At 37.4% G+C, this 115,905-nt stretch overlaps 1 protein-coding gene across 1 annotated transcript; it reads right to left on the bottom strand.

Annotated features, from left to right (window-relative positions):
* Positions 1-19,816: 19,816 nt before the first annotated feature.
* Positions 19,817-100,081, bottom strand: LOC150083621 (uncharacterized). The gene is made up of 8 exons (XM_090378543.1): positions 100,014-100,081; positions 91,855-91,931; positions 74,161-74,280; positions 69,046-69,332; positions 45,811-45,942; positions 41,955-42,190; positions 32,969-33,113; positions 19,817-20,035 (listed from the first exon to the last, which is right to left on the bottom strand). Exons 1-8 carry the CDS (start codon positions 100,064-100,066, stop codon positions 19,817-19,819), a joined length of 1,269 nt encoding a protein of 422 aa, XP_090234669.1. The 5' UTR covers positions 100,067-100,081.
* Positions 100,082-115,905: the final 15,824 nt, after the last annotated feature.

Raw genomic sequence — 115,905 nt, forward strand, 5'->3', positions numbered from 1 at the left:
TCGCACTGCAGCTGTTGATATGCTTTTGGAAAGTGAGAACATTTTTCGTATGGATTGGCCTGCCCGTTTCTCGCGTTCTAAATCCCATCGAACACATATGGGACGCTCTGGGGAGACGCCTATCGGCATGTCCACACCCACCAGAAAATGTTCACCAGCTGAAGATGATGCTGACAGAGGAATGGACGATATTACCGCAAGAACTTATTAAGAACATTGTTCTAAGTATGGACAGGTGGGGCAAAGCCTGCATCGACATTAGGGGTGACCATATCTCCTATTGAGGGCCACCTCTTCCCTTTGTTCCATCTTTGGCAGTGATGCGTCTGTATCATGGCAGCCAGTGCTATGTTGCCACTTGAATAAAATCCCTCTGTACCGTTTTGTTTCCGTTGTTGTTCCCTTCAACATTTCTGTACCTCACAAGGTTCATTTGGTATTATTTTCCCATATCCAGGCCACTGCTATTATAAGCTACAGGTGAAAACCTGACTGGTCCTTAAGTTTTGCACACCAGTGTAGTAACGCTAATGCTTTTTTTTTTTTTTTTTTTTTTAGGAGCATTAGCAACTAAGGCCATATTGCTCCGGGAATATGCGGTGGTCATTCCCTGACCTTTCCGTGTCCTCCGTATTTGGTGGTGACGGGCTCGAACCCCGGTCTAATCAAGAAGCATGTGCTACGCACTGCTGCTCCTTCCCACCTGGCTACGGAGGAGCCCAACGCTAATGCAGCACTACGTGAATATCGGAAACTTAAAGGTTCAGATAAAGGACCTGACGTCAGTAGGGATTCGAAAAGTAATACATAAATTTGAAGCGACTGACCGGGGAGTTAGGTGTAATTCCAGGCAGGGGACCAGACGACCACGTACCGGAACTGGAGTAGTGGCAGTTGCAATGGTTACAATGCGAAACACTACCAGTCAATAGTGCCTGCCAGAGGTGTGTCAAGAGACTTGAATCTTCCTTGGTCTACTGTACATTAAGTGCTTAGAATAATTTTATCCTGGTTCACATACAAGGTTCACGTGCAAAAACTAAAGTCTTATGATCAGCAACAACGAATAGACTTTGCTCTACGATTTCTGGCTTGTATGGAACTTGACAATACCTGGACTCGAATGATCTTGTGGCCTCATGAGGCACATTTCCCTCTTCATGGGGCTGTAAATGCACAAAACTGCCGAATATTATTATTATTTATTATTGTATTATTATTAGCTATATGGTGCAAGGAAGCCTGAGGCTTATGCTGCACCAGCCAAAAAAAAAAAAAAAAAATTTCCTGAGTTACCCTGAGAGAGAGACAAAAGGGAATTGCCAAGAAAGAAAAGAATGATGATATCCAGCTCAGGATGTCATCATTCTCTGGGTGTGCCAAACCCATACTCACCAGATGTGAGCCTCTGGGGTTTATGGGGAACTTCTTGTCCATCTGCTTTGCATGAAAGACCACTACAAAGTTCATATGTTACAGTATGGTGTGGATTCACAGCAGATTTTATAATCGGACCATTTTTCTTTGAAGAGTTTACACCTCATGGCCCCGTAAGGTGTACGGTAGCTAGTGCACGGTACTGTGCTCTTCTAAGAGATAACATTATTCCCTCTCTCTCTGCAAGAAAGGCAATGCTCGGAGACTGTAGTGTTCATGCAAGGTGGTGCCCCTCCCCACATTAGTCGACAAGTGAAGGAACTGCTCTGTTCAACATTCGGAAATGATCGCGTCGTTTCTAGACTTTCCGTAGTTCTGTCTAGCCTGATCAGCAGATCTCAATCCCTGTGATTTCTGGCTATGGTAAATACCTGAAAGCCACAGTTTACTGTGGTGGCATACAGATGCTTGTTGATTTGAAAGCAAGCATTAAACAGCACATAGCCACCATCCCCACTGAGATGCTACGCGAAATTGTCACACACAGTCCTCCGTTTTCAGAATGTCATCTCAAGCGAAGGAAAGCACATAGAATATCTGTAGATTTCTAAGTTTTGATATTAAAATCTAATCCTAAGTATTCCATCTCATGTTTATAGTGCAATTTCTCCCCTGGCAGCAGATTTTTATTTTATTTTTAGGAGCATTAGCAACTAAGGCCATATTGCTCCAGGGATATGCAGTGGTCATTCTCTGACCTTTCCGCATACTCCATATTTGGTGGTCATATGCTCAAACTCCGGTCTAATCAAGAAGAATGTGCTATGCACTGCTGCTCCTGCCCACCTGGCTACGGAGTCACCACTGGTGGCAGAAATTTGAACTAATTACCACCCTGTACGTGCATGTTAAGATACGATATGAATTATGCGCTGTTCCTCTGCTTTATCCCATCGAACAAATTCATTTGCAGATAAATCCGTTGCTGCCATTAAAGTACACACCTAGTCAAAATGTTTCAAGATAACCTGTGGCATCCAAACTAATTTTGGTCCACTGCTGTCAACGGGATCCAATGTGCACCACGAAAACACTTCACACATTACACCATCATGCACTGTTAAAAGCTGGCAGGGTGGGCACATGGCACGGACTCATGTTTTTCTTGTACTTCTTCATAACATGACTGAGTTAGTAGTAGTTAGTCGGTCTTGGGTTTTTCTCTCAGATACTAGGGTTTCTCATCCAGTAAACAGCAAATCAACAGAATACATGCTATTGCAAACACAATGCACCTACTCCTCAGTGCCTTAGTTGCATTGGTGCCTAACACATAAACCTAACTTAACATAACTATGCTACTTGAGCCACATTTTATCCTGATCAGCACAAAACAGCAATAATCAGGATTGGTCAGAACAGGCAATATTTTTTCCAATTTTCTAGTCCAGTGCTGGTGTTTCTGAGCCTACTGTAACTGCACCCGTTTCTCTTGTTGATTGCACGAATCAGTCGTCAGCTGCAATACTCCATCCGTACAAGGTATGACAAGTTGAGTATTTTGAAATGCCTCTTTGGTTATCACTATTCTAGTATTATTTGACAATTTCAGCTTTTGTTACTGACACAAAACTGCTTTGCTGAGTTTTTCTCAGCGTTTGTCTTTGATGTTTTCACACAAACACCTCACACTGTCTTCGCAACATGCCTCTGTGAATGTCTGTCCTTTCTGAAAGTAATTTACTAGCAAAAATCCATCAGCATCCCAAAAAACTGATGCAATCACCTTTCTAGCAGAAGGAATCGACTTTGCTTTCTTTGGAACTTGTTTCCACTGCTCCTTTGTCCCAGACAAAAAGTGATAAACCCAGATCTCATTCATGGTCACTGACCTAGAAAGGAAATTTGCTGGATCTACTTGAAAAATATTCACTTGGCTTAACAACTTCTGTGGTTTTTGATTTGCTGTCAATGACTTTGGAATCCATCATGCTGACACCTTTTTTTCATAGTGAGAGAACCTGTTATGTGGTACACACATTGATGAGATGCCCAATACACTGGTAACGTACCAAACTGTCACTCTTCACCAAATCATGCACATTGTCAACTTTTGGAGTGATGGATGTTGCAAGTCTTCTGTAGTGTGGGTCATCTTCCAGGATCTCCCTCCATCCTTCAAATTCTGCTGCCCACTTCATGACCATGGAATAGGAAAGGGCATGTTCCCCAATGTTGTAACTATATCCTCATGAACTGCCTTTAGGGTTAGTTCCTTTTTCTCAAATATTGGATGACTACACAGTGACTGATTTTGTCCATATTTCCTCATTCACACTTTGATGTCAAAAAAAGATGTTGAAACTTTGTTACTATTTCAGTTATTCATACAAAAATTTTGAACACAGTACCACTACCCTTTCATACTCAGGCTAGGCCAAGAACTCCTCAAACACCCTTCATATACATACCCATAGGTTTTTTTTAATCTTGAGTTTGGTGCCTACCGAAATGGAACAGTACTTTAAAAGTACTATTCCAGTAAGAAAACCATGTACTTTGATTTGCTACACAAGTTTTCTGAAGTTTCAGGGACCAATTATGACAAATTGTGCACTAGGAAGTTAACATTTCACATTTCCTACAGTGATATTTACTTTGTATAATGCAGCTCTTCTATAAAATCTGATGCTGTGCAACTTCCCATATCTCCTCCTTGAAATAGAAAATTTTACAAAAACAGGAAAGGGTTTGTTAATAAAATCTCTTAAGCTTATTTAAAATATTAATAATCTATGCATCGCTCTTCTGAATACACTTCTGTCAATTTCTACAATCTGAGTATTGATTGGCTGTGCCCTTCTCTGTACTTGTTCCAACAGCTCTACATCCTTCTTAAGAATTTGCCTAACAAAAAAAATTTTTGCTTAATTTCCTCATTAGCACTATGTAACTGCCAAATGGAATGTTATAGTGTTAATGAGGAAATTAAGCAAAAATTTTTTTGTTAGGCAAATTCTTAAGGATGTAGAGTGAAGCACAAAGGGCCAAAATATCACTCACCATAGTATCACAACAAGAAACTAATCCTAGATCTGTGTTGAAGATGTGAAATGAGCACGATCATAAATGATAAGTATCATTTAATTTTGACTGGGAATTTATTAATAGGGGATAATATTAAGTTACACATTAAAAATAAGGGATTGACAAAAATAAAAAGATTGAAGTGTGTGTTTTTACATCATGTACCAAAGAGAAATTAATGCTATAGTCATCAGTGCATTTTGCATTCTGTGGTCAAATTTTCTACTAACTGAATGAAAAACTTTAGCTTTCTGGAAGAAAAAAACATGCTACCCTCATCACCTGAGACCAATGAACAGAACATGGTTGAGGGGAAAAAAAATTTAAATTCCTTGCATCACTCAAGAACTGGGCAGTGGTGTACTGGAGCTGGCTCACGCAAGCCAATTGTTAAATTTTCAAGAATTTTGCAAGCCAGTTGTTAAACTGACAATTGCTATATAAACTGTAGAGCAGCACATACTTCTATGGCTAGCAGCATTTGGGCAATAAGCTTGTACAGTATATGGTGACACGGAAAATCCAGCTGGGACACACTAATTTCAGCACCCTTTTTGCTTCCTTTCCTCTGCTCTATGCCGCATAGAGCAGAGGAAAGGAAGCAAACAGAGATAATCTGCTATCAGGGATTATCTCTGCTAGCAGTTTTATAGGAATAGCACTTCCAACAAACGAGGTGAGAAATAATTTAAAAATAGATTACATATAATGATAAATTTATTGGGAAAAGAGTTAGCTGATTGGGATGCAACTACATTTGTCAAATCATGGTTGAATTGCAACCATAAATTGGCTACTTACATGTACACGTTTTCTCTTTTTTTTTTCAGTGAGCTGATTGTTAAAAATTTACTAGACACTGCTGGGACTGATTATATCCAATGTGCCAGTGGTGGACTGGGTCTAAAAATATTGGTTGCCAAGAGACAAAGGGGGCCTACCCACAACTATAAGGCTATCATTTAATTTTTATAAGAAATAAAATTTTCAAAAAATATATAACTGGAAAAATGTTATTAAAATTTTTGCAAAATAAATGTATTTTTTTTAGTAATTACAGTGTACATATATTGTATATATTACTGGAAGTATACAGTAGATACTAAATGTAAATACAGATTGTTATAATTGAATTTTTAAATTATTATTTTTTTTTAAATTTTAAATAAATGGTGGATATTTTTAAATAGTTTGCTTGTACTGAACATTTTACACATTAACAGGTAGTTCAAAAGAATATTTCATGCAGTCCACTATATTAAGAGCAATCGTTTGAATTCAATAGATGATTGTGCAAATCTGTCAATAATTGCTTCTGCATCCAATTCATCTAACAATTCCTTTTCGATGAATAGCAACATCTATGATTCCAAGTTCTCCTCAGACAGTGAATTTCTTAGCCTTGTCTTTATGATCTTTAGCTTTGAAAATGTCCTCTCACATCAGACTTGAGTAACTGATAGTGTGCAGATGACTTTATAAAGTTCATAAAGGTTATCATATATCTTGTCATGAAATCTGTTGGATGCTAGAATTTTTAATACAGACAATGGGCAAGTGCTACAAATTTTACACTTGTTGCAGTATATTCTCAAATATAAAGTATCCTAGAAAAATTATTTTATTAATATAGTAATACAATGTAAACTTTAGTTGCATACAGTAATAATATTGGAACTTCTATTATATTTTCAAGCTACTAAAAGGTCATTAACATTTTACATTTTTAACATATTGTCTAATGTTATTGCAACGGGGTTCACTTGCCATCAGGCAAGCTGACACCCTGACCAGTCCGCCACTGCACTGTGCTACCTGCAAGGGCATGCAGAACACGAAGAAAGTGTTTATAAAGCCAAGTGGCTCATCTAGTAACTAAATCAGTCCATTAGGAATGAGAATAAACAAGATCACACATTCAAGAGAGAGAGATTGCTGATGCTCTTTTGCCAGTACTACAACAGAGTGCAGAGGCTGCTGCACTTGAGTGGCCTAGAATGAATGCAAAAAAAGTCCTTGATTTTATGTACTCCATTACTTTCCAAAGCTTGGCTGCAGTAGTGTGTATTACCTAAAAAAAAGTCACTAATTAAATTATTTTAAATCAAGGACACAAAAAAACTTGTTCTGCAAATTGCAATGCATGTAAACTATGCATTTACAAGACCTGATTGAAACTATGTAAACTCTAAAAGGAAGGGGATTAATCAAACTGTGCCACTTGATATTGATGGTTTGACTTTTGATCCTGTTCAGGTAGCTGACAAACTAAATGAATATTTTGCATCTATGTTCACACAAGGAATTCTGCAGGGAAATGGAGGTAAGAAATTTATCAAACTCTAACAGGGTGCTAAATGATTTTGTAATAACTGAGAATAAAGTGGATGTTTGTTTGTTTGTTATTTGGTTTTTAGGAGCATTAGTAACTAAGGCCATGCTGCTCCGGGGATAGAGTGTGCTATGCACTGCTGCTCCTACCCACCTGGCTGGCTACTGAGGCGCCAAAGAAAGTGGAGAAGAAATTGTTGAAGTTAAACATAATAAAAGCACCCAAGGTGGATGGGATCTATCCAGTTATATTAAGGGAGGCAACAAATGAAGTAAGCAAACCCTTAGCCATAATTACGAGAACATCCTTGGATTTAGGATAGGGACCCATAGGCTGGAGATGTGCAAATGTAACCCTAATTGGAGTCTGGGTGCGAGGTTAGCCTGTGCGGTCATTGCTCCTTAAAGCTCTTCAAACAGAGAAGTTTTTCCTGATTTATTTTCTGCTTTATTAGTTTAAATTGTCATATTAACTTATTTTCTAGAGTAGCTTTATATTCCTAGTTACGATACTTAGTTTAAAGTTTAACTTAGACAGAGATTTTGTAGATATTACTTAGTATCGGTAACGGTATCAAATCCACGTGTCACAAACCAAATTTTTTTTTAACCAAATTTAGTCGATTTATTAACCAACTGTTATATCAAATTATCTTCTATAAGTAGATTATAGACCTAGTCAGGATCCTTAGTTTATTCTAAATTGAGATAGCGAGATTTGGAAGCTAATCAATACTTACGAGTCCGTAGAAATACCGTTCGTGAATTCCCGCCATTTTTACACGACAGCATAAGCTTAGTGTCGTATAGTGCATAATATAATATTGTCAATTAATCAGTAAATCTATTAATCTTGATAAACTTTATTGTCAATTAAATTGTACTTTTAACTCTATATATATATATATATATATATAACGACAATCTAACAAATAATTAATACATAACTATAGTGGTACACGTGATACGGAAGTTGTATAAAGGGAACTCGTAGAAAACACTAGATACCGAAAAAAATATATATATATAACATAACTGTTTTGGGATATAACTTAAGGAATTAATTTTTGTTTTGAATTTTATTGAATTAAATCGGAATCATGACTCTGACCAGAGCAGCAAAGCAAAAGGCTCAAGCTAATGGGAGTGCTGTGGTTCAGGGGAGAACTGAGGGGGGCAGTTGCCCTCTGAATCACAGTCTATTAAAATGCACTGTTTGCTTGATGTTTGCGGAGCAGTCGGGTACGGGCCATGATACTGCCAAGGGGGATGTCTTTGTGTGTGCACGATGTAAGGAGTGCAAGGAAATCAGGCGACAACTCAGCGTTGTTATGGGCCTTTATGAGAGCTTGAAGGACAGGGTGGATGCCCTCGAAGGAAATAAATTGAGGGGCCCATCAAGCTCTCAGCTGCCCACATCAACGCCAGAGCTTGCACTTGGTCATCAGGCAACACAGAAGCAGCCCCCTAGGCAGAATGCGCTGGTCCCACAGGAACTAGTAGTTGTTGGTGACTCTATTGTCAGGGAAACGGGGAACATCCTTTGTAAAAAGGATAGGTGGAATAGGACCAGGGTATGTCTGCCAGGGGCAAAGGTTGATGACGTTGTAGAGCGGATATCATCTTTTAAGGGCACAAAAGGTGATATAGTTGTACACGTTGGCACTAATGATATTAAGAGTAGGAGACCGGCGGAATTACTTAGCAAGTACAGGTCACTGTTGAAAAAAAGCCGTGAATTAGGGTTGAACTTGAAAGTGTCTGCAATTCTGCCCAGACACGATAGGAGGGAGTATATGATGAGAGCCTTGTCGATCAATTCGGCCCTGGAGGGATTGTGCAAGGCTCAAGGGGTAGAATTTTTTTCAGCCTGGACTGTACTTGTTAACAGGAGAGATTGCTTCTACAGGGATGGGATACACTTAAATAGAAAGGGTGCAAGAATTTTTGCTGATGCTGTCGAGGCAGTGTTAGGTGGGTCGGAAAACTGCTAGTTGGGGGGGGATACAAGGACTAATAGATTAACAGTAGCCAGTGGCAGAGGTGGAAGTGATTCTTGCACTGCTTCTATTGAAATGAGCAGAAGTCTGAAAAACAAGATGCGGGATATTTCAGAGACTGCTGGTAGTCATTGCGGTACAAGTAAACACATGGGTTGTGTTAGGGTAGCTAAGAATAGAAACAGGTGCATGTATACCTGCGTGTACACCAATGCTAGGAGTTTGGTAAATAAATTTGATGAATTTGAGGTATTGCTCAAAACATCAAAGGCAGATATTGTTGGGATATCAGAGACGTGGTGTCACACAGATATAAGTAATGCGGAACTGGAATTTGGGGAATACAATGTGTATAGAAAGGATAGACAGGACAGGAGGGGAGGAGGGGTTATGCTATTAATTAAGAAACACATAAAGTCCAAGGAAGTGAAGCCAGTCGACATTGATGGACAGGGCAGCGTCGAGTCAGTTTGGTGTGACATAAGCATAGGGAAATCAAAATTGAGAGTAGGAGTGTGCTATAGGCCTAATGACTCTGATGAGTATAATAAGATATTGTACAGGGAAATAGAGTGGGCCAGTAAATCAGAGAGTCTTATAATGGGGGACTTTAATTTCCCAGATATTGACTGGAATTTGTGGGTTGGTCACTCGCACACTAGCAAGGCTTTTGTGGATTTATTGGATGATTGTTTTCTACATCAGCATGTTCGTGAGGCAACAAGAGGGAGCAATTCTCTTGATCTGATTATCAGTAGTGATTCTTCATGCATTAAGAACCTGCAGATAAATGAACCACTAGGTGGCAGCGATCACAGTGTGTTGAAGTGGGATTTACTCAAGGAGGTAACTACCATCAGAGGTAAAGGGAAGGGTTTTTGTTTTCGTAAAGGCGACTATGATGGTCTGAGACAGTATTTAAATTCTATACAGTGGGACCAACTGATGATGTTACCAACAGCAAACTCAAAATGGGAAGCATTCAAGGAACTAATCTTGGAGGCTACCAGGCTTTACATACCAACTAAGAAATATTGTTCAAGGTTTAGGCCTAAATGGTTGTCAGATGAACTAATGAGACATGTGGCAGAGAAGAAAAATGCATGGGATACATACAAATTAATGGGTGACATGGAAGCCTATGATAGATATAAGTTGGTCTGTAACCAAGTCACAAAGGAGATTAGGCAGGCAAAGGCAGACTATGAAAAATCCTTGGCAAAGGATGCAAAGAAAAACAGAAAAGAGTTCTTTACATACTTGAACTCGAAAAGGAAAGGGATGAATCAGATTGGTCCACTGGATATTGATGGTTCAACAGTTGAGGATCCTGCTCAGGTGGCTAACAATCTAAACGAGTATTTTGCATCTACATTCACGCATGAGGAGTTATTCAGGAAGGAGAATGATGTAGGTAAAGTAAACATTGGCAGTGAGCTGGATGATTTTGTAATAACTGAGAGGAAAGTGGAGGAGAGATTGTTGAGGACAAACAAAAAAGGCACCTGGGGTGGATGGGATCTATCCAGTTATATTAAAGGAGGCAGCAAAGAAAGTAAGCAAACCCTTAGCCATAATTATGAGAGCTTCCTTGGACTCAGGGGAGGTACCTATGGACTGGAGATGTGCAAATGTGACCCCAATTCACAAAGGAGGTTCAAAGGCTGACACAAGTAATTATAGACCTGTTAGTTTAACTTCTGTTCCAGGTAAATTAATGGAGGCACTGGTTAAAGAAGCACTGCAGGATCATCTAGACAAGAATTCAGTTATAGCTCAGACGCAGCATGGTTTTGTTAAGGGCAGGTCTTGCCTGACCAATTTGATTGGATACTATGATGTAGTCACAAAAGAACTGGATGCAGGGAATAACTTTGATATTATATATTTGGATCTTAGAAAAGCTTTTGATACTGTTGCACATGGAAGACTGCTGCACAAATTGGAGCAGTGTGGCAAATTGCTGCTATGGATAAGGGGATGGTTGAGTGGCAGAAGACAGAGAGTGGTAATCAATGGACACTGCTCAACGTGGACTAATGTTATTAGTGGAGTTCCTCAAGGTTCAGTGTTGGGTCCGTTGTTGTTTTCGGTGTTTATGAATGATATTGATGATGGGATATCAAGTTTAATGTCCAAGTTTGCAGATGATACAAAGGTTGGCAGGGTCGTTAAGGACAATACTGACGCTATGCTGCTGCAACAGGATCTGGAAAGGTTGAACAGATGGGCTGAGAGGTGGCAAATGAGGTTTAACATCAACAAATGTAAAGTGCTGCATATGGGAAACAGTAACCCCAGAGCAACGTATCAACTCTGCGGTACTACACTGACAGTGGTGGAGAATGAAAAGGACCTGGGGGTAATTGTGCAGGCAGATATGAAGTTCTCTGAGCAGTGCAGACGAGCTGCAAGAGTAGCTCATGGTGTCTTGTCAATGATATACAGAAATTTTTCTAGCAGGGATAAGGAGGTGATTATTCCCTTGTATAAGGCAATGGTAAGGCCACATCTTGAGTACTGTATACAGGTCTGGAGGCCTCATTTCAAGAAGGATGTGGAGCTGCTGGAATGGGTACAGAGAAGGGCAACAAGATTAGTAAATGAACAAAGGGTTGCTCTTAAGAAGAAAGGCTTAAGTTTTGCAAATTACAGAGTCTAGAGACTAGGCACCGGCGAGGTGATCTGATAGAGGTGTATAAGGCTTTTTTTTTTTTTTTTGGCTGATGCTGAATAAGCTTGCTTTCTTGCATCATATGCCTCTGCTAATGCTAATGCTAATTCACAAAGGAGGATCAAAGGATGACACGAGTAATTAGATGTGTTAGTTTAACTTCTGTTCTGGGGAAAATAATGGAGTCATTGGTTAAAGAAGCAATGCTGGATCATCTAGACAAGACTGCAGTCATAGTTCACACACAGCATGGGTTTAAGGGGAAATCTTGCCTGACCAATTTGGATTCAACAATGCAGTCACAAAGGAACTGGATGCAAAAAATAATTTCGATATCATATACTTGGATTTCAGGAAAGCTTTTGATACTGTTCTACATAAAAGACTGCTGTAAAAATTGGAGCAGTATGGCATTAAGGGCAAGTTGCTGCTATGGATAAAGCTGGTTGAGTGGGAGAAGCCTGCATGGTAATCAAAGGACACTGCTCTTCATGGACTGTTAACAGTAGAGTCCACAGGGTTCAGTGTTGGGACATTTGTTTTCTATATTTATTGATGAAGGTATATCAGGGTTGTTAATGACAATATGCTGTTGCAACAGGATCTATAAAAGTTGGGCAGGTAGGCTGAGAGGTGGCAACTGAAGTTTAACGTTTACAAAGTACTGAATATGGGTAGCAGTCAACTCAGAGTAAGAGAACAACTGTGCGGTACTACACTCAGGGTAGTGGAGAATGAAAAACATCTGGGGTAATTGTGCTGATGGAATTCTTGCTCAGATTAAGCACTTGAGGGGAAGGGGGATCAAATTAAAATTGAGGCAAGCCAGTTGCAGAATAGATGTGCAGAAATTTTCCTTTAGCCAGCAAGTGGTTGATTGCTGGAACAAACTTCCATCTATCGTGAAAGTTGATACCTTAAACAGATTCAAGGAAGAACTGGAAAAACTTTTGGAGCTAATGGATAGGTGAAATGGGAAGTTTATTTTTATTAGCTGTATAAAGCTTGCTTTATTGCATCATATACTACTAATGCTAACTGTTCAAATTTTTAAATTGACTGAATAAACTAGATGCTGATAGCATCTTTACTTTCTTATATATTTACATAATTCAACACATGAAGGCGTATCAAAAAGTTTTTCCCTGACCAGATTTCAACCTCCTGGGACATCAGGAGGTTGAAATCTGGAACTTATATTACTCCTCACTGCAGTCCCCACCCAAAGCAACACATTTCTCCAATCTTTTGCAGCACTTCCTTATGCTGTTTTTGTAGGTATCATTTTTTTCTTGAAACTATGCTTGTTGCAGAAATTACCTCTGCATTGCCAAAAAGTGCTTTCAGCTTCAGAAAGAGGAAGAAGTCAGAAGGTGCAAAGTCAGGAGTGACAAGATATGAAGTCCTAACTTTTGGGAAATCAGAGGTTGTAAAAGCAGCGTGAGCTGGTGCATAATTGTGAAGCGACAGCACACCTTTGCCGAGCATTCTGTGTCACTTTTCCTTAACTGCCACATGTAATTGCTTCAGTAAGTTGCTGTAGTAATGTACATTTATGGTGGTACCCTTCTCCAAGTAATCTGTAAGAATAATGTCCATATCATCCCAGAAAACTGAGTAATACCTTCCCTGCAGATGATCACACTCTGGCCTTTTCGGGGGTTGGTTGGTTGGTGATGGACGTTCCTTATTTTGAAACCTGTTTATTTGTGGGTCAAAGTGATATATCCACAATTCATTCATAGTAACCAGTTGGGAAAAAACAGGCCAGGTTCACTGTCGCACATGGAGATCAATTCAGCAGAGCAGGCCTGCCCTTTTAAGTTTTTTGAAGTTATGTGAGCAAGTAAGGAATCCATAACACTGAGGCCTTATTCATATTCAAATCACTGTGAATTATGCTTACTGCCAATCCATAACTTATCCCAGTCTCAGCAACTATTTGTTTAATTGTTTTCTGGCAGTCATTGAGGATCAGTGCTGTTCAGTTTTCTCCATGAATGTGAGATGTGGATGACTGCTTACTTCTTTCATCATCATGGATGCTCTCCTTGCCACACTTGAACTATCTTCACCAATATTTTACAATGTCATACGATGGACAGATAGCCCCAAGACCACAAATATCTTTTCATGGATTCTTGATTGTTTGCCTTACAAAAACATGAATTCGATAATGGATCGATATTCAACTTTATCAATGATGACACTATCACACATTCTCTGTAACAACAGAAACAAAAGTTAAAGCAATGAAACTTCAGGCACATATTACAAGAAAATCAATACAGCCAATAAAACATAACGTTTATAGAATACACCAGTCAGGGGTAAAACTTTGTGTACCCATCCCCCTTGTAAACTGAGAAAGGATAGCTGGAGAGATGTGCAAAAATTTGCTTTTAGCCAGAGTGACTGTTGGAACAAACCACCATCCGATATTGTGGAAGTGGGTAGTTTGAATAAACTTAAGGAAGAATTAGACAAATTATTAGAGAGGATGGACACAGTAATGCAAATAAGCTTTTTTTTTTTTTTTTTTTTTTTTCTGTTGAGACCATATAAGCTTCCTTTCTTGCATCTTCTGCCACTACTAATACTAAAATAATGCATTTCATGATTTTCCTGATACTGAAGTTTCTTCTGCTGCATACAAATACAGAATAAAAAAATCTCATCAGTAATCAATATACAATGTACAAAATATTTCAAAAGTATGTGCAAAAAGTTTTGGATATGCTAGAGTCCAAAATAAGAAAAAGGCATATGAACATGTCTGTTCCCAAACATTTATGCAGCTGTGGCTGTTTGAATTTTAAAAAAATGGCCATGGAAGTCTGAACAGTAAAAGGTAATAAAAAATAAGCTGACATTATCTAGTATGAATAAACATTTTACTAGGCAAATTATCTGCTTACTCTTATTTTTTGCCATTAAAAACTAGCCTTTTTTTTTTTTTTTTTTTTTTTTTTTAATTCAAACAGCCATAGTTCCATATTCATTCTGAATCAAAACACATTTACGAGTTTTTTTCTTATTTTGGAAATTAGAATACATTCCAAAAAGTTTGGTACATATTTTAAAACACCCTGTGTAGTACAAAATGAATAGGAGGAACTGGGAGTTTCATGTAGTGTATGGGTGGAAGGGACATTTTCTTGTTTGTATCCAAGCACTTAAAATTCTGACATGGCCTTGAATGGGGCATATATAACCCAGAAATTGAAATGAGCTTCCTGAACCAATTTAGATCTTTCAGAGTATTAATAATGACATTACTAAATATTTTTAAATCTATTTCATTAACAAAATTAAAACTGTGCCATAATTATTATTTTGGGAATTTAATTATTGTTTTGAATATTTAAGAGCTCTACCACAAAATACTTTTCCTGCAAAAGCTGTTAGTTGGACAATCTGAATCATTGATGGTTTAAAATGAGTAGCTTGTTTCAACATAATCAACACTTCATAGGCAATAAATTAAGATTTGAAGAGAGTACAGACACATGATATACTCTTTTGCAGATTTTTATATGGGGTAAGAAGGCAGTTAATAAACAACAGATACAACTAATGGCATTACCAGCTGTTTTTAGGTACTGTACATGCTGACACTGACCTTCACTGTGACATGACACAATAATGGTAATAGAGGTAAGACAGTGAATCTCATTCAGAGATTCCATTCTTTCATTTATTTCAGAAAGTATTGTTATTGCTTTGTTTTATTGCATTACATTTGTTCTTATAAATTTTCTTGAGAACAAAAATTAAACCGAACAGTTACATTTCAGTGTAAACTTAAGCCATCTCTTTACAGAAAAATCAGTCAACTCAAGTTATATACAGAGTGTTTCAAAATTATGTATACACACTTTAAAATTTTATATTAAATGAACAATATATACAAATGAAAAAATTTTTTTGATACTTTGAAGACAAAAATCAAACTTTTTTTTACAACGATAAAACTATTTTAATTGTTCAAAATGCCCTCCATCAGCATTAATGCATGAGCAGCACTATCTTCTACAGCTCTAAATACTGAAATACACAAATCAAGTGAAATATTTTCTGCTTCTTGTTGAATTTTCATCCACAATTCCTCTAATGTTTATGGTTTGTGACTGCAAAAAAAATCTAAAGGGATGAGATCTGGAAACCTCAGAGGATATTCAAAAACACTCCTTCGACGACCTGTCCACTGATCATGAAATTCATTGTCAACATAATTGCACACAGCTGTATGATAATGTGGAGGGGCACCATCTTGTTGAACATATACCAATGTATATGCAAACATGTCTCTGATTTTTGATACAGCACAATCCCAAAACATAACCAGATAATTTTTTCCATTAGCATTAGTAAAGGCACACAATGCAAGAAAGCAAGCTTATATAGCATCAGACAGAAAAAAAAGAAAAAAAAAAAAAAAAAACACACACCCTTCTCGTTTCACCCATCCACTTGCTCCAAATGTTTGTCTAGTTCTGCCTTGAATCTATTTAAGCTATCAATTTCTATGACAGATGAAAGTTTATTCGAACAATCAACCACCCACCAGCTAAAGGCAAACTTCCGCACATCTATCCCACAACTGTCTTTCCTCAATTTGAATTTATGCCTTCTCAGGCATCCCATCAGCTGAGCATCCCCAAACCATTCAAGGCTTTATACACCTCAATCAGATCACCTCATAGGTGCCTAGTCTCCAGACACTGTAATTTGCAAAACTTAAGCCTTTCTTTGTAAGATCAACCCTTTGTTCCATTCACTAATCTTCTTGTCCTTCTCTGTACTCATTCCAACAGCTCTACATTCTTCTTAAAATGGGGCCTCAAACCATTCAAGGCTTTATACACCTCAATCAGATCACCTCAGATCGCCTAGTCTCCAGACACTGTAATTTGCAAAACTTAAGCCTTTCTTTGTAAGAGCAACCCTTTGTTCCATTCACTAATCTTGTTGCTCTTCTCTGTACTCATTCCAACAGCTCTACATTCTTCTTAAAATGAGGCCTCCAGACCGTGGTGTACAGTACTCAAGGTGTGGTCTGACCATTGCCTTATACAAGGGGATAATCACCTCCTTATCATTGTAAAAAAAAAAAAATTCCTGTATATCATTGAAAAGATACCATGAGCTACTCAGAAAACTTCACATCTGCCTGCACAATTATCCCCAGGTCCTTTTCACTCTGTACCACTGTCAGTGTAGTACCACACAGTTGATATGTTACTCTGAGGTTACTGCTTTCCACATGTAGTACTTTGCATTTGTCAACGTTAAACTTCAGTTGCCACCTCTCAGCAGTGTACTGTCATTAGTGTCGTTAACCACTCTGCCGACCTTTGTATAGTCTGCAAACTTGGACATAAGCCTTATACACAATCATCAATATCATTAATAAATACAGAAAACAATAATGGACCCAACACTGAACCCTGGGGTACTCCACTAATAGCATTAGCCCACGAAGGGCAGTGTCCATTGATTACCACTATCTGTCTTCTCCCACTGAACTATCCCTTTATCCATAGCAGCAATTTGCCTCCAATGCCACACTGCTCCAATTAGTGCAGCAGTCTTATTGGTCAGACAAGACTTCCCCTTAACAATGTGTCCGAACTATAACTGAAGTCTTGTCTAGATGATCCTGCAGTGCTTCTTTAATTAGTGCCTCTATTAATTTCCCTGGAACAGAAGTTAAACAACTGTGGCTGGGTGGTTAAACAAGTAAGGTCTATAATTACTTGTGACGCCCCCTTTGATTCTCCTTTGTGAATTTGGGACACATTTGCATATCTCCAGTCCATGGGTACCTCCTCTGAGTCCAAGGAAGTTCTCATAATTATGGCTAAGGGTTTGCTTACTTCCTTTGCTGCCTCCTTTAATATAACTGGATAGATTCCATTCACCCCAGGTGTCTTTCTAATGTTTATCTTCAACAATTTCTTCTCCACTTTGCTCTCAGTTATTACAAAATAATCTAGCTCACTGTCACAGTTTAATTCATCTCTGGCATTCCCCTCCCTGAATATCTCCTCATGTGTGAATGTAGATGCAAAATATTCATTTAGTTTGTTAGCTACTTGATCATCACAACAGTTGAACCATTGATATCAAGTGGACCAATATGATTCATACCCTTCCTTCTAGAGTTTACACAAGTAAAGAAGTCTGTGCTGTTTTTCTTTGCATCCTTTGCCAAAGATTTCTCGTAATCTGCCTTTGCCTGCCTAACCTCCTTTGTGACTTGATTACAGACCAGCTTATATCTATCATAAGTTTCCGTGTCACCTGTTATTTAATAGTGCCAGTGAATCGATAGGGACCAATTACTCTACATGAAGAGAGCCCTATCCACACAGTAATGCCTGTGTGGCTGGGTGGTTAAACAAGTAATTGTTAAACAAGTAATTGTTAAACGTGTGGATGCTTTTGTTCCATATCATGATTTCCAAGAACACTGAATTTCATTGAGATTTTACAATTCCATTTTATAATTGCCTTTCTTTCTTTCTTCAAACTCAATTGGGTACTCTCCAATTTAGAGTTTTAGAGGTATCTATAAAATAAAATTAAATTATAAAAAAAATGAGGTTAAGAAATTTTAATTGGTGCATATTGTTCATTAAATATAAAATATTAAAGTGTGTGTGTATTCATTATTTGATACTGAGTACAGAATAAAGTTGAAATAATTTGTAAATTGCTACTTTTGGCAAAAAAAAACAAACAAACAAACAAAACAAAAAAAAAAAAAAACCCTTCCCACATCACCTGTCCATCCTGTCTTAATGGTATAAAGTACTAATTTACTGCCTTCAACCAAAATTTCTTGAAATTCCTTATTTTGTATATATTTTTGACTTGTGGTGGGGGTATGAGGTTACCAAGTTTTGATATTAACCCCATATGCTACCACAAAAGATGCACAGTGATCACCAACTCTTGCTCTAGTACAGCAGTTATGAAGTTGGGTTCGAACTCCTGTGGTCTTTTGGGGCTATAGTGGGTATACAGAGAAATTTTTATTTTTTCTAATTCTAAAAGTGATTTCTATTAAAGAATGCCTGTACAGATCACTTAATTTTTTTTCTCATTCAACTGTCAAAAGTATCCTTCAATAATTTCTTATATGCTAAGCATAATACTAAAATTTGATTCATTTATATCAATAAATTAGTAATTTAAAGTAATAAATTTTTTATTGTTTTATTGGCTAGCCATTAAAAACCTTTCAAAAGTGTTAAAATTATAAATGTGAACTTTCTTAAACTTTATAGTATAAGTAATATTATATAAATTAATAATAGCTACAAGAAAATCTTACTGTGGGGTGATTATCCAATATGCATAGTTTTCCTCCACACACATCTGAACTACTTATAGCCACCTACTAGTCCAGTTTCTATCACTAAATAAAGGCCATTCCTAAAGGGGAAACTAGTTTGAATGCATTTTTTTAAAATTTAATTCAGTAAGTAATATTTTATGGGATGAATAGTGGTAACAAAACACTTTTCACTTCATACCTAGAGCATCGACATCACTATCACATATAATATGATATTAAAGAATTTTAATTATTTTTGTATCCATTTTTCTGATTAATGCAATTTTTACCTAACTAAAATATTCATTGTCATATTCAAATAGTTCAAGCCTTTCTTTTATTGAAGTGACTATTTGGTCTAGTACAAAATAAAGAAATACATGGCAGTTTTCTTTAGCATGTTAAAATAAAAATTTGGTTTTCTTTCAGAGTACAAATTCTGTCATATCTATAAAACTGGAGCATAATTCTTGTAAATAGTTTATGGAAGTTGAAGGTTTTTCAAACGTTCATGTTTTGTGGGGGAGAGAGATCATAAATCTTGTATGGGTAACCAAGAATTTGTACTTACACCACTGGTTTAATTATCACCACATGTGAATACTAGATTGCAACAATCCTCTCTCTCTCTCTCTCTCTCTCTCTCTCTCTCTCTCTCTCTCTCTCTCTCTCTCTCTCTCTCTCTCTCTCACACACACACACACACACACACAGTAGTTATTATGATATACTGCATTTCCTGTATGTACTTCGAGCACTTAACTGAAAAAAAAAAAAGTTGACATTTGTTTGCCTTTAATAACAAAATAATTATATATATTAAATTTTGACTTGAAGATCATTCCTAAAGAATACCTAAAAATATACCCTAATCTCACATCAAGTATAAATATATGGAGTCCATTTCACTGTTTGATTACAATAATAACCATTTCAAGGAATTAAATAAGTTTTATAAAGGTGGAAAATCCCAACACAAAAAAAATCTTCCTTTAAGCACTATTACTGCCATTGTATATCTCCTTGTTTTAAGTAAAGTTTGCATTTACGTAATTCACGTAGAAGTTTCCTATTTCTTGATTCTTCCCCACTGCTTTTAAGGGATGGATTTTGCATGCAAGTTTGTTTCCCAAGTGAATGGTAGTTTTCAAGTCTTCCAAATGCTGAATTCATCCTTTGGTGACATTTCAAGGTTGGCTGTTCATATTGCTTGGAAAATACCTGTTTAATAACAATAACATTCAATTGGTTATGTTTACACCAGCAATAAATAAGAAAAAATTAATTTCTGAACAAATACATAAGGAAAAATTAATTTCTAAAAAAATAACGCACATTTGCTTAGAAGCTGATAGATAACAGCTTCAATTTTTTTTTTAGCATTAGCAAAGGCACATGTGCAAGAAAGCAAGCTTATACAGCAACAGCCAACAAAAAAAAAAAAACCACCCTTATTTCACCCATCCACTAGCTCCAAATGTTTGTCAAGTTCTGCCTTGAATCTATTTCAGCTATCAACTTCTACAACGACAGATGGAAGTTTGTTCCAGCAATCAACCACCTACTGGCTAAAGGCAAACTTCCGCACATCTATCCTACAACCGTCTTTCCTCAATTTGAATTTATGCCCTCTCAGGTGATTATTCTGAGCAAGAGGAAGAATCCCATCAGCATTGAGCATGCTCAAACCATTCAAGGCTTTATACACCTCAATCAGATCACCTCGCAGATGCCTAGTCTTCAGACACTGTAATTTGCAAAACTTAAGCCTTTCTTTGTAACAGCAACCCTTTGTTCCATTCACTAATCTTGTTGCCCTTCTCTGTACTCGTTCCAACAGCTCTACATCCTTCTTAAAATGAGGCCTCCAGACCTGTATGCAAACAAGGTATACAATACTCTGACTATTGTCAAAGTTATTCCCTGGATGCAGGGAATAACTTTAATATTATATACTTGGATCTTAGAAAGGCTTTTGATACTGTTGCACATGAAAGACTGCTGCACAAATTGGAGCAGTGTGGCATTGGAGGCAAATTGCTGCTATGGATAAAGTGGTGGTTGAGGGGGAGAAGACAGAGAGTGGTAATCAATGGACACTGCTCATCGTGGACTAATGTTATTAGTGGAGTCCCTCAGGGTTCAGTATTGGGTCCATTATTGTTTTCTGTATTTATAAATGATATTGATAATGGTATATCAAGCTTAATGTCCAAGTCTGCAGCCGATACGAAGGTTGGCAGGGTTGTCAAGGACACTACTGACACTACGCTACTGCAACAGGATCTGGAAAGGTTGAGCAGATGGGATTAGAGGTGGCAAATGAAGTTTAACATTGACAAATGTAAAGTACTACATATGGGAAACAGCAACCCCAGAGCAATGTATCAACTCTGTGGTACTACACTGACAGTGGTAGAGAATGAAAGGGACCTGGGGGTGGTTGTGCAGGCAGATATGAAGTTTTCTGAGCAGTGCAGACGGGTTGCAAGAGTAGCTTATGGTGTATTGTCGATGATATATAGGAATTTTTCTAGCAGGGATAAGGAGGTGATTATTCCCTTGTATAAGGCAATGGTCAGACCGCAACTGGAGTACTGTATACAGGTCTGGAGGTCTCATTTCAAGAAGGATGTAGAGATGCTGGAACGAGTACAGAAAAGGGCAACAAGATTAGTGAATGGAACAAAGGGGTGCTCTTACGAAGAAAGGCTTACGTTTTGCAAATTACAGTGTCTGGAGACTAGGCACTGGCGAGGTGATCTGATAGAGGTGTATAAAGCCTTGAATGGTTTGAGCATGCTCAATGCTGATGGGATTCTTCCTCTTGCTCAGAATAATCACCTGAGAGGGCATAAATTCAAATTGAGGAAAGACAGATGTAGGATAGACGTGAGGAAATTTGCCTTTAGCCAGCGGGTGGTTGGTTGCTGGAATAGACTTCCATCCCTTGTCGTGGAAGTTGATAGCCTAAATAAGTTTAAGGCTCAGCTGGACAGGTATTTCGAACAAACAGCGGGGGTGAAGTGGAAGTGGTTATTTTTTATTTATTTATTTGTTTTTTTGGCTGATGCTGCATAAGCTTGCTTTCTTGCATCAAATACTAATGCTAATGCTATTGCCTTATACAAGGGGATAATCACCTCCTTATCCCTGCTAGAAAAATTCCTGTATATCATTGACAAGACACCAAGAGCTACTCTTGCAGACTGTCTGCACTGTTCAGAAAACTTCATATCTGCCTGCACAATTACCCCCAGGTCCTATTCATTCTCTACCACTGTCAGTGTAGTACCACAGAGTTGATATTAGTCTGGGGTTACTGCTTCCCATATGTAGTACTTTACATTTGTCAATGTTAAAATTCATTGCCAACCTCTCAGCCCATCTGCTCAACTTTCCTAGATCCTGTTCCAGCAGCGTACTGTCATTAGTGTCATTAACAAACTTGCTAACCTTCTTATCTTCTGGAAACTTGGATATTAGGCTTGATATACCATCATTTATAAATACAGAAAACAACAATGGACCCAACACTGAACCCTGAGGGACTCCACTAATAACATTAGTCCATGATGAGCAGTGTCCATTGATTACCACTCTCTGTCTCATCCCACTCAGCCCTTTATCCATTGCAGCAATTTGCCTCCAATGCCAGACTGTTCCAATTTGTGCAGCAGTCTTCTATCAAAGGCCTTTCTAAGATCCAAATATATGATATCAAAGTTATTCTTTGCATCCAATTCGTTTGTGACCACATCATAGTATCCAATCAAATTGGTCAGACAAGACTTCCTCTTAACAAACCCATGCTGTGTCTGAGCTATAACTGAAGTCTTGTCTAGATGATCCTGCAAGGCTTCTTTAACCAGTGCCACCATTAATTTCCCCAGAACAGAAGTTAAACTAACAGGTTCGTAATTAAATGTCTCCCCCTTTGATCCTCCTTTGTGGATTGGGGGTCACATCTGCATATCTCCAGTCCATGGGTACTTCGTGAGTCCAGGGAAGCTCTCATAATTATTTCTAAGGGTTTGCTTACTTCCTTTGCTGCCTCCTTTAATATATCTGGATAGAATCCATCCACCTCAGGTTCCTTTATGTTTAACTTCAACAATTTCTCCTCAATTTACTCTCAGTTATTACAAGATTATCTAGCTTACTGCCAGAGTTTAATACACCTCTGGCATTACCCTCCCTGAATAACTCCTCATGTGTGCCTGTAGATGCAAAATATTCAGGTTTGGCTACCTGACCAGGATCATCAACAGTTGAACCATATGAACCATCAATATCAAGTGGAACAATCTGATTCATCCCCTTCCGTCTAGAATTTATATAAGTAAAGTCTTTGCTGTTTTCCTTTGCATCCTTTGCCAAAGAGTTCTCGTAATCTGCCTTCGCCTGCCTAACCTCCTTTGTGACTTGGTTGCAGACTGGCTTATATCTATCATAGGCTTCTGTGTCACCTGTTATTTTATATATAAATATATATATATATATATCCTATGCATTTTTCTTCTGTCACAGGTCTAATTAGTTCATCTGACATCCATTTAAGCCTAAATCTTGAACAATATTTTTTAGTTGGTATGAAAAGCCTAGTAGCGTCCAAGATTAATACTTTGAATGCTTTCCATTTTGAATTTGCTGTTAGTAACATCATCAGTTGGTCCCACCGTACAGAATTTAAATACTGTCTCAGACCACTGCAGTCACCTTTATGAAAGCAAAAACCCTTCCTTTACCCTTGATGGTAGTTACCTCTCAGTAAATCTCACTTCAGCACAATGTGATATCTGCCACCTAGTGGTTTCTTTATCTGCAGATTCTTAATGCATGAAGAATCACTACTGATAATCAGATCAAGAGTATTACTCCCTCTAGTTGCCTCCCTAACATGCTGATGTAGAAAATAATCATCCAATAAATCCACAAAAGCCTTGCTAGTGCGTGAGTGACCAACCCACAAATTTCAGTCAATCTTTGGGAAATTAAAATACCCCATTATAAGACACTGATTTACTATCCCACTATTTCTCTGCACAATTGCTCATTATACTCATCAGATTCATTAGGCCTATAACACACATCTACTCTCATTTTTCCTTTCCCAGTGCTTATTTCACATCAAACAGACTCAACACTGCATTGTCCACCAACATCAATTGGATGCACTTCCTTAGATTTTGTATGTTTCTTAACTAACAGCATAACCCCTCCTCCCTTCCTGTCTATCTTTGCTGTACAAATTGTACTCCCCAAATTCCAATTCTGCACTGCTTATGTCTGTGTGACACCATGTCTCTGATATCCCAACAATATCTGCCTTCGATGTCTTGACTAGCACTTCAAGCTCATCAAATTTATTAACTATACTCTTAGCATTGGTGTACATGCAAGTATACATGCATCTGTTTCTACTCTTAATTACTCTAACACAGCCTATGTATTTACCTGTTCCACTATGACTCCCAGTAGTCCTGGAAATCCCCATTGCTTTGCTTCCCTGGCTGCTGCTCAATTGAATTTCAATAGAAGCAGTGCAAGAATCACTTTTACCTCTGCCAGTAGCTACTGTTAATCTATTAGTCCATGTATCCCCCCAAGCTAGCAGTTTTCTGACCCAACTCTGCCTCAATAGCATCAGAAAATATTCTTGCACCCTTTCTATTTAAGTGTATCCCATCGCTGTAGAAGCAGTTTCTCCTGTTAAAAAGCAGAGACCATGCTGAGAAAAATTCTACCCCTTGAACCGGCTGCCTCCGTAGCCAGGTGGGTAGAAGCAGCAGTGCGCAACACATGCTTCTTGATTAGACCGGGGTTCGAGCCTGTGACCAAATACAGGGGATGCGGAAAGGTCAGGGAATGACCAATGCATATCCCCGGAGCAATATGGCCTTAGTTGCTAATGCTCCTAAAAACCAAATAACAAACAAACCCCTTGAGTCCTGCACAATGTCTCCAGGGCCTAATTGATTGACAAGGCTCTCACATTATACTCCCTTCTATTGTGTCTGTTCAGAATTGCAGACACTTTAAAATTCAATCCTAACTCACGGCTTTTTTTTCAGCACTGACATGTACTTGTTAAGTAATTCTGCCGGTCTCCTACTCTTAATATCATTAGTGCCAACATGTACAACAATATCACCTTTTGTGCCCTTACAAGATGATATTTGCTCTACAACATCATCAAACTTTACCCCTGGCAGACATACCCTGGTCCTGTTCCATCTATCCTTTTTGCACAATATGTTCCCCGTTTCCCTGACAACAGAATCACCAACAACTAGTTCCTTTGGGACCAGCGCATTCTGCCTTGGGGGTTGCCACTGTGTTGCGCGATGTTCAAGTTTTCTTGTTGTTATCGTGCCATGTACAAATTTTAATAAGATATCCCATTTAATAATAAACCCATTTATCTTTGATTATCTGTTGTTTCGTTGCAATGAATTATATACCAACAAAATGCAAATACAGAAAACTTTGATTCATATAATGCTTGAATGACAAATTGTGAGGTGAATGAAATGCAAAAGACACTAGTTTGTGAATAATTCTTACAAAATGCAACTGTTCATTCTACCCAATAAAATTTATTTAGACCTCTCCTATAATAATGGTTGTAAACAATAACATTCCAAGGGTCATTTCATAAGGGAAAGAATATCTGAAACTGGTAAATAGCAAAATAGGCCACAGAATTTCAGAGTGGAATAAAAAGTAGGTATAACATAATAGGAATGGAACATTATGCAGCGAAGATGCCATCCACCAAAATTACAAAAATATTAATGGATATGTACAAAAAAAATCATATAAAGGATAACAGATAGCAACCAATTTGTATTAATGGCAAATGATACATATCAATCTTGTAACAGTCCTTTTCCAATCGAAATTTATAACCACTTGTGTTATTCAAAGAATAGTAGGAATTCTATCTCATTTAGTTTACTTAATCTAGCCTTAATTGCTTCAACCTTCTAGTAGGTTCCTAGTTTCCAGATGCTAAATTTATGGAACTTGAGTCCTCCTTAGTAACAGTAGCTTTTGTGCCTCTGAAAAACCTTGTTGTTCTTCTCTGCATATTTTCCAAGAGATCTGCATCCTTCCTAAAATGAAGCTTTCATATCAGCACTCAAGATGCACCCCAACTATTCTCTTGTTCATTGCCTTACCATTAATATTCAGACACCCCGCTGCTGACAGTTAATCATGTCCTACCCAAACACCATGTCAGACAACTATAAATATGCTCATATATTTTTGAGGAGACGGTAGTACAATTGTGAATGCAAGAAGCTCCAATCAGTGGAGTTAAGACTTCCAATGTAGAATGATAATAGGAATTGGTCTGTACAAGCAATTGGTCTGTACATGACATTAACAGCACTGAAGATCCCTAGGTCAATGACTGGTGATCTGATGTTGCAAATGAACGTGGACTGGTGCAAACTGTCATAAAATGACCTGACAGAGCTCTTCTGTTCATGACACGTGTGTCAGGAAAACCCTGTCACATTCTGTCAGCTACAGATTCATTTGCTCAGAATGCAGGTTGATGATGTGGCAGCACACCGTGATACTGGATACCTCAGTGAGATGATTGGGACACACATATCAGCAAGTGCAGTGCACCAGATGCTGCATGATGTGGGTTACCACTGTTGCGCAGACATCCAGAAGCCACTATCAGCTTAACTAATTCCAGATGCCATCTAGCTTGGTGCAAAGGCTGTTGTTCTTGGATGGTAGACCAATGGAAAGCTGTGCTTTGGAGTGATGAGTTATAATATGCGGTCTACCACTCTGACGATCTTGACTGGGTGTGGCGGATGCCCAATGAAAGTTACTTACTGGATTGTATCATCCCAACAATGAAATTTGATGGTGGTAGCATGACTGTCTGGGGCTGTTATTCATGGTTTGGCTTGGTTGTTTTGTACAATAATAAGTTGCTTACATTGTGGCAGCACACGGGATAAGGTCCACACCTGTATCATTGAGACAACACTCCATGTTACACTACTTGCATTTTATGACAAACTGGTTTGAGGATATGAGCATCAAAAAGTTGGACTGGCCTGCCCAGAACCCTGATCTCAATTCTATAGAGAATTTCTGGGATGAATTAGATCATTAGGTGTGTGTGAGGAGAGACCACTCAAAAAATAGAGCTGAATTGGTCACCACTGTGAATAAAGGCTAAAGCTTTCATAAGTAAAGGTTATTTTTTTATATATGCAGGTGTCTGGATATTAATGGTAGGATGGTGTACAACAGGATAATCACCTCTTTATCTCCATGTAACTATTAGGGATGACTTTTAATATCATAAGGGATTACTATAAAAGCCAACACAGTTACAAAAATAGATTACTTGACTACCACAGAGTGGCTAAAACAAAAGTCAGTGGTGACAATTATCAATGTTATTCTTCCTGGCAAGTAATGAAGTAATTACTAGAAACAGCCTAGAGTACAACCAGTGATTCCACAGAAAGCACATAAAGGAATGGAATCCCTGAAACAATTCCTTAACAAATTTTTTTTAAGACATTGCACAACAAAGTACGTCCACTGTTGGCTTTTCCAATAACCATTTTGACCCAGGACTGAAAAACCATAGAATCAAGTTAATATGGATTGGAAGGAGCAGAGACATTTTTGAACTTTCTTCTCACAATGACTAAATTAATTAGCCTCTAGTGAAGGTTGCTTAACAAAACTAACTGGTTTTCCTTCTGTCAAATTGTAAAATAAATTTCTAAAAGTAGGGTGGTTTCCCCTCCAACTGGATTAAAAATCTGATGTTGCATATTTGCGTGAGGAAGCAGTGAATGTGTTAAGTACTTTGTTGTGCAATGGATTCTGCTTCTACTAGCAAATCAGTATAAATTACATTTCTGTGGTGCTAAGCCAAATTAATATTATCTGTGCAAACTTGCACTTTGGGATCTGTTTGGCAGAAAGTTTATTATCACACTATTTACTCTACAACCAATCACAGTGTTAATATATTAACACCATGAATTAATGAACTCTAAAGTGGATATTTCTTGTTAATTAAGGTATTTCACCTGGGAAACAGTAACCCCAAAATAACTTATACACTTGGTGAGGTTGAACTAAAGCTGGTAGTGGAGGAAAGGGACTTGGGTGTTACGATAAGGTCAGTGAAGTTCTCTGAGCATTGTGTCCTATCGATGATTTATCGAACAATTTATCGAAGGACATCATAATTCCATTATATAAGACTATTGTTAGATCCACTTGGAATACTGTGTTCAAGTATGGAGACTGTACCTAAAGAAAGACATTGTGCTTGTTGAAAGGGTCCAAAGACACGTAACTCGCCTGGTGAGATAGGCAAAAGGGCGTCTATACGAGGAAAGACTTCGAATATGTGGGTTGCAGAGCTTGGAAACTAGGCACCTTAGAGGAGACTTGATTGAGGAATTCAAGGCTCTGAGAGGCACAAGTAAAATGAATGAAGACAAAATTTTCACAGTTATAAATGATTCTAGAACTAGGGGCCATAATTTCAAGTTATGGGGAGGGGGATGTTTAGATTGGATTGCAGGAACTTTTATTTTAGCCAGCAAGTTATAAATTACTGGAATAAATTACCTGCATGGGTGGTATAAGCTGACAGTTTGGGGAAATTCAAAGGTCAGCTGGATAATTACCGTGTTTCTCAACCTTTTTTTTGTTTGCGTACCCCCAAAGAACCATGTTCTGATTTTTGTATCCCCATATATGATTGTCTACTGTATTTTACTACAATACAAAACACGCTTAAGTAAAAAATAGGATAAATCATCAATTCTGACGAATCATCACTTAGCTTAATAATGGCAATAGTGTAATTACTACAGAATATGGTTAAGTAAAAAATACGTTTCAATTGTTCCAAAATATTTTTGTTGCTTGTTAATCTCTCGCGTACCCCCCCCCCCGGAAGTTCCAGCGTACCCCCTGGGTACGTGTACAGTAATACCCCGACTTACGCTACCCCGACTTACGCGGTTCTTGATTTTTTCGTTTGGCAACGCTGCCGCCCACTATCTTCAAGGTCGTTTTTCATATGTTATCGATATACGGTGCGACGGCGGAGAATGAGAGCGAAAGATGAACAAAATTCAACTTTGCTGCTTTTATGTTTTTTATATCAGTGAAGGGGAAACACATTTCACCATAATAACGTAAAAACCAACACAATTCCAACTATCGGTATAATCGCAAATGCAATTAGATCGAGTTTACTACCAGTTTATAACAGATTTCACTAGCAGAAACGCAACTGGATTTTTATTGTTTTATGGTAGTAACCCCTAGAAATGTGAGGTGTTAATAGTGTATCTCTGCCTTTATGGTGTTGTTTATTCAGTTGCTACATGCGCGCAGCTTTGTTTATGCGTATCAAGCGTGCCTCCTCGTTTTTTAATTGTGCTTTATTCCCTAAAAATGAGTAAAATACTTAAAAGGTGTGAAAAGGAAGCGTCTTGGTGAAGACACTGCAGATTCAGAGAGAAAAAGAAAAGCAATTATCGATAAACAGAGGCGGACTGGATCAAAAATTCTTACCCGGGAAAATTTATAGTGGCCTCATACTATGGTTTATGGCCAAAATCACACTGGCCCACCGGGGTTTCCCCGGTAAGGCTTATGGCCAGTCCGCCTCTGTCGAGAGAAAAAATATGAAATTGTGAAACGCTTTGAGCAAAATGAAAGACCATGTGATATTGCACGTGCTACAGGCCTAAATGAAGCAACGGCGAAAAGCACATGACAATTGCAAACTTGACAGGTTTAAAATTGAAAAGGGCTCAATTGTAAAGGGCTTAAAAATTTTAGAAAACATAGACTCCAACGTAGAACGCGTTATAGCTACAAAGCAAGGAATAAAAAAAATTATTAGCTTGCTACGAAGAAATTCTGCGTGAAAAAAAGAACGCGCTGTGTCGTCAGACGAATTTGTTAGATTTTATGAAGCCATAGACATCGAAATAACTTTTTAACGTAAGTAATTTGTTTTTTAATACATATTTTGTATTAATATGTATAAAGAACTGCAATTTTATTAATATTTTTCTTCTAAACTAGTGTTTATGTTAGTCCTTGGTCCCAATTAAGCAAAATTTATATGTATTTATATGCAAAGTTGTACCCCGACTTACGCGAATTCGACTTACGCGATTTTCGTCGGACCCACCTATCGCGTAACTTTGGGGTATTACTGTATTCCCAGTTGAATAATGCTGCTTTAGAATATCACCTTGAGAAGCACGTGGCTACATTATAAGTTTCTAACATCTAGGTAAAATTTACACCCTGGATAACTACTTATAATAAAAACAATGAGTGACCATAGGATATTCTAAAAATTCAAAATTGGGCTTTTGCTGAATAATTCAAACATTTGGGTAATACTTTAACTGGTCTGTAAATGATACATTACATCAATATAAATACATCTCACACACACTAGAATCCTGGTTATCCAAAACAGCTGGAACCAAGGGTAGTTCTGACAACTGATGTTCAAATAATCAATAAACAGGAAAAAAACAAAAACTTAATGAAAGAAAATTAGAGTTGTATTTATTATTTACAAAATATATACTGTACATATTTATACAACTTTAAAATAATTGCAAATGATTTTCTACATGAAAGATGATAATCTTTTTTGACATTGCAAAATTCATTCAGTATTTTTTTCAAATGCATCAAGTGGTTCGCATTCAATTCTTGTGATCTGGCCTACCTAATAGCAATCTGAAGGCTATTAGTTTCCATGATTATTCACGCTGTGGAAACAATGAATCTAAGTTACAGCTTGAGAGTATATAGAAGCCAGGTGGCGATAAATATATAGAATGCTGACATATATTTCATAGCTGACCAGACAAAGGCAGAGATAGGAAAAAATAAATGAAAGAAATAAAATAAAGAAACTCTACAACACCTAAAAAAAAAGTGCATTCCAATATTATTCTTTCCCAGTGCATCAGAATAGCCACCACATGTAGTAGCAACAGTTTGATTATTCACAATATCAAAATTCTCTATATAAAGCCTACCTTTATTATCATTTCAATAAAGCTCACAATACATTAAAATATAAAAAATTGCTTAACCACCTCTTTGATATTAATAGTATAATAGCAAGCTGACATCCTCTGCTTTCAGGCTGTGTACATAATGTACAGTTTATACCCCCGCCCAGCCCCTGTGGTGTCTTACAGTTTAGAAAACTTGTGTCCACCAATTGGCTACCAAGGGGGGGTATAAGTATTAAGTTTATTAATATTATTAATTATTTTAATTTTAAAGGGCAATAATTTTTTAAATGGTAATTTTAAAGTGGCAATCTTTTACCATTATTAACATAACTGATTGTTATTAACATAACCTATTGAGATTATGTTAATATATGTCAATATATTAACATAATCTCAATAGGATTGAGAAACACATAATTGACTTAAACACATGAAGCATGCTCCCAGAACTATGTTTCGGGTCCTACTATAGGAATGGGATTCACGACCCCAGATTGCCCTAGCACACCTATATTTCCTCTTCCTCATATTATTTTCCACTGTCCTAATACCCTATATCTTATTTCTTGTGTGGCATTGGTTTATTGAATTCAATATCAAGATGCTATTTTTCATTCGCTTTTTGCTATAGTTTGCTTTTTTTGCCTTAAAGTTCAGTGTCTACATTACATTACTTTGACAGTTTACCTTTTCTCCACTATCCTGGGACATACTACTTCATTCGTTTAATACCGATCTTCCCATCACACCTAGCAATCTTAATCTTGTCCGACTTACTGCCTTCCAATGCTTGAGGTTGCTATAACATACTATATATTTACTCTGATAATAGCCGGTATTTCCTTTCTTCATCTCCAATACAGCATGATGGCCTATGCTGCATTGGAGTGTAGCATCTACGATGCTCTGACTCCAGCATGGTATGACAGTAAGTTGCATCTTTGACCCTCCGCTTCGGCTTTTTAATTTATTTCTTTCATTTATTTTTTCCTTCCTTTTCCTATCTCTGCCTCTATTGGGCCAGCCATGAAATAAACATCAGCATTCTATATATTTACCACCACCCTTAACCTGGCTTCTATATACTCTCAAGTTGTAACTTGGATTCGTTGTTTCCACCATGTGCCATGTATATTTCATGTTACAAACAGAGGCCTTACTTCTTGCTGTATTTCCCTTGGTTTTGATGGCTGACTCTTGAAAATGATGTTAAAATCATCAGATTTGCAGCATTAAGTACCTTTAATATATTATTTTTTTATTTTACAGGTGCCTTTGCATTTTTTCCATAGTTTCGACTTCTGGTTTCATTAGACTATCTCCTTATCTAGATATACATATAAAAAAAAAACAAAGTCCAATGAATCAGTAAAAAAAGCCAAGTAGGCTGGGTAGATTATCCAAATCAATTCTTTATGACACTAACCACCCTAATGTGAAGCATAAACATTTTTTTGTAATTTTATTAAAATGACATTAATGTGGTTAATATTATACAACTATATTAATACTGAAATTTCCTTCCTATAAGTGGAATCATGATTTTATTAGTTTTATTGCTTACAATTAAATATTAAATGTGTCAAATTCTCTGAGTGAAATTTAGGGCAATAATAAAAGCACAAAAAAAACTTCAAAAATTTTTCATATAACTGAAATTTTGGATAATTGATATTCAGATAACTTGACTTCTACAGTATATTACCCCAGGGACTCACATCTGGTGAGTATGGGCTTGGCAAACCCAGGGTCCTGAGCTGGATATCACCATTCTTCTCTTTCTTTCTTGGTGATTCCCTTCTATTTCTCTCTCAGGGTAATGCAGGAATTTTTTTTGGCTGGTGCAGCATAAGCCTCAGGCTTCCTTGCACCATATGGCTGCTAATAATAATAATATGTATACTTTTCGTTTTTGAAAAGGAAAAATAAAATTATGCATTTTAATGCATAAGAGTTAGTTTTATATACATCACAACCTTTTCTTCTGCTAGGAAACCAACCACAATGCATATAGAGCAAAACTTATATGAAATATACACTGTACAGTGAACTCTGAAAACAGTTATATTTGAGTACTTACTTTATTCAGTAGTGAATGAAGGATGTCTTTGCTTTCTTTCTTAATTTTGATGTGCATACTTATATAGTCTAGTTTATGCAATAGTTCCTCCTTTTCTAGTATATTTCTTGTATCAACTAGTTGCTTGGTCAAAGCAGCTTTATCACTGGAAAGAAAATATATGCACTCTAAATATAATTTGGGAACACTAAAAACATGACACTTTTACTTAGAGAGAAAATGGATAAAAAGCCAAATATTTAATCTGAGTTATGCATAGCTGCGCAAGTTAAAATAATCCATATTTACAAGCACAGTGCAACTTCAATATACCATGCAAGTGTGATCACGTTCATATTAATCAACAATCCCTTTCTCATAAAGTCACTTTTACTTGCTGTAATACACACATTTAGTTTTTGGTGCACTGTCTTTTCAAAAGCCTTTCTATCAGTGTTGTTCTGAATTGATATTTCAACATGAAAATTCCAATGACTAACAACAACAATATGGAGATGGTACAATCACAACTCCATCCTATTATGGAATAGGATATCCACATCTGGTAATGATGTATCCAGAGCAATCATGTTAATCAGTGATCCCTTTCTCAGTCACTTTACTTCCTGTTACAGACACCAAGTGTTACATTATTATTTAATGCTTTGGGGAAAATTCTAACATGGTATAAAAATTTACAAGCAAAAAGCTGCCCTATTTAAAATTCTGAAATGCTTGTGAAAATGTTATGAGACAGAAGAGACATTTAATAATAAATCTTAGTGGTAAAATCAAAATCCTAGAAAAAGTCCCCTGTGATAATATAGTTCTTTCACTACTTTCCCCTAATTTGGAGGTCTGGATTTGGATTAAATAAAAAACTGGAGGAATTCTTAAAGGACACTTTCTGGGGCACTAGAATAACCCCCATCCATAAGTTATTCTAGGAAAAATTATTCAGTTCACAGAATATGCAAACTGAGTTGTGCAGATACAATATGGCCTGAGATGCTAATATGCAGTAAAGCCACTGACAATAGCCCAAAAAAGATGTGGAGTGTGCCATAAAGAGATCTCAACAGACAAAAAAAAAAAAAAAAGAGTTGTCTTCTGAATTCGCTCTATACCACACTTCACATCTTTTCTGGGATTGTTGTTTTTCAAATATAGCCAGATTTCTGTCAAAATCTCTGTTTTAAGATGAAGCATACAAAAATAAACATTCAAAATAAATTGTCTTATTTTGTGTTATTTTTGGTAAACCGTATTAAGACTGAACATAATGCATTTGGGCAATTAATGAAATGAGTTAAACTAAAGGTATTTTTAATGCAGCATAAATACAGGATTGTTAATATAATTAATTTTATTTAATTCAATTAATCTAATATTAAAATAGCAAGAGCTTTTTAATATTAGATTAGTGAAACACAATAACTAGAAGTCATTAGGCTATAATTAATGTCAGTAATTCAATTACTAGTACTAGAGGGGGAAAATTATAGTGATGGTTTGGGATTGTAACTGCTATATTTGATAAAATATTAAGTTATTTACACACCCTTTAATCAGAATTAACATTCCAAACTTCGTTAAATATGCAGTACATTGATTTGTAAACTAATTAGATGAATTATACTTATTGTGAAAAAAGGGTTCTAATATTAAAATTAGTGATTATGCGCATGACAGCTTGATGGCAGAGAAGAAAATAGATGGAATGATTATAAACTGTCAGAGGACACAGTCCTATGGTAGGTCTGTGATCAAGTTACTCAGAGGGAGGGGGGGGAGTAAAGCAGATTATTAGAAATATTTGGCTAAGAATGCAAAGAAACATTGCAAGGAATTCTTTGCATATATAAACACTAGAAGAAAGGGGGTAGAATCACATTAGTCCACTGGATCTAAATGATAACTACTGATGATCTTGTACAAATTGCTGATAAACTGAATATTTTGCATCTTCCTTCATTCCATATGCACATGAAGATATTTAAAAGTCTATTTAATATGGATTTGGAGTTAATAGATTTTATAACAGAAAGGAAGGTCAAAGAGAAATGGCTGTAGCTAAAAGTGAACAAATCACCTGGGCAGATGAAATCTATCAAATTCTATTAAAAGAAGCTGCAAAAGAGGTAGTTAAGCCTTTGGCCATAATAACGAGAGTACAGGTCAACCATCACTAATCCGGTTCCACTGCCATAATTTATGCAAACATAATTTCAAATTTCCCGGGTCAGTGCACTGACCTGCCGCTACTGTTTTGGTGGTGTTGGTTGCAGCATTAGCTGTTGGCACGAACTCGTAAACATCGGCAAGCCATTCCCACTTGTTTTTCTGCATTTATTATTATAACCTGCTCACATTTAGCTCCAGCCATGGTTCCAATGCATAAAGGAAGTGCCTCTTGTGATGTAAAGTGCAAACACCGTTCATTGTCCATAACAGATAAAGTTGAACTTCTGAAAAAACTCGACAGCAGTGTGTCTGTGAGAAGTTTAACTCTGCTTAATTGTAAATTCCAGCAATTTCTCTCAGTTCCTCTTATTTTAGTAATTTTCTTTTAGCCATTCCTTTTTAGATTTTTTTTTTTTTTACAACACTTGTACAAACTTGTGGAAAAACACAACACAATATGATGGATAATACAGCACATTAATGAACTTGTTTTCAAAAAATCTCTAACAATACTGACAAACTTACTGTGACGTTTGAGAGTTTATTTTATCGCAATTAGTTTTATTGCAGTGCTCGCTGTGCGTGCAATAAACTAATCACAAATGACCTTCATATGTATGCAGTAATAACATCACACGTATGTGGCCGACATGGCTTCTCAAGAAATAAAGTAACCTATTGGGCCATGTCGGCTACATATATGAGACATAAAAAAACTTTTTGATATTTTAAGCGAAAAAACGACAACACTGACATTACAATATTTATTTTAGAATTACTAATCAAATTATTTTCTAAATATTTTATAGCCCCTGGGGAATTTTTTTCTTAAACTAGCTTGGCAGGCAATGTGGGTAGTTAGCTCTTGGGTAAACTCTATGTGCTAAAATAACCGCCGGTGATCTGGCTAACTCACTAATCCAGCACCCCACAGGTCCCAACACTGCCGGATCGGATTTGTGACAGTTGGCCTGTATCTATAAATTCAGGACAAGTCTCTATACACTGGAGATTATGTGTAAATGTATTTCCTGTTCATAAGGGCAATTCAAAGGGTGATGTGGGTAACTACAGACCTATCAGTTTGACTTCTGTGATAGGGTAAATAATGGAATCAATAGTTAAAGAACATCTTGATAGGAGTGGAGCCATAAGGCAATCACAGCATGGATTTGTTAAAGGGTAGATCATGCCTGACCAGTCCGATTAGCTACAATGATAACTTGTGACAAAGGAAATGGATACAAAGAATAATTTTGACATCACATGCATCAGTTAATATATCTCAGTTAACATATTGCAATGGAATCAATAGTTAAGTAATGGAAGAACATTCCAATAGGATTGGAGGTATAATGCAATCACGGCATGGATTTGTTAAAGAATAGATCATGCCTGACCAGCCTGATTAGCTGCAATGAAGTTGTCACAAAGGAAATGAATACAAAGAATACTTTTGATATCATATGCATCAGTTAATATATGCAATGTGTTTTTTTTAAAACTGTAGGTTAATTGAACATTAATTTCCCATATGAACATGTAACTTGCTGTTTCTAAAGATCTGTGAATGATCTGATATTTTATGCATAAATTTTTCATCAATCCATATTTTCAAAAGTTTTTCACTTTCTTCCATTATGCTACTATGCACGTGAGTGGAAGTAATTCACTAATTGCCCAAACCAATTTTCACGTTTCATAATTTGTTCTTTATCCTTCAACTATCATACTTATTGTTGAGTGAGCTAATCCAACTCCCAGCTGATGACACCATTCCTTCACTGCATTCAACTCGTCGTCTTATATTATTTTCTCTTCAAAAATAATTAGATGTCTTTTCTTTTTCACTCCACCCTAGGAGTACCCTAACTTTTTCTCTTTTCATTCATCCTAATCACATAACAAAAAACACTTTTATAAGTTCCTGTTAGATTAAAACCATGGAAACTGAGAAAGCCTGACCACAGCAGTAATACCTTTGTTTTAGTTTTGCTTTTGGATTTATAAGGCATATTAGCTTCTAATCTCATAAATAAATAAATTCTCTGTTTATACTCTGGGAGACAATTGCAGGAAGTGTAAAATTACAGTAGTTTGAAGAATAACACTGCAGAGTGACGAACTTGTGAAACTGTATAATACAGCATGTGGAAATGCATGTGTCTCAGACCTAGGGTGTCAATATACAATGTACATATCACTGGATGTATGATAGCTGAACATTAAATATACTTAGATTTCAGCATATGCTTTGATGCTGAACCAAATGTACGATTGTTGAACAAATTGTAGCGATGTGAAATTAGGGGCAAGTTATTACTACAGATAAAGGAATGGTTAAGTGGTAGCAGATAAAGAGTGGTTATAAATGGCCACTGTTCTTCATAGATTAATATACTGAGTGGGGGTATCACAAGGATTAGTGTTGGGCCTCTTACTGTTTTTAATATTTATTAATATTGATGTAGATATTCCAAGTTTGATGTCTAAGTTTGCTGATGATACAAAGGTGGGAATAGTGGTAATGAGAGTAATCAGAGTATGCTACTTCAAGAAGATCTAGATAAACTAAGTGGAAGGGCTAAAATGTAATAACTGGAGTATAACATTAATAAATGCAGAGCACTGAATTTGGATAGCAGTTGTTTGTGGGCTTTACGATGAAAGGGCAACAAGACCATAATGTGCCTTTGGGTAGCAGTAATCCCAGAATAACATACCATTTCAGTAGCACCAAACTTAAGATAAAGGAAAAAGACCTAGAGATAACTATACAGTATCTGTGACAAGAAATTCTCTGAACAGTGCAAACAGGTTGCTAAAACAGCCTATGGGATTCTGTCAATGATATACAGGAACTTTGCGAGCGGCATCTGGAATCTGCACACAGGTTTGGAACTTCATTTAGGAAGGACACAGATCTGTTGGAAAAGGTGTAGAGAAAAGCAATATTAGTTGGCAGCACAAAAGAATATTCTTACCAAGACTGGGGTTCCGTAAATTGCAATTGCTGGAAAATAGGCATCTGCACGATGATCTAAATGAAGTGTACAAGACTTTAAGGGGATTAAATAAACTAAATGCTGATGGCAATTTCACTTTTTCTCAGATGATACATACAAGGAGATATAAATTTAAATTGAAAAAGAATGGTTGCTGAACAGATGTATGGATATTTCATTCAGCTAAAGAGTAACTGATTGTTAGAATAAACTTCAATCTATTGTGAAAGTGGGTAGTTTGAATAAATTTAAATAAAGTTTGGACAAATTATTGGCAGGAATGTACAAATGAAGTGAAGGAGGATCAAAGGCTGACACAAGTAATTATAGACCTGTTAGTTTAACTTCTGTTCCAGGTAAATTAATGGAGGCACTGGTTAAAGAAGCACTGCAGGATCATCTAGACAAGAATTCAGTTATAGCTCAGACGCAGCATGGTTTTGTTAAGGGCAGGTCTTGCCTGACCAATTTGATTGGATACTATGATGTAGTCACAAAAGAACTGGATGCAGGGAATAACTTTGATATTATATATTTGGATCTTAGAAAGGCTTTTGATACTGTTGCACATAGAAGACTGCTGCACAAATTGGAGCAGTGTGGCATTGGAGGCAAATTGCTGCTATGGATAAGGGGATGGTTGAGTGGCAGAAGACAGAGAGTGGTAATCAATGGACACTGCTCAACGTGGACTAATGTTATTAGTGGAGTTCCTCAAGGTTCAGTGTTGGGTCCGTTGTTGTTTTCGGTGTTTATGAATGATATTGATGATGGGATATCAAGTTTAATGTCCAAGTTTGCAGATGATACAAAGGTTGGCAGGGTCGTTAAGGACAATACTGACGCTATGCTGCTGCAACAGGATCTGGAAAGGTTGAACAGATGGGCTGAGAGGTGGCAAATGAGGTTTAACATCGACAAATGTAAAGTGCTGCATATGGGAAACAGTAACCCCAGAGCAACGTATCAACTCTGCGGTACTACACTGACAGTGGTGGAGAATGAAAAGGACCTGGGGGTAATTGTGCAGGCAGATATGAAGTTCTCTGAGCAGTGCAGATGAGCTGCAAGAGTAGCTCATGGTGTCTTGTCAATGATATACAGGAATTTTTCTAGCAGGGATAAGGAGGTGATTATTCCCTTGTATAAGGCAATGGTAAGGCCACATCTTGAGTACTGTATACAGGTCTGGAGGCCTCATTTCAAGAAGGATGTAGAGCTGCTGGAACGGGTACAGAGAAGGGCAACAAGATTAGTAAATGGAACAAAGGGTTGCTCTTACGAAGAAAGGCTTAAGTTTTGCAAATTACAGAGTTTGGAGACTAGGCACCGGCGAGGTGATCTGATAGAGGTGTATAAGGCTTTGAATAGTTTGAGCATGCTCAATGCCAATGGGATTCTTCATCTTTCTCAGAATAATCACCTCAGAGGGCATAAATTCAAATTGAGGAAGGACGGATGTCGGATAGATGTGCGGAAATTTGCCTTTGGCCAGCGGGTGGTTGGTTGGTGGAACCGACTTCCATCACTTGTTGTTGAAGTTGATAGCCTAAACAAATTTAAAGCTCAACTGGACAGGTATTTCGAACGAACGGAGGGGTGAAATGGGAGTGTGTTTTTTTTTTTTTTTTTTTTTTGGCTGATGCTGAATAAGCTTGCTTTCTTGGATCATATGCCTCTGCTAATGCTAATAATGCTAAGATAATGCTAATGCTAAAGTTTGGACAAATTATTGGCAGGAATGTACAAATGAAGTTGCTTTTTTTTTTTTTTTTTTTTGGCTGGTACTGTATAAGCTTTGTTTACTTTACATTACCAATACTAATACTTAGCCTTCATTAGAAGTAGCACAGAAGTGAACACGTTGAAGTAAGAACTGAGTGAGTGTCCTTGTAATAATTACATCACACCATATCACCTGATAATGCATGAGTATTGTGAATGCCTCATTTTGACTGGTTAGAAGTGGTATAGTAAACAGAGGAAAGGGAAAATAAATACTGGAAACGAGAGATCAGATGTACTCAATCTATATGGGGAATTTTATTACTAAATTCCAAGGAATAATTACAGTAACTAAATTACAGTAACTAATTGTTATACTGGTTTTTGCTCTGGATATTCAATGAACAACAGTTGTGGATGAGAAGCTTAAGTTCATTCACATGATTAACGATTATTATTCATCACTGGAAGGTTTCACTGAATATTATTTTCAGCAGCAGCACTCAAGATTTCAGGTGTGATTTTTTTTTTTTTTTTTTTTTTTTACGACAATCCAGGTAAGTATCATTCAGGGAAACACAGCATAATTCTCTCTAGTATAACTCCGGAACAACAGCTCATCCTCCTAAAATGTATGAAACACGTTCCCAAAAAAAAAAAAAAAAAAAACCAGCACAGTGGAAATGCATGCTGAATATTATTTTCAAACAGCAGTCATAATTGGCGTTCTATAAAAGCAATAAATTATCAATGCATACCCCATTTTCAAACTTATTTTTATTAATACATATTATGATATGACATATTAGAATTCAAAGGTTATTAAATATTTAATATATAAATATTTATTAAAATAAAACATACATGAGCAATAATGTTTCACTTTAGATGACTAATTTTTCAATAGAAGAATGAGAGGAAATCTTGCACTGGGCAGTTTTTTAAAGAGTGAATGTAAGATTAGTTATCTAGCTCACTTTTTTTTTTCTCTTCTAAAATAAATCTGTAACTACTCATCAGATCCACATTGTAAACTATATTCACGAAAACTTTAATTTTTATTGTAATATTTAATGATTTATTTTTTTTGAAATACTATTGTCTTTTTTTGCACTGATTGTCTACAGTATACATAGTAAGAATATGTATATATACATAAATTTTTACACACAAAATATATATAAAATCAAAATATGCAACACACTCGTGGACAACAATAAACTGAAATGACACTAGTGAGAAAGAGTGCAACATGGCAGCATGTGGGTTTTGTGCACAATGACAGTTAACGTGTCAAATAAATATGTGCATAATTTGAAATGCATGTTGTAATAAGAGGTTAATAGCAAAATGTGTAGTATTTGCATTTTTGCTAAAAAAAAAAAACCACCTTAAAATATGGTTGGACAGTGTCTGATTTGGAGAAAAGGAGAGCATATGAACTCTTACTTAGGAAATATATCAAGGTTTATATTTTTGTTAATTATATTAAGAGGTAACATTCATGCAAGATGAGATTTTATTCTCTATCTATTTAGACAATGTCTAAGTAAGGGGGCCTTCTAATTGAGTTTTAGTTAACACTGGTAAGGAGAGTTTTTATTTGATGCAAGTTGTTTTTGGTATTTATATTCAATGTTACACATACTTTTATACACACAAGAACCTGTAAATAAAATCAAATGTCATTTTCTTTTTTTTATATGAATATAGAGTCATTATTTTTTCAGTTAAGGCAATTTACATGTCACAGCATATTATTGGAGAGGATATCCTAAACTGATTTTAGTGTTAATTATATGCACTTTCTTAATTTTGGAGGGACAAAAATCAAGTGGTGCAGTCAATTTATTCTAGATAAGCTATTAATAGAAAGGATAGATCATCACAACAAACTGTATGCATACATAAAAGGTTAACAGAATTGGGATTCTATAAAAGCCAGCAGCCACACTGAAGTATAAGAAAATATATTTCAGAAGGATAAGATAAAGCTAAGCTACAACAATTAGCACACAAACTAAAACTTAAATGCAAAGTATAAAAAATAACAATTGACACAAACCAAAAACTTAATATAACAGTACACATACACATTCAAAGTTTCTAACTCATTTTCTAGTGCATGTAATAAGCTGATCATCTCTTCTTTTGCATATTCCAATGTTGGCTCAACTGCATGGCCATTTTGATCCATTATGGGGGATATAAGAGGTTTTTTCTCATTGCAATGCTGATTTGTTCCCTTGCAAAGGCCACGATTGTGCGTCTTCATCATTGCAATTATATTTTGAATGTTGGCAATCACAGAATGGCTGGCAGTTGTTGACTGTTAAAAAAAAAAAAAAAACCCTCTTCTGATATTTGCAATTTAAACAAAATTATATTTTCTAATATAATCAGGTGTCAAAGAAATAATTAAAAAGAAATTCTTCCTAGTCAATAATTAACAGATTTCATCCATTTCATAATAATCATAAAAATTTGTTAATACTACAAGAAACTCATGGGAAGTTAATATTAGTTTATTAGTTAAAAAATTTTAACAGCTGTCATGCAAGCATGTGAAAGATAACAAAGACAAGAGTAGCATACAACATATATTTTTGTCAGTATCCTCAATGATACTGGCAAAAACCTTTGTACCACCTTTGTTTAAATGTATCCCATCTCTACAAACGAGATTCCTTCTACCTACAAAGTGCAGTCAAAGCTGATAAAAATTTCCCCCCAAAAGCCTCGAGTTAATCCACAAGTGAAGCCATGGACACAAATTTCAGCTGCTGTTGCTTTTTTAATTCCGATCATAAGTCTCTCCTTAGAGCTAAAATCAACAGTGCACCAATCCAAAAATAAGTAAAAATTCTACAAATATAAAATGTAATTTAATTTTCTCATATTATAAATATGAAGTGCTGTTACTTTTTATTTCAAATATTCTCATGGGATAATTTAGATATAAAACCTATTTAGGAGGCAGCGTTTTGATAAATAAAAATAACTAGCATGCATTTTGACTCTGGCCACAATCAAACAAACCTGAATCTCCACTTTCTCAGAACTGAGATAAAGTAGGCTGGAACGGTGTATCAAAAGAAGCAATCATAAGTATAAAAACTGCAGAAAGTATCAATAACTCAAACACAATTTTTTTTTTTTTTTTATGAAAACCCCAAATGAGAGATATTAGAACCTATAGTACATAGTACTGTGCGCATGGGCTGAAGGTTGAGTATAGACCTAATGACTCTGATGAGTATAATAAACAACTGTACAGAGAAATAGAGTGGGCCAGTAAATCAGAGTGTCTTATAATGGGGATTTTAATTTCCCAGATATTGACTGGAATTTGTGGGTTGGTAGCTCACACACTAGCAAGGGCTTTGTGGATTTATTGGATGATTGTTTTCTACAGCAGCATGTTTGGAAGTATAGGGAGTAATACTCTTTATCTGATTATCAGTAGTGATTCTTCATGCATTAAGAATCTGTAGATAAAGGAACCACTAGGTGGCAATGATTATAGTGTGCTGAAGTGGGATTTACTCATAGAGGCAACTGCCATCAGGGATAAAGGGAAAGGTTTTTGTTTTCGTAAAGATGACTAAGGTAATATGAGACAGTATTTAAATTCTATATGGTTGGACTAACTGATGATGTTACCAACAGCAAATTGAAAATGGGAAGCATTCAAAGAATTAATCTTGGAAGCTACTAGGCTTTTCATACCAACTAAAAAATATTGTTCAAGATTTACGCCTAAATGGATGTTAGATGAACTAATCAGACATGTGGCAGAGAAGAAAAATGCATGGGATACATATAAATTAATAGGTGACACGGAAGCCTAGGATAGATATAAGCTGGTCTGTAACAAAGTCACAAAGGAGGTTAGGCAGGCAAAGGCAGATTACGAAAAATCTTTGGCTACGGATGCAAAGAAAAACAGCAAAGAGTTCTTTACTTATGTAAACTCTAGAAGGAAGAGGATGAAACAGATTGGTCCACTTGATATCGATGGTTCAACTGTTGATGGTCCTGATCAGGTAGCTAACAAACTAAATGAATATTTTACATCTACAGTCACACATGAGGAGTTATTCGGGAAGGGGAATGCCAGAGGTGTATTAAACTCTGGTAGTAAGCTAGATAATCTTGTAATAACTGAGAGTAAAGTGGAGGAGAAATTGTTCAAGATAAACATAAGAAAGGCACCTGGGGGGGGGGGGGTTGGAATCTATCCAGTTATATTAAAGGAAGTAAGCAAATCCTTAGACATAATTATTAGAGTTTCCTTCGACTCAGTGGAGGTACCCATGGACTGGAGATGTGCAAATGTGACCCCAATCCACAAAAGAGGATAAAGGGGGAGACAGGTAATTACAGAACTGTTAGTTTAATTTCTGTTCCAGGGAAATTAATGCACTGGTTAAAGTGGCATTGCAGCATCATCTAGACAAGACTTCAGTTACAGCTTGGACACAGCATGGGTTTGTTAAGGGGAAGTCTTCCCTGACCAATTTGAATGGATACTATGATGTGGTCACAAAGAAACTGGATGCAAAGAATAATTTTGATATCCTATATTTGGATCTTAGAAAGGGCTTTTGATACTGTTGCACATGGTAGACTGCTGCACAAATTGGAGCAGTATGGCATTGGAGGCAAATTTCTGCAATGGATAAAGGGATGGTTGAGTGGGAGATGACAGAGAGTGGTAATCAATGGATACTGCTCTTCATGGACTAATGTTATTAGTGAAGTCCCTCAGGGTTCAGTGTTGGGTCCATTGTTGTTTTCTGTATTTATTAATGATATTGATGATGGTATATCAAGCTTAATGTCCATGTTTGCAGACATTAACGAAGGTCGGAAGGGTTGTTAATGACACTAATGACAGTATGCTGCTGCTGCAACAGGATCCAGAAAAGTTCAGCAAGTGGGCTGAGAGGTGGCAACTGAAGTTTAACATTGACAAATGTAAAGTATTGCATATGGGAAGCAGTAATCCCAGAGTAATGTATCAACTATGTGGTACTACACTGACAGTGGTAGAGAGTAAAAAAGACCTGGAGGTTATTGTACAGGCAGATATGATGTTTTCTGAGCAGTGCAGATGGTCTGCAAGAGTAGCTCATGATGTCTTTTGATTGATATACAAGAATATTTCTAGCAGGGATAAGGAGGTGATTATCCCCTTGTATAAGGCAATGGTCAGCCACACCTTGAGTACTGTATACAGGTCTGCAGGCTTCATTTTAAGAAGGATGTAGAGCTGTTGGAACGAGTACAGAGAAGGGCAACAAAATTAGTGAATGGAACAAAGGGTTGCTCTTACGAAGAAAGGCCTAAGTTTTGCAAATTACAGTGTCTGGAGACTAGGCACCTGTGAGGTGATCTGATTGAGGTGTATAAAGCCTTGATTGGTTTGAACATGCTCAATGCTGATGGGATTTTTCCTCTTGCTCAGAATAATCGCCTGAGAGGGCATAAATTCAAATTGGAGAAAGACAGTTGTAGGATAGATGTGCAGAAGTTTGCCTTTAGCCAGCGGGTGGGATGATCTGCGGGTGCCACATTTCAGGACATGGGGGTTATACCCAGGGTTACAATAAATTATACAAATTTGTACCTAGTATTCAACAGGTTATTGTTATTTGGTTTTTAGTAGCATTAGCAACTAAGGCCATATTGCTCTGGGAATATGCGGTGGTCATTCCCTTGACCTTTCTGCATCCTCCGTATTTGGTGGTGACGGGCTCGAACCCCGGTCTAATCAAGAAGCGTGTACTACGCACTGCTGCTCCTTCCCACCTGGCTACAGAGGCGCCCGTATTCAACAGGTGAAAAAGGACACATTTACTACTGACATAAAAAATATTAGTGCATATGGCTGCAGAATGCTGTCAACATTATTTAGCAATTAATTTAACAAAGTATTATACTTACAGTTCCTATAATGAATGGAATATCGCTAAGCTGCAGGTGATAATGTTTCCGATGAGACCTTGTATTTGTGAAAGTTCTGGTAACTGGAGGTAAATGAATTTTCGTTGTTGCCTTTGATTTCACCAGTGACTCCTAAAAATTTCATACACATACAAAGATGTATCAAAAATTTAATTATTGAAATTAAGCTTGCAGAAGCCAATAAAGCTTTGTTATTTAAAACTAATAAAATTCATGTGTTTTAATATATTTGATTTATATCCTTCCCTGCAATATTATTTCATCATCCTCATATATATCCTCCTATAGTATTATTTGAAACTAGTTAATATACTTTGTTTCAACATTAATAATGCACATTTACAAAGCAGCATCAACATTTGGAAACTAAGTAATTAAAGTATTTACTTTAAAGTGAGTCGTGGACATTGATATATCAGGAAAAAGATATACATCCAGAGAATTTAAAGGAGTCATGATCTATATTATGTTTAAACATATTATATTAGCTTGGAATGTGGCAAACACAAACATATTGATATAATAGCAAAAACATATACTATCCAAGGAAGTTAAAGGAGTCGTGAAGATCCATAAAGTTTAACACTAAGTCATGGTATATATTACATTTAAACATATTATATTAACCTCTCACATGGCAAAAATTAACATCTTTATTAACAGAGCATACAATCTTCAGAGCTGTGATAAAAAGAGGACACCATCTAGAAATTTTATAGAATATAACAAAGTAATAGAATTCCTGAAAATATATGTCTAGTATTATGATTCATAAAAGACATATCTCTATTTTAATTTTTAAATAGGTATCTTTGTCCAGTACTTACTAGTATTAATGCTCAAATTAGAAACAGTTGTTATTTGGTTTTTAGGAGCATTAGCAACTAAGGCCATATGTTGCTCCGGGATATGCGGTGGTCATACCCTGACCTTTCCGCATCTTCCGTATTTGGTGGTGACGGGTTCGAACCCCGGTCTAATCAAGAAGCGTGTGCTACGCACTGCTGCTTCTTCCCACCTGGCTATGGAGGCGCATTTTAGAAACAGTAACAAAATTCTAAACTTCAGGTAAATATATACAAGTGTGTTTCAATTAAAAGGCAATGGGGGGGGGGTCTATCTCACTTACTTTTAGGTTTAGGCTATTTATTGTCAAGACCTTTTGTCATATTTGGACAAATTTGGAATTTGATGTTAAAATTGGACTAAGTATAGGGTTAGCTTTTATGATTACTAAATTTAAATTTTGTCTAATCAACTGCTTTTTTCTCAATGGATTGTTGGGGAAAGTTGTTCCCAAACCTTTGATTTAGTCTAAAAACATTGTGTAATCCTGAAATGAACACACACACACACACACACACACACACACACACACACACACACACACACACACACACACACACACACACACACACACACACACACACAGTCCCAATAAGCATTTGCTTATCATTGTAAGTGTATTAAGTCTGTAGAGGTGTGTATTCATCAGTCCTGAAGAGAAATGACTCAATCACTGATGGGAATTGAACCCAGATTTCTCCAAATGAGTGACAGGCAGTTATGTATCATGCCAACTACACTGCTATAGAGGACTCCTGAAATGAACATAAGCCAATTTTATTTGAAGAAAAAATAACAATAACAACACAATGGTAGTGCAATAAGACTGAACACAAACTGCCTTTGTATAGCCAGATATTTTCTGCAGCTAAACACTGTAGGGGTTGTGTGTTATTTTGACTATGTACTGAAAAGTCAGCAACGTATAAAGCCATTTTTTTCTTTTTTCTTAAAATAAGTGTTTGTTCATTTGAAAACACTTTTAGACTAAACTAAGAAGAAATGGGAGCAACTTTCCCATAGAGAAAATAAGCAGCTGAGTAGACAAAATTTAAAGGAGTCATGATCTATATTATATTTAAACATATTATTTTAGCTTGGAACATGGCAAACATTAACATATTGATATAATAGCAAAAACATATACATAAAATCTAAATGGTAATACTCACCAATATTAACACCAAATTCAAAAATTTCAGATGAAATTATGGCAAAAAAGGTCCAGATGAAAAACAGTCTGAACCTAAAAATAAGTGAGACAGACCTATGTCTTAACTGAAATGCCCTATATATTACTTTCCATTTGTCATATATATATATATATATACACACACAAGTCGACTGTAACTAATCTGGCAGTATCGGGACATGTGGAGTGCTGGATTAGTGAGTTTGCCGGATCACCGATGATTATTTTAGCACATACAGTTTATCCAACAGCTAACCACCTCATCCTACCTTTAACACGTCAACTGCCAAGCTAGTTTAAGAAAAAAATTCCCCAGGGGTCAAAAAATATTTAGCAAATAATTTGATTAGTAATTCTAAAATAAATATTGTAATGTCAGTGTTGTCGTTTTTTCGCTTAAAAATCAAAAAAAAAAAGTATTTTTTTTTATGTTGCATATATGTGGCAGACGTGACCCAGTAGGTTAAATCTTGAGAAGCCGTGTCTGCCACATACGTGTGATGCTATTATGGCATACATATGAAGGTCGTTTGTGATTAGTTTATTGCCCGCAATTAGTTTTATTGCGGCAAGCGCTGCAATAAAACTAATTGTGATAAAATAAACTCTCAAACGTCGTAATAAGTTTGTCAGTATTGTTAGAGATTTTGTTAAAACAAGTTTGTCAGCACGTCGTATTATCCATCATATTGTGTTGTGTTTTTCCACAAGTTTGTGCAAGTGTGTTGTAAAAAAAAAAAAAAAAAAAAAAATCTAAAAAGGAATGGCTAAAAGAAAATTACTAAAATAAGAGGAAATGAGAGAAATTGCTGGAATTTACAATTAAACAGAGTTAAACTTCTCACACAGACACACCGCTGTCGCGTTTTTTTCAGAAGTTCAACTTTATCTGTTATGGACAATGTACGGTGTTTGCGCTTTACATCACAAGAGGCACTTCCTTTATGCATTGGAACCATGGTTGGGGCTAAATGTGAGCAGGTTATAATAATAAATGCAAAAAAACAAATGGGAATGGCTTGGCAGTGTTTACGAGTTCGCACCAACAGCTGATGCTGCAACCAACACCACCAAAACAGTAGTGGTAGGTCGGTGCACCGACCGGGGGAAATTTGAAATTACATTCGCAGAAATTATGCCCAAATTAGCTTTGTAACCGGATTAGTGATGGACGACCTGTATATAAATGAATTTTGTGAGAATATTGTTTTAATCATGGATATTTTACTTGAATGAACATTTGATTTTAAGCATTTCTTCATTTATTATCAAAAAATGTCTATGGTATATGCTAGAATATGTATTTGTTGTCAAGAAGTCGTTTCAGACTTTGTTCGATCACTGATTTATTTTTCCTTAAGTCATGATTCCATATCCAAGAGGACCTTTATACAGGTTTCTAGATATATTTTTGCTAATTAATTTTGCCATTTTTCAGTACTGTGAATAGGAATTTTATGCAGTCAATAATAGGTGAAGTTACTACATTAATTCTACAAGGGGTGATCATTTAAATCGCAGACTGTGCAAGATCTTATCTTAATTGTTGTCATCTGAACCTTCTGTGGATTTTCTCCTTCTCGAAATACCCTCTCTTGAAATTTATACACTTTCGGAACTGTCGTACCTACCCATGCATTAAATGCTTCTTACAAGCCATTTTTCAAAAGACCGTGCGGTGCTTCTGTTGTGGCTATGCAAGCATAGTTGTTGGACATGAAACGCTTGCCTTTCAGAGCTTTCTTCAGACATGGAAACAGGAAGAAATCACACGAGGCTGTCCGATGAATAAGACAGATGTGACAGAACCTCAGCACCTACGGCAGTGAGCACTGGCTGCACAATATTAGCCACATGGGGCCTGTAGTTGTCTTGATGGAGAAACCACTTTGCAGTCGAGTTCTTGATGTTTCTTACGAATAGCGCACAAAGTTTGAATCTGAGAATCTCAGAGTATGCTATCTTATTCACAGTTGTTCCATGAGGCACAAAATGTATAACAAGAATGTCTTTTATGCCAAAAAAACACAAGAACCATTCGTTTGTCAGCTGAACACGAAGCTTGAAATTTCTTAGGTCCTGGTGATCAGAATGCTTCCACTCCCTCGACTGTTGTTTTGTTTTTGGATCATAGTGAAAAATCCAAGTTTCATCACAAGTCACTATTCAATTTAAGAAGGTTTGACCCTGTGTTTCAAAACGATCAAGCATTTCTTTGCACAAGTCTACTCTTTGCTGTTTTTGTTGTGGAGTCAAATTGTGTGGAATCCAGCAGACACTGATTTGCAATATTTCAGGTGATCTTTCACAATATTGAGCACTACCAAATGAAATGGACATTCTAACAGCCATGATTCCTGAGCTTTTGTGATTTGCTCAGGAGTGGGCGAGGAGAAAGGCTGACCAGATCTTGGGTCATCTGCAGACTCATGACCTTCACTGAATCGCTCGTGCCATTTCATTCATCTCTTTAACTGTTTCCGATGCATTTAGGCCCCATCTGACACAATAACGAATCATATATCGCTGTTCAATCTGTATGTCCGACATACTTGTTTCAAAATGATCATCAGTGACACGCAGCTAAAAAAAAAAAAAAAAAAAAAAAAAGGTTTTCGGGCAACATTAGCTCGACAAAGTTCCTATGCTATCAGCAAAAACTGTAGTGTACACTACAGAAAACAGAAATATCAACATAAACACCAAAATTCACCCCTAGAAAATTGCTCTGTCCAATATAACAAAAACTGTAGTCTACAAAATAAATCTGTAAACTGAAGATACCTTGTCCCGCATATTTAGCAGCTAACAAGATTTAACTGTTGTAAATACAGTAAACCCCCACTATTCGCGGTTTTGCAGTCGCTGATTTAATATAAAATGAAACCTAAAAAAAATGTGAATTTTAAAGCGCCGTGAATATTTACCGCCATAAAAAAACATGGGCATGGCTAGAATTATCTTTCCCGGTCAAAACAGCGCTCAGTGGGTGGGGGGAGAGGGGTGACAAAATCGCGAGCGTGGATGTTTCTCGCTAATCCTTGTTCAGTATGTGTTATGCGCTTGTCATGGAAGGTTTCGTCGTTTGCTTTTAATTTATATGTTTATAAATTGAATAAATTTATCAATTTATAAATTGATATGCTTACAAAAGAGATAAATCTACCGTTTTGCAGTGTAAAACAGATTTTTTCGAGCGTGTTAACGGAAGAAAGTGACTTTATTGTGGACAAGTTCTTTCTAACCCGTACAAAAATATGGCTACGAATAACAAGGGAAATGTGAAAAGACCAAAGAAGGTGATGACATTAGCGAATAAAATTGAGTTATTGGACAAAATTTCTAATGGTGAAAGTGTCTTCTCAGTGGCAAAACACTATAAAATCAATGAGTCAACGGTACGATCAATCAAGAAATCGGAAGAAAAAATCCGCCGTAGTGTCCGTGAAAATGCGCTAATTGCTTCAAAAATTTGCTCTGTAACTCGTGATGTTAAATTAGAAAAAAAATGGAAAAAGCTTTAAATCTGTGGATAGAAGACCGAACCAAAATAAAATTCCGTTAAGTTCACTCATCATTCGTGAAAAGGCAAAACTCCTTTATCAACACTTTAGCGAAACTGGGGATAGCACTGGCGGGATAAGTTTTTTTGCTAGCAAAGGCGCTGGTTAGAAAGATTTGTTTGAAATTTCTAATAAATATTACATTTAATATTAAATTGTTTTTTATTTTCATTTCGATGCCATATGCTTGCATTTCACTATGTGCTGTCTATGTACATAGTCATAATATGAAGGTACATATAATACATAAATAGAGAAAATTTTAGACTAGTTTTTCTTATATATTTCATACTTTGGAACGGAACCCCTTCATTACTGTGGGAGCCATAACTCAGTATTTGCGTTTTCGTTATTCGCAACATTTCTCAGGAACATAACCCCTGCGAATAGCGGGGGTTTACTGTAATGCTATAGTATTAATATTCAAGAAGTACTAATTTATAACAAATAACATTGCTATAACAGCCTGTTTTAAGACTTACTGGTCTTGAAACATGTTCTCTGATGACTTGTAAATAATAAAACACAGTTTTATGTGGCATAAAAAAGTTAAAATATTGAGGATCTGTATGTCCAACACGATACCTTCTTCAAAATGATACCTTCTTCAAAATGATCGTCAGTGACTCACATCTAAAAAAAACTGTTTTCATGCAACACTAGCTCGACAAGTACTGGCATGCACACACAAAGTCTGCTCAGTAGCGATCACGTAGAGCGCCTCTAGTGGCAGTTATGGAAAGTTCACATGATAAACAAAATCTTGCACCAGTCCTTGAATTAAATGATCACCCTTACATTATTTTCTTATTTTCATTTCGATGCCATATATTTTCATTTCGATGCCATTTATTAGAATAAATTGTTGAGTGTTCTTTACTTTTCTTTAGCATTCTGCCATGCTATCAGCAAGAACTGTAGAGTACACTAGAGAAAACAGAAATATCAACATAAACACTAAAATTCATCCTGCTGTAGTCTGCAAAATAAATCTGTAAACTGAAAATTATATCTTGTCCTGCATATTTAGCAAGTAACAAGATTTAACTGCTGTAAGTAATGATATCATATTAATATTCAAGAAGTACTAATTTATAACAAATAACATTGCTATAACAGCCTGTTTTAAGACTTACTGGTCTTAAAACATGTTCTCTGATGACCTGTAAATAATAAAACAGTTCTATGTGGTATAAAAAAAGTTAAAATATTGAGGATCTAATAAACAGAAACCTATATGTCTTATATTTAAAAGAGTAAAAGATTACCTCAATCTTTTGCGTAGAATGCTTCCAGTCAATGCTCTCCAAATGTAACGAATAAAATAGAATAATTTGATTAATTCTTTCACTCATAGAGATATGATCGATTCGACACGCAGCAGAATCGAAAGCCGAGACTCCCTTCCCCAACCCCGAAACACATCAAACCTATTCAGCAAGACCATGAGTGTGAGAAGACACTGTGCCAGAATAAATAATTAAAATTGGAAAACTGCTTACGAGAATAAATAATTAAAATCATAATTAAAAACACGATTAAAAATTCATTTCATTTAATTTGTGTGTTCTTCCAAATTTTTAATCATGTTTTTAATTTTTTAATTGTAATTTTAATTATTTATTCTCTTAAGTGGTTTTCCGATTTTAATTATTTATTCTGATACAATGTCTTCTTACACTCATGATCCTGCTGAGTTGCTTTGATGTGTTTCATGGTCGGGGGGGGGAGTGGCTTTTGATTCTGTTGCGTGTTGAATCGGTCATATCTCTATGAGTGAAAAAATTCTTTAAATTATTTTATCCATTTATTTTATTTTATTCATTACATTTGAAGAACACTGACTGGAAGCATTCTACACAAAAGATTGAGGTAATCTCTTACTCTTTTAAATATATTGTAACAATGTAAAAGTTATCAAGCCTTTCAGCTCTGTGTTTTTACTATATGTCTTTCGAAAATAAATCTGTAAATAGAAAACCTCCTTGGCCCCTTTAACAACAACCACCAGTATTTCAAATGTAAGGATTTGGATTTTGGTTTTAACAGAGCAAAATGACAAGGATTATAATACACCCGGAATAATTTAAATTTACAGGAAAATTAAGATTTTGGTAACACTTAAAAAGGTTACCTTGTCAAAAAGTTGTATACATGTATACACCAATTAGCCAAAACATTATGACCACCTACCTAATATGATGTTGGTCCTCCATGTGCAGCCAAAACAGCACATACCTGGTAAGGCATGGACGCTACAAGATTTCTAAATGTGTCTTGTGGTATCTGATACCAACACGTAACCAGCAGATCCTTTAACTCATGTAAGGTCAGTGGTTGAGACGCTGCAGATCGGAGTTGCTGTACCAACACAAACCACAGATGCTCGATGGGATTGATGTCTGGGGAATTTGGAGGCTAGGGCAATACCTGGAAGTCTTCCTTATGTTCTGAAAACCAGTCTCGAACAATCCGGGCAGTGTGGCATGGCGCATTATCCTGCTGAAAGATGGCACCACCAGAGGGGAAGATCATTTGCCATGAAAGGGTGTACCTGGTCAGAAATGATGTTTAGGCAGGTGGTAGACATCAGAGTGCCTGGCACATGGATGACTGAACCCAGGGTATCCCAGCAGAACATCACCTAAAGCATCAAAGCATGACACTGCCGCCACCAGCTTGTTTTCATCCCATGGTGCATCCACGCGCCATCACTTCCCCAGGTAAACAACACACACCTACTCAGCCATCCACATAGTGCAGCAGGAAACACGATTCATTGGACCATACGACCTTCTTCCAATCACTCAAGGTCCAATTTCGATGCTTGCATGCCCATTGTAGGCACTGTCACTGGTAAACTGTGGTTAGCATGGGCACTCTGAGCGGCCTGCAGCTACGCAGTCCCATTTTTAGCAGGGTTCAATGTACTGTGTCCTGTGACATATTACTCCCGTCACCAGCATTCCAATTACTGGCGAATTGCGCCAGTTGCCCTTCTGTTTCAATGTGCCATCCGGGAGAACCTTTGCTCACCTTGCGCATCAATGAGCCATGGTTGTGGGTTTTCCCCCCTTGAACCACTTTTGTTAGGTACTAACCACGGCTGACCGTGACCACCCCACCAGTCATGCCATTTCGGATATGCTCTGACCCAGTCATCTGGCCATTACAATTTGGCCTTTGTCAAACTCGCCTAAGTCCGTTCCCTTTCCCATCTGAAGAACAAGAGTAACACTGCGGACAGGGTGGATGCCCTCGAAGGAAATAAATTGAGGGGCCCATCAAGCTCTCAGCTGCCCACATCAACGCCAGAGCTTGCACTTGGTCATCGCGCAACACAGCGGCAAACCCCAAGGCAGAATGCGCTGGTCCCACAGGAACTATTAGTTGTTGGTGACTCTATTGTCAGGGAAACGGGGAACATGCTATGTAAAAAGGATAGGTGGAACAGGACCAGGGTATGTCTGCCAGGGGCAAAGGTTGATGATGTTGTAGAGCGGATATCATCTTTCAAGGGCACAAAAGGTGATATAGTTGTACACGTTGGCACTAATGATATTAAGAGTAGGAGACCGGCAGAATTACTCAACAAGTACAGGTCACTGTTGAAAAAAAGCTGAGAATTATGGTTGAATTTGAAAGTGTCTGCAATTCTGCCCAGACACGATAGGAGGGAGTATATGATGAGAGCCTTGTCGATCAATTCGGCCCTGGAAAGATTGTGCAAGGCTCAAGGGGTAGAATTTTTTTCAGCCTGGACTGTACTTGTTAACAGGAGAGATTGCTTCTACAGGGATGGGATACACTTAAATAGAAAGGGTGCAAGAATATTTGCTGATGCTATCGAGGCAGTGTTAGGTGGGTCGGAAAACTGCTAGCTTGGGGGGATACAAAGACTAATAGTTTAACAGTAACCGCAGGCAGAGGTGAAGGTGATTCTTGCACAACTTCTATTAGAATAAGAAGCGACCTGGAGTGAGGGGTGTTGGGGGTTTCAGGGACGGATGGCAGTCATCCTGGAATAGTTGGGTATATGGGATGTGTTAGGGTAACAAGGAATAGGCATAGGAGCATGTATGCTTGCATGTATACCAAAGCTAGAAGTATAGTAAATAAATTTGATGAATTTGAAGTGTTGGTCAAGACATCAAAGGCGGATATTGTTGGGATAGCAGAGACGTGGTGTCACACAGATATAAGGAATGCAGAACTGGAATTTGGGGAGTACAATGTGTACAGAAAGGATAGACAGGACAGAAAGGGAGGAGGTGTTATGCTGTTAATTAAGAAAAACATAAAATCAAAAGAAGTGCATCCAGTTGATATAGATGGACAGTGCACTGTTGAGTCAGTTTGGTGTGACATAAGCACTGCAAAAGCAAAAATAAGAGTAGGAGTGTGTTATAGGCCTAATGACTCGAATGAGTACAATGAACAATTGTACAGAGAAATAGAGTGGGCTAGTAAATCAGAATGTCTTATAATGGGGGATTTTAACTTCCCAGATATTGACTGGAACTTGTGGGTTGGACACACACACACACTAGTCAGACTTTTGTGGATTTATTGGATGATTGTTTTCTGCAGCAGCATGTTCGAGAGGCAACCAGAGAAAGTAATACTCTTGATCTGGTTATCAGCAGTGATCATTCGTGTATTAAGAATTTGCAGATAAAGGAACCACTAGGTGGCAGTGATCAGTGTGCTGAAGTGGGATTTACTCAAAGAGGTAACTACCGTCAGGGGTAAAGGAAAGGGTTTTTGCTTCCGTAAAGGGGAGTACAGTGGTCTCAGACAGTTTTTAAATTCTGTACAGTGGGATCAACTGACGATGTTACAAACAGTAAATTCTAAGTGGGAAGCATTCAAGGAATTAATCGTGGAAGCTACTAGACTTTTCATACCGATGAAGAAATATTGTTCAAGGTTTAGGCCTAAATGGTTATCAAATGAACTAATGAGACTCGTGACAGAGAAGAAAAATGCATGGGATGCATATAAATTATCAGGCGACGCAGAAGCCTGTAGCAGATATAAGCTAGTCTGTAATCAGGTCACAAAGGAGGTTCGGCAGGCAAAGGCGGATTACAAGAAATCTTTGGCAAAAGATGCTAAGAAAAACAGCAAGGATTTCTTTACTTATATAAACTCTAAAAGGAAGGGGATTAATATGATTGGTCCACTTGACATCGATGGTTCGACTGTTGATGATCCTGCTCAGATAGCAAACAAACTGAATGAGTATTTTGCATCTACATTCACACGTGAGGAATTATTACAGTTTGAAAATGGAAGAAGGTTATCAAATTGTAGCAGTGTGCTTAATGATTTTGTAATAACTGAGAGCAAAGTGGAGGAGAAATTGTTGAAGTTAAACATAAGAAAGGCACCTGGGGTGGATGGGATCTATTCAGTTATATTAAAGGAGGCGGCAAAGCAACTAAGCAAACACTTAGCCATAATTATGAGCGCATCCTTGGATTCAGGGGAGGTTCCCACGGACTGGAGATGTGCAAATGTATCCCCAATTCACAAAGGAGGTTCGAAGGGTGACACGAGTAATTACAGACCAGTTAGTTTAACTTCTGTTCCGGGTAAAATAATGGAGTCACTGGTTAAAAATGCATTGCAGGATCATCTAGACAAGACTGCAGCAATAATTCAGACACAGCATGGGTTTGTTAAGGGAAAGTCTTGTCTGACAAATTTAATTGGTTATTATGATGTGGTCACAAAGGAACTGGATGCAAAAAATAATTTTGATATCATATACTTGGATTTCAGGAAAGCTTTTGACACTATTGCGCATGGAAGACTACTGTACAAATTGGAGCAGAATGGTATTAAGGGTAAGTTGCTACAATGGATAAAAGGATGGTTAAGTGGGAGAAGACAGAGGGTGGTAATCAATGGGTGCTGCTCTTCGTGGACTAATGTTATTAGTGGAGTCCCACAGGGTTCGGTGTTGGGTCCACTGTTGTTTTGTATATTTATCAATGATATTGATGAAGGTATATCAGGCTTAATGTCGAAGTTTGCAGATGACACGAAGGTTGGCAGGGTTGTTAATGACATTCATGGCAGTGTGCTACTGCAACAGGATCTAGATAATTTGGGCAGATGGGATAAGAAATGGCAACTGAAGTTTAACCTTGACAAATGCAAAGTACTGCATATGGGTAGAAGTAACCCCAGAGAAACGTACCAACTGTGTGGTACTACACTTAAGGTAGTAGAAAATGAAAAAGACCTGGGAGTAATTGTGCAGGCAGATATGAAGTTTTCTGAGCAATGCAGACAGGCTGCTAGGGCAGGTCATGGGGTTTTGTCAATGATATATAGGAATTTTGCTAGCAGGGAAAAGGAGGTGATTGTCCCTCTGTATAAGGCAATGGTCAGGCCACGCCTTGAGTACTGCGTACAGGTCTGGAGGCCTCATTTTAGGAAGGATGTAGATTTGCTTGAGCGTGTACAGAGAAGAGCAACACGATTGGTGAGGGGAATGAAGGGATCCTCTTACCAAGAGAGGCTTAAGTTCTGCAAATTGCAGTGGCTAGAGACTAGGCACCTGCGCAGTGATCTGATTGAGGTCTATAAGGCCTTGAATGGGTTGAGCACGCTGAATTCTGATGGGATCCTCCCACTTGTTCAGAATACGAACCTACGGGGACATAAGTTCAAATTAAGAAAGGATAGATGTAGAATAGATGTGCGGAAATTTGCCTTTAGCCAGCGGGTGGTTAATTGCTGGAACAAACTTCCATCTGTCGTTGTGGAAGTTGATAGGTTAAATAAATTTAAGGAGGAACTGGACAGGCATTTGGAGGGTATGGTGTGATTTTTTTTTTTTTTTGGCTGATGCTGCATAAGCTCCTTCACTTGCTTTCTTGCATCAAGTGCCACTACTACTACTACTACTACTACTGATTAACGGAGCTCATTATCAGGTGTGTTTTATACTATGTCCCGACCCATGCACATGCCGTAGTTCACCTTCAGTTGCTTCGATTTGCATAACAACTTGCTGGCCATAACATTTTGGCTCATCGGTGTATACATCAATAAATAAAAAGCAACAGAAGAGTAAAAATAAGTTTCCCATTTTATATATATGTATATTATATCTATACATATTGATATCATATAAAAAATTAAAAACTGCTGACACAGACATTGTCAGATAAGACCTAACTGAGTGTATAAGGCTCAAGGCAGATGGTTAAAAGAGATAAAACATGTTTAATAGATAACACTGTGTAACGTTGTTTGCACATAGGATGGTAATCAGCCCTCAGCAGAAAAGAGTGTCAGATGACTATGTCCTATTCAGAGCCAAGCAAGAACTTCAGCTTTATGATCCTTGCACAGACTAGACTGCCATGGTTTTATTACAGGCTTAATCTGATAGTTTGTTTGTTACCTGCCCATGCCATGATTCTTGCCAAGCCAAGATTTGTCGGGGCCTGCTCATTTGGCTACAGTACCAGCCAATTCATTTTTGGTAATTTCAATGTGGCTGGAGATCCATCAGAAGTGGATATCGAATCCATCTTCACAGAGAGAGCATATCATCCGCTGAACCTCACGAGAGGATTGGACGATTGGTGTATATCATTGCTGATTGAGCACTCAAAGAATCAGTATACGTAATAAACTGATGATGTTGGTGGTTTGTTATGGGATCAAGCCACTGAAGGATGCTCTTTCTGGTGGACAAATATACCCTAGATCCATAATCTAATTTTAATTGTACAAAGTGCTCAATACAGATGGAGTAAAGTGCATTGGTCTGCATCCCAAGAAGTAGGACAAGGTAGGAGGGAGAATGCCAAGTCCTTTCATGCACCCGCTGTGTGTAGCTGCTGAATATGTTGGAGAAATGCCAGCTTTTTGTTCAAATATGAGTCCCAAGGATTTTGTCTCCACTACTACTGGAATGGTGCTTTATCCAAGTCTTAATTTAAGTTCGGAGTGAAGTTTATGCTTTCGAAAAAAAAAAAGGACGCAAATGGTCTTCTCTAGTGAAAACCTGAGACTATTAGCCATGGTCCAGAAGTTGAGACAGTCAGTGGCTTGTTGCAGTTGTCTCTCAATAACCCTCATGTTGCATGATTGAGCAAATAGGCTGAAGTCATCGACATAGAGTGCATTGTTTACAGTTGGAGAAAGTTGTTCAGTGATGGAATTTATTTTAATGGCAAAAAGTGTAACACTTAAGACAGATCCTTACAGTTTGTTTGTTTGTTTGTTATTTGGTTTTTAGGAGCATTAGCAACTAAGGCCATATTGCTCCGGGATATGCGGTGGTCATTCCCTGGCCTTTCCGCATCCTCCATATTTGGTGGTGACGGGCTTGAACCCCGGTCTAATCAAGAAGAGTGTGCTATGCACTGCTGCTCCTTCCCACCTGGCTACGGAGGCGCCAGATCCTTACAGTACTCCCACATCTTGGCAAAAAGGGCCAAGAAAGGGTACTCAAACTTGGATAAGATGATGGGATAAGAAGTTTTAGCTCATCTTTAGACAAGGGTCCCTCCTCCTCCAGCCTGCCTCAGTCTTAGGGTGTTTATACCACCCCTTCCTGCTGTTTTAAAATAGGAAAATGATTTCCCAATTTTAACACAGCAGCGGGGTGGGGGGGAAACACCCTGACACCAACCATAGCAAATTAGGCATGTTAATCACTGCCTTCTTCTTCTTGTCACCGTTACTTTGGAAAGGGGGGAACCCCTGTTCTAAATTTTACCGAAGTTTTTAATAAAAACAAAAAGTGACCTCTTAGTCCAAGGTTATAAAGATCTTTTTAAAATACCAAATCTCCAAGTTTTGCCGTATGCCTTTTCCACATCAAAGAAAATGGACACTAGGTGTTCTCTTTTTAGGAAAGCATCTAAAATAGATGTTTTCAGGTCTAATTAAGTGGTCCAAATTGGACCTGTTTCATTGGAATCTGCACTAAAAGTGAGAGAAAAGGTCATTTGATTCTAAGTACCATAAAAGACGAGTGCTGACCATTCTCTCCAATATTTTGCACAAACGGCTAGTCAGAGCAATAGGACGATAGTTTTTTTTTTTTTTTTTTTTTTTTTTGGAGATTTAGGGTCTTTTCTTGGCTTAGCACAAGCAAGAATAGTTGCCTTGTGCCAGGTGTCTGGAAACTGCTCTTCAAGGAAGAGCCAGAGGTCCGTGGATTTTGGTGAAAGGTTTTTAATCATTTCATAATGGAAGTTGTCTGGTCCAATGGAGATAGCCTTTGTGAGGGTGAGAGCTGTTTTCAGCTAGTGGATGGTAAATGGCCCATTATATGGGTAAACACCCTTGGATGTAAATTTCAAGGCCTCGGTTTTCTGTTTAAGGACCAGAAACTCTGGGGAATAAGATGATGCTGCTGAGATGTTAGAAAATGTCTCCCCAAGAGCAGTGGCTATTGAAGTTGAGTCTGTAATAGTACATCTATTATATTCCAGGACCAATGAGGGGTGCACTGTGTATTTTCCCTTCATTTTCCAGATATCCGCAATGGTTCAATCCCGGACTCTACACTACTTACCTCCTCACAGGACACGGAGCGATCCGCAACAAACTGAACCTCCTTGGCATCACAGATAATCCCATGTGCGCGTGTGGCTCCCTGGAGACATGGAACCACATAATGCATGAATGTGGGCACTATGAAGATCTACGTGGACACCTGATCACACAGATACAATTCAACCCCAAAAACCAGGAGCATTATCTACTGGAGAATGAAGCAAATTACAAGCTATTCTCTAAATTTGCACAGAGCCTCTATGCCAGACGGCAAACCCTCCCGCCACCAGCAAACCCTGAGCAACGAGAACCAACATAGCTCACTGCTGGTACCTGCAGAATAACCAGCACAACAAAAACAGGAGTCTCGAATCCCTATTTCCCCATAGTGACTGAATCCAAACATCCCGACTTTCACTCCGGGACAGGCCATAGGGCCCACGGAGAAACCACGACTACCAAAGACAAGTCCAACCTATAGTGTGCAAATGACTCTACACACCCAGGTTGGGACCAATGCACAGAAATAAACATGTAAAGACCGCCACTATGATGAGAACACATCCCACAAACAGTGATCGTAAAGGTCTGACTCTTAACTCACAGCTGGGGCATTGCCCAATCTATAAAGACTAATGACCAAGCAGCTATCGTGCTGCATAGACACCAAATGGACATGATTGAACCTTCAACCCTGATGAATATCTTTCTCAACTGACACACGAAAGGGACTCAGTCCCACGAGCGACTCTCACCAAAAGATGAAGAAGAACCTGTACAGTCATTGTAGGGACCTGACAAGAAAGCCTGAACGAATTCCATTAGCCCTGGATGGTAAGCCACTAATGAGAGACGACCACTTCGCAGCCACAAGCATTCATGCCTTATTGGCGATCTGGGTCAGCTCCCTTGTCTGGCCCACTATTACTCCCCTTCCCTGGTGGGGGAGGGAGACGGCTTGCCGTCTCCTGCAACCCCCATCACCCCTTCTCTTCTTTCTGGTGGAGCATGGGTATGCTCCACTGCAAGCTGGAGCTACCTTCCCTATCGGCTCCATATTTCTGACTATATTTCCCCCCAATCTTCAGTCTCCCTCCCTCCACTCTAACTATACGCAAGCGAATATCCCACACAATCCAAATTTAACCATCAAAATAAATTTCGCTCAAAACTCTCGTCTTCTCATTCTAGCGCCTTCACCATGTGAACTAACCTATACCAATTGATGTGTATGTATATGCATTTTTGTATGTATGTATAGGTGCACTTTTTTTTTTTTTTTTTAGGTCCTAGCCACTGAAATCTCAGGAAATTAGGTGGCAGGACCTGCCAGAGTAAATAATTATAATACTGGTGCACCTGGTCTGCCTCCACGGGGCGAAAGTGGGGCAATGTTGGGCCTCAGTAGAGGTCCAGCGGCTAAATGACCAGATGAACAACGGTACACAACACTACACATGAACAATATCCATACACTTTTAAATCTCTGGCATTTCCAGCAAACTGACACACCCATCACAATGTAAACAACGTGGAGATGGGGGAAACTCCTGGTGCCGTATGACCCTAAATACACTTTACACTTTACCACCTTAGCACTGGTCATCTGGGTAACAGATGTGAAACAGATCCACAATTCCTTTTGTGCTCTGGCTCATGCACGTTTAAAGGCTATAAGGTTTGCCGTGGTAGAATATTGTTGGAATATCTCCCAAGCTTTATTTTGAGCCTTTTTTGCTGCTGTGCAATCTACATTCCAGCATGGTTTGGGAAAAGGTGAAACCGGGTGGGTGTTTTTGAAATTGCAATCGCAGCTGCATGGATGATACTTTCTGTAATGTGTATGTAATTGCATCACTGATAGGCTCTTGGCTGACTGAAGCGATGTCAAAATTTGTCAGATGTTGAAAGGCATTCCAGTCAGTCTGATCAATCTTCCACCGTGGTAACCTAACAGGAAGACATGGTCTCCCATTAATCACGGGCCATGATCACTTCCACATGGGTTGACCTCCCAAGTAAGCAAATGGAGAGAAGGGGAGTAGAGAGAAAGATCAATGACAGAAAACATATGGATAGAAATGTTGAAGAAGGTGTTTATTCTCACATTTAGGAGGGAAAGGTCAGTGTCAGTGACGTATGCTTTATGATTCATCCCCTTCCACTGATGTTAGCACTACCCCACGGAGTAGTATGTCCATTAAAATCTCCAAGAAGTAAGAAAGGAGAGGAAACTGCATTACAAGGTCATCAAGGACTTTCTGGGGGATGTCAGTCCCAGGTGGCAAATAAATAGAGCAGAATAATTAACATTAATAAAATTATCACCGTAAAGTGAATTGCAACAGCCTCTATTGCTAGTTGTAAGTAGCAAAAGCTGAAATGGGACTCTGGTTGCCCACAAGGATATAGACTCCTCCATGAGTAGTACCTTCCGCAATTCTATCCTTACGAATAATAGTAAGGTTATGCATGGTGGGGGGGGGGGGTCATCATTTGCTTTTAGAGGTCTCCTGTAAGCAAAAACACTCTGGTTTGTGCTTTTGAAGGAGTGCCTTGATATCGTATGCATTTCGCTGGAAACCATGACAATTCCACAGTAGGAATTTAGCCATTATTGTAGGCTTGGTGGATCCATTGGTCAGCTTCCGAAGTGCTGAGGGTTAATTTTTTTAAATCTTGAATTTATCTTTTTTGGGAAAGTATGGACGCTCTGTGTCCATTTGCTCCTCCACAAAGAGTTCCAAGACTGAATTGTCGTGTACCTCCTTGGTTTTTACATCCATTTTTTCTTGCACTGGCATTGGAATTTTACTTTTCTGTACTGTAAATTTAGGGCTCAATTTTGATAATGCTGGAGAAGAAGATTTAAAGTTTCTGAATCTGCACTCAAAAAAAAAAGCCTAGAATCAAAATATACACCAAAATCTTTCTGTAGTTCCATAAAAATTTTTTGAAATTCCAACAATTTAAAGAAGAAATGGAAAAGACAAAACTTGATCTTTGAGATGGAGATATAGGCCAACAGACACAGATTCATTCAAGGACTAAAAAAGAGAATTTTTTTTCCAGTCATTATCCTAATATGGCAGTCCAACTTTTTGATATCATTATCCAAAAACCAGTCCAGCATGACAAGGTGCATCATCAAATTGATAATGACAGGCTCTTTTACTGCAGTAATGCATAGGTAGCACTATGGTAGTTAAGGGTAAACGAGAATAGAAGTGTTTCTCTGTTTCTAATCTTCCTTAATGACACTGATGATGGAGTGCAGAAAATGCTGTGAAAATTTGCTGATGTGAAGGTAAGAAGAGTGATTAGCAGAGACACATGATGCAAGAAAGCAAGCTTATGCAGCATCAGCCAAAAAAGAAAAAAAAACTCTCCCATTTCACCCTTCCGTTCGTTCCAAATACCTGTCCAGCCCAGCCTTAAATTTATTTAGGCTATCAACTTTCACAACAAAGAATGGAAGTCTGTTCCACCAACCAACTACCCCCTGGCTAAAGGCAAACTTTCGCACATCTATTATACAACTGTTTTTCCTCAATTTGAATTTATGCCCTCTCAGGTGATTATTCTGAGCAAGATGAAGAATCCCATTGGCATTGAGCATGCTCAAACCATTCAAAGCCTTATACACCTCTATCAGATCAACTCGCCGGTGCCTAGTCTCCAGACTCTGTAATTTGCAAAACTTAAGCCTTTCTTCATAAGAGCAACCCTTTGTTCCATTCACTAATCTTGTTGCCCTTCTCTGTACCCGTTCCAGCAGCTCTACATCCTTCTTGAAATGAGGCCTCCAGACCTGTATACAGTACTCAAGATGTGGCCTAACCATTGCCTTATACAAGGGAATAATCACCTCCTTATTCCTGCTAGAAAAATTCCTGTATATCATTGACAAGACACCATGAGCTACTCTTGCAGCTCGTCTGCACTGCTCAGAGAACTTCATATCTGCCTGCACAATTACCCCCAGGTCCTTTTCATTCTCCACCACTGTCAGTGTAGTACCGCAGAGTTGATACGTTGCTCTGGGGTTACTGTTTCCCATATGTAGTATTTTACATTTGTCAATGTTAAACTTCATTTGCCACCTCTCAGCCCATCTGTTCAACCTTTCCAGATCCTGTTGCAGCAGCATAGCGTCAGTAGTGTCCTTAACAACCCTGCCAACCTTTGTATCATCTGCAAATTTGGACATTAAACTTGATATCCCATCATCAATATCATTCATAAACACCGAAAACAACAACGGACCCAACGCTGAACCCTGAGGAACTCCACTAATAACATTAGTCCACGTTGAGCAGTGTCCATTGATTACCACTCTCTGTCTTCTGCCACTCAACCATCCCCTTATTCACAGCAGCAATTTGCCTCCAATGCCACACTGCTCCAATTTGTGCAGCAGTCTTCCATGTGCAACAGTATCAAAAGCCTTTCTAAGATCCAAATATATAATATCAAAATTATTCCCTGCATCCAGTTCTTTTGTGACTACATCATAGTATCCAATCAAATTGGTCAGGCAAGACCTGCCCTTAACAAAACCATGCTGCGTCTGAGCTATAACTGAATTCTTGTCTAGATGATCCTGCAGTGCTTCTTTAACCAGTGCCTCCATTAATTTACCTGGAACAGAAGTTAAACTAACAGGTCTATAATTACTTGTGTCAGCCTTTGATCCTCCTTTGTGAATTGGGGTTACATTTGCACTTCTCCAGTCTATGGGTACCTCCCCAGTCCAACGAAGCTCTCATAATTATAGCTAGGGGTTTGCTTACTTCCTTTGCTGCCTCCTTTAATATAACTGGATAGATCCCATCCACCCCAGGTGCCTTTTTTATGTTTATCCTCAACAATCTCTCCTCCACTTTCCTCTCAGTTATTACAAAATCATCCAGCTCACTGCCAATGTTTACTTTACCTACATCATTTTCCTTCCTGAATAACTCCTCATGCGTGAATGTAGATGCAAAATACTCGTTTAGATTGTTAGCCACCTGAGCAGGATCCTCAACTGTTGAACCATCAATATCCAGTGGACCAATCTGATTCATCCCTTTCCTTCTTGAGTTTAAATATGTAAAGAACTCTTTTCTGTTTTTCTTTGCATCCTTTGCCAAGGATTTTTCGTAGTCTGCCTTTGCCTGCCTAATCTCCTTTGTGACTTGGTTACAGACCAACTTATATCTATCATAGGCTGTTCAAATACAGTTGGTTGTACAATGTATATCCTAATTACCAATGTCAATGAAACTTTATGGCAAGTTTCACATATTCATGCATAACTCTTATTCCTTAGTTTTTAAGTTTTTAAAATTAGGAGGAAATGGCCATATTTGCCATATTTGCAACCAAATAATGGCCATATTTGCAACCAAACTTTTGGTTGATTGCAAAATCAGCATGAAAACTGGAAACTAAAGTTTAATGCTTCTAGATGTACTGTTTTTCATCCAGGAAATAGAAATTAAGGAGTAAGTTATAGGGCAAGACAAAAGAGTGATTGTTGCTTATATGGTTGTCCATCTTTAAATTTTTTGTAAAGTTTGACCTTCATACCTGAATTCAATATTCCAAATGTGGTCTCACCATATCTTGTACAGTGGAGTAAAGCCTTTCTCTACTTGAAAAAATCTTATAATTCACAGACAGGATACAGTGGGCCTCCCTAGTTGCTTATTTGTACTGCATACATATCAGATTGTTATAATACTTAAGTCTTTTTTTTTTTTTTTTCCCTGAACCAATGTCATTGACCAATGACATTGGACCAATTTAACCAATGTCCATATGAAGAACACTTTAGAAAGTGCAAACAGAAAAGTTTGGAATTAAGTCTACCTGTTTGAGGCACACAAGGCCCTGCAGAGAATGAATAAATTAATGTGTTTGTGGGGGGTAGGGTGGGTATTCTCACTAGTAAATTTATGTCACTATGCCTGAGCCAATATGCATGTGTAGGGGCTTCCAGCACAGTATACAATATTCATGGAGTTCAAATACAGTTGGTTGTACAATGTATATCCTAATTACCAATGTCAATGAAACTTTATGGCAAGTTTCACATATTCATGCATAACTCTTATTCCTTAGTTTTTAAGTTTTTAAAATTAGGAGGAAAATGGCATAAACTGTGCTAACAATGCTATTAAATTGAGGGTTTAGTGTCAAATGTTAACTACAAAATCATTTTGTAGTAAACATTTTTTTAATTAACCAAGAAAAAGTCATTTGATATTGTCGTGGTTTTCTGGAAATGTGCTTACAGACCAAGCTAACTTGTAAAGTACTAGAGAGATACAGCCGTGTGACATGATATGCATTGTTATTTGTAAATAACAATGCAAAGTAAAACTAAAGTTGTCTCAAAACAAAAATGCAATTTTGAAGATAATGTTGTTTGCCACTAAACCCTCTAAATATAACATTATTAGCACAGATACATAAACAACCAATTACCAATAGAGTTTTGGAAATTAAAAAAAAAAAAAAAAAAAAAAATCCATATTGCCTCTACATGGCAATGAAATTTTATGCCAATAATATTACTTATTATATATATAATAAGTAATACAGAGGCAATATGGAAAAGGAGTGGAAAAAAAGAGTAAAGAAACAAATAAATAAAAATCGGCAGAAGTAGAAAGGGAAGCACTTATGCAGCCACTTACATTCACAGTCGTCTCTGTTTCTTTATTGCTTTATTTTTACTCTTCTTCATAATATTTTTAGTTTGTATATATATATATATATATTTAAAGCTGTTCAAACATACAATCTCCAACAACATTTTGAATAAACTGTTAGAGCAGATGGTATGGGCATTTGGAGAGATAGTGCATGTTAAGTTGTCTACTACATTGACTTCCCAGTCTTGATTTATGGCAAAGTATGGTGGAAAGCATGCTTTCATTTGATTGAGTATGCACATAAATGTATGCAATTCTTCCTTGAGTATTTCTAATTTTGTTTTGCCAAAATGAAACAGCTTCTTTAGCATTACCAGTTACACAATTTTTTTTTTTATAAATAAGATTTTATCTATTTTTTTTTTCCCATAATGTACAACCAATTTGTACATTATGGGAAAAATGGATTGTCAAGACAATTGTTCATATTAATCACAATATGGCATCCCTTTATTAAGATTTATGAGGAACAAAATGAAATTGAAATCAATCTGAATGAAAAATGATAATTTACATGACTATATTTGTTTCACTAATTTTCTCTGGTAAAAACAAACATGAATCTTACTATTACAAGTAGCTGTAAAATGACATTTCTAATCTGAAAATGGTTTAAAAAACGTACTACTTGAAATTATAGAAATCAATGGAAAAACTTATCCATTCACTGAAAGCAGAGAGAGAGAGAGAAAAACACTCCAAGTTATTAAAATATAGTTTTAATCTATCTTTGCCCATGCCATCACTTAAATTACCTAACAGTATACAGGCTGGGCCACATGTCATTACTGAGAATGATGCATTATTTACTGACAATTAAGTTACTAAAAATGGTGTGAATGTTTCATTTAAATGTCATAACATTAATTTTATATTTTTATGATATTGATATTAATAAAGTAATATGGGCATGAAATCGACTTCAAGGTTTATATTGTACATATTATTTCTTGGTAAATTGACACAAGAACCATCCCTATTCCATCATATCTAGTTCAAACATTTATTTGTTTGACTAATTTTTTTCTATGCACAAACGTATAAGTAAACAGTTTGATGGTAAAAACCCATTTTATTCATAAACTTGCTTTCTGTGAAGATGAATATTGTAAATGAAATAGGTTTTTAACCATCAAATTCTTACTTGTCTCTCATGCATTAACAAAATGAAAAAAAATAATAAAAAATAAAAAAAGGACCTTTTCCACATTAATAAATCATATTTGCTTTAATATAATTGCCAATTAAAATCAGCTAGATGGTTAATTGCCACCGCTCTTTCCCTCTTTGGACAATGGATTTTTTTTTGTTTGTTTGTATTCCAATATAAAAGATAAACAAGTTTGTACTGCTTCTTAAATTTAGATATACTCACTTTCTTGTGCCTCATGGATATTTCTGTAGAGGACAGAGAATCAGGCCTTCTGAACTGTTCTATACTAGAATTTCTAATTTCTTCCTTATCAGAAGCATGACTAGGATTTAATATAACAGATTCAGCTTGTATATTTTTTATTCTCTTCTCTGAACAATTTTTATATTGGCTGTTATTAATATCTATATCTTCCTTTTCATATGACTGTGTTATTATTTTTCTAATGTATTGTAACTGAAGTTCGAGTAGCGTGCAGCGAAGTTCTGATGTTGATGGCATTTGGTTTTCTGGGAGGAAAAAAAAAAAAAAAAAAAAAAAAGGAATTGAGTAAAACAATTAACTGAATAGATTAGCATTTTAAATTTAATATATTTTCTAACTGATGGTAAGATGTGGACAGTGCCCTCTGTGACTGTAGTGAGTTCACCCCCTGATCATTCAATTTAAAAGGGGTTGCATTCAAATGCTGTCAAAGACAAGGAACTCTTAAAGGCCTCATCAATTGGGGCTGTAGTTAGCCGTTCTTAGATGGGGTTTTAGGTTTTCAACCCAACAATATGCAAATTTTCCCATGAAGCCTTCATAGGAAAAACAAAATAAACCTCAGAACAACAAATCAATTAACAAGGGTAGCTTATGATAGAAATAAAACTCTTTCACTGTAGTGATCATTATAAGGTGACATTTACTGTTGCAGTGGCACCGTACTAAAATTCCATCAAATTGAAGAATACACATCCAAAAACATCATTCCAACTTGTACGCAGCAGTCTACAGATGTGTATAAAGTGTGCAACACTATGTTTGTGTAAAATGTTCATATGGTAAACCCTATGAAATGACACACTATGACAAAAGTAGTCAATGTGCCAAAACACCCTCCAAATCAACCAAAACAGGTATTTATGATAGAAAAACTATCATACTAAAAATGTAGCAAACTGAGGAATACTTGCATATGACAAAGGAAAGAAACACAATGGCACAGAGTTCAATACTTTCTTTTATACTGTGAACTCCTCTATATCTTGTAATAATGATCAGATTTGGTTTATACATGGGCTATATGTAAGTTATGTATGCATGGCTATTGAGAAATAACCTTGTACTTTATCACCTGAGGAATTATTAATGTAGTTAGCCATCTCATGCAGATGGAGTAGAGGTGTATCGATTTGGGATTTATTTAAAGTGTATCGATTTGGGATTTATTTAAAGATGTAACTACCATCAAGAGTAAAGAGAGGGGTTTTTGCTATCATAAAGGTGACTAGTGGTCTTAGACAGTTTTTAAAATTGTATACACAGTGTACAGTGGGACCAAGTGATGATGTTACCATCAGAAAATTCTAAATGGGAAGCATTCAAGGAATTAATCATAGAAACTACCAGGCTTTTCATACCAACTAAGAAATACTCTTTAAGGTATAAGCCTAAATGAACTGATTAAAGTCAGATGAACTGATTAAATTCATGGCAGAGAAGAAACGTGCATTAGCTGCATATAAATTATTAGGCAATAGAAAAGCCTATGGTAGATATAAAAAAGTATGTAAACAAGTCACAAAGGAGGTCAGACAAGTGGAGGCACATTATGACAAATCTTTGGTAAAGGAAGCAAAGAACAACAACAAAAATTTCTTGCTTATGTAAACTCTAGAAGGAAGGGAATGTATCATATTGGTCTGCTTGATATTGATGGTTTGGCTGTGATGCTTAGGTTGCTGACAAACTGAATAAGCAGTTTGCATCTACATTCACACATCAGGAATTCTTTAGGGAAGGAGATGCCAGAAGTTTATTAAGTTCTAACAGGGAGCTAAATGATTTTGTAATAACTGAGAGGAAAGTGGAAGAGAAGTTGTTGAAGCCAAACATAAAAAAGGCACCTGGGGTGGATTGGATCTTCTATCCTGTTATATTAAGGGAGGCAGCAAAGGAAGTAAGCAAACCCTTAGCCATAATTATGAGAGCATTCTTGGATTCAGGGGAGGTCCCCCACAGACTGGAGATGTGCAAATGTATCCCAATTCACAAAGGGCAAATAATGGAGTCACTGGTAACAGAAGTAATGCAGGATTGTCTAGCAAGGCCGCAATTATACTTGAAACACGGTATGGGTTTGTTAACGGGAAATCTTGTTTGATCAATCTGATTGGTTACTACGATGTGGTCACAAAGGAACTGGATGCAAAAAATATTTAAGATATCATATACTTGGATTTCAGGAAAGCTTTTGATAGTGTTGCACATAAAAGATTGCCATACAAATTGGAGAAGTGTGGCATTAAGCGCAAGTTACTTCCCTTAATGCCATAAGGGGATGGTTGAGAGGGAGAAGACAGAGTGGTAATCAATGGACATTGCTCTTCGTGGGCTGTTATTAGTGGAGTCCCTCAGGGTTCGGTGTTGGGCCCCATTGTTTTCTATATTTATCAATGGTATTGATGCAAGGATATCGGGTTTAATCTCCTAGTTTGCAGAGGATACTAAAGTTGGCAGGGCAGCTAATGACAGCAATGAAAGTATGCTACTGCAACAGGATGTAGAAAAGTTAGGCACATGGGCTGAGAAATGGCAACTGAAGTTTAACATTGATAAATGAAAAATACTGCATATGCTTAGCAGTAATCCCAGAGTAATGTACCAACTGTGTGGTACTACACCCATGGTAGTGGAAAATGAAAAAGACCCGGGGTAATTGTGCAGTCAGATAAGAAGTTCTCTGAGCAATGCAGACCAGTCTTGCCAGAACAGCTCATGGGGTGTTGTCAATGATATTCAGGAATTTTGCTAGCAGGCATAAGGAGATGATTATCCCATTGCATAATGCAATGGTCAGGCCTCATCTTGAGTACTGCATACAGGTCTGGAGGCCACATTTTAGGAAGGATGTGGAGCTGCTGGAAGAGTACAGAGAAGGGCAATGAGATTGGTGAGTAGAATAAAGGAGTGCTCATTGTAACATCTAGAGTTTAGGCACCTGCGAGGTGATCTGATTGAGGTGTTTAAGGCTTTGAATGGATTGAGTAAGCTCAATGCTGATGGAATTTTTCATCTTTCTCAGACCACACAAATTCAAATTGAGGAAGGACAGTTGCAGAAGTTTGCCTTTAGCCAATGGGTGGAACAAACTTCTATCTGTTGTTGTGAAAGTTGATAGTTTAAATAAATTCGAGGAAGAACCAAAGAAACTATTTGAGGGTATGAATAGGTGAAATGGGAGGACTTTTTTTTTTTTTTGGATGATGCTGTTTATGCTTGCTTTCTTGCATTATTTGTCACTGCTAATGCTAATCTTAATTTGACCATCACAGTACACACAAATATCCTGTTTCAAACTCAAGGCATGTGCTAAAAGCCGCCGTAGCCTAGTGGTCAGGCGTATGGGTGCATAAGTACACATGCCTTGAGTGACCAGGGTTCAAGCCCGTGACTGCTGAATACGGTGCTGTTTCTTGTATTCTGTGTATCTTGTAAACTCCTCTGACCGTTTGGTCATCCCAGAGCATAAACAGAAAATTTAAGAATGTAATGCACACATGTGCCACAAACAAGGAAACACTTAGCGCAATTGTGGTTAAAAGATTGTTTATTAATGCCTATCTATGGAAAATGTTCTATGACTATCCTCATTCATATGAAAATTTAAGTTTGTATTTGAATTTAAATTCTTACATGATATGTGTTTTATAGTTTTAATGCTTTGTAGAGTACCAAAAGTTCATCTCACACACACCAAAATGAAAACTGAAGCTAGTACTGGCTGGCTCCGGTGCCTTTGTCTTTTTATCATTAAAAACTTTCCTCTGAATAAAACAGTTAGCTGACAAACATATTCCATTGCTGAAATTGGCTTAATGCAGGTAACAGCAGCCGACGACCACATGATAGACCCATACATAAATAAAGGAATTAAAGGGGGAGAAAAAAAAAAGTAAAAATTCTTCAAGACCATTTTATAATGATCTTGGAAAACTTTTTAATCTTTATGTGGCAGTGAGTAGGAGGGTTGCAGCAGTGTGCACAATAGGTAGGTGCTGAGCATAAGCCCACCCAGAGCTACAATTGGTGCAGATCTTGGTGATCTATCAAATACTAGAGGCTGTTCACTTCAGAGACCTGCTTGGATATGGGTATGGTCCAGCAAAAAAATCCCACATTCTTCCTCAGATTTTCAAGGGCCAACAGGAGTGCTCTGGACATCTCAGGAGGCGCAGTGCTTTACGGGGGTTAGCATCTCTATCTCTGTAATGTGATGGTAAGTAAGTTTATATTTGTTGTTCAGGGTCGCCTGAACAGCAAACATCAACTTACCATTACCATCAAAAATGAATACCAAAAAATTTGACAGAATCAGATGGAGAGATATCAATTGAATTAATCTGTATGTTAAAATTATCAGAAACAGAAGATTTTAACATGTTTAACTTTTGTTGGAATAAGAGACAAACTAAAATTAGACAAATTAAACAAGAACAATGGAATTTACTGATTCACTATAGCAGATAATTGTGACTGATCTAAACACACAGGTTAAAAGTACAACTAAAATAAGTCAGTAAGCCAGATCCAAGGAAGTTCAACAGGAGCCACACAAAACAAATTACACACTATGTGATTGTCTTGTGACAGGGTGCATTGCGAAAGACCTGTTAAGGCAAGGACCACTTATTCTTCATGATCAATGCATCCTGCCACAAGACAATCACACTGTTGCAAGAATGAAATTGATGGATTTTACCTTACTCTGCTTACAGTCCACATCTTAGTCACTCTTCCATTTTTAATTTGTTTCCAAAGTTGAAGTCATTGGGTAAGAGGGGGGAAGGACAAGACTATCTTAGATGAACTTAATATAGCTGTAGGCAACACTGCATAAGCATTACACACTATGAAAGGAGCACCACCTGACAACATAAACCATCTTCCCCAATAATGGCAAACCGTTACTGTCATTCAGATTTAATAAATTAGATCACTTATGAACACCTGTGCTTACTGACTGCTCTTGATGTGAATACGTATGTGTATGCATGCAGTTTCCCCACACTGAGACTTCTGAGCTATATAAATTTCTCTGGAAACATAGATATACACATGAAAAACACTTACCACTTTTAGCATCCTTATGTTGTCCATCCAGAGGTCTTCCATCATTCTGTTTTGCAACACTCTGGGCTTGCTGCAACAAGTGGATTTTGTGCCATACCTTTAGTAATGCTTTTGTGACACCTACAATAAAAACAGTCAATGCACATCATTTTAAAAAACAATGCACTCAAATCACCTGCCTTCAGTAGTATAGTTGGCATCAGTTGCACTAAAAATAAATGACCTGAATAGTATTTTTCAGACTAAGTACTCTGAAAGAATTTGAGGTGGACCTGGTAAGTTTTAAAATTATATTAGTGTACATGAGTTGGCAAAATTTTCAGTTATGTATATAATGAATAATACCAATAATACTTGACACAATACCAATCTCATATTGTGTGAAGCAAGTTGACTCTTTTCTTGATCTTCAAATAAAAAGCACTTTCCCTATGGAGAAGTAAACTACTACACCCCACTCAATGCCTCTTGTGGTCAAAAGGATATCAGAAGAATTTTTAACAATCTTGATACCATCACCTCGTGTTGTCTAGTACTTTGCTAATTTATGGTGCTTTTTACTAACGTGAGTCATCCACATTACCTTCTGTTTGTCAACTGTCTTTCCACTGTTCACAGAGGCTGCGATTTCTTCATTGTTCCGGTAATGTGCAACTGAAGCTTATGCATCCACCTCAATCCAAGCAGCCAGGCCATTTGCTCCAATACTGCCACCAATTTTTTTTTTTTTTTTTTGGTAGTTGTTGGCATCAGCTTCTGTGGCCATAATGCACCTCCCAAGGTTTTTGCAGTACTTTGATCCAAGCCAGAGGCGGGATTCAAACCCGCGACCTTTGGGTTGCCAGGCAGGCACTTTACCCACCTGGCTAGCCCGGTCGACCTGCCACCAAATACATTACAAGAAGCTTTGCTTCTTGTTCTGAAAATGCTCTTGTTCTAATTTAAGGTAGAGGTCTCATCTTTTCCAATACGCTTTTTCCAGTAGTTTTCAACTGCTTTTGGGATTACTTTCTACCAGGCTAATCCAATACTGTATGCAACATCTTTCAGTATTAATGTTTTCAGAAATTCTAGAAATTGAATTTCTAAATTCATAACACCAGCAAGTAGCTCACCATGATAGTAGGTTTTGAAAACTCGAAAAGAGCCCCGATCCAAGACTGAATTAGTGCAGTTGTGTTTCTTGGCAGAAACGTGACTCTGATCATGACATCCTTTGATTTCAGGATGTTACTATTGGATTATGGGCAGTGATCCAACAGTAACATAGCCTTTTCTTCAAGTTTTTTGGAAAACAAATGGCATTTCGCTGATGGTACAAACTCACTTTCGAATCACAAAGTTAACTTCATCCAAGTGTTGGAGCCATTTTTATAAAACACAGGTAGAGATTTCATACTGACATGCTTAAAACGCTGGGGACTTCGATTTTTACAGATGCACAATTAGCTTGTGATTTCCAGTCTTGTTTGCTGTTGTTGTTATTTGGTTTTTAGGAGCATTAGCAACTAAGGCCATATTGCTCCGGGAATATGCGGTGGTCATTCCCTGACCTTTCCGCATCCTCCATATTTGGTGGTGATGGGCTCGAACCCCAGTCTAATCAAGAAGCATGCGTTACGCACTGCTGCTTCTTCCCACCTGGCTACGGAGGTGCCAACTACTATAGAAGGAGTAGAAGTAATTTGATGGGAGGGATTTGTCACCCTTTTTAGGAACTAGCTGGATATGAGCAAATTTCCAAGCAGAAGAAAAAACACCTTTGGAATAAAAAAGTGAATAAAGGTGGCATAGAACAGGAGAGAGTCCAGGAGCACAGGTTTTGAAAACAAGTGGAGAAATACCATCAGGACCTGGCACTCCATCGAGAAATACCATCAGTACATAATCTTCATTATGTATTGAGATTGGCATCACAAATTTGCAACCAAATTTTGAACAATTATTTAAAAATATCCAGCCTCAATCATCTCTGCTGCTCCTTCCCACCTGGCTACGGAGGCACCTAGTCTTGTTTGCACACAGTAACATGGTAATTCTCTCTTTGTTAGTTTTCATAGCCACTTTGTTGGCTTTTTTAATATCCACTGACTTCTCAGGGAGATGTTTTCAGTTATGTACAAAAATAAACTTTAATATTTAAAAAACTTAAATATTTCTACACCTTTCTGTATATTCCAGAAAGGTGTAGAAGACTCCTGAACATGGTAGGCCATTGTAGAAGATTTAATATTCCTGAATGTTGTAGATTATTCTAGAAAGTGGGAGTATTGTTTCAATATTATACAAGATTGCAGATAACTCTAGAGTGTTTTTAAATAATATAAATTGAGGAGTAAGATCTGTAACTTGTAAAATCAAACACTCGTCATTTAGAAAGAGCGTTTGGTGTGTTTTGTGATAAATGTGGCAAGAAATAAGGAACTGAACGTTGAAAAAGAAGTGCTGCTATAAATCCAGCAGTGTAGCTACGGTCTTTTGTACCCAAGTGGATTCTTCTGGTGTAACCCCCTAAACAATATTATCAACCTAAACAAAAGCCTTAAAACTTAAATGAATATTAAAAATTTAACATTAAATGTTAAAATTTCAGTGAATAAAGTATAGTGCATTTACATAGTATTGAATATAATAACAAAAAAGAGAAAATGAGATACAAAATGTGAAAATCAATAACAAAAGAGATTTATAATTTCCATTTATGTGTCTTCATTTCGGCATATTTATCGATAACCTTATCAAAATTAATTTTACTGGCATATTCATTTTCAACAGACAATATAGATAGATTTGATAATCTAATCTGACCAATTGATGAGAAGTAATTTTTAATTAATTTCAATTTGGAAAAGCTTCTTTTGCAGAAGCTACAGATAAACATGCTGTTATTAAACATAATAAATTTGATAGAGATTCTGAAAATTCCCACTTTATAATGAACTCTACAAACTGCAAATCTGTCCATTGTTTTGCTTCCTCAATTTTTGAAGCTTGTAAGTGACAATTTCTTAAAATAAATAATACAATTTATTAATACAAGAAATAATACAATTTCTTCAGGTTGATATTCATTGAAAATTTTGGACAGCTTTGAAATATTGCCTTAATGATTATAGAAAGTTTCTTAGGACTCAGGGGAGGTCCCCATGCACTGGGGATGTGCAAATGTGTCCCCAGTTCACAAAGGGTGACACGAGATTATAGACCTCCTAGTTTAACTTCTGTTTCAGGGAAAATAATAGTCACTGGTTAAAGAAGCAATGCAGTATCATCAAGACAGGACTGCAGTTATAGTTCAGACACAGCATGGGTTTGTTAATGGGAAGTCTTGTCTGACAAATGTGATTGGATATTATGATGTGGTCACAAAGGAATTGGATGCAAAAATTAATTAAGATATCATATCATCAGCAACATGAGTAATTATGAACCAGTTACTTTAACTTCTGTTCCAGGGAAAATAATGGAGTCACTGGTAAAAGAAGTAATGTAGGATCATCTAGACCAGGGGTGGGCAACAGCCGGCCCGCGACGATGTTGAATCCGGCCCCCTCGGTAAATGCATAAATATAGAAAATCCATACCTGACTACACTCGCCGTAAACGTTCGGCTTAATTCGGTTCAATCGGGAATCGCGGCCAATACAACAGTAACCAAGTGATTCTACGCAGCGTCAAAGAGTTATTTCCTAATTATTATTGTAGCATCGATCGAACGAAGTTCCTTTGGGTTTGACTTCTTATTGAAAAAAATAATATTGGTGAGAGATATTTTATGTTTTATGCCTTTTCTAATTATTACAATTTTTAATTTAATATAATTTATAGCCCATAAAATGAGCCAATTAAAAAAAAAAGAAAAATTGATGCCGAATGCCGCATTTTCAATGATAATTGGACATTCAGATATTTTTTTTAAAAATACATTAATAATTTGGTAATTCAAGTAATATAACATTTTTTAGGTTCTGATTTTTTTTATTAAATCGTTCAATCTATTCCGGCCCGCATCATGATGCGAAAATTTCATTCGGCCCGCATCATGATACGAAAATTTCATTCTGCCCGCTGACGAAAAAAGTTGCCCACCCCTGATCTAGACAATGCTGCAATTATACTTCAAACACAGCATGGGTTTGTTAAGGAGAAATCTTGTTTGATCAATTTGACTGGTTACTACAATGTGATCACAAAGAAACTGGATGCAAAAATTAATTAAGATATCATATACTTTGGATTTTAGGAAAGCTTTTGATACTGTTGCGCATGGAAGACTACTGTACAATTTGGAGCAGTATGGCATTAAAGGCAAGTTGCTACAATGGATAAAAGGTTGGTTGAGTGGGAGAAGAAAGAGAGAGGTAATCAATGGACGCTGCTCATCATGGACTAATGTTATTAGTGGAGTCCCCCAGAGTTCGGTGTTGGACCCATTGTTGTTTTCTGTATTTATCAATGATATTGATGAAGGCATATCAGGGTTAACGTCTAAGTTTGCAGACGATACGAAGGTTGGCAGGATTGGTAATGACAGTACACTACTACAACAGGATCTAGAAAAGTTGAACAGATGGGCCGAGAGGGGGGCAACTGAAGTTTAACATTGACAAATGTAAAGTACTGCATATGGGTAGCAGTAACCCCAGATTAACGTATCAGCTGGGTGGTACTACACTCAGGGTAGAGGAGAATGGAAAGGACCTGGGGTAATTGTGCAGTCAGATATGAAGTTTTCTGAGCAATGCAGACACCATGAGCTACTGCAAGAGTAGCTCATGCCAATGTATATCGTCAATGATATACAGGAATTTTGCTAGCAGGGATAAGGAGGTGATTATTCCCTTGTATAAGGCAATGGTCAGGCCACACGTTGAGTACTGCATACAGGTGTGGAGGTCATTTTAAGAACTATGTAGAGCTACTGGAACGAGTACAGAGAAGGGCAACAAGATTGGTGTGAGAAACAAAGGGCTGCTGTTACCAAGAAAGGCTTAAGTTCTACAAATTGCAGATTCTAGAGACTAGGCACCTGTGAGGTGATCTAATTGAGATGTATAAGGCCTTGAATGGTTTGAGCAAGCTCAATGCTGATGGGATTTTTCCTCTTGCTCAGATTATTTACCTGAGGGGCATAAATTCAAATTGTGGAAAGCCAATCGTAGAATAGATGGTTGCCTTTAGCACAGCAGGTGGTTGATAGATGGAACAAACTTCCATCTGTTGTAGTGGAGGTCAACATCTTAAATAAGTTCAAGGCAGAACTATACAAACATTTGGATTGAATGGATGGGTGAAATGGGAAGGTTTTTTTTTTTTTTTGACTGATGCTATTATAAGCTTGCTTTCTTGCATCATATGCTTATACTAATGCTAATGTGCATTTAATATATTCTTCTTTTTCCGCAACAACCAAATTATACGGTTGAATAATGGCAAATAATTTTTGAAAGTTGAATAACTTTCAAACAAACCTCCAATTCTCGATGGAACCTATCCAGGCATTTTATACTTCGCTATTTTTAATTCTTGGAGTAACAGTCCAGCATCCTCCTCTCATTACTCCTGGAATTTGTTTTTTTTTTATCCTTATTCTTCCTATTGAAATGTCCATTTCCTCGCAAGTAATATTTGCATATTGACAAATAATTTTAAAGTCTCTAACTTTAAAACATTTTTCTAGGCTTATTCCGACTATTTGTAAATATTTTTGTGTAAGGTTAACTTCTTGCAAATTTCGTGCCAGAAAGAAAGACAACTTGGAAAAGAAAAATCGCATATGGATCTGGGTTTATAAGGCCTTGAATGGTTTGAGCAAGCTCAATGCTAATGGAATTGCCCAGATTAATCACCGGAGGGGTGATTAATCTGGCATAAAATCGTAAATTCAAATCGAGGAAAGACAGTTGTAGAACAGATGTGCGAAAATTTGCCTTTAGCCAGCGAGTGGTTGATTTCTGGAACAAACTTCAATCTGTTTTCGTAGAAGTGGACAGCTTATATAAATTCAAGGCAGAACCAGACAAACATTTGGAGGGAATGGATGGGTGAAATGGGAAGGTTTTTTTTTTTTCCGGCTGATGCTGTATAAGCTTGCTTTCTTGTATCATATGCCTATACTAATACTAATAATAAATTTCAGCAATCCCTCTGGTATCTACATTCTTGAGGTTTGCACAATGCTTGTAGAGCAGAAGTTATTTTTTCAAAATTCATTTTGATCATATTTCATATTTACAGATTCATAATGTACACTCCACCTTGTCTGGGCAAGTCTTTTGATTGTCATTCCTATATATTTTTTCATTATTTCCCAATGGGCACTGCCCTTCATGGACTAATGTTATTTGGGGAGTAACCCAGGGTTCAGTGCTGAGCCCACTGTTGTTTTTAATATTTCTTAATGATATTAATGAAGGTATATCCAGCTTAATGTCTAAGTTTACAGATGATACAAAGGTTGGCAAGGTAGTTAATGACAGTAATCAGGGTGAACTACTGCAACAAGATCCACGAAAATTAGGTTTATGGGCTGAGAAATGATAGTTGAAGTTTAACATTGCCATATGCAACGTACTGCATATGGGTAGCAGCAATTGCAGATTAACACAAACTGTGGGGTACTACACAGTTTGTGTTAATCTGTGTAGAAATGGAAAATAAAAAAAGACCTTGGGGTGATTGCGCAGTCAGATATGAAATTCTCTGAGCAGTGTAGACAGGTACCAGGACAGCTCATGTAGTTTTGTCATTGATGTCAAGAAACTTTGCTAGCAGGGATAAGGTGGTGATTATCCCTTTGTACAAGGCCATGGTTAGGCCCCATCTTGAGTACTGTATAAAGGTCTGGAGGCATCACTTTAGGAAGGATGCAGAACTGCTGGAATGGGTGTAGAGAAGGGCAACCAGATTGGTGGGGGGGGGAAATGGTGCTCCTGCCAAAAAAGGCTTCAGTTCTGTAAATTGCAGTGTCTGTAGACTAGGCATCTGTGGGGTGATCTGATTGAGGTATTTAAGGTCTTGAATGGATTGAGTAAGCTAAATCTTTATGGCATTCTTCCTCTTGCAGAGACTGCACACATAAGGGATATAAATTCAAGTTGAGGAAGGATGGTTGCAGGATAGATGTGCAGAAATTTGCTTTCACGAGGGTTGATTGTTCGAACCAATCTCTATCTGTTATTGTGGATGTTGGTGGTTTGAATAAATTCAGGGAAGAGCTAGACAAATGGCGCCTCCGTAGCCAGGTAGGCAGGAGCAGCAGTGCATAGCACACGCTTCTTGATTGGACCGGGGTTCGAGCCCGTGACCACCAAATACGGAGGATGCGGAAAGGTCAGGAAATGACCACCGCATATCCCCGGAGCAATATGGCCTTAGTTGCTAATGCTCCTAAAAACCAAATAACAAACAACAAGACAATCAACAAGACAAATGTTTTGAATGTATGGATGGGTGAAGTGTGTAGGTTTTTTTTTGGCTGATGATTTATAATAATAATTTATTTATTTATTTATTTATTTAAAGTGCACAAATAAATAAATATAATTTATTTATTTGTGCACTTGAGCACAAAAAAAAAAAAAAAAAAAACTAAAATTTTTTTTTTTGTGCTGTGTTTTTTTTTGGTACATACTATATATCTAAGAATAATAATAATATCAAAAATAAATTAATAAAATAAAATAAAATAAAATTAAAACAAAAGTCTTGTCGGTGAAGGTAAAGAAAGCCTGCACGAGAAGCACGCAAAAGTTTGATGAAATTTACTGGTAAAAGTACTTTGCTCAGTAAAGATACAGCGGGTGTTATCGGTCAGGAGTAGAAATTGAATCCCATGGGAGACTGAAACCCTCCCGAAGTGGAGGGGGGGGTAACCTGACCTTTTTTCTTTAGAATCACTGGTGGACTAGTGGATAAATTGTTTATTAATAAAAAAAAAAAACGGCAAAGGAAGCCCACATGAGAAGCACGGCAAACTTCCAAAAAGTTTACCAGTGAAACTACGTTACGAACATTTTTTACGATGCCAGAACTTCCAATATGACTCTGTTCGTGATTCAATTAGTGATTCTAAAGAAAAAAGCTCACGTTACCCCCCGCCTCCACTTCGGGTGGGTTTCAAGCTCCCATGGGATTCAACTTCTACTCCAGACCGATAACACTCACCGTCTGTTTACAGAGCGAGCAACAATACAAATGCCATTACGGCAAAGTACTTTTACCGGTAAAATTCAACGAACTTTTGCGTGTTTCTCGTGCAGGCTTTCTTTATCTTAGCTGCCTTGTATAACAATACAGTAATAGGAATAACATATTTTTTAAAAGATTTTATTTTATTTGTAAGATAAACTAAGAGAAAAGCAATATTAATGGAAATTAAAATATTGTACAGCATATATATTTTGATATATACAATATTTTAGTATCACAGTAAAAAGCTATTGTTGTTGTTATTCGGTTTAACGATACAAGAGCTACTAAGGCCAAATTGTGTCTGTTCATCGTTAATTTACAAGCATATCATATCGTTAGAGGTTAAATTATATGCTTCTGTACAAGCCAATACGTTTTAAATATAATAAAAGTTCTGCAATATTCACTTCATTTCCTAAGAAATGAGTAAATCAGGTGATGTACTCAATGTGCAGAGTGACTGAAAAGTGTTTGACCGGATGGCTGAATGTAAGGGACAATCAACAAGAAAATGATGGACCGTAAGTTGTGTCTGACAGTATGAGCACTGTGGTGGGTTTTCTCCCAATAACAGAAAGAGATGAGTATGATGAGTGTGTCCAATTCTGAGCCTTGCAGTACCACTTCCTCTCGTCTGTTTCGTCGGAAGCTAGACAGCCACAGCTTTGGATCTTCTTTTACCACCTGATAAAGTTTATTGTTCGTGTCACATTTCTAGGTCTGTGACCATTTATGGCAGCACGCTTTGCGTATGACAGACTTATAATCAGAGTGAGGAATCTGAGGATGTTGCGAGAGAGCGGGTTAAGGATGTTTAGCGGCAAAGTCATCACTTTCATTTCCCAGAATGCCTGAATGGCCAGGGATCCAGCAAAAACTGATTGACTGATTGGACATACTGCAAGAAAATAGCTGGGAATGAATCTGTTTCAATGTAGGATGAGAGGAGGAGAAATTCTTCCTTATGGCAGAGACAGCACTCAGGGAGTCTGTGTAAATTATGACAGATGAGATGGAAAGCTCAATAATCTTACTAAGCGCTAACTTAATGGCATACAATTCAGCTGTGAATACGTTGCAAGCTAGCAGTAGTGTGGATGAAATTGTACATAATGGAAAAACTGCCGCAGTACCTACCATACTGTCAGTTTTGGAGCCATCTGTATAAATTTTACATGCATGGCTATTCATAGTATCATGAGCTGAATGTAACTGTATGGTATTGCAGGGAGGTATATTTTTCCCCCACTGGAGGAAGTGTATATCTTGAGAGGCAGACACATATCAGGCCGCCGTAGCCTAGTGGTCAGGCACGCGGGTGCATAAGTACACGTGCCTTGAGTGACCAGGGTTCAAGCCCGTGACTACTGAATACGGTGCTGTTTCTTGTATTCTGCCTATTTGTGAACTCCTCTGACCGTTTGGTCGTCCCGGAGTATAAACAGAAAATTTATTATTTTATTATATGCCCAAAGTGGAACAGGTGCAGTTGTGTCTTGAAAAATTTCATTTAATTTGACATTCCAACTGTGAACAAGCTCTTTGATCCTGAGCGAGGCAGGTCTATTTTCATTTGGATTGCTCTCATAGAAGGCTTCCCAACAATTATTATAAAGATACTCCCAACTTGGGTGCGATGGCAGACTCTGGATCTCAGCAGCGTAGTGAATCAGTAGTGTTTTTCTACGCAGGTGTAATGGGGATCATGTGCTTCTATATATAGACTTTGGATCGGAGAAGTCCCAAAAGCTCCTAGCGCAGTCCTCAGAGCACTGATGGATCACATTTAGCAGTTTTAAAGTAGTGTTCTGGGCAGAGTCATACACTGGACATCCGTGATCTAGCCATGAACGGATTAAACTTCTATAAAGATTCAGTAAAGTATATCGATCAGCTCCCCATGACATCGACAAGACCGATCGAAGTATATTCAAATGCTTCATACAAGAAGTTCTGAAATAAGTGATATGGGTTTGGAAATTTAGTTTGCTGTCTAATATTAGTCCAAGAAATTTAACAGTATTAACAAGGGGGATTGGAGTATTGTTTATTTGTAGTTCAGGTTCGGGATGGAGAGCTCGCTTCTTGTAAAAGTGAGTGACAGTGCATTTCTTTTCTGAGAGTCTGTAACCGTTCTGTGAAGTCCAGGATTCTATTTTGGTTATGGCAAGTTGTAGCTGCCGTTCAATGGTATTCATATTTTGAGATTGACATGAAATGGTAAGATCATCTGCATACATATAAGTTTGAACAGTTTTTGGGATGTCTTGTGTCATGCTGCTAACTCGAATTGAAAACAGTGTTGGACTAAGTATTGATCACTGCGGGACTCCCTCTTCCTGAATGTGAGATGTAGAAAGTATATTTTTATATCGGACCTGAAAAGAACGCAATTGTAGGAAATTTTGAATTATTTCCGGCAAATGGCCCCGAAGTCCCGGATGGTAAAGGTCCCTAATAATACCATGACGCCATGTAGTATCAAATGCCTTTTCAAGATTTAAATTGACCATGACTAGATGTTGTTTCATGACAAAGGCATTGCGGATATGGGATTCAACTTTGATAAGCACGTCCAGCGTTGATCTATTCTTCCAAAAACCATACTGTTGTTCTGGAAAGAGATTCTCTGACTCCAGGATGTATGAAACATGAAACATCCTTTCGAAAATTTTTCCCCTGCAGCTCGTATGAGATATTGGCCTGTAATTTTAAACACAGGAAGGATCTTTTCCTGGTTTTGGTAAGGCGATAACGAACGAATGATGCCATGAAGAAGGATAGGCATTTTCAGTGAAGATCCAATTATAAAAAATTAATAGGGTTCTCAAGTCTTCATCAAGTAAATGCTTTAGCATAATGTAATGAACTCCATCTGGACCTGCAGCGCTATTGGAAGATCTGTTTAATGATTCTTGAAGTTCTATTAATGGAAACGGTTGATTGTATGGCAGTGAGCGGCACATGAAGAAGTTGATTTTATACCGTTTTGCACCTGCTTTGATGTTCTGGAAGATGGACGCATAGGTGGCAGAAGCTGAGATTTTTGTAAATGATTCTCCTAACGCATTTGCAACTTCTTCAGGAGTAGAAATGTCTTTCCCTTTCCAATGAAGTATTGGAGAGGGCAGCCGAGCAAATTTGCCATTTAATGCCTGTATTCTTTTCCAGATGACCCGTGTATCCGTGTCTTTGGTGATGATTGAGGCAAAAGCAATCCATGAATCCCGTTTCGCTTTCCGCCTATCTTGTCTAGCTTTCGCTTTGAGTCTTTTATATGCAATTAGGTTACTAGTGGTGGGATACTTGCAGAAATTATTACAAGCACGGTTTTTTTCTGTTTGGCAATTAAACAATCTGTATTCCACCAGTGATTTCTGTGTTTGCGATAAGGCGTGGATTTTGGAATGGAAGCATTAGCTGCAGTCAGAATCTGATTGGTTACATAAGTATTTACTTTATCAATATGTTGTCTTTGAACATAAAATCTATCTAAGAGTATTTGGACAGAATAGCCACCCCAGTTTGCCTTTTTAAATTGCCAATTGGATCGTTGAACAGGATTCTGAGTTACCCTTGTTTGTAGTGAGCAAATAATTGGAAAGTGATCACTGTTAAAGGGATCAGTTAATACCACCATGTCATGATTGGAAATATGGATGGTGAACAAATTGACAAGTCTATTGCAGAAGCAGATCCTGTTGGTAGGTGTATGTAAGTAGGAGATCCAGAATTTAATAAATTAAGATCATTATTGTTCATGAATTCCTCCATCAATTTGCTTTTGTAACCTAAAGTCACCAAAGAGACAAACTGGAGTTGGGAGTTGTGAAATCAGGCTGTCAAGTTCTGAATGCCGAAGTGGTAGAGATGGTGAAATATAGATGGAAACAATGGTAACTGAAATAACAACTGCAATATGAGCTGACACAACTTCTAGAGTGGTTCTCAATTGGATCAGCCTCGATGGAATGTCACAGTTAACAAGAATACCTACTCCGCCACGGGCGGGAGAGTTTGAACTCCTATCTCGTCTGTATATCACATACTTTGAGAATTTTGTGAAATTTGGGGTGACAAGAAAGTTTCCTGTAGGCATACACCTATGGTATTGAATTGAGCTAGTAAATCCCTTAAGTCATCAGAATGACTACTTAGTCCTCTGCAGTTCCATTGTATGATGTTATACATTATTTAGATTTAGCTGAGGATGATTCGTCTGACTATTTTTTGTTTGTGGGACATTTTTTCCGGTCTTTTTTTGGGAATGTGGGACGTCCAATATCCATGATGTCATCTGCATGGAGTTCTAGAATGGGCTCCTCGTTACCTAGCAGCTCATCTACATCCATATTATTGGTAGACAATTCCATTTTTTTAGTGACTGAATGAGATTTTAATTGTTCTTTTTTGACCAATGGAGTATGGAGTAGGGATGCTGATTGGAGTATTTGTGGCTTCACTAGTTTTTCTTGGAGGATTATGAGAATTATCTTTTTTAGAGGTTGAAAGTGTAGATTTAAGCCAATTCGCTAGAGAGGTGTTAGGCGGAACCGATACATCCGTTTGAGCTGCAGTAGAAACAAAGTTTCGAGTGCGAGCTGCATAAGAACGACCACTAGGCATGGTCGACATAACTTGTCTACGTGCCTCAGGAAATGTGACTTCATTTTCAATTTTGTATTTTTGAATTTTCTTTCCTGTTATCCATTGCTCAAAAGTTTTGGAAAAGGCTGGATGGCTTCCTTTGCAGTTTGGACAAACAGGGGTGTTGACTGAACAATCCGCTTGGGTGTGATCTTTAGAGCCGCAGATGGGACATATGGCTTCCCCTCAACAAGCCTGATGGGAATGACCGTATTTCTGACATTTAAAACAACGAACAGGATTTGGGATGTATGGTCGAATCCGGAAGTTTAAATAAACAGCTTTAATAGAGGATGGCAAGTCTGGAGTGCTAAATGTCAGAATGATGGATCTTCCTGGAGTAAGATTTCCATCATTTTTCGTCATGATCCGTTTTACATTTATTACTTTCTGACTGCTGAGTTCTTGGGGTAGTTCTTCTTCAGAGACTGTAATTAGGTCCCACTCGCTGATGACACCTGTTGATGAATTTAGTGTTTTGTGGGGAGTAATTTCTACTGTCAACCCACCAAATGTTGTTTTTAACAGTCCCTCAGAATGTTTTGAGGTGGCTGTTTATATCAGAAGGTCTCTGGTTGCAGTCTTTTAACCATTTTTGGTGATCCAGCAATAGACTCCAAGATTTTCTGAATTAAGAATGGTGATAACTTACCCACATGTTGGGCGGATAGGGAATGAATCACCAGGAAGTTTGGACAATTGTCATGACATTCTGCTTCTCTTCGCAGTCTTTTAGGTTGACTTGGTCAGTGTCATGGTTAGTGTTAGAAGCTTCTGCTCTTGAGCTCAAAAGGTCTAAGTTTGGATAATGATTTTCATCCATGATCGCTCCTTTTTGGCCCAGGGGTTTGCCTTTACCACTCAGGTTACCGGCCCTGCCATGGGGAGGCAGGAGCAGTGCCGCTTGGTGGCCAAGCATAGAGTTAGTTAGTAAGTTAGTACAGTTAGCTAAATTAAAGAAAAAGGTACTTGCCTTCTTCTGGGCTCTCTTCTTAGTGTTTTTAAGTGAGTAGAGCTACTTAACAGAAAATTTTAATTCTACGAGAAAAATAAGGAAACTGTTGCTGGGAGGAAAAATGCTTTATAAACACGCAAGAATCGCTTGGCCACGGAAATGCTTGGTATCCGGGGCCCACAGTAAAAAGAATTACAATCTTTATATAAAAGGAGACGTACAAACCATTAACTTTTTAATAAATTAATCTAATTTAAAGAAAGAATCCAATGTTGCTTGCACAGTTTTTGTCCTATATGCATTTTTAACTACAGCACAAACGTTATCAAATGCAATAGTTGTTTCTTTATCAATGTTACTGCAGGCCAACACATTCTCTATTATGTTCAATGCATTTTGGGTATTTTTGTGCGTACGCTTCTTCACTTTCGCCGTCAACAAAAACATCATCATTTTGTTTGTTACCCAGCAGCTCTTCTGGTGTTGACTTTGCAGTGGTAGCAACTTCATCATCCACCATCACAAACTCTTCAAATTCGCCAACAAAATCCATATGCTTCAAATTTCTCCATTCCTCACTGTTGCTATCACAATAGTCTGCTGGACTATGTTTTTCGATGATGTTCTCTCCAAAGCCACTCTTTCTGAAGCAGTTGATTATTACACTTGATGTAATACTTTCCCAAGCAATAACAAGATTATGGATAGCATCCAAGACATTCCAATTTGGCTGCAAATTGTTCCCTCCTTCTACATTACAGATCAAGTATCTTATCAGGCGGGCTCTATATGCTCTCTTGAATGCCTTGATCCAGTGGTTGCATTAAACTGGTAGTATTGGGGGTTAAAACAACAGCCATATATTTGTCAACGTAAATGTCTCGGCAGAATGTGCTGTACAATGGTCTAGAATAATCAAAATGTTCCTTTTTTCTGAAGCCATTCTTCTGTCCAATTTTGATAACCAAGACTGAAAAATTTTGACTGTAAGCCAAGCATTTCTATTGGCCTCATAATCACAAGGAAGTTGGTTAACTGCTTTAAAACATCTTGGCTTGGAAAACTTACCAATCACAAACAGGCATAGTTTTGTACTGCCATCTGAATTGCAGCATTAACAGAACAGTGAGTTTTTGTTTACTTAATTTTCCACCACGAGAAGACTCTCCTCAAACAGCAAATGTTTTGTTCGGCAGTAAATTATAAAATAAACCCGTCTCACCAAGATTAAAAATATCCTCTTTGCCTCATATTTTTCAAGGACGGACCATACAGAACACAACCAGTCTGTAACCTTTTCTTTGTAGACTAATCCATCACCTCAAACATTTTGCAAAACCAAGTTATTCCTGTCTTTAAATCTTTGTAGCCAGCCACTGCTGCATTTGAAGTCACTAATGCCATGTTGCTGAGCTAGATAATTTCCCCTTTCTTGCAAAATTGGACCTGATATTGGCAAATTAGATGCACAAATTTGTTGGTACACTCAAAGTTTTGTTTCAAGCTCCTCGTGTTTTGCACCACAAATTCATTTCCTGGTTTTCATTATTGCTCCAGTGTCATGCACTTCAAGTCTTTTTCGGTTTTTCAGTATTGTAGATAAAGTAGGTAAAGGTATGTTGTATTCCTTTGCAATGTCCGTTTTGCTTCTTTCCATCCTATCAGCTTCTTGTATAATTTTTAGTATAATTTCTTAATTCTGTTCGTCTAAGTTTTGCCGCCATAACACTGCTAGATAAGGTTTAATATAAACAAATTTTAAATTAATTTAAAGACACAAGTTCCAAAAAAGACCAGCTCAGATAAAATGGCACAAAAAATAGCTGCTGTATATGATAGCAAAAGACTCTTTGAACTGTAGCAACTGACCTTATTCCCGTGGAGAGCGAGGGAGTGCATGTAAACAACTTAAAAACTTTTTATTCTTTTGATAATTTAACAACTCATCCTTCAGAAAGATGTTTTTCAGAGTGCACTTGATGTTGTAGCTACCATAAACTGCTTTTGTTTACATAAAACTAATTTCTAACAAGTCAGTGCCATCCTTCAGGAAGTACGGAGCCAGGAGCAATAATTGGATCGCTCTGCCAAGATTTGTATTAAACATACAAAATGACAATATTTATTTCTCTGGGTGAAAAAGAACTTTGTAATACATATTAACCGAATTTTTTAATAAATGAATATATTTACATAGAAAAGCCTATCCTTTCGCAGGGGAATGGTATGTGCTTCATATAAATGAGTACTTTGTATAAACCGAGTTTGAATTAATGAGATTTTACTGTATATCGTATAACTTATAAGTAATTTATTTTATGAAAAAATTGCACAGAAAGTGGAACTGTATTTACATGATTTCTGTCAATTTCTTGATAAGCTTTTCAATCAGAAATAACGTGATAGCTATGATGGAAGTGTTTGTGAAGTGATTTTTTTTTGCAAAAGACTAGTTATCAGTTACATTGTGAAATACTGCAATTCTTCAACTAGTATACTTGATATACACTGAATGATCAATGAATTTTTTTTTTTTTGCAAAAGACTGGTTATCAGTTATATTGTGAAATAATGAAATTCTTCAACTAGTATACTTGATATACACTGAATTATGACCACCTACCTAATTGCTTCATAGGTCCTTTTGCCCTCGGCACAGCAGCTATCCAATATGGCATTGATTCAACAAGATGTCGGAAGCGTTCGGGAGGTATGACAACCAAGCTGTGTGTAATGCACCCAGCAATGCAAATATGGAGGTGATTGGTGTATCCATATGCCTGATATGCCTTTCCATAGTGTTCCACAAGTGCTCTATGGGATTGATATCGGGGGAGTTCAGAGGCCAATTGATATGCTGGAAGTCAGAAACCATTCCTGCACAAGTGCATGATGGCTCGGCGCATTGTCATCTTGGAAGACACGATCGCCATTCAGGAAAAATTGCAACATAGCAGGGTGTACACAGTCAGCAAACAGTTGGCAATAGTGGAGACCAGTGATATGTTGTTCCACATGCGCCAGGGATCCAAGTTGCTGCCAGTGAAAAATGCCCCACACCATACAGCCACCTCCACCGACCTGCACTTTTGATACCATGCACGATGAAGAGCCTCATATTGCTGATGCCAAATCCATACACAACCATCCACGGTGTGGAGTAAATAACGTGACTCATCTGACTAGCACACCTTCCAGTCTTCTAACGTCCAACTTGCATGTTCTTTGCTCCAGGAGAATCTTTTACGCCAATGAACCTTGGTTAGGAGAGAATGCCGTAGGGGTTGTCTACTGATATAGACCATACGTGCGAGCATGCAACACATGCTCATGCTAGATACTGCCAGGTTGGCCCATGTTGTATCGAGTAGTCAACTCTTCAACAGTGCGGCACCTGTACGAGTTGTCGGACCCGGCGCTCACCTCTAACTTCAACCTTTTGTTGACCTTTGCAGTTTTGCCATCGGTTAGTTGTTTGACCATTTTGACGCCAGTCCTCGTACACTTTAACAACAGTGGCTCTCAAACATCCCACCAGTTCAGCCATTTGGGAAATCAAGGCACCAAGCTCGTCGAGCTCCCACAATCTGTCCTTTATGAAAGTCCAATAAATCCTTCCTTGTACCCATCATGCTTGGAATTTTACTAGCTACTGAACCACTGATACCTTATCTATGCTACGTAGGTCGACTAATTCCGCACTCTTGTACCTCACGTGCTCAATGGGTTGCATTCAGTTTTCATAGGGGTGGTCATAATTCAGTGATCACTCAGTGTATAAGTTAATTGTCTAAGTTAACTGTTCTCATAAAAAGAATGAGGTCTACATACTAACATTAAACAAAAAAAAAATTGAATGTTTCAAATTTTACACCTATAAGAAATCGTGCATTACTTACTTTCTCCTTGGGAAGTAAAAAATTCTGGCACAGACAGCACATTTTCTTTCATAAATTCGTCCATTATTAGTAATAAACTATCAATACAGAATGAAATATCATATATCACAAAGTTAAGTCTGCAAATTCTGAAAAAGCAAATGTAATGATACTTTCAGAATTTAAACTTTAGCCTTTAAATTTAACATGCATGAATAAATCTCTAAACTATATACACACGACAAAGCTTTCAATTTTTTAATTAGATTAATATTTAAAGTAAGTTTAAGATAAAGGCCTCAGACAATATAAATATAAAACATTGTATAGGTATTGACATACTTGTATAATAAGGTTTTATATCTCAGTTTTGTAAGAAGTAACTATGAGTAAACAAACTACAAAATGCATTGATCTCATATTGTGAAGAAAGTTGGTCCAAATTATAATTAAATTGTATAGAGTGAGACCAACTGATGATGTTACCATTTGACAATTGGAAATGGGGAAAATTCAAGGATTTAATCATTGAACCTGCTAGACTTCTCATACCAACTGAGAAATACTGTTCAAGGTTTAGGCCTAAATGGATGTCAGATGAACTCAGACTCTTGGCAGAAAAGAAAAATACATGGGATGCATATAAATCGGGCAACATAGAAATCTATGTTATATATAAAATCTACTCTGTAATCAAGTCACAAAGGAAGTTAGGCATGCGAAGGCAGATTACAAGAAATCTTTAGCAAAAGAAGCAAAGACTTCTTTACTTATGTAAACACTAGAAAGGGGCAAATCAGTTGCACTTGATATAGATGGTTCGACTGTTGATCCTGTCCAAGTTGCTGACAATGATTAGTTTGCACCTACATTCATATATGAGGAATTCTTTAAAGAAGTGGAGGCCACAAGTTTATCAAACTCTAACAGGGAGCTAAATGATTTTGTAATAACTGAGAGCAAAGTTGAGGAGAAATTGTTGAAATTGAACATAAGAAACCTCCTGGGGTGGATGGCATCTATCTAGTTATATTCAAGGAAGCAGCAAAGAAAGTAAGCAAACCCTCCATCATCATAAAAGCTCTCTGGAATGCGGAAGAAGGGCCCATGGACTGGATATGTGCAAATGCATCCACAATTCACAAAGGGTGACACAAGAATTTAGCAACAAAGCAAGCTTATAGAGCATCAGCAAAAAAAAAATCTTCCCATTTCACCCATCCGGTCACTCCAAATGTTTGTCTACTTCAGCCTTAAATTTATTTAAACTATCAACTTCCACAACAACAGATGAAGTCTGTTCCAGCAATCAACTACCCACTGGCTAAAGACAAACTTCTGCACATCAATTCTACAACTGTCTTTCCTCAATGGAAACTATGCATCCTCAGGTTCTTAAATTTGGCACTGGATGTATCCCATCAGCATTGAACCTGCTCAAACCAATTAACGCCTTCTATACCTCAATCAGATGACCTCGCAGGTGCCTAGATTCCAGATGCTGCAACTGACAGAATTTAAGCCTCTCCTGGTAGGAGAACCTCTTTGTATCTCTCACCAATCTTGTTGCCGTTCTCTGTACTCATTCTAGCAACTCTATATCCTTCCTAAAATGAGGCCTCCATACATGAATGCAGTATTCAAGGTGTAGCCTAACCATTGCCTTACACAAAGGTATAATCACCTCCTTTGTCTCGGCGCAGTATAACCATAGTCATTTTTGCGCCAATAAAATCAAAATCATATCCTTTGTCTCTGCTGGCAAAATTCCTATATATCATTGACAAAACTCCATGACCTGCTCTGGCAGCCCGTCTGCATTGCTCAGACAACTTCCTATCTGACTGCACAATTATCCCCAGGTCTTTTTCATTTTCAACCTCCCTGAGTGTAGCACATAGTTGGTACGTTTCTCTTGGGTTACTGCTACCCATATGCAGTACTTTGCATTTATCAATGTTAAACTTCAGTTCCCACTTCTCAGCCCATCTACCTAACTTTTCTAGATCTTGCTGCAGTAGCATACTGTCTTTACTATCATTAACAACCCTGCCAAACTTTGAATCATCTACAAACTTGGACAATAAGCCTGATATACATTCATCAATATCATTAATAATTACACAAAATGATAATGGGCCCAGCACCGAACCCTGGGGTACTCCACTAATAACATTAATCCACAGTGTCCAGTGATTACCACTCTTTGCCATCTCCCACTCAACCATCCCAGCAACTTGCCCTTAATGCCATACCTCACCAATTTGTACATTATCAATTCATTTGTACTTCATCAATTATCAATATAATTGATGAAGGTATATCATCAACGGATTGATGAATATGATAAATGATCGATGAATACACAAAACAACAATGGGCTCAGCACCGAACCCTAGGGAACTCCACTAATAACATTTGTCCATGAACAGCAGTGTCCACTGACTACCTCTCTGTCGTCTCCTACTCAACCAACCCTTTATCCATTGTAGCAACTTACCCTTAATGCCATACCTCGCCAATTTGTACAGCAGTTTTCCATGTGCAACAGTATCAAAAGATTTCCTGAAATCCAAGTATATGATATCAAAATTAATTTTTGCATCCAGTTCCTTTGTGACCACATCATAGTATCCAATCAAACTGGTCAGACAAGACTTCCCCTTAACAAACCCATGCTGTGTCTGAACTATTACTGCAGTCTTGTCTAGGTGATCCTGCATCACTTCTTTAATCTGTGACTCCATTATTTTGCCTGGAACAGAAGTTAAACTAACAGATCTATAATTATTTGCGTCACCCTTTGAACCTCCTTTGTGAACAGGAGATACATTTGCACATGTCCAGTCCATGGGTACCTTCCCTGAGTCCAAAGCAGCTCTCATAATTATGGCTAAGGATTTGCTTACTTCCTTTGCTGCCTCCTTTAATATAACTGGATAGATCCCATCCACCCCGGGTGCCTTTTTTATGTTTATCTTCAATTTCTCCTCCACTTTCCTCTCAGTTATTACAAAATCATTTACCTCCCTGTAAGAGTTTAGTAAACTTCTGTCCTCCCATTCCTTACAGAATTCCTCAAGTGTTAATGTAGATGCAAAATTCTCATTCAGTTTGTCAGCTATCTGAGCAGGATCATCAACAATCAAACCACCAACATCAAGTGGACCAATCTGATTCATCCCCTTCCTTCTAGTTTATATAAGTAAAGTAGTCTTTGTGGTTTTTCTTTGCATCCTTTGCCAAGGATTTCTCATAATCAGCCTTCACTTGCCTAACCTACTTTGTGACTTGATTACAGACCAGCTTATATCTGTCATAGGATTCTGTGTCACCTGCCAATTTATATGCATCCCATGCATTTTTCTTCTCTGCCACGAGCCTCATTAGTTCATCTGATATCCATTTAGGCCTAAATCTTGATTTTTTTTTTTTTTTTTTTTTTTTGATTTGGTAGTTGTTGGCGCATCGGCTTCTGTGGCCATATTGCACCTCCAAAGGTTTTTGCAGTACAGTGATCCAAGCCCGAGGCGGGAATCGAACCCGCGACCTTTGGGTTGCCGGGCAGGTACTTTACCCACTCGGCTAGCCCGGTCGGCTAAATCTTGAACAGTATTTCTTAGTTATGAAAAGCATAGTAGCATCCAAGATTAATTCCCTGAAGGTTCCCATTTAGAATTCACTGTTTTTAACAGCATTAGTTATTTTTTTTTTTTTTTTAATGAAAACCCAAAACGAGAAGTATTAGAACCTATAGTGCATAGTACCGTGCTTGGGTTGCAGATTGAGAAGACGAAAGAAGATATTTGTTGACATTAGACTTGAACTTCTGTAGACTGTAATTTTCAGGAAATATGTATGAAGGTTGTTGTTGTTGTTTGTTTGTTATTTTGTTTTTAAGAGCATTAGCAACTAAGGCATTTTTTTGCTCCGGGATATGCGGTGGTCATTCCCTGACCTTTATGCATCCTCCGTATTTGATGGTGATGGGCTCGAACCCTAGTCTAATCAAGAAGCGTGTGCTACAGACTGCTGCTCCTTCCCACCTGGCTACGGAGGTGCCACGTATGAAGGAAAGTTGTTCCAGAAAACGGCAACAACAGAACCAAATGAAAAGTTGGTTCTGTGAGTTTCAAGTTGGACAGTAAATGGATGTTGACTGGTGGTGGCACTTGTTCGGACTGTTTTAAAAGAGAGAGCTGGAATTATAGAAGCCAATTCAGAAGAATAGTGCCCATGGAAGTATCTGTAGAAAAGTCATGCAGCAGAAACAGTACATCTATGAGACAGCAAGTGGAGAGACCCTGTTAGAGAGCAGTTATTAATTAACCAAACTGCCCTCTTCTGAATGGAATCTAGGATAGATTTTAGGGGCCCTGCCCCAGATGTGGGAACAATATTCCATGGTAGAGCAGATTTGCGATTTGTACAGAGTGAACTACGCTTTGTGTACAGTTTGGAAGAAAAGTAAAGTTGAGAGAGCGAAAGAGAAAACCAAGTTTTTTAGATGCAGAGGAAGCAATATCGTAATGTGCTTGTGCCAAGAGAGATTAGAAGTCAGGGTAATCCCCAAAAGAGATATATCATTTTGCCTAGAAATCAGAGTGTCACCAAAGATAAGCATAGGAGCAGAAGAATCCTTTTTGGCAAGATATAAGACAAGACTGAGTTTTAGAAGGATTGAAATCAACTAAGTTGTTTTTACCCCACTGGAGAACTAGCCGGAGATGGTCATTTAAGGAATTGGTGGCAGATATTCGAGAGGTTAAAGCTGATTGAGCAGCGCAATGTTTCTCAAAATGGAAAGTGAAATGCAATGTGCTATCAATGGCAAAACTATGGATAGGATTTCCAGTCAATGGGTCATTAATATACAAGAGGAAAAGAGTGGGGGAAAGAACTGAAACTTGGGGGACACCAGCATTAGTGGAGAAGTTTGAAGACAGAGAGCCATCTACCATCACCCTCAGTGAGCGATCAGAGAGAAATTTTGGATAACCAATTACATAAAACAGTTGGAAAATCATAAGATGGAAGCTTGTTTAGAAGACCTTTATGCCAAACACGATCGAAAGCCTTTGAGATGTGAAGAGCAACTGCTTGTGTTTCACCTAACTTTTCCACTGAATTTGTCCATGAATGGGTGACATAAGCCAGAATATCTCCTGTGGATCGACATACCAGCGATGGAATCCATACCAGCAATCGTTGATCAGACTGAAGGTTTCTATGTAGTTTAAGAGTTGGCGGTTAATTGATTTCTTCATTACTTTACAAAGAATAGAAGTAATTGCGATGGGACGATAATTGGATGGGGGGGATTTATCAACCTTTTTAGGAACTGGATGGATACAAGCAAATTTCTAAGCAGACGGAAAAAATGCCTCTGGAATAAGAAAGTGAAAAAAGGCGGCAAAGAACAGGTGTAAGTTCAGGAGCACAGGTTTTGAGAACAAGTGGAGAAATATCATCAGGACCTGCAGCTTTCTTAGCATCAAGATTCGTCAAAATCCTTCTCACATCGTTTTCATGGAAGACCACAGAATACTGAATGGAACACATTGGGAATGGTGGGAGGGGCTTTACCAAGATCATTAATACATGAGTTGGAAGAAAAATGGGATGCTAGTAGGTCAGCTTTATCCTTGGCTGAAGTGACAACAGAACCATCTGGTTTTGACAGAGGTGGGAGCAGAGATGGGCAAAAGTTGCGGCTAATAGCTTTGGCAAGAGACCAGAATGCTCGGCTAACATTAGGGCAAGAAGCAAGTTTACTACTCTTAGCCTGTTCAAAATTTAGTTTGGACTGATTAATAACTGCTTTACAATTGTTGCGAGCTTTGGTGTAAGCAGAAAATGAAACTGAAGAATTAGAAACCAGCGGATTACGATATGCAACGTTCTTCTCTTGAACTGCCTTAGCACATTTATTGGAAAACCAAGGTTTATATAAAGGATGAGATTTTAATGTGGAGTGTGGAATAAAGGATTCCATTCCTACAAGAATAATTTCAATGACACGACCAGAGCAAACATTGACATCAGAAGTTTTGAAACAGTAATCCGACCAACGAAAAGGAGAAAAGAAATCTCGCAGGTCATCCCATTTTGCATTGTTGTAATGCCAAAAAATACGAGGTTGGGAAGTTGTGATCTGAGGTGCCTAAAGGGCCACTCACTTCAACCGTGTACTTAGAAGAGGTGTTTGTGAGAAAAAGATCAAGCGTGTTGGCTGTATGGTTAGGATTGTCTGGTATTCTTGTAGGTAAATGAACAATCTGTGCAAGGTCATTAGTAATTGCAAAAGCCTCAGCATCTCGACTGGCTGGGTCTGTGCAACTAGAAAACAGAAGTCAGCTGGAGTTGTGAACATTAAAATCACCAAGGAAAATTACCTCACTGTTAGGATAGTTGGACTGGAGAAAGTCGTTAAAAAGAGAGGAAGTCAAAGAGCTCCAAGCGATTAGTGAAGTTGGGTAAACAGTAGAGACAACAGATGAATTTGACACTATGAGGTAGAGAGATTTTAAGCCAGAGAAGATCGAAAAGAGGAGATTCCAAATTACCAAGTCTCTGACAGGGAATATCGGAACGGACATATGCACATGTACCACCTTTGAGACGAAAGGAATCATACAGTGAATAATTTGGGCAACTGAGATGAGCAGTAGTTGAATCAGTGAATTTGAGATAACTGAGATTCTGTCAGAAAAAGTACATGGGGTTTGGTAGACTGCAAGTGGAAATGGACATCATTAAGATTGGAACTGAGACCACATATTTGTGAAATGAACTAGGAAGTGTATGGGAGGTTTAGATCTTTTCACAGATAAGCTTACTCTATTGGTTTGACAATTCATGGTGTATTCAATATTAAGAAAAAATGGGGGAGGGGGACATGCTGCATGATGTAATGAAATCTTTGGATATGGAGTACACTGGTAAGAATATATCCAGATCATTAACATAACATGGCCTCAACAATGCCCCTGCATACACACTCTCTGACTCCATCCAGTCACCATCTGGCAGAGTAGAGGTAGCAAGATTATATACTAGCTGATCCGGAAGCCTCCTAAAGAGTTACCAATAGGTTCAGTCTGGTGTACTAACTAGCGGCTGGCCTGCAAATACCGTTTTAGAGCTGTACCCTCGAAATGTAAGGAAAATTGGATCTCGCCATGACGTTCATCATAACCTCAAAAGTCATCAGTCATACTGCATGATGAAAGAGATGGGGAAGGGTTGACTGAAACTTAGCTCTGGAGACTAAACATGAGTTAAACCCACTTTGTTAATGGAAAATGAAAAAGACCTGGGGTAATTGTGCAATCAGATATGAAGCCCTATACAATGGGAAGTTCTCTAAGCAGTGCAGACAGGCTGCCAGGACAGATCATGGGGTTTTTCCAATGATATACAGGAATTTTGCTAGCAGAGATAAGGAAGTAATTATCCCATTGTACAAGGCAATGGTTAGGTCACATTTTGATGCATACAGGTCTGGGGGGCCTTATTTTATGAAGGATGCAGAGGTGCTAGAACATGCACAGAAATGGGCAACGAGATTGGTGAGGGGGAAAAATGGGTGCTTTTATCGAGAAAACTAGACAATAGTTTGTCTAGTTTTCTCGATAAAAGCACCCATTTGTCTAGTTCGTCTAGTTTGTCTAGTTCTTCCTTGATTTTATTTAACCTATCAACTGCCATAACAACAGACAGCAGTTTGTTTCAACAATCAACCACTCACTTGCTAAAGGCAAACTTCTTCAAATCTATCCTGCAGCATCTGGAGACTAGGCACCTGTGAGGTGATCTGATTGAGGTGTTTAAGGCTTTGAATGGATTGACAAGCTCAGTGATGATGGGATTCTTCCTCTTGCTCAGAATACACACAAGGGGGCATAAATTCAAAATGAGGAAGGACTGTTGCAGGATAGATGTGAAGAAGTTTGCCTTTAGCAAGTGAGTTGTTGAAACAAACTGGTATCTGTTGTTATGGCAGTTGATAGGTTAAATAAAATAAAGAAGAACTAGACAAACTATTGGAGGGAATGGATAGGTGAAATGGGAAGTTTTTGACTGATGCTATATAAGCTTGCTTTCTTGAATCATATGCCACTACTAATGCTAAAAATTGCCTGGGGATCTGCATGCATTTAAAATAAATAGCAACATACTTCTTCCATGGTGCAGTTTCTGCATTTGAATGCTGGTCCACAAGAGAATTCATTCTCTGATTCTGTTTGAGTTATGTCTGCAGCAGACTGTCTTGTGTTCTGAACAATAAAAAACACACTCATCAAAGAAAAACTTATTCCTGTTTAATAATGGTACTTAAGGCCAAAAGTTCTATAAATATCATTGTATATCTGCAGAATGTTGTAAGTATAAGAAATAAACTCAGCATTTTAAAAACACTCTCTCAATCTTAATATTTAATGGTACTTCCCAAGTTGTAGATCTCCCAATTCTGAATATGCCAGCTTATGGTAGCAGTTAATACTCCAGGAAATAATAACACGAGGGACAGACAATGGAGGTAGTATATCCACTTTTATTAAAACATTTTTTTCTTCCCAATTATAAATGAAAACCAGTATCCTTCAAAGAACTTTGAAGTTGTTCACAAAAGGATGAAACTTAATAATTTCTTTGTTGATATTACTGGCAACTACACATCACACTAACAATTTTTGAAATGTGTCCTGAATTCTTTCCTTCGTCTATTTCTTGAAAAATGAGACTAACCATAATCATCTGTGGTAATTTTAATTTGCCAATTTCTACTGCTGAATATTTATATTGCAATGTAAAAATTCAATTTGAAGTAACTGTATTAAAACAACTGTAATTTTTCGCATAAGAAGTAAGAATATTCTTCATAGACTTAAACAAATCCTAATCTCAACTTTTTTTTTTTTTTTTTAACTTACCATGAGCCAGCATCAAAAAACTTCCTTTTTTTTGAGGATATTAATCAAGCTAATAATATTGATATAATCTCAAGTCTTTAAAAATTCCAAATTTGTTCTTTTCAACTCAGCATTCCTCCACAGCATAGATTTTTGCTTTAAATTATGCTTTAGCTCTTCCATTTTCAAAGCCTTATGGGCAAATCTTTCCTCACCATTTAAAACAAAGTGAAGTTATTGTCAAATCTATAAAAAAATCATCTTTAAATGACAAGTAACACTATATACTCTCATACTTGACTCTCCTTCAATAAGCATGTCGAAATTTTTTTTAATTTGAAAATAAATTACAATACTAGGCAAAATTTTTGTGAGTAAATGACAGTAAGAGAAACAGCAGCCAACTAGCAGCTTAAACAGTGATTTTAGACTTCACAGAATTTATTCTATCGTGTATTTCCTTGCTATTGTTTGCCTTTGTTGAACATGTATAAACTAGGCCATCTCTGCTTCACACAAGTTGTGCAATCTAAGGCAACCATTATCTTCTCTATGCATTTAAATAATTTTACAGAATTTTAGCAAAGTATCTGATCCGGTCCCTCAAGAGAGGTTACTGTATAAGCTTGAACAGGTTGGGATTACTGGTAAGATTCTAAGATGGATTGCTGGGTGGCTGCAGGGCAGAGTGTTGTGATTAATGGATATTCTTCAGATTGGTGTAATGTCAGGAGTGGAGTGCCTCAAGGATCAGTTGTTTCTCATTTTCATAAATGACATCGACAAAGGGATAGAAGGCATGATATCAAAACTTGCAGATGATGTAAAGATTGGCTGAGTCAATGATCAGTGCCAAGCAGCGCTCCTTCAGGATGACTTGAACAGACCAAAGATAATCAGAGAAGCTATGTTTTAATGCTGCTAAAAGCAAGGTCTTATACTTGGGGAATAGCAACGCACAAATAAAAAAATACACTTGGAGGGGTTGAATTAAAAACAGTGGAGGAGGAAAGGGATCTGGGGTTACCATACAGGAAGATATGGTTTCTGAACAGAGTAAACAGGCAGCCAGGAAAGCCCATGGTGTCTTGTCGATGATTTATCGAATGCTATCCTGTAGAGATAGGGACGTCTAAGGCAATTGTAAGACCACATTTGGAATATTGTGTTCAAGTATGGAGGAGACTTCATCTGAAAAAAGACACTAAGTTCTTTGAAAGGGTCAAAAGATGGGCAACTCAAATGGTGAGATCAGCAGGATGACCATATAAGGATAAACTCCCATTATGTGGGCTACAGAGCTTGGCAACCAAGCACCTTAGAGGGGGACCTGATTGAGGTTTATAAGGCTCTGAGAGGGATTAGTAAAATGAATGAAGATGAAATTCTCATTGTTTTTTTAAAGAATTCCAGAACTAGGGGTCACAAATCTGAGGGTTAAAGGAATGGGGAGATGTACTTGAGAATTTCACCTATTAGGAAGGTGTATCTAATAAAGTGGACATTTGGTGTATTTGTCATGGGCTTTAGTATTTGTTGCATCATAATGATTTAGTAATATTCATGTCCCAGCACCATGGCAGTTGTTACCAAATACAGACAGGTTATTTGTAAGTCATGCAAGCTGTAAAGTAACTAGCAAATACTAAATTCTAACTAGCATAACATGGTATTGATAGGTATGTTACAGTACTTATCTATGCTATGTAGGTCGACTAACTCGCAATCTCGTACCTCATGTACTTCGCTTGTACGAGTCATTGGACCTGGCAAAAGGTTGATGTTAGAGACGCTCACCTCTAACATTAACCTTTTGCTGACCTTTGCAGTTTTGCCGTCGGGTCGCTGTTTGACCATTTTGATGCCAGTCCTGGTACACTTTAACTATGGTGGCTCTCGAACACCCACCAGTTCAGCCATTTGGAAAATTGAGGCACCAGCTCGTCAAGCTCCCACAATCTGTCCTTTATCAAAGTCCAATAAATCCTTCCTTGTACCCATCATGCTCGGAATTTTACTACCTACTGAACCACTGACACCTTATCTATGCTACGTAGGTCGACTAATTCCACACTCTTGTACCTCACGTGCTCAATGGGTTGCATTCAGTTTTCATAGGGGTGGTCATAATTCAGTGATCACTCAGTGTATAATCTTGTGTTCAATGACATCTGTGCTTAAGCCCAATATCATGGTCAAAAAATGGCATTTAGAGTGGTATCATTCCTGGCCTATAGACAGCAGACGTATGGAGTGATATACCTTGCATACGTTTTGTCATTATGGACACGTTTCTGTGTGCAGATTGTCCAAAGAGCACTTTCTGTTAGAGCATATCACCGTGACCACAAAGTTCAGACTTGGTCTGTTGGTGGTAGTATTTGAAATCATGAAGTGTGTGACCCACTTCAGCAATGTGGACAATTACACTGAGTGAAGAGAAATCATGGGATACCTACCTAGTAACGAGTAGGCCCACCTTTCGTCCAGATAAGGGCAGTCACACAGCAAGGCACTGAGACCACTAGTTCACAAAAGCGTTCCACAGGTATTTTCATCTATGCTTGCTGCATTACTGTCCCCACAATTACATCGCGTTCCTGGATGGAGGATCCAAAGCTCGAACAGACCTTTTCACAGCATCCCAAAGATGCTACACAGGGTTCATGTCTGGTGAACAGGGAGGCCATTCCATGTTAGTAAAATCTGCAGAATGCTCTTCGAACCATGTTCTAGTCACTACGGCTCTGTGGGGAGGCACATTTTCCTGCTGGAAGAGTCCATTGCCCTGTAGACGCATGATGACCAAGAAGGTATGCAGATGGTCTGCAAGGATGGACACAACCTGGACCATTCAGAGATGCGTTTAGACATACCTGAGGTCCCAACGTGTGCCAGTTTAACTCTCCCTAGACCATTACTGACCGTCCGCTTGCCTAAACAGTTTGCTGTTGAACTGACAGTGCATAGCTTCGTGCAGTTTCCTCCAGACACACACCCTCCTGTCCGCTCAAAATAACTGGAAATGGGACCTCACTGAACCAGGAGACCCGTCTCTAATCATCCAAGGTCCAGTGCTAATGTTCTTTCACCCAGTTAAGGCATAGAGTCCCGTATCATGGTGTTAGCAATGAGACTCTAGTGGGTTGGCAACTCCCATAACCTATTGTAGCTAATGATTGCCTGATGGTCTTGGTGGAGACGTTTCTGGCACCCCCCCCTCATTGAAGTCAGTGGTGATTTGTGCCACCGTCGCTCTGTGGTTGGCTGAAACAATGTGAGACAGATGTCGACGGCCACATTTATCTGCCACTTTTCTCAGCCCGCAGCACTGTCCATAATGAGATGTTATTCCAAAAATGGTGTATTCTCACTACACTCTTGATACTGTCGAATGGGGATAGTGCAATTTCTGTAACATCTCCACGATAGAGCGACCCATGCATCGGGCACCCACTATCATCCCTCTTTCAAAGTCAGTTAACTCATGACGTTTATCCATACTGACATTGAATTACCATCTATGTGAATGTAGTAATGCAGTGTACCTATATACCTGCCAAGCGGTGAGTTCATCCACTAGCAAGAGGGGTGACAGCATCATGCTGCCCAGGAACCAGGTATCCCACGAATTCTGTCCTTTCAGTGTGTGTACTACCTACTGCCACGGTAGCACATAATTATCCATAACATTCAAGTGAGTCATCAATATGAAAATGGGGCCTTGTCTCTATCAATATGACAACACTTGTCACACATAGCGAGGATCAAACAGGGCTGGCTGGCTGGCTGGCTCTTAGCCCAGAGTTCAATCTCACTATACATGTTGGACAAAGTGGGGCCAGATTAGTGTCAAAAATGGCCTTCTAAACCAGTTCTGGAAGTTGGCTTAGAAAGTCATTTTTCACTTCAATCTTTCCTGCAAAGGAGGAATGAAAGTGAAACAGGAATAATTATGCTTTAAAAACAACACTGTTACAGAACTACTCATTAATAAATTGAATGTAGTTGTGCATTTAGAAAATGGCAGCAAGCTGAAAATATTTTAAATATTGGAGTGCTGATTTTTTTTTTTTTTAAGCAGTTCTTTGTTACTGAAAGTTACCTTTAATTAAAACCCATTCAATATTAAGTTTATGAAAAAAATGACTACCAAGATTATTTTAATGCTATTCGCTAGAAGTAATGTTTTGTGGTTTTTATACGTGTAGGGATTAATAAATTTCCAGACTGTAAATAGATATTCACACTCAGACCACTACAGAGGAAATAATCATTTTCATCCCTTATTAGTCAAGAATACCTAAGTAATATTAAATATACACAAGATTCATGAAAATTTGCATGTAACATGATATGCAAATGTGCAACAATGACAATAAAACAAAAAAAAAAAAAGAAAAAAAAAAAAGGATTATCAAATAAATTAGTTACGGGGGGGGGGGGGGGTTCTACTTGGTTAATACAGCAATACCTTGCTTAGTATGGCTTCAAATAGCATGGGTTTCACTATAACACGGTTTTCAATTAAGTTCAAGTCAAAAATTTACTGTACATATTAAAACCCATTCAATGGCCTAGACACTTACTCTACATATATAGTAATGCTGAGTCTACATATATAGTATGCTGCATTGCCATAGCTTAGGTACATGTATATATATGCTGTGGTGCCAACTCTATTGTCTCACATGCACCAATAGCTCCCTTCAGGCAGTAAGCAGCAACATGCTACAGTGTTCAGTATCCTTAATTCCATCCTGACGAGACAAAGTGATAGCTTTTCGAACATTTCATTTCACAATTTATTTTTTACCTCTTTAAATACAACTGAAAATATATTTGCATCTTGGCTAGAAATCACGGCCAACAACATGCATTCTGTTTGGCAGCATGTTTTGCCCCATTTGGTAAATGATTTCACTGGTTTTGAATCAAGTTCAGACAATTGCCAAAGACATTGTGAAGATTGGAAGAGACTTGGGATCCAAAACTTTGGATGTTGCCAATGTACATTACTGCATTGACTCATATGCAAATGTCTTAGACGATGCTACTCTCCTTGAAATTGATGAGCAAACTGTATATGACGAAGAGGAAAGCAATTCTGGAGTGGCACCAAAATAATTGTCAACAGAAGAATTGGAGAAAGTTTTTCGGGAAGGAGGGTTGACATGGCCTGCAAGCGATTTTGAATGGAGATCTGAATGTTGACTGTAGCATCAAGATGTGGAAAATTTTACAAGATAGGATTTGAAGCTACAAAGACTGGTAAGCCAAGAAAAAGAAGAGAAGACTTCATTATTGAAATACCCAAATAAACAAAGCTTTTTTCTCATCTCTCATGATGTCTTTTCATTAATAAAATTTTTGCAATATTTTTTATTTCAAATCCTTTTAATTGGCTATCAAGCACAAACTGTTTATAGATTTATTATAATTTGTTTATAGACTATCTCTAGTATGCATTCAATTAAAATTCATTATAATTATACCTCAATCAGCACTGTTTCACATAACACTGATCAGTTTCGGTACCAATTATCAGTGCTATGTGGGGTATTGCTTGCTGTACTTGGTTAAAAACATGAGACGCATGGTCCACTCACTTTGAAAGGAATGTTTTTTCAATCTGTTTCCCGTTACATTGGCTTTTAAAAACATAAAATTATTTTAATGATGAACTTTTAATTTATTAAAAATAATCAACTTGTTACACTATCATTTATTAATGTGAATTTTTTAAATTTTTATTGCACTGCACAGACTGCCTATTATTTTGACAGAAATAATGCTGAGAAATCCTGGTGTTAAAAAAAAAAAAAAAAAAAAAATCACATGGACACCTTTAAGGAGAAAGAGGCACCCCAACTAATTTTCTTGCTTCACCTTTCAAACATGGGAAACCTGTACTGGATTAGATTCTTTGATAATAAAAATAATACTTTAACTGTTATTACATTACTGCATATAAGTAGTTACAATGACTGCTATGAACAGGTGTATACAGTGCAGCTATCAATATAACATGTGGTTTCAATAAGAATACAAAATTTGCAGGTTTGACTGACAGTACGAGTATCCAATGAATAGAGTAAAGTCTGTATATAATGGTGACTGCCACAGTTACCAATAGAAAACTATGCCTATATTCTGAAAATTTTACATATCTCTGTGTTACATTTCTGATTTAGAGATACTTCAGTTTCTACCAGTGACAGAGTCCAACCTTGGGCCTTGGATGACCTCTATTAGCAAACTTATGCCAATTAGCGAATAATGTACTGAGCTTAAGTGAGGAGCCATGTACTACTTGTTTCCTTCCAAACACTATTTGTTTGGAAGAAAACAAGTTATATTTCAATACACGCACTGAAATAATCCAAAAATCAACATTTCTGTATTCACTTTTCAAACTGAATGAATTACTTCAAATTTTAAGCTGAAATTCTAACTTTGCTCCTCACTTTGACTTGAAATATTGTTCCTTGTCTGGCATTAACATTGTGGAAAGAGACTTTTGTTTTTTGTTTTTTTTTCATGCTATGGACATCTTTCCTGTACCTTTTGATATAATAAGTTGTTAGGTTTTACAGTCTAGCTGTACAATGTTTTTTCCTTTGTTAATCTTCTCTACTGATCAGAGGTAGTCAATCAAATTGTCATTACTGAGAGCTACCACAAATCACACTTTATATGACAAAAACCAAAAAATTATTTCTTTAACCCATTTTAGATAACCTAACCTTATTCAATAACATTGTTTCCTAAATACTTAATTCAAAGCTAACCACTAAGTATTCTATTTTTGGTAAAATCTTATTTAATAAGGTTAGTTATTCTACCTGAAATAAGATAATTAATGATAGGTTTTTAATCAAGCATTTAGGAAACATTATGTTGTAGCAATTTGCAAGCAACATTAAGTGAATATTAAGTGAATACAGAAGTTACGATTTATTCAATCCTTATTAAATATGGTAAGGTCACTTAAACTAGGATAATTAGTGTTAATTTTTAATTAAAAACAATTATTTTATTAATATAATTTTATTAAAACAATCTTATTAAAAACAAAAAAGGTAGGGTAACTAATTTAATTAAAGGGTAAAAACCTTGGAAGTATGTCCTGTAAAGTTTGGTTTGTAGTAACCATCAGTCATGATCAACAGAAACTAAAAACAGTAACACACAGACTGTCACACTATTGACCAATCGTATGGAAATTATAAGAACGTTGTTCATAGTGTTAAAAAAAAAATAAAATAAATTTGTGTGCTGAGCACGCATAGTGAAACTTTTTTAGGCAAACATTTATCACTTGACCGAGGATCCTGTATTGACCGTATCAATGTAGCAAGCGATGAATCTGCATGAACGAGAGCCTCGGAGATATGAGACTTCCGTTACCAAATCTAGTTTTGGCAAGTGCTCTGGCATCGGATGATATTTAAAACCATTTGACTTCGATAGAACTGGAATCATTTTGTTCTTGAGAGAGCCATGACAGCTGCTACAGGCTGACAGTTGACTTACATCCTCATTTGGAAATGCTGTTTGAAAAGCGTGATCTCGAGCTGCTATAATCTTCCCATCATTCAGTGGTCGAATTGCACGTATATTTGTCCTTACAATGCTCACTATTAGTCTTCAACATGAATTATAAATTTTTTTTCCGTTGAAATTCTTTATTAAATACAGTGGAGACTGATGAAAGAAATAGCATGATGTAATCAGTAGGGATACTGATTGAGTCATGCATTGCTCATGTCTAGTAGGAAGTGGTACAATGGTGGGGGGGAGTGAATCATTTTGTGCGGCATTTCCTTGGTGATTTTAGTCACTCCATGGGCGCAATGCATGTGTACACGCTCTGCTCACCTTACGATGCTCATTACAGCAGAGCCTCGCTTTACGATTGGTTAACTGTATGATCAAATCACTTTACAATGGACACTCCATAACAAAATACCATTCACTATACGATATGTAGTAAGCACCAATCATGATCACATTTACGAATTGAATTTTAATTCAATCAACGGCGATTCTAATAAGCGAAAATAGGAATATTATCTACAGGCTATAAAAGTAAAGATATAAAGCACAGATTTACACATTATTACCTTACCAATTAAAAAGAAAGGAAGGCAAAAAGTCAACTACAGTTGACTTTTTGCCAGGTGTTGTCAGATGGTCACCATCCCTATTACTATCCGGGTCTAATGCTGCTAATTTCAGTGATCGGATGAGAACCGGTGCATTCAGCCTAGCACGATAGTTAGCTGTTCAGAGTGCCTTTAATGCGTTTACTTTTGGCTTAGTTTTGTTCTGTTGCATTTTTTTTTGTCAATCCACAAATGCAAGTTACTCCCATTTGAAAACTGCCTGAAGAAGTTTCACTTCAAAAAGGCATTTAGTTAACTCTTGACAAGTTTAATAACAAAAGCCACTTGTCATTTAATGAGAGAGAAATAAATCTCAATGCTATCATGAAAGTGGTTTGAGTTTTATACAGGATCATCGAAAAGGTGTCTGTGATTTCCCTTTTAATTATCTTCCAAAATATTTGATCGATTACTGTGATTGTAGCAGTAAACAGTGTGGTAACTTACTAAGTTTTATTTGACACCTCATCAATGACTTGGCTGCGCTGTGAGTGTGTGCAGAATGACTCCTACACACACCGCATCAATCACTGTCACTAAGATGGCCACCAGGAAGTCACAGTCAGTGTCCGCCTTGGCCACCAAGAAGTCCTGACCTGACACCATTAGACTTTTTCTTGTGGGGCTATCTAAAGAACATCATCTACTCAGAAAAGATTCCCGATCTGCACCATTTAAGAGAGGTTCACAGCTGCAATAGCAACCATTATGCAGGAAATGAGTGAGCACACATGGACAGAGACAGACTACCGCTTGGATGTTTGCAGAGCAACGAATGGTGCTCATATTGAAACATACTAAGATATGAAGTAAAACTTGAGATATTCCTGTAAATATTAACAAAAAAAATCGATTGATTGGTGTAAGTATTTGCATTGTTATTTTATCATGAACACCTTTTCAATGATCCTGTATAAATAGTAGATTTATCTTTTTAGTGACACTATTTATATTAAAACTGTATTAGAAATTTAGGTGAACTCATAATGCAGTCTTCTCATGTGAGCATAAGGCCAAGCTTTGAAAGGTCTGTCATTAAAGGAACCAGGGCACCTCAAAAAGAGAAATATAATTTTAATATTATTTAATTGCCTGCAGTAAAATATAATCTCATCTTTATTACTATGCCTGTATTCTCAGCACACTAGTTTGAAGAAGTTGTAAAATTAAGGCATAATATGTAAAGCAATGGAAGTTCAATTTGTAAATTTAAAAAAAAAAAAAAAAATATGTATATACAGATTCACACACAAGGTGTTTAGTAACGTGTGGGCTGTACTTCCAAGACCTAAAAAAATTAAAAAGTTTATATAAACATATGTCTGATTCTGAATGGATACAGAGCTGTGGATGCTCAAATTTTAAATTAAAAATGGCCACAATGGTTTCAGTGGTAAAAAATAAATAAATAATAATAAATCAGAATAAGCAAATATGTACCTGGTGTGTTTGTTTGTTTTGTTTGTTATTTGATTTTTAGGAGCATTAGCAACTAAGGCCATATTGCTCCGGGATATGCGGTGGTCATTTCGTAACCTTTCCGCATCCTTCGTATTTGGTGGTGATTGTAGCAGCAAACAGTGCTGCTACAATCACTCGAACCCCGGTCTAATCAAGAAGCGTGTGCTACGCACTGCTGCTCCTTCCCACCTGGCTACGGAGGCGCCTGTACCTGGTGTGAATAAATGTTTTACGAGGTTATGTCTCTGCTTACCTTTATTGTTTTTTCAAAATTCAAACAGCAATAACTATTTTGAATCAGACATGTTTACAAACTTTTCGTGCACTGAAAGTATGCACACATTTCATTAAACATCACGTGTACGGATGGAGAGAAGATTAAAGAAGGAAACATGCTATTTACTTTTATCCTATTTTCTCCACAAAGAGAGCAATCTTGTCAAGTTAAAGTTCAATTTTTTTTTTTTTTTTATCTATAAAAGCAATATTTTCAGTTATACTCCAGAACATGGGTACCATTTTGCGGGTGTAGCTTCTTTTGCTTGAAATCATCTCAAATTAGTGTCACAAACTAACCTAATCTTTTTTCACTATCCAAAAATAAGTCTATTAAAAACCCACACTTCTTTTGCTTGAAACCGATCAAATTTGGCCGCGCCTGCAACACGGTGACTCAAATGTACCCATGTTCTGGAACTCAACCATATTTGATTATTTTTAATTTTCAATTCATTTCATTACTAAGTATAGTATGAAAAACATCACTATGCTAATGATAATACTTTTCAGGCATGAAAAGAAAAAAGAGGCAACGATATTTTTCAGTCTACTCTCATAGCAGATCCTCAAAATAGTCTATCCACACTGAAGCCTCCCCTTCCCTCTTTCTCATACTGCCATTTTAAAAACAGAAACAGAAAACATTAGCTGGATTGGATTATAATTTTTCTCACTTTCAAAAAACTAACTGCCAAATAAACACAAGTTTTCTTTCAAAACTTAACGGTGCTACATGGGCAAACAGCGAAATGTCTTTTTGTTTGCCTATAATTGGATTGTAACCAATTATAGGCAAACTGTGTTGGTAAAACTGCAATACCAATTGTATTGCAGTTTTATCAACACAGTAAGTTGTCCAAGATGCTGATTATCCAAACTAGATAGGAAATAAATATTCTTGGTTAATCCACAAAACAAAAAAACTCATATATATGGCAAATATCTCGCATCGGGAGCCGTAACCTGGCTTTTGGTTCATCCCACAGCGCCAGTTCTGCTTACCAAAAGTGGCCCACTGGGCACTCACATCCTTTCGTCCGGGCTTCGAGTCAAGCAAGCCAGACTTCTCACCCATTTAAAGTTTGAGAATAGGTTGAGATCGTTTCGGCCCCAAGGCCTCTAATCATTCGCTTTACCCAAATTTATTCACATATTGTGTTCTCAAAAGTGGTCCCAGATAGGAGCCAATGAAACTATACCGCCTCCCCCATGATCAAAATAACTTGGATTTTTCTAACTGCTACATGATGATTTAAGCTTAAGTATTTCCTAGAAAAATGCCATAGCAACCCCCCTTAAAAAACCATGGAACTACTGTGTATTCATAAGTTTTACTGCAGTATGAGAAATTTTAACATAAAATTTAATAAGCATGTATTATTTTTTGAAAAATTAAAACAAAAGTTTGCTTTCCTACAAATGTTACTACAGTAGAAAGTCAGATATATGAAATAATCTGAAAGGCTGATTTTTCTTTTTTTTTTATCAATGATAGTATTTGTGACAAATGTTTATTATGCTACAAGAGTATTTCTGTCTGTTTTTTTTTTTTTTTTTTTTTATGCCGTATATCTGGTGAAATGTGGAATTAATACTAATGAGTTTTCTTCAAAACCATGCATGATAGAGCTTAGTTATTCGCTTCCATGAACCCAATTTTCCATGTTCTGACCTCTTCATTTCATTATGTTTATATTTTTCATATTAGGTTCAATATGATTTGGTAAGAATACAGTAATATTGGCCCAAAACTTTTCAATTTATTATTGTTTTCAATTTTTTATGATAAAATGTCAACGAAAAGAAACAGCACTGAAATAGACAGAAAATCAGGAAGATACGATATAATCAAAGAACTTGAGAAATTTAGCAGTAAAAAAAAAAAAAAAAGTTACAACAAACGAAACAAAAAACGATCGAACATTAAAAAATTAATTTAAATCTACCGTGAAAACTACAGAAGGAAAATTTCGAACATTATTTTTTGTCAAACGTACCCACCATATTTTGAAGCACACCGCCCCCAGAAAAAAGACACTGGGCAGATGCTACGAGCGCACTGATTACAAGCGCACCGTTTGGAGTACTTACCTGGCTTACCGCCTAAGCCGACAAAACAATTTGGGGTCCCACTGACGCGGAAATCTTGATGGAAAAAATTACAAATACTGTATATCTGAATTTTACTAGGCTATACTGAGCAAACGTACATCCAGAATGAACTGTGTTCTTTGCCGAGTTATGGTAAAATTTTGAGTGTTACACTATGCTCACACAGAAACATACTATTAGAAAGTTAATATACTTTACTTATCCATAAAAAATGATATCAAACAATTCATGCCACTTCAAACTGTTGTAAAACTTATAATAAAATCAGACAGATGCAACATATAATACAGTATATGTATAAATACTAAATTCGAAACTCCTAACGACAAAGCATATAATATTTTAAACCAATTGCCGCTCAAACCGCTACACGATCACGTACCACTGTTTTGACACTTGTTACAAAACAGATTGTCGCGCCCTCTACACTTTTCTGACACAATTAATGCATCAATGACACGTGATGAGATACATTTAACACAGCTTAAAAATTACTTTGAACGCCTATAGATTTGCAGCATGACACAAATGATTATATTTTTTCATATAAAAGTGTGGGATGGAACATTTCATTATTATTCTTGATGAAGTCAACCAAGTAATAATTCCTTTTAAAGTGGATTATTATTTTTTTTCTTGACCACTCCATTACACGTCGTGTATTATAAAATTTTTTTAAGGTTAATCTTGAGATTTCGCCCACATACACTATCCCACCAAAATTCATCAAAATTGCAGTTATGAACAAAAGGTGTTTTTAATCAAATAAATTGGCAGCATATCGGTCGGCTTTCAGCTTAAATGCCTTCTTTAATGAGTCCTGGTAGACTTTCTACTAATCTCCAATGAGAATTAATGACATCTTTCAAATATTTTAAAGGAGTGAACTCCTTTAAAATATTTGAAAGAGGGTCGTGGGCCTTCCCTAACTCTATATTCATATTTATCACAAAATATTTCAGTTTCCCAGCGAGTTGTTCATGCAGTGGCGGATTATCCATTAAGGCAATTAGGCACGTGCCAGGCGGCCCTAGGCAAAACATTTAAGCAAAAAATTCAAAAGTACAAAGTTTCATTTATTTGCCACCTAAATTTTATTTATTTTTTATTCTTTTTTTTATTATTATTTTTGGGGGCCCCCACAAATACGATTTGCCTAGGGGCCCCAACTATCCTTAACCCGCCACTGTGTTCATGACTGGAATAAGTTGCCTCCGTCGGGGTTTTGAAGCTGATAGCTTGGAGAAATTCGAAGACAGCTGGATTGTGCCTATGTAAGATGAATGGGTTAATATTATTATTATTATTATTATTATTAATAATAATAATATTAACCCATTCATCTTACATAGGCACAATAATGTAAGATGATTCATCTTACATAGGCATTAACAATAATGCCTATGTAAGATGAATGGGTTAATATTATTATTACTATTATTATTAATAATAATAATAATATTAACCCATTCATCTTACATAGGCACAATAACCTATTTATTTATTATCTGGTGCGGCAAAAGCTGGTTGGTTGTTGTTCTTGGGTCTTAAGAGAATCAGTGACTAAGATTATATTGTTCAGTTTACATTGCCTGTAAATTTTGGGGGTTCTACGGTCGATTTTCTGTTTTCCTGCCAAAAACCCAAATTTGCTGGAATAAAAAGTCATGCTATCCTTTCCTGAGTCCGAATAACTCAGCTCCGTTGTGAGAAAGAGCTATAGAATTCTTCCTGTCATCCACGGGATTCGAAATCAGTTCTTTTCCACCTGGTGTGTGGAGGATGGCAATTCTACCAACTGTACCCACTAGGGCACAGCAAAAGTTATGAGTTTCTTGATTCATATGCCAATAATAATACTAATACAGTCCTCTCAGGAGAAAATACTCGATGAAATTAGTGTAACTCTAGAAATGGACCGGTTCCTTATCATAACATTCCTACATTGTTACAATAATTCTAAATTAAATATAAAAAAGTTAAGTTTTGAAGTATGTTAGTTCACTGAGGTCATCTGTTCAAACGTTTTTTTTTTCATCTTTGCTTTCGTTTGTCATAAACAGTATTTTATTGTAGCTTTTGTTAAGCGGAAATTTTGGATAAGCTATCTACTATATAGGTGTGCAAAACTTAAGGATCAACACTAATTCTAAAGGTTACAACCACAAAATCTTTACTTAAGGTATTCTTTGCTGATGAGAGCGGATTCAAAACATGATCTAGCCAAGGAGGATGCCTTTATGTGTGTTAGGTGTCTGGAGTGTCAAGAAATTAGGCGCCAACTCAGCGTTCTGAACGGCTTCTATGAGAGCTTGAGGTGTAGGGTAAATGCAACTCGAAGAAATTAATATGAGGGGCCCATCAGGCTCTCAGCTGCCCAGCTCAACGACACAGCTCACTCCTGTGAATCAGGGAACACAGAGGCAATCTCCAAGGCAGAACGCGCTGGTCCCAAAGGAATTAGTTATTGTTGGTGACTCTATAGTCAGGAAGACGGGGAACATATTGGGCAAAAAGGATAGATGGAACAGGACCAAGATTTGTCTGCCAGAGGCAAACGTTTATGACGCTGTAGAGCAGATATCATCTTTTAAGGGCACAAAAGGTGATATTGTTGTACACGTTGGAACTAATGACATTAAGAGTAAGAGACCTGCAGATTTACTCAACAAGTACAGGTCAATTTTTAAAAAAAGTCGCGAATTAGAGTTGAATGTGAAAGTGTCTGCAATTCTGCCCAGACACGATAGGACGGAATACATGATGAGAGCCTTGTCAACCAATTCGGCCCTTGAGAGATTGTGCAAGGCTCAAGGGGTAGAATTTTTTTCAGCCTGGTCTGTCCTTCTTGATAGGAGAGACTGCTTCTACAGGGATGGGATACACTTAAATAGAAAGGGTGCAAGAATATTTGCTGCTGATATCGAGGCAGTGTTAGGTAGGTCGTACAACTGCTAGCGTGGGGGATACACAGAATAAAAGGTTAAGAGTGGCCGCAGGCAGAGGCAAGAGTGATTCTTGCACTGCTTCTATTAGAATGGGCAGCAGACTGGAAAGCAAGGTAATGGAGATTCCCAGGACTGATGGGATTCATAGTAGAACAAGTAAATACATGGGCTGTGTTAGGGTAGCTAGGA

The sequence above is a fragment of the Mastigoproctus giganteus genome, chromosome 7 (genome assembly GCF_048544385.1).
Source record: "Mastigoproctus giganteus isolate SK-2022 chromosome 7, ASM4854438v1, whole genome shotgun sequence".
NCBI classification, from domain to species: Eukaryota; Metazoa; Arthropoda; class Arachnida; order Uropygi; family Thelyphonidae; genus Mastigoproctus; species Mastigoproctus giganteus.

Coding starts and splice junctions, on each gene's coding strand:
- LOC150083621 (XM_090378543.1), bottom strand. CDS start 100,066: ATGAATTCTCTTGTGGACCAGCATTCAAATGCAGAAACTGCACCATGG. Junction 74,281..91,854: donor TTTTACTTCCCAAGGAGAAA/GTAAGTAATGCA, acceptor TTTTTATTGTAG/GTGTCACAAAAGCATTACTA. Junction 45,943..69,045: donor TATCCATGAGGCACAAGAAA/GTGAGTATATCT, acceptor TGAAATTTTTAG/GAGTCACTGGTGAAATCAAA.